The 144,179-nt window shown below is 31.1% G+C and overlaps 10 protein-coding genes across 18 annotated transcripts in view; 4 read left to right on the top strand and 6 right to left on the bottom strand.

Annotated features, from left to right (window-relative positions):
- The window catches only part of LOC129908298 (uncharacterized), a 50,790-nt gene extending 10,923 nt beyond the window's left edge, over positions 1-39,867 (bottom strand). Inside the window, exons 1-2 of one of the 3 annotated variants that reach the window (XM_055984705.1) lie at positions 39,637-39,867; positions 31,134-31,300 (exon numbers count right to left, since the gene is read on the bottom strand). In XM_055984705.1, coding sequence (XP_055840680.1) covers positions 31,134-31,300; positions 39,637-39,733 — 264 coding nt within the window. In that variant the 5' untranslated portion in view covers positions 39,734-39,867. Of the gene's footprint in view, positions 1-22,388; positions 22,739-31,133; positions 31,301-39,636 lie in introns of those variants that run through there. The other 2 variants (XM_055984706.1, XM_055984707.1) reach the window with 2 other exon arrangements.
- Positions 18,199-19,573, top strand: LOC129908300 (uncharacterized). The gene is made up of 4 exons (XM_055984709.1): positions 18,199-18,862; positions 18,921-19,045; positions 19,107-19,342; positions 19,417-19,573. The coding sequence occupies exons 1-4, from the start codon at positions 18,658-18,660 to the stop codon at positions 19,439-19,441; spliced, it is 591 nt and encodes a 196-aa protein (XP_055840684.1). The 5' UTR covers positions 18,199-18,657; the 3' UTR covers positions 19,442-19,573.
- A 5,801-nt stretch (positions 39,868-45,668) lies between the features above and the next one.
- On the bottom strand, positions 45,669-56,700 carry LOC129909359 (uncharacterized). Its single transcript, XM_055986445.1, has 3 exons — positions 56,505-56,700; positions 45,973-46,740; positions 45,669-45,903 (listed from the first exon to the last, which is right to left on the bottom strand). The coding sequence occupies exons 2-3, from the start codon at positions 46,713-46,715 to the stop codon at positions 45,669-45,671; spliced, it is 978 nt and encodes a 325-aa protein (XP_055842420.1). The 5' UTR covers positions 46,716-46,740; positions 56,505-56,700.
- A 22,958-nt stretch (positions 56,701-79,658) lies between these two features.
- Positions 79,659-81,986, bottom strand: LOC129909358 (uncharacterized). The gene is made up of 2 exons (XM_055986444.1): positions 80,065-81,986; positions 79,659-80,000 (listed from the first exon to the last, which is right to left on the bottom strand). Exons 1-2 carry the CDS (start codon positions 81,385-81,387, stop codon positions 79,659-79,661), a joined length of 1,665 nt encoding a protein of 554 aa, XP_055842419.1. The 5' UTR covers positions 81,388-81,986.
- Positions 81,987-84,909: 2,923 nt separating this feature from the next.
- Positions 84,910-103,238, bottom strand: LOC129910238 (acyl-CoA-binding domain-containing protein 5). 5 transcript variants are annotated; one of them, XM_055987531.1, is made up of 6 exons: positions 102,961-103,235; positions 87,154-87,265; positions 86,698-87,097; positions 86,456-86,521; positions 86,131-86,325; positions 84,910-86,070 (listed from the first exon to the last, which is right to left on the bottom strand). In XM_055987531.1, exons 1-6 carry the CDS (start codon positions 103,070-103,072, stop codon positions 85,945-85,947), a joined length of 1,011 nt encoding a protein of 336 aa, XP_055843506.1. In that variant the 5' UTR covers positions 103,073-103,235; the 3' UTR covers positions 84,910-85,944. The 5 variants fall into 5 exon arrangements, with proteins under 5 accessions (XP_055843506.1, XP_055843505.1, XP_055843507.1 ...); XM_055987530.1 differs by having other exon boundaries at positions 86,131-86,340; positions 102,961-103,229; XM_055987532.1 differs by lacking the exon at positions 102,961-103,235 and adding an exon at positions 97,062-97,599 and having other exon boundaries at positions 86,131-86,340.
- LOC129910237 (G patch domain-containing protein 4) lies at positions 100,483-102,153 on the top strand. Its single transcript, XM_055987528.1, has 3 exons — positions 100,483-100,602; positions 100,672-100,880; positions 100,946-102,153. The coding sequence occupies exons 1-3, from the start codon at positions 100,557-100,559 to the stop codon at positions 101,813-101,815; spliced, it is 1,125 nt and encodes a 374-aa protein (XP_055843503.1). The 5' UTR covers positions 100,483-100,556; the 3' UTR covers positions 101,816-102,153.
- A 1,572-nt stretch (positions 103,239-104,810) lies between the features above and the next one.
- LOC129910232 (ATP-dependent RNA helicase bel-like) lies at positions 104,811-115,821 on the bottom strand. The gene is made up of 3 exons (XM_055987523.1): positions 115,679-115,821; positions 115,406-115,611; positions 104,811-109,004 (listed from the first exon to the last, which is right to left on the bottom strand). Exons 2-3 carry the CDS (start codon positions 115,542-115,544, stop codon positions 106,360-106,362), a joined length of 2,784 nt encoding a protein of 927 aa, XP_055843498.1. The 5' UTR covers positions 115,545-115,611; positions 115,679-115,821; the 3' UTR covers positions 104,811-106,359.
- Positions 115,822-117,226: 1,405 nt separating this feature from the next.
- On the top strand, positions 117,227-127,501 carry LOC129910236 (beta-1,3-galactosyltransferase 1-like). 2 transcript variants are annotated; one of them, XM_055987526.1, is made up of 5 exons: positions 117,227-117,518; positions 117,613-117,901; positions 117,962-118,118; positions 123,569-123,704; positions 123,778-127,501. In XM_055987526.1, the coding sequence occupies exons 2-5, from the start codon at positions 117,655-117,657 to the stop codon at positions 124,597-124,599; spliced, it is 1,362 nt and encodes a 453-aa protein (XP_055843501.1). In that variant the 5' UTR covers positions 117,227-117,518; positions 117,613-117,654; the 3' UTR covers positions 124,600-127,501. The 2 variants fall into 2 exon arrangements, with proteins under 2 accessions (XP_055843501.1, XP_055843502.1); XM_055987527.1 differs by having other exon boundaries at positions 117,227-117,547.
- Positions 127,502-130,332: 2,831 nt separating this feature from the next.
- LOC129910241 (EEF1A lysine methyltransferase 2) lies at positions 130,333-131,483 on the bottom strand. Its single transcript, XM_055987539.1, has 3 exons — positions 130,984-131,483; positions 130,720-130,923; positions 130,333-130,670 (listed from the first exon to the last, which is right to left on the bottom strand). Exons 1-3 carry the CDS (start codon positions 131,180-131,182, stop codon positions 130,408-130,410), a joined length of 666 nt encoding a protein of 221 aa, XP_055843514.1. The 5' UTR covers positions 131,183-131,483; the 3' UTR covers positions 130,333-130,407.
- Positions 131,484-132,860: 1,377 nt separating this feature from the next.
- LOC129910233 (ATP-dependent RNA helicase p62-like) lies at positions 132,861-143,799 on the top strand. Of its 2 annotated transcripts, none has more exons than XM_055987524.1 (3): positions 132,861-132,994; positions 133,050-133,487; positions 141,830-143,799. In XM_055987524.1, the coding sequence occupies exons 2-3, from the start codon at positions 133,130-133,132 to the stop codon at positions 143,491-143,493; spliced, it is 2,022 nt and encodes a 673-aa protein (XP_055843499.1). In that variant the 5' UTR covers positions 132,861-132,994; positions 133,050-133,129; the 3' UTR covers positions 143,494-143,799. The 2 variants fall into 2 exon arrangements, with proteins under 2 accessions (XP_055843499.1, XP_055843500.1); XM_055987525.1 differs by having other exon boundaries at positions 132,864-132,994; positions 133,060-133,487.
- Positions 143,800-144,179: the final 380 nt, after the last annotated feature.

Genomic DNA, 144,179 nt, shown 5'->3' with positions numbered 1-144,179 from the left:
ACAATCTTCCATCGTTTAAGCGATAAATGCAATTTTCTAACATTCTGACCTCAAACACAAAAAAAATATTTTGAAAACAACGGCAACACCTACAATATTTTAAAATACAGTTTTAAAAAGCCAGAAGCTCATTCTTATCTCCTATATTTAAATCCACTAAATTTAATCAAGACTTTTTGAAAAAATGGTCCTCAAACTCAGAATTAAAAAAAAAAATGTAATTAGAAAAATTTTAAATGACTTTTTTCCAAACTTTTTCTAATAAAATATGAATTTATTTAAAAAAAATTTTTAGCCATAAATATTATGAGTTGAATTTCGAAGCAAAAAAGGTAAAATATATCACACTTTTGAATAAAAAAAAATGAAAAATTACTTCAATTTCAATGGTTTTTTTTTATTAAAACTGAATTTTTGCATTGAAATAATTAATTTTCTCAAAGACTGAGGTAAATAGGAACTTTAAATTTTTGCTATTTAACTTTCAACAGTAAGCGTTATTAAATGAATAAAAAATAATTTTATGTTTAGATGTTGAACTTTAAAAAAAAAATAAGTTAGGTACATTTTTTTTCAAAACTTTTATTAAAAAAAGTTCTTCAAAATGAAATACTTTTTAATTTTTTTCATAAACCGTAATACATATTGACATTTCCTTTTATAATTTGAAATCATAATAAATGCGGCCAAAAAAATTTGAAAATAAATGCATTTTATATTACGACCAAGTTTAAAAAACGACATGTTAAAATTTTTTCAATAATTTTTTTTTTCAAAAATCTGAGTTCAATTACCATTCTTTCAAAAGCCGTTCATTCAATTAACTTAATTTTAATTTTACATATATGACTAAGCTTCTAGCTTTTAAAAAATGTATATTTGAATATTGTAGGTGTTGCCGTTGTGTTCAAATATTTTTTTTTGTGTTTGAAGTCAATTAATAAGAAAATTGCATCTACCGCTTGAACTATGGAAGATTGTCCCTCACTCCCATATATTTTTTTTCCTTGAATTTCCTAGACAATCTTTTGGCATCAATTAATTTATGAAATTTAAGAAAAATTTTTGAAAAAAATTTGTTTTTGTTCACAAAAAACTTCAATTAAATTTAAAAAATCAAAACGGCAACACCGGCAATTTTTAATCTATAGACTTTAAAGTATTTTTAATTACCGACGTTTGAAAAAAAAGATCATCAAAATCTAAGCTGTTCGGCCGGGTTCCCTAATATTGCCAATTTTTGAGCTTTAGTTACTCCACTAGTTAGAATATCTCAAAAACCCATTTTTTTGCTGTTTTCGAAGAAATATTTTGGCATAATGTAATCTTTTTCAATTAAAATTGTTATCGTTGGGCGCATTTCAATATTCATAAAGGAATTATGATTAATAAACTATCAACTGAATTGACCATATCGAGCCCTTCCCGCCAAAATATCGTAAGCGACATGGCGTCTACGATGTTTTCAATGTTTTAGGTTTCAGTAAAATCTTAATTATTTTCTGTTTATAAACTTATTGTAGACAAGTTTGATGTGAATGTTTTTTTTGAACAATTGTTGATTAGATTTACACAAAAGAAATATATCTTATTCGTTTTTATTGTTGAAAAAATACGAGTCTATGTTGTCAGGGCCGTCTTTAACTATCCTGGGGCCCTTGGGCACACAAGAATTTTGGGGCCCTTTTGGAAAGTAAAATAAGTACAATGGTTGGCTTAAAGGCAATGGTTATGGTTAAAAAGGGGTGCCAATATATCGTTTCATATAAAGTAAAGGGGGTGCCAATAATACGTGCATCGAGACATCAATCGTTGCCACTGCCAATAATTGTACCCTGTATCCGTTATAAGTTTCAGTTTGAAGAATTGGAAAAAAGAGCTCAAACGGATTGATAGATTTGCTAAAAACTCGGTACAGACGATTTCTACGTAATTTTCAATTTTTTTTATTTTTTGCCTTTTTAATTTAATGTCTCTTTTTCAACGGATATCTCCAATATAAAGTTTTCGAGATATTGCAATTTTCTCAAAAACGGATAACGATTTTGCTTTGAAAAAAAATATGTTTTGCTGCAAATAAGGCCGCACTTTTGAAAGAAGAAAAATATTTTTTGGACCGTTATTAACGGTACCTACTTGCCATAGAACCGATTTCTTAATGAAAACGACACAACCGATTTTAATGAAAATTTTTACATAAAAAGGTTTATACTGATATTAAAACTAAGAAAACTTAGAAAAAAATTTTTTTTTAAGTTATTTAATGAATTTTATGTGTCAATCTTTAAATACGAGAGCAATTCGCAATTCAAACCATTGTACCATGGCGTTTTCCATTGAACCAAAACATTGATGTACCGTCGACGAGCCGGCAATATTTTTTTCTCAAACGTTTTCCAACGAAAAAAGTATTGATGTTTTTTGCCGACGAATTGATTCTTTTTCGTCTTTTAATACGAATCTACTCATATTTTTACACTGATTTTAACACGCACTACAAATTTGACAGTTTTGCAAACTTCAAACGAAATTATTATTTAAGGAAAAAGATAATGGAAGAGAATTCGTTGTTTTTATTAATAAATAATAAATAATCTTACCTACAGTGGAAAAAAAGGTATTTTCTTGTTTTTTGAAAATATTATTGTCTTATTTTATTTTTGAAAATTGAATTTGGGTTTGGTGGTTTGGATTTAAATTTTTTTCCGCATACAACGCCACATATTTTGTTTTCTTTTTGAAAACATATATTTTCCGTATAGGTGTAGAAAAAAATGTATTTGATTGTTTGGTTGCCATATAAAAACTAAAATTTTTTGGTAGATGGTCTGACCGACAAAAATGTTTTGAGAATATAATATTCGTTCCTTCGGGGCCCCCTGAGAATGGGGGCCCTGGGCACGGGCCCCGTGTGCCCTTATGGTAAAGACGGCATTGTATGTTGTCATTAATTTATATTTAAATTTGGCGCTTACTATCATTTGGCGGGAAGGGCTCGATATTGCGATCGACGCTCGACATTCCTCCAATACTATGGTAGTCCGAACGTTCCAAAAAGCCAACACATGAACACACTAATTGTTTGAGGTGGCGCTCATTGTTTTGTATTCCTATGATCGTTTTTCTTTATGATATAGTATTTAAATTTGTACTTTCCAGAAATGAATTCCGTGTGTGTGTAATAGGTGTGAAGCCAACCGATGTGCAGCGCATGCTCGTGAGGCTTATAAAATAATTATTTTGTAAAGTAAAAAACAACAAAAAAAATTACATTTTGGTTAAAATATAATATTAGGTGAATTTTTTAATAAAAACGTTCAAAGAAAATTGGAAAAAATGAATCTTGAATGTAAAGAATGCAAAAAAACTACGCGCAATTTTACAACAATTCAATGTGGTGGATCATGTGGCCATGTCATGTTTTTCATCAACATTGTATTGGTGACAAATACATATTGAGAGCGTTAGAAGAAAATCAGTATTTATGTGTATTGAGTATAGATTGCAAAAATGCTCTCAAATCAATAAATGTAAATGTTATAGACGTAAATAAAAAAATGAAAGAGCTAGACAAAAGATTAATAATAACACTGGTCAACAAAATTTAACTTTTCTTTTGTCACAAGAACCCAAATATACTTTTCTAGTAGTTTTTGGGGTGCTGAATCCGAATCTGAAGTCAGAAAAATTTGATTGGCCTTCGTTTTTCAAATATTACCGTTAGAAAATGTCAAAAAACGTAATTTTGGCTGTTTTCGAGGTTCTGTTTTGAGATTTTCTTTTGAATATAACAATGAAAGAAAATGAATTCAAATTCGATAATTGTGAGGTTATTAAGGGGAAATTAAAAATAAAAATTAAAAATTTCTTGAAAAAAAATTTTGGTGCATTTCATGGATTTATTTCTTAAATAAGCACAATTTTGTCATTTCTTCTATATACATATTAATCAAACAAAATTAAAAAAATTGGGGTTATATGGTTGCCAACTATGTTTTTAATTAAATAGGAGAAAACATGATACATATAATGAAAAATTTCAATATTCAAAAAAACTGAAAATTAATTTTTTCTGTGAACCAAAATATACATACTTTTCTAATTTTTAATATTCTAAATTTAGATCCGAAGTCGAAAAAGTCTATGACGTCACGTTTTTGAAATTTAGAAGTTAAAAATAAAAAGATCCAACACCTTTTTGACATGAATTTAGCCAAATTTATATAGTATTTTGAAAATGAACATTCTATTTAAAGGCTTTTTCTGGCCGCCATTTTGAATAAAAAAAGGTTCGCAACTTTTTCGTATTCTCCATACTAATATCCTTCAGTGAAATGGCCATGCAAATGAATTTTGACGCCAAAAAGCACAAAAGGGACCACTGTGTGGCGGAGTACAAACTACTTTATAAAAATATACCTATCTATACATTTTTTTGCCTGTTATTGAAATACACATGTATTCAGCCCTATGATGGTAGCCGATCGGAAGAAAATTTTATCCGATTTGTACGAATTTTTCAATTTTCATATGTTTTTAACCCTTCCGACAATAAATTCGGACAAATCTACGAAAAAAAATCTTAGGTGCGTTGAAAATTTAAAATACTTGCGATGCTATGCAGTGAACTGTCAAAATATTTGCGACGGGTTGTGCTTTGCGCTTTTTTTTTTCTTTCCGATTCTTCCCGACAGAAAATCAAACGTGAAATATTATCCGAAAAATATAAAAACCAAAAAAATTGGAAAATAAGTGTGTTGTTTGACGTTAATTTTTCTTCTCAAATTCGGGAACCGTGAATACAAAAATCTTCCGATCGGAACTTTTCTCCGATCGGATATTTTTCCGATCGGCTACCATGATAGGGCTGATTAATAAAATCAGTTCCCGAAATACCTATTTTTGATATTTTTGAGTAAGATATGTATATACATTTCAAATTCAAGCGAATAAGTTCTGGGGAAGTTTTTTACGTCATTCAATTCGTTTCGTTTTTCAACCGTAACCTATACGAGAAAAAGACATTGAGATACGATGAATTACAAATATTCCAACCAAAAGTGTCTCAATATCTTGAAACAATTGCGATTTTGGCGGCAGAAGATGGTGGTATGACGTCATTCAAAACGTCTGCCACATATGTAGGTGAACGAATGTGTTCTCCAGTCTCAAGTGAAATTGATTAACCTAAATTTGAGAAAACTCCAAAAGATAAAAACAAAGTCTGATGATGCCTATCACTGATTTTTAAATGTTTTAAATGTCTGTCACAAAAAAAATTTATGAAATGACAGTCAAAGGCGTCTCTATACAAGCTTTGATGTGAGTTTGAAATGCTTTTACCTTAACTAATTCTATTTTCAGAAGCGGGATACATTTTTTCTTGGTATAACGTTGACACAATGTGCTCGCAAACGAACCATCAGACAAACGAATATATTTTCGTTCCCACTTGACTAGAGAGAACCACTTGTATGAATTAATATCTTTTAGGTTTCTTTCAAGCTCAATGTGTTTCTTTTCCTAATATTTTCCGAATGAATAAATTTCTTTCTCTGCAACAGAAAAAGTCAACAAACATTGAAACTCATAAAACTACAGGATTCACGTTATTTTTTTTGTCTGTGAAAAAGGAGACCAATTTTTTTTTTCAATTTTAAGCAACCAACGATATTTTTCAATTTCAGACAAGTACTCTTTTTTGGTCATTATTTATCAATTCAAAAAGTTGCTACATTTATTATAAAACTTGAAATCACTCCAATTCATTCGTGAATGCATACAAAACTTTTGTTTTGCCTTAAGAGAAAAACATAAATTGTGTATTTGAAAGGTCTTCAATATTTATGACCATCCCGACCATTCTCAACTGCATCCCCAAAAATAGATTTCCACTTTTACCCTAAAATGAACGTGACTAATCACAATTTTCAAAATGGCTGTGTTGCTTCTTCTTCCCATGGCTCAATAACACCCTAAAGGTAAAAATTCAAATTATGAATTATGAATCAACTTTTGTGTGCATCCCCACAAATGACCCAATTAAATGCGATACCCTTATAAATAGATTTAGCATAAATCCAAAGCCCAAAGGGTTTTTCAAATTAATTTATTAAATTGCAAAATATATCGCATAAAACAAAACTTGGCGATGCACATTACACAAAAGAGGATTTCTATCGCTGGAATACCTCTACGTCAGTCTCGTTGTCCTGCGGTCGTACACTCTCCTCTCTCTAGTGTGCAATTAATCCTTCTCTTCGCCGTCGGTCGTGTTGTGTTGGCTCATCCCGAAAACTGTGCGAGGGACAATTTGGTTCTCGAGCCCTAATGCTAAACAAATACCGTACACATTTGTGTTTAAGTGGCCATTAAAGAATCTCCTCTCAAATATCATTGAACCGAGCCGCGCCGACAATGCACACAGCTGGGAAAATAAGGTGAGAGAGGGCGAGGGGTGGTTTGGAAGCTCTATTGGGGGTTGTTAGTCCTTTATTATTATTATTTTTTTGTAAAAAAGTTGGTAGCATGTTTTGTGCATTGCACAGGGTGCTGTGTAAACATTATTATACTTTTTAGAAATTGTGTGAGAAGACGGAATTGAATGAGATGAAAAAAAAGGGGGAGAGGAGGGGGAATATGTTGCATGGTTGAAATGACGATGATATATCTCATCGTGGAAACGGAAGACTTTTTTGTGCCGGCACATGTCGAATTAAAATAGATGATGGGTGGCATTTGGCCACCATTCTTCGACTCCGTCTTTTTTCTTTCTTTTCTATTTTGTGTAGAGAAATGCTTGCAGAATATAACAGAAGGAAAAAAAATAATTTATTTGCCTTCAAGTGAAAGAAAAAGCAACAGCGGGTGGAGAAAATTGGGAGTACCTATGCGATGTAGAAGTTGAAGCAAGTACAGTTCGTTGCCTTGTGACACGTCCCGCAGCTTGTATATGTAAGATATTCTTTTTTTTTCTTTTATTTGAATCGAAGCATGAGGTGTCTATTGGTTTACTATACGGTACATTTGATTGAACCAGGTTATGGGTTTTTGGAAAAGTATAAATATCAACCTGATGTTATCCTGGAACTTTTCGACTTATTTTTCGCAAAATTTCTTTCAGTAAAATATAAACTTAATTTAATTTGAATTTTTTTTTTTGATAAAGTTGACCATTTGATACTTAGAACTCATAAGTAATGTGTAACTTTTTTCAAAAGTAGCGAGGTTTGGAAAGACTTCAGAAGTTAGAAAAATCAAAGACTTCGTTAAGACTTCTTTAAGAGCTTCTTAGAAGTTTTATAGAAGATTTCAACAGGGTGACAGCTTAAGCAAGTCAATTTTTTTTTTGTTAAGATTTTATCTAATCAAGGTATTGGTTTTCAAAGAAATATTATGACAGGTGCCGTGAAATAACGCCGAGCGAAATAACGCCGAATTCCAAAATTCGGCGTTATTTCACTTTACAAAAGCGAAATAACGCCGAATTTCAACATTCGGCCTTATTGCACTTTGTCAAAGTGAAATAACGCCGAGTCCCAACTGAGAAATAAGGCCGAATGTTAGAAAAGTCAGCATAAGAGCAAACGCAAGTTAACCGGTATGTTACCCTTTTTCTTATTTTCAAAGGCATATAAGGCCCAAATTTATTTGGGCACAATGGCTCCCATACCAATTTGGGACTTATGTTCATCCCATCGAGGTATAGGTTCCAAAAAAGTTTTGGCTCTTATATGCCTCTTAATTATTCATTAACCTAGATAAGTTTCAAGATGTGATACAAATGTGGCGCAGGGACATAAGACCCAAGGACATAACGAACACTCTTTATTTTTGGGAGTTATGTTCCACTTGAGTGGGACGACATTTAATCTAAGAATTATGTCTCACTTGAGTGAGACATTAGCCCAACATATTTTTTATTTAACTGGGATATAAGCCCCACACTTTTCGAAATATAAAATAATAATGTAGAATAACTTTGAATACAACCAACCTCGCATGATAAGCGCGGGTGATTTGGAAAATTATCTCGCAAATAGGGCGGTCATCACAATACAAAGATAAGAAACGAATAAATCCCACCTGTTTTAATTGGTTGAAGGCAAAGCGGAAAAAAATTTGCTTACATGAGAATCTATTTAATTTTCGGAACCCAAACGCGAAGCGGAAAAAAATTTAGCCCACGGGAGAATCAATTTTGAGGTGTGAAAATAAAAATTCGCGCGAATTTTTATTTTCACACCTCAAAATTGATTCTCCCGTGGGCTAAATTTTTTTCCGCTTCGCGTTTGGGTTCCGAATATTAAATAGATTCTCATGTAAGCAAATTTTTTTCCGCTTCGCGTTTGCTAATTTATAATACAAACATATCTTTGTTGTTTGGTATACACATAAAAACAATAATAATACCCAGGACTTAGGCGTATAAACAGTGAAGTATGTTTGGAGGCTGGGGACATACTGTCCTGCTTTGGATACACTATTGGATAGGCGTATGTGCCAATAGGGTGGGACATAAGTGTAAAATCGAATTTTGTAACTATCCCAAATCCAGTTGGGAAATAATTTTATAATTTGTGAATTCTTCGTTAGTGAGACATTATGTCCATCTTTTATTTGTGGGTCTTATGTCCAACCTGAGTTTGACAATTAATTTGGAACTTATGTCTCACTCAATTGGAACTTAAGTCCACAAATATAAAGTGGCTGTTATATCCGTGGGCCTTATGTCCCTTTGCCAAGAATATTGCATTTCAATACCAAACTGACTACAGGTGGTTACATTGCAATTTTTCTTAAGCTCCACTTAGCAGGATTTGCCTCACTGAAAAAGTGAAATAATGCCGAATCGGCGTTATTTCACTTTGTCATTGTGAAATAAGGCCGAATGTTGAAATTCGGCGTTATTTCGCTTTTGTAAAGTGAAATAACGCCGAATTTTGGAATTCGGCGTTATTTCGCTCGGCGTTATTTCACGGCACCATTATGACATGTATGAGAAAAAGAAACTTTTATTAAAACTTTTCTTTTATTAAGTTTAAACTTCGATAAAGCTTCTTTTAAACTCGATGGAATTAATATTTCTTGAAAATGCGAAGAGGTGTTAAATGAGTTAATTTGTGTAGTTCTTTTTATAATCGATTCATAGAATCATAGCCCAGACAATTGTTAAGGACAACTCAATGTAAAATTAGCACAGTTACAAGTTTGTAGAACAGTTTTTGAAGTGAAAACTTCTTTAGTATCGTAGTGATTTGAAACAAGATGAAACGAAAAAGCGACATGAAAAATCAATTGATTATAACTTTTTTCTTTTAATAGACAGATGAATGATATTTATATTTATACTGTAGGTAGGTAATAGAATAAACTATTATGGTACAAAATTTCAATTAGTTATATATTTAAAATCCTGAGATAACGGTGAAAAGATGTTCTTTTTCTAAACACTTTATATCTTTCGATCTAGAGCACATACAAATTTGATTTAATATAATCTTTCATTTGATATATCACACAAAAGGGTACACACTCTACAAGTTACACAATCTTAGATTGAACAATTTGAAAAATACCTCAAAACACCTGTGGAGATCTGTTGCCGATGACTAGCCACAAGTGCAGTTTAGGAAGTCAATAACTGAGATTATAGACTTTTTTGTTTTTTTTCAATAAAAATGATTTTTTTAAGGTTTCACTTCTACCACGTGTGAACTGCAAACATGATTTTTTTTTCTCTTTTGTTTTGTTAACATTTTGACTCTAGAACTTATTCTGTAATTAGAGCTTGTTACTAATTTTAAATAGATCCCATAACCTTCTCAAGTTGAAAAAAATCTAAATCTAAGAAATCAAACTTTAAACGATAAAATTCATGCTCTAAGAAAATAATGGTTGGAGTACCACAAGGTAGTGTTTTAGTTCCAATTTTGTACCTTTGTACTATCTGAAAATTTGGTATAATAGTTTGAGTTTGTACTTGCGATACAAATTTAAATATTTTACATTTATATTTTTAAAACGAAGGGATCTTGATGAGATTTTAGAATCTTGAAATACCCACAATTCGAAAAAAAAAAAACTGCTCAGAAGCATAGAAAACGGTTATTTTAATCTATTTTAACGAAAAAAATTAAGTTCGCAATTTGTGAAGGACTTAATCTTCTAATTTATGTGCACATCCATAGTTTTCATAATTAAATTTTTGTCTTTAAAAATGTCAAAATTTTTGAACTGAGCAAGATTAAGTGTATCGATTCAAGAGAACCTTATTGTTAACACATTTATCCAACATCTTTTTTTTTAACATTAACATTATTTTTTTTTTTCTGTTCTCCTTTTATTCCATCATCGACCTTCTTCTATACCTTGTGGCAGTGATATGTGAAATGTGATATATGAAAATGCGTTTGCCCTAGAGAAATTGTGAGATGCTTAAGGAAAGGAACAAAAAAACAGACGTTTTCAAACGCTCTGTATGTTGTGTCGTTCTGTTTTTTTTTTTTTTTTTTTTGTATTTTATTTTATACTCTTATCAACCTTGCCTCCGATTTTTCCATTGTATATTGCTGTTGGGTACTGCTGCTGATGCTCGGGGGAGTTAAAGGACAAACATTCTACATTTGTGTGTGTATATAGAGGTATTTGCTATGCTGAGATTGTAAATTTTTGTAAATTCAACTTCGACAAGCCTTAAGCACATTTCCAATTATTTGTTGGTTTATGCGATCAGAATCTTTTTTCTCTTCTTGCTCTCTCAATGGCTATTACTTTGCATTTGCAATTGGAAATTGTAATCTTTGTGTGAGAATTCTTATTTAAGTTTTTCGCTGTGAGGGAAGTTGTGTGTGTATTATGTGTGGGGGAGAAAATTGTAAAAAAAAATTGAGACTTGAAATTTTGTTTGTTGTCTTAATTGAGAATCTTGAAGAATCTTGGAAAAATATTTTTTTTTTTCAGAATTTGCTTGGACAAAATTACAATTTTTTAAACATTTTTGACCCCATTTCCTAACATGAATAATAACAAAAGTAGAATGATTTGCGAAAAGAAGAACTTGAACAAAAAGCGTTCAACTAAAACATTAAAGTTCAAGATTAGAAGTAGTAAGAAAATTTGCATGCCAAATTGCACTTCACATTTCCGAATTCACATTCACTAAAACCTATTTCTAACGATGCACATAGGAGTATTCTGGTGGAAAAGCTGGACAAAAGTCGATTTTCTAAAAATCAAAATTTTGAATTAAATTTTTTACAAAGCGGATGGTAAATATACATGGGCTCATATGATGCACTTCTTTTTTTTTGTGGTTAAGTTTTTGGTGTGCCAAACAAGTTCAAAGTCAGCTGTTTATTTTCTGGAATTTTTTTTTTTAATTTCTGGTGATTTGGTGAGTATTGTTAGGAGATTGATTGTGAGCGAGTGTGCTTTTAAACATAAAATAACACTGACTTCGGATTCGAGCTCAGCACACCAAAAACCTATACAAAAGTATGCCTTGGTTTCTGTAACAAAAAAAAATTTTAATTTTGTTGACCAGTGTAATTAAAGAGTAGTTTTGGCAATATTAAATGTTTTTTGTTCAATTAAATGACAGTGGGAAAAGAGTCTGGCCACTTATAGATATTTTTATTGCTTTTTTTTTTTAGGTCTAAGTGCTTTGTTAAAGTATACCCTGCTTCGATACATAGATTTATAATAACTTTGACTATTCTTTTAATTTAATATCAAAAATTTGGGTGCGAATTTTTGAGTAAAAAACACTCATACGCCCTTCGTTTTTTTTTGTTGTTACCATTTTCCAGAAATTTTTGTTATTAAACTTGATGCATTTGGATTCGCTAAGCCTAAAAATCACAATGGTTCCTTTCTAGAAGCTCTAATATTTTAGATATTTTAATTTTGCACATTTTGGGTGTATGAAATTTCAGAAAACTCAGAAATATAAAATGTAAAGTGGCATGAAAATTTTCTTACTGCTACTTAAAAAAAAAAAAAAATATATCTAAGTGAAAAATGCTAGTTTGGAACCTCAAACCTTCGGCGTGACAGTCCATCGCTGTTACTATTCCGCCATGGCCATAAGCAAAAGTCCGAAAGTTTTATCAATGTACCTATTAAATATCAGGACTTTTCACGATCCAATTATATTTCGAAATAAAAAACAACTTTTTCAAGTAATTTCCTGTTATAATCAACAGCTTCAATAAAATTGACCATTTTATTTTTTCCTTTTATTTTTTATTATTTCTTGCAATTATCGTAGGTTCATTCACATTTCATTTCTCCTAGGATCTGTACCAGACACCAATTACGTATTGAAATTGGTTAAAAAAAAAACCATTGCTTTCCAAACACTAAAACTTTATTGAAAGAAAAACAAACAAAAACAACAACGAAAACAAATAGTGTATCCTTGAAACTTTGTTTGTAGAGTTTTGGGGTCTAGGTACCAAACTACACTATCATAACAACAGCGGAATGGGAAAACTCCTTCACCGTTGTAATTTACTCCCGGATGGCATTTCTGTGATGAAAATTCATTCTTTTGTTGTTAATTCAATTTCTTGTCATGTAACTATGCTTTTCCCAATAGAGAGTAAGCGTTACACAGTAACTTCCGCTATGAACCGAACCCAGAGCAACACAATAGTTTGGAAAACAAAAAAAAAATGTGAACTCTCGGTGTTCTGGACCCATAGTAATAGTCAAGTCAGTATGGATGTTCTATATTGGTTCAGTTTCTAAATAACAAAAAAAAAAAAAGTAAACATTCATGATTTTATTGTATAGAAGAGAAAACCTCTCTCTTTCGTCATCGTCAACATACAGAGATACAAGTTGTTGTATAGTTGTGTTGTTCTACTTGAAATGCCAAAGCAATCCTTAGAGAGATTGAACCAAAAGGCGGCAAAAGGAGGAACAAAGAACGAATCTGGAAAGTTTTTAATTAAAAATTGTTCGTGAGGTCGGTTAGATGGTGGTTGATTGGTTATGGTTTTTTTTTTATTTTTATTTTTTTTTTTTTTTTTTTGAGGGAGATAATATAATACCCCACCACACAGGGTGAGGAGGAGGTGATTTTGACCACAATCATTGGAATGTATTTATAGACCATCACCCGATTTTAAATCCTGTATTTTTTTTTATCTCGTTTTTGTTTTTGGTATTCGTGTTGTCAACGCCGCTCTGTGATTGGAAAGTTAATTAAAATTGTGGTTAAATCAATTTTCAAAGAGAGAGAGAGAGAGAGAGAGAGACAAAGAGAGAGAGAGATAGGTAGAGAAAAAAAAACCTTGTGTCAGCAAGCAAAAACCCACTCAATAGTATAGGTTAACCTATCCACGTGCATCCAAAAAGTCCTTATGGGATTTAAAGCATCAGACCGTTGCGTTCGTTTTTTGGTAGGTACCTATCCAATTAATTTATGTTTTTTCTTCTCCCCCCTCCCAACACTCTATCTCTATGTCTCGTTTTTCTCCCTCTTTAGTTAGGTATCTGTAATTGGAAATTTGTTCCAACATTAAGCTAAAAATTAAGTGAAAATCACTTTAACCGGATAAGTAAGCAGGAAAGTTATGAAACGTGACCCCAGTTTATTGGGTGTGCTTTTGAAAATTTTGTTTTTTTTTTTTTAATTAGGTAAAATTTTAAGCTGGGTAAAGTTTATTGATTAGGTAGATTGGTTAGATTTTAGTTAAACAAAACTAATAAATGTCCACCATATTATCAGTGTTTGAACTTTGGCGGTTGATGTGGTTGTATATAGCAGTATAGAGGTGTGGGATAGCTTTAGCCGGTATATGCCAGCTTTTTATTTAATTTTTTGAGTGTTCACTGTGGCGAATACGTAACTTTTTTTTGTATTTTTAATTATTTTTTTTTTTTTTGTTAAAATCGTGCTTTAAAACTCATGGAAGGAGTTCTTATCTTCAAAATGTGAGTGAGTTATCTCGTTATAAATAGCATCAATTATGGTTGTCCTTAAAAATAGCCTTGACATTTGGAGACATCTAAATGTCAAAGATATTTCATTTTCAGCTTCCAGATAAAAAAAGATTGGAAGTTAAAAAAAAGACTTTTGAAGACAAAATGAGCTTACGTTTTGTGAGTGTAAAAAAATGTGTGATTGTGGAAAAACGGCCTAAATAAAAAATGGTCAAGCATATAATAAAGTTACAATACAGGTTTCTAGATAATATTTTAAGTACCTACAATTTTGGGTAAGTATGTATGTTCATGCATGGAACATATCAAATATTGAAAATTTGGATTTTCAGAAGCACACTCACATATACGATTCTTAAAAGCTTTGGGTGGCTTTTAAATTGTGAAAAAGATAATTGAAACACTTGTTCATGTAAAAAAATAAATTTATCTTATATCCGAGTACCTATACATACAAATAGTGGAAATCGAAGTGATAGCTTTGCAATTTGCCCAGTTTTGAAGACTATCGCGAATTACTGTGACTTTTAGATTTTTGGCCAGGCAATATCCATAACTTAATGCCTCCCATCATACAAATTTTTTAAGTTATTGCAATTTTTTCTCGAAAAGAACTCCAACGATTTCGAATAAATTTAGTACAATGTACATATTGATCTAAAATTCTAATAAATCTTCAAATTTATTTTTTCTCAAAAAATTCGAATAGGGGAAATATGGCGTTGGTATTTTTGAGAAAACTGACATTTTGGTTATTTACGTACATATATCTGTTTTTCTTTGAAAGCTGGACCGATTTTATTTAAACTTTTTAAATGATTGATTTAAATGATGATTTTGTTGTATTAAAATTTTCAAAAAAAAAATTTGAAAAATAAAAAAAAAAAACATTTTGTTCTCATTTCTTTTCTGATATCCAACCAAATCGATGTATTTCCAAGGGTGAGCTAATATTTAAGTACTTTGAATTATATGAGCAAGTACGTGCGATCCTGTCTTGCCTTTTATTTTATATGAATTATGCTTGGTTTTATGGGGAAAAACAAAAATAATTTTAATAATGTGCCAACTTAATTGAATCAGCATATTAGATTGTAAAACCATAATTAATCGGTTTCTCTTTGCTTAGCAAAATATTGCATCATTTTTTACTTAACCTTAAACTATCTGTCTACATCGTAATAGAAAATTAAAAAAGCCCAAAAAAAATCAATTTTACAAAAATCTTTCAATTTTATAATTGATAATTTGTTCAAAATATCAAATTTCGTACTTTTTACACTTTGTACTTTTTATGCTAAAACAGTTTAAAACCGTGTTACTAATTTTAATGTACTAAGCTCAGACTTAACAATTTAGCTTGACAATTTTTACCGGTGCTTCTGTAAAGCTTTATAGAAGTTTTAGTAAAAACAATATAGTGTAACCCTTTGACTGCCAAGCTTTTAAGTGCCTTGAAATTTCATATTTATTGTCGCACAAAAACGTACGACATGGCAGCCAAAGCCTTAAGGAGAGCTCTAGAAGCGACAAAAAAAATTTGTGGAAAAAACACGAAGATAAATTCTGTCTTATTTGGCATTAATTCCAACTTTTCTATAACTCTCAATATATCATTATAAAACAATTTACTTTTGACAAAATTTATATTTTCCTTCTGATATGGAAAAAAATGAACTGCATTTAAAAACTTAATCGCAAATTAATTCGCATCTGCTCAAAAAAAAAACCCGTATCTAGTGATCTTTGAAAATACACTCAGAGAAAAAAATCCCATAAGTCGGTAATGGGACTACCATTAATGAAAAAAAGACTCTTTTTAATAGTATTTCAATAGTTTTGTACCATTGTATTAATAGTTTTGAAACTATTATTATTTATAGGACAGAAACTATTGATTTAATAGTAAATACTATTTAAACTTATGGTATTTACTATTGTATTAATAGTATCGTACTATTAACTGTCTCGGAATTCGAAAAATAATTTGTAATGGTGTATCCCATTAGATAATTTTCGTTTTAATAAGACAAATACCGTTGGTTTTAATCGTATATACTATAGTTTTAATAGTACTGTACTTTTAACTCTGTCGAACTTCGAAAAGTAATTTTTAATGGTGGATCCTGTTAGATTTTTTATGATTTAATAAGACAAGTACCATTCGTTTTAATCGTATATACTACAGTTTTAATAGTACAGTACTTTTAACTCTGTCGAACTTCAAAAAGTATTTTTTAATGGTGGATCCTATTAGATGTTTAATGATTTAATAAGATAAGTATTATTGGTTTTAATCGTATATACTAATAGTACAGTACCATTGGCTTCGATCGTAAACATACATTCTTATTTTAGTATTGTTATATTGAGTGTTTCATAAATATTTTAGACTAAAATTTATAGTTCATACTTTTGTTACGTATTATCAGCTCAAAATATTATTAATATTGAATATTTAAACATAGCTACACAAATTTAATAGGATTATTCACGTTGTTGATTATATTTTGAATTATTATTATTAATCTAATAAAAAGAATTGCCAATATCTCAGGATTGCCAGGAATGTAATGTAACACGACAGTGTTGCCAGAATTTATATTAATAAAAATCATGTTAGAAGTAAAATTATACTTATATGAAGATTTTTTTAAGAAAAAGAGATATTAAGGCGACAAACTACTATAACTTACAGTAGATTACTTTATATGTATGTATATTTCAATCATTAACACAGTTATGAGCGAGTTAGGAATAGCATTTGATTTAATTATAAGTAAATAAGGAAATGCACGACTCTGTAACCCGTACTTGCTTTCATTGTCCAAAATTCCTTCGAGTGAAAGAATTTTCATTATCTAATAATTTTCCTTTATTAATGGGTAGGGAGCCCCCAAACAAGAAATTCCCGTCATCGCGCCCACTAAAATTTTTAATGAGGAATAAAAGATAAAGTTAAGATGAATAAGATTCGCTTGGTCGGCATAATTTAAGTACCTAAGCCGGAAAGGCTGAAATGTCTCCATCATGACGGATTCAAGCTTCTTAGCTTGTGGGTGAATTACGTTCACATGAAGTTTAACAGATCATTTTCTTCTCAAAAACGACCTGACGGATTCTGATCAAATTTTTTTTAACAAGGTGTATTTGAAAGAGTTAAGAACACCCACACTATTTCATCCAAATCGTTTAGCCGTTTTTGAGAAAACATTTTTGGTGTTTGGTGACCCTTAAATTCGAGAACATTAAAGAAAGAAATCCTAGACCTTATCAAAAATTTCACCTGTACTAAATCTCAACTAAATCCTCCAAGCCTTTTCATTTGCCTTTGAAAAGAAAAAGACATAGGTCAAGGAAGGGCCTATATATTTCATCGCAGAGTTCCGGAAAATAAAATCTCAAAAACTGCAGTTGCAATACTTGCTCTATGACTATAACTTCTATAGGTAGAGCAAGTAAAATTAATACATATATATACAATCAATATGAAACATAAAATTAATAAAAAAATAGTATATTTTCGAAAGTTAATCGCAATTTATCTTTGCTGACGGGCTTAAGCATTGAGTTCTGAATTGTCGGAGTTCATGTTAATGAAATTACAATTTTTCTCAAATTGCGTAGGTAAGTAATGGAAGGTAAGTAAAATATTAGTGAGCTAAATACAAAAAAAGGGATACAAATTTTAACTACGTAATACATATTTCAATCGAAAATATTTCAAATTTTCTTAAAATAAAAGATTTTGCAATGTTTTTTGCTAATAATTTTTCAATAATCTTAAATGCTATAATATCAGACGCCGCCAGAGTCCCGTTATATTTTCATGGTATGAATACCATTATTGAACAATTTTAATAGTATATACCATTAACCTTAAAGGTAAACCATTAAAACTTCAGACTTATAATAGTATATACTATCAACTTCAATGGTATCCGATTAAAATGTGGAATATTTTTTTTTTAGATTCTTGAAATTCTCCACATTCGTTTCGTTAATGTCCGTGAGTGCAGACCTTTTCAAAAACTTATAGAATTTATCAGAGCATAGTAGTGAGCTAAATATATAAAGTGATACAAATTTTAACTACGTATACTACATATTTCAATCGAAAATAAGTCAGGTAGTATTCCTTGCTTTAAATTGTCTTAAAATAAAAGGTTTTTCAATGTTTTTTGCTAATAATTTTTCAATAATCTAAAATGCTATAATATCAGACGCCGCCAGAGTCCCGTTATATTTTCATGGTACGAATACCATTAGTGAACAATTTTAATAGTATATACCATTAACCTTAAAGTTAAACCATTAAAACTTCAGATATATAATAGTATATACCACTAACTTCAATGGTATCCGATTAAAATGTGTAATATATTTTTTTTTTACTGTTGAAATTCTCCACATTCGTTTCATTATTATCCGTGCGTGCAGACCTTTTTAATTCTTTAAATTGATCAGAGCATAGTAGTGAGCTAAATAAAAAATCATTGAAATTGGGGGTTCACAAGTTGTCTCAATTTTTTTTTTCATCTTAAGATCTCAAATTTTAAGGATTTTTTATAAAAATTTTTTTAACGATCATTATTTACGGATAAAAAGCCACTTGAAAAACATGAAACAATTCTTCATTTGTCCGCTAGTATAAAAGAAAGTGTTCGATTGAAAACCCTTTTCTATTATTATTTATAAAAAGCTATGGATCCCTGCGCACTTGGCAATTTATTGCTTTTTGAAAACGAATGCGAATTAGAAAATGAACAAACCATACATGTGGAGGGCAGCATTATTCTCGATGCATCATCTCTTGGAATGCAAAACAACGCAAGCGAGCAAAATGAACTTAAGGAATTAAATTGCGAAAAATTTGGATTCGACGAAAATGTGTTTAAGCGTGTGGCAGGTACCTTCAAAACTATTCCCAAATTTTTAAAAATAAACTCATTTCACATGCATTTAAGACAATGGTTTCGACTTGGAGAGCCTTTTGGTTGCAACCGAGTCGGAAATAAACGAGTTATTTCCCGCTCCTCTCTTAGGCACAAGGGCAAAATTTATGTTTCATTTGAATTTCTGGAGAAAGAATGTATGTACAATATATTTGAATGATAACTTGATTTGAAGCTTAATTTTTTTTTTTTAATTAGCCACCGAAAAATATTTCTGAGGCATGCAAGAACTGGATTGAGTCAAATTACTTAGAACCGAATTCCAGTTCAGTACATAGTAATATAAGTTCACCCTCATCTTCACATCGGTCCTTTGAAAATGATTCGATCTTTTTCGACAACAACACATTGAAAGAATTGTTAAGCCAGACAGAGAGGGGTCAAAGCATACTTAACTCTTATGATGAAGAAAAGCATCACTCGGACATACACTTGTAAGTTATCATTCACTTGGAAATCTGAATAAATAGTAACATTAAATTTTTATTTCCAAAATACATACTTCCAGGTTTAAATCGACTATAATATCCTGAAACCAAACAATCAATCGCAACTTTTCAAACTCTGGCCTTCATTCATAAAACAAATCGTTCCCGTTATAAAAAAAACAAGTGAAGGAGAAAGGTTCATGTTCTCTATTAAACGATCTCGAGAGTATTAGCGCAAGTAGGTGTATCCTTCTTTTTAAATACATATTAATTATTTTTAATTTTCAATATTTTATATTGCTTCCTTGCCCATTTCAATTTTTTACTTGCGATATAGGTACTATAGGGCAAGTTTAGGATTCGTAAAAAAAATCGAACTCGAGATAACAATTTTACATGACATTACGATGATGGAGAATGCCAAAAAAGTGGGTCCGGCAATTCTGTCTGTCTGTCTGTCTGTCTGTCTGTCTGTCTGTGTGTCTGTCTCTATCTGGAGCTGCAGCCTAAACGAGTGAAGTGATTTTCTTCAAACTTGGTAGTTAGCAGTTTTTGGTGATTCCCTAGAGGGGAAATTGAAATTTTTTTTTTATGACCAAAACTAACGGTACCTGCCATATAACGGAAATAGAAAAGTTAATTTTTTTCAAAAACGGCTCTAACGATTTTGATTAAAATTTTTGTGTGTAGTACTACACATAAGAGCCAACTTTTTAAATAAAAAAAATATTTTTTGTACCGTTATTAACGGTACCTGTCATAGAACGGGTTTTTTCATTTCTGAATATCTCGTACAACATTAACCCGATTTAAATGAAAATTTTTATACAAACGTGTGTAAGTAAAGATAATATTAAAAATTTAGAAAAGTTTCAAAAAACGCATTTTTGGATTTTTAAAAAATATTTCAAAATTTTTTTTAAAAAAATCAATTTTTTGAAAACGGATCAATGAAAAATTTTGAAATTTAGTTTTTATGTGTAAATTAATTATTTCTTCAAAATGGCATACCAACTTTTTTTTTGAAAAATGTTAAAAAATTTTTATACATAAAAAATTATTTTTTTAAAAAACGGCTCCTACAATTTTCAAAATTTTTTTTCTAAAAATACCTTTTTATACGAGAAATAAAATGGCATATTTGTTTTTTTTTTTAAGATATTTTAAAAAATAGTTTTATTAATTATAAAAACAGATTTAATTTTTTTATACTACTTATGAAATTTCTTCAAAATATCAAATTTTAAATTTCTTGAATAAAAAGCTTTAACATTATAGTTACTTTAAGCATAAGAGCAAGTACGTGCGACCCCAGTCGTGCAATTTATTCTATCCTCATTTGTTAAGTTCCTTTTTTCAAGCTTTAAACTCGTGTAAGCTGTTATCATAATTTAAAGAGTTAAAAATGTAAAACAAAAAACAAATGTCATGGCACTGTATAACGTATTTCGACAGTCCACCAATTCATATCCATTTCTTAGCAAATAATCATAAAAGTTTTTAGACTGAAAAAAAATTAATCTACTTAATTGAATTAATTTGAATTAATCTTATACAAGTATCTTAAAGTGTTGAGACTAACAAAGTAAATTAATTAAAATTATTAATTAAATGAATTAACATTTAAAAGTATTATTTAAGAAAATGTTATGGTTATATAATTATAATAAAAGAAATTTAAAAAATTGCAAATTTTGCTGTTTACATATTTAATAAGGCTTCTTTTTTAACAATTTGTGGATAAGTTCGGCATCTGGTAAGCTAAGTGAATAATAATAAAAGTTCAATAGTACACTACCATTAAATTAATGGTACGATACTGTTAAATCAGTACAGTACTATCCAATGAATAGTATTACAAATTAATGGTAAGATACTATAATATTAATAGTACAGTACTATTAAATTAATAGTACAGTACTATTAAATTAATAGTATACTGCCATTAAATTAATAGTAAGATACCATAATATTAATAGTACAGTACTTTAAAATGAATAGTATTACACCATTAAATTAATGGTAAGATACTATTAAATTAATAGTAAAGTACTATAAAATTAATAGTATACTACCATTAAATTAATAGTAAGATACCATAATATTAAAAGTACATTACTTTAAATTGATAGTATACCACCATTGAATTAATAGTCTTATACCATTATATCAATAGTATCATACTCTTGTTTCAATAGTATTAAACCATTAATGTGTGTGTTCGAAATTATTTAAACTTCGAATTTCGAAATTTCTTATTTCTTATTTCGAAATCTTTTATAGGATATACCATTGAATTTATAGTATGAACCTATTATTTCACATCGCCTAAACATAATGGTATGAAAACCATTGAAATAATAGTACAAATCCCATTGACCAAATTTAATAGTAGAAAACTATTGGAACAATAGTTTTCCTATTGATTTTATGGGATTTTTTCTCTGAGTGTAGTAAGTTACTTTTAATGCAGAAAATTAAGTGACGTGTTTACAATAATATTGGATCAAGTCCACTCCTCTACAAGTTGGATGTTTAAAGGCCTTATACATTCGTTGTTTGTTTATTTCTTAAATAAAATAGTAAAAATAATGTACAACATTTTTTTCAAAAATTCCTTTGGTTTTATAATTATTTCCATACGCCATCTATCGAATTTTTTTTCGCAGCAACACAAAAATGGGCATCTGGCAATGCTAAATAAAACCCGGAAATAAGAAGTGGCCATATTGTATTTTTGGACAGTAAGAAAAGTAGACACCAAAATGAATCGGTGATTAATTTAAATATTTATTGTACTAAAAAACTAAAATATTTTATATTAAATAAAAGAATCTAAACAGTTTCTAAAAAATGTATAAAAATGTGTTTAATTTAATTTAATCTTTTGAATTATGAAAGTGACATTTCATTGAGAAATAGATATTCGAAATAGAAGTAGGTAAAGTAGTTTTTTCGACGTCTTGCAGAATTGAGACGTGGAACAAATGTGAATCACGTAACGTAAACGTAGTATGAATTTAATAACGCTCACAAGAGTAAAAACACTTACATATTTTATTGAATAGAAATTAGTCATCATCTATTAATACGTACATCTGCAGCGCCATCTATTTGATTTTAGGAACATCTTTTTGTGTGAATGTGGTCCTAATTCGTCACCTCGTTCAGAAATCACACGATCACATAACAACGATCACAATAGCTAGATTGCTAATAGTGCAATAAAGTTGTTAAAGTGATACTTTTACATCCAAACAAAATTACCAATTTATAAATTTAGTACGCGGACACTTATTAATATAATTACTTTATCCAACACCTTTTTTTTGAGGATAATAACGAGTGAAAATCTGTTTAGGAACAAAAACTTGTATTTTCATAACGAAAAGTGCAAACTTGGCCAGTTGATTTAAAACTAAAAGACTAATGTAACATTTTCATTTCAAGTTATGAATAAATTCTTATCAATTTATAGTTTTTATTTGTTTCAAGTAAATATTCTTATCAATTCGTAATTTTGCAGTCGCAACAAAATTATAAATATGTGCAGTGAGTCAAAAGTGCAGTGAGTTAAAAATGAGCTCAACTGTTTTCTTATCTTGTCGCTATTTAAATAAAATGCACGACTGGATCTCACGAACTTGCTCTTAGGGTTCAAGTTGCTAGAATTTGTAGGACTTTTTATATAAAAATTTAATAAATGTAACTATTGAAGGTATGTAAAAAAAAAAAATTAAAAAAAAAATAAAAATCGTTTTTCAAAATTATAAAACAAAATCTGAACTAATTTGAGTTCTCCCCAAAACAAGTATGCAATTTCATTTGTTTTATTAAGATGTATGTATTTTTAGAAAAAAAAAAATTTTAAACAAATTTTTTGTTAATGATTTCTTTGGAAAGTTTTAAAATAAAATTGGTATGCCATTTAGTAGAAATCACTAGTCAACATCAAAAACCAAAATTTCAAAAAAAAATCAATGTCCGGTTTACGAAAATTTGATTTTTCAAAACAAAATTTTCAATTTTTTTATTAATCCAAAAATAAATTTTTTCAAAATTTTGTTTTTGGTTTAAATTAAAATTATGTTAATGCATTTAAAAAAATTTCTTTGAAATCGATTTATAAGTTTCGGAGAAAATGGGATTTAAAAAAAGTGGTTGTATGGCAAGTACCGTTGATAATGATTTCAAAAATTTTTTTGCATTGATAGATAGCCCTTGTCTTAGAACTTAAATTTGATTTTTTTAACAAAATCGTTGTAGCCGTTTTCGAGAAACTTCAACTTTACTAAAATCGTGATATGACAAGTACCTACTGCTATTTTCGTTCCAAAAAAATTATTTCCAAAAATCCCTCTGGAGAGTCGCCAAATAACTCTAAGATGGAGACGTGCTATACAAAACTTTATAGGTATCTTTACCCAAAAAATCACCTTTAAAATTCCTTATCTTATAATGAGACACACTGTATATTTAATACATTTGTATACTTTTGAGTGCATATGAAAGTTTGAAGTGCTGCTTTTTCTAAAGGGTGATTGATACAAGAATATTTTAAAAGACAATTTTGTTTAAAATTAGCTCAGTTACAAGTTAGTAGAACATTATTTTTGTCTAAAACCTACTTTTTTAAGATGTAGTTGCTGACGTCATATAAAAGTAGCGTTGCAGATGAAGGATTCTCTTTTTACAGATACAGATTGTAAACCAATACAATATCCACGTCTGTATTAAAAAAAAAAAAATTGTTGACATTTTTCGTCTATTTAAACAAGGTTATTTAAGATTGCTTAAAACTTTAGATTTTGCAGTTACCTAAGGAAAAAAAGGGAGGTTTTTATATCATATTCTCAATGTCCCTGTTCAAAAGTTTTTTTTTTAACTTGAAAAAAAAAAAATACTTCCAAAACTCTCAAGAAATTCTTTTTCTTTTGGATACATTCCAGGAATTCTTTCACTTTAAAGCGCATTTTTCTCTTAAAAAGTCTCTGCATCATGAATAAAAAAGTAACTATGCGTTGAAACGCATAACATTTTACTTTCTCTAACAAAATGTTTGCTAACTTTTTATTTAACCCATATTTATTTCGTTCTCATTTTTATTGTATACAAAAAAAAGTTTTTTTTTTTTTAATTCAAATAAAAACTAGAACAAACTTTGTATTTTTTTTTTAACTGTTATCCGTAATATAGGTAGCAAAGCAAATATACACTTGGTTTGAAAAAAAAAAGAAGAAATTGTTAAAAACTCTTAACATCGAAAAATGTGTGAAAATAAAATACGTTAAAGGACTTTATTGAAAAAAAAAACAATTCATGTAACGAAAAAGAAACGAAAAAAAAAATAAACTTCATTCCATGTATGAATGTTGTAGGTAGGTATGACCCATTGTATCCTATTGGCTTTAAGAATAAAATAAAAAAAAACCTACACACTCCAACCAACCAAATAGTTTCAATGGAAATAAAACACAATATTTTTTTTTTTTTGTATGTTCTGTTTGTCGTTGATACTCTTAACCATGCTCTCTAACATTTTTTTTTACCAAATAGGTAGAGGTTTTTTGTTCTTTCCATTTTCTAACCATGGCCTAGAAAAAAATTCTTATTGTTTTCCTGTCAGCCCCAAAGAAGATGATGGGCAAAAAAAAAAGAAAGTAAAAAAAAAATATAGAAAACTACAAACAATAGCGGCAACACTGGGGATATATGTTTGTTTAAAAAAAAACCTATACAGATGGAGCTAGAAGCTTTCAAAAATAATAATAAAAAAAATACAAAAAAGTAAACTAAAAAGAAATACGAGTGTTGGTAGTTCTTAAACACCAACAACACAAAATTCAAAAAAAAAAAACTAAAGAAATGCAAATGCAAAACATATAACAATAAGAGCATTTTTTTCATCTTCCTTTCCTTTTGGATTAAAAAACAAAAAAAAAAGAAGAAACATAACAAAAAAAAACTTCCTTAAACACAAGGACAATGCTATCCTCATATATTTGTGTGTTTTTGTTGTTGTTGTTCCTCGTAAGCTTTTTTTTTGCATAAAAATTGAGCAAAAAAAAAAACCAAAAAGAATCCCCGAAACCAAAAACCAGATCTGTTTTATGAATTAAACGCAAATAATCCTTTTTTTTTTCATTGCTGCCAAAAACCTCGTCCTTCGCCGCATAACATTAAACTTTTTTTTTTCTTTTGTATGTGCAAATATGGAGATGTATGTTGGCATGAAGAAAAAGAATAAGATTTAAAGGATTCCAAAAAAAAAAAAATCAAAAAAAAAAGGATGCTGTCCCACATACACATCCTACACACACCAAAACAGAGTGCGTATATAACAAACTTTTGTAATTGCATTTCTTCCCTTTAGAACTAAACGACATGACGACACATCACGGCAAGGCAGGGAGAGAAAAAAAAGAAGAAATCAGGATTTTGAACTTTAAAGGATGAAGAAAAGGATATCTTCTTGGAGGAGGATGATAATACTACAGACAGATAGATAGATGGATATAAAAAAAGGAGATTGAGTAAAAAGTATCATTTCTTTGCTTCCTTTGCGGGAAAGATATACAGGAGATAAGTTTCTTTTTGGGGGGTTGGGCAAAAGCAGGATCTACTACTAGAGGGCTCAGAGTGCTAACTTGGCGAAGAAAATCCTTTTGCTTCGTTCTTGGTTGTAAGGATTGCGGGCGAATATTAAAGTTATTTTGCAGTGATAGGTGTCATTCGTTTTAATTACATTTCTCGGCTAAGGAAAAGTAGCACGATATAAAATACGTATACTCTGTGAAGGATTCCATAGGATTGAGGATTCGCGGCTAGGAAGGATTCTAAATTGAACACAATTATTTGGCATGGTTTGTTTTTTCTCTGTTTTTTTTTCTTTTTTTTTCTTATTTCTTGCATCTTGGATTGGATTTTCAAGGAAATATATGTATGTAGGTTCCTACACTTACCATCAGCGCAACATCACGTCCTTATTCTTTTTTTTTTCTTCTTCTTATAAAACTAAAGAGAGAAAAATCTTTTAAAATAAAATTATATTTTATTTTATGTTTTATACATAATTTTTTTTTTTGCTTCTTTGCTTTCGTAAACAATCTGTATGCATTTAAATAAGGATATACGGCAGGAGCAGAAATATACTGTGTTTGCGCCAACAACACAACTGGGGCACAACAACAACAACCACATTCAACATCATTGCATCATCTCGCCATCATCAGTGTTCAGTGATGTATCCTTCTTGTGCTTCTGCTACTAGCAGCAGCCTTCTACATATATTCATTCATTCATCCTGCCAGTTCCTTGCATCATCATCATCATCGTCATCATAGTGATGATTTCGTCCTGTTGTGTCCGATCTGAACCAAACCGACCGACGTAATCCTTCATTTTTCTATATTTTGTTTTCTTTATTTTTTAGTCCTGTTTGTCTTGCTTGAAGTCTGGTTTGTTTTTGTTTATCCTTTCGTGAGCCTGGATTTAGGTTTTCCAGTTGCTGGGTGCAAGGATTTTTTTTGCTTCCTTTTTCTTCTATGTAGGTGTATATTTTTTTTGTCCGTCTTTTATTCGTGCTCCTGGTGCTGGCTGATGCCATTCCTTGGTGCTGCTGGACACTTGGGTTATTTAATTAAAAATTTAAGTGGAGAATTGAAATGAGAAGGATGCCTTAGTGAATATTTAGGACGAATGTTAAGGAGAGAGAAAATTGTATACAAAAAAAAAAAGAAAAGAAAAGGAAAAAACAAAAAATTAAATAGTTTGTTTCTAGGACTGGTGCAGGGGTTCTGTGATGGGGAATCATAGAAAAGTGTCTTAAGGGAAATGGTCTGTTCTGTGCATTTTGTGCAATGGGTCACTATTACCAAGCACTTGTTCGGGTAATTGCAGTTGAAAAAGTGCACGTTATGATGAATTTGTAGATAGAATTGATTTGTGGAAAGAGGGGGGGAGTGGGTGGAAGGATATTTTTTTGTGATGATGATGATGGTTGTGAGAAAAAATAAAATTCACTTACAATCACACATACACAAACAACCTATACACAAACATGTATGGGAGATAATTTCCGGTTGGTTTTATTTTTATTTTTTTAAATGATTTTCGAAATATATGTAGGTAGCTTGTGTATGTGAACGACCGAAACACGAACTGTGTGAGATTTGGTTTTTGATTCGGTTTTTGTGTGTGTTGAAAATTTATAAAAAAAAAAAATATTAAAGAGATAAGCTTGAGGGTGAAATATTTAATTTAAGTTTGATGGAGTTTTGTTCTGTTCTTTTTTTTGTGCAAAAAAAGAAAGAAGCGCGTTGTAGGTAACAAATTGATTTATTTTTTGTGCTTTTTTTAAGTTAAAAGTAACTGCAAAATCAACAGCTGGTGAAAATATCAGTTTTTTATTAAAAAAAAGGCTGCTTTGATGGCCTATACTAAGTCAAGGTTCCATTTGGACTCAGTAATTTAAATTATTCTATTTAAAAGCTGAACATTTAGAACCCTACTTTTGATTTACTTTTCTATCTACATACTTTTTGATAACGAAGAAAAAAATAACAAAAATAATAAAAATTATTTAAATTATTTCTATTTTAAATTTGGAGTTGAGGTCACTTGAACTTTAAAATTGAATACATACTTTTTGTTTCTGATTGTAATATCGAATTTGAAAGTAAATTTTGTTTTCATTTGAAACATTAAACAAACTATTTCTGAGTCAAATTACTAATTTTTTAGGCCACTTTTCTCATAAATTTTGTTAAGAGTGGCTTATTCGATAGTATTTCGAGGACGAATAAACTGATTTCGATTTATTCTCTTTAGCATCGGGCACTTAAAAACAAAAAATTCAAGTCTTCTTACAACACCATCTATGAAATATCACAGATAAAAATCCAGCCCAAAATTAAGAATCCGTTAAATGTTGATTCTGGTAATGTTAGTAGATGGCGTTGTGCACATAATTGTTTCTGGGATATTGTCTACGTTGCAAGAAAAACCGCTCATTGCCGCCATTTAAAAAATTTTACATCATTAAAAAATTACACATACCGAAGCCTATTTTGTTACCTATTTTAATTCAGGTATAAAAGAGGCATTTAAAAAATTAAAAATTGTTACACTTATGAAATTTGACAAAAAGTTTGCTTTTTGGATAAGAACCAAGGATAAAAAAAGTCTATGAAAAAAAAGTTGGGTGGAAGGGTGTTTTTTCGAAGAGACAGAAAAATCTGTAATTGGTCCCAAAAAGCCAATGATTCATTTTAATTTTGGTTTTGATGACAAATTAAACGTTAGTACTTAAGTTCTTAGACGTTTTACACGAATCATTGGCTTTTTGGACCAATTACAGATTTTACTGTCTCTTCGAAAAAAAGCACCCTCTCACCTAAATTTTTTTTATGAAATTCTTTATTCTGGCTTTCTATCCCAAAGTCAATGTTTTTACTAAATTTCATTAGGGTGACCCATTATTTTTTTCACTCAAAAAAACACCCTTTTAACCATGATAATTTTATAGACACTTTAGATTCTTGTTTCTTATCTTAAAAGCAATATAATTGCTGAATTTCAATAGGGTACCACTAATATTACTCTAGTAACACTTTTTCAAATATATCCATATTTTTTCTCTTCCTCTAAAAAAGCACCCTTTCACATGAAAAAAATTTAAAGATTTGTTTTATTCGTAATTCCCATGGGAAAGAGAACATATTTAATGAATTATGTAAGGGTACCTTTTATACCATTGATTTTAATGGACTTATCCTTATTTCCCAAAAAAAAACAACACCCTTTCACCTAAAATATTTGTATAGACTGTTTGGATTCTTGGTTTCTGTTATAAATGACACATTTTTAACAATTTTCATTGGTGTAAAAATTTTTTCCAGGTTTTTTTGGTAGGAACTAATTCCAAATTTCATCATTTCTTAAAAAAAAAAAAACACCCTTTCACTCAAGATAATTTTGTACACTTAATAGATTCTTAATTCTTATACCAAACAAAACTTTTTCACCAAGTTTTAAAAATTAATAAAATATAAGTCAGCTGTTATGATTCCTTTCTAACACATAACTCAACCCATCAAAAAAACACCCTTTCACCAAAAATATTTGTAAGAACTTCTTAAAACCTTCATTCCGAATTTCATCAGTGTAGCATGTTTTTCACATGTGTTTCGGTTATATTTTACCTGTTGAGGTAAAAAAACAAGCACCCTTGTTTTTAATCGACAAATCTTAGAGCAATCGTATTGACTTTATTTTTATGTCACACTCGATTTTGTGCTTACCAAGTTTTATTACCCCTTAAGACAACACTTTTGTCTTTGAATCAGAATCAAGTTTTGACGTCAGCTCTTTTGTTTTGTTTCTTTCATAGCCTTTATAACAGGTCAGTTGAAATTAAAGGAACATAAAATGACAAATGTATTTGTATTATAAAGTAAATAAATTTCATCGCACAGAGCATATCGAACCCCTTTCGCCCTCTTATTGTATGTGACTATATCGAGCCCTGCTCGCCAATTTATCGTAAATATTCATGAATTATGGACAAAAATCAATTGTAATTTTTTCAGTACTAAGAAAGAATAGAAACAACTTGTTTCATTAATATTATCACCAAATTCTCAAAAACACACTCAAACCAACATCGTCTCCAATAAGACTTAGAACAAAAAGTAGCTTACGATAAAATATCGGGAAAATTTCGATATCTTTTAATCGACAATATTGAGTTTATACTGATTTTTGGACAGCTATTCATTTGATTGTGAAGTTATGTTAAAAATATTATGGAAAATAGTAGTTTTTTTTCGAAAGTGGATAAAAGCAAGAAGTATGCAAAAACGTTTATAAACGTTTATCTCAGACTCTTAGTGTGGATTCCAAAACATGTACAAAGAACATCTTAAGCGAGATTGTGTCTTTTTTCTTTATTGGACTGGACCATTGAGCTGAGAGCATTTACTTTGTTAAGCTCTTCTCAGAGCTTTAAGAATACATATTTTAGTTTTTTTTTTTTTTTAAGATAGCTTAATAAAATCGTATGGTCAACAATTTGTATTTTAAAGAAAAAAATCACTCATCAACTTTCAGTCTTTATTGAATCAGATCATAACATCATAGCAAATTCACATTATGGAAGGATGAGCATCACCATGGCTGACTGTACAAAAGGTGTCACTATATAGAAGCGAAGGGGGAGAGCAAAACTTTACATTCTTTATGAATGGTGAATGCCCTACCCAAGTTCAAATAAGAAGAGCTTCTTTTAGGTAAAATTCAAAAGAACACCCTTAAACTTATTCAGAAATTCAAGGAGGTATCTCTCACAACTATATAGCTATATAAAATCTTCATAATTCCAACTCTTTCCACTTTCTTTCTTGGCTTTAAATTCTAGGTAGTAAAGCACAATGAACCCCTTTTCACCTTAACCTAATCTCAGGAAAGATAAAGGTAAACTGAAGTTTATTGAATTAATCAACGAAACCTCCCAACAAAGCAAATAATACCTCCAAAATAGACTTTCAACATCTTTATTGTGGGATATAATATTTAAAAAAAAAACCCACCCAATGATAAATTATCATATCTTCTCAAGTTTTGAGTAAAAAACCAACAACTTTATGTTCTTGAACTTTTCGCACTAATTTACTTATTTGTAAATATTGTTAAATTAAATTTAACCCCGCACAGAATCGCAAAAATAGATCAAGGATGGTAGTATTAATTAATTAACTTTTGATTTCATTAGAAAAAAGTAATAGAATTATGTACTTACCAGGGTTGCAGGTACAAATGTGGGCACAGTCTCGAAATTCCCCACCGTAATGGTGTACGAGTGCAGCAGGAAATAGACTCCCAAGAATAACACCCCCAACAGGCATGAGAATCCTCCGCAAATTAAACACCATACTACATACTTTTTAATGCCAGTCGAATGTGGTACTAGAATATTATAGAAAAAAAAAGAGAAAAGAAATTTAATTTGTTTTTTTTTTTTTAATAAAATTTAATATAATTTGAAGAATATAATAAGAATTATTTAAGTAAATGGAAAATATTATTCGTTCTTCCCTATACAAATGTGTATCCCTAATTAAAATTAAAAAAAAAAAAAAAAAACATTTACAGATGCGAGAAGAAAGCGAGATTTTATATATCTTTAAGTTGATGTTACTCACTATGGTAGTTATATTGCATCCAAGCAACAAGAAGTACTTTTTCCCAGTTTTTCACTAACTGTGCACTAGCATACACAGCAATTAGATGGAATTATTTCTTGGCTACAAAAGGTTCCTCTTTTTTTTTTTTGCATCATTCAGAAGCATTTTCATGGAAAAGTATGACTACATAAAACCACCACTGCTCATCATGAGAGACTACTGCGCTATACAATTTTGTTGTATCTACATTTGGTATACTTAAGTTTTTTGAATGAAATAAACAAAACGTTTTTTTATGTTTATAATGGATTTTATTTCTGCAGTTATTGTCTGATGACTTAATGGAAAAACAATTTTCTGTAACTTGAAAAAAAAAAAAAACAAAAAAACAACTACAAGTTAGTTTTTGTTGCAATTAAGACACAAAAACTGCTCCGTTTTCGGAAACTTCCTTATGAGCGAAATAATTATGTTTCTCGTTATTTTACTATCAGTTATTGTTAGACGATGATGTAATTAAAGGACTATTTGGGAAAAAAAAACAAGCCAGGAGTAGTTAATTGTGACTTAATGCGTCTTCAAACTTTTATACCTATATTGTCATTGTAGCTCTTGCTGGTCAAATTACATAAAACAAGGAGAAATGCAAAAAAAAGTGCATCAAAGTAAATCGGCCATTCCCAAGTAACTTAGACGATATTTTGAAGTTTGTTTAGGGCTCATGATAAAATTGATGTTCAAGAAGTTTGACGCAAAACTAACTTAACGTAGCTAAATTATTCACAGACAAAGACGGTAACGGAGAAGACGAGTAAGAATCTTCTCAGATACCGTCTCTAGCTGGGAACATTTTCGCTACGTTTAATTAGTTATACGTAAAACTTTAACAACATCGACTTAATGATAAGCACTTTAGTCTCACAAAATTTTAAGAAAATATACATACCTTACCCGCTTAAGTGGCTATTCAAACGCATATAAGGTGAGGTACTTATCTGGGGTTTACTGTATACTATTCACAAGGACTCGGTGATGTACGTGGCTCGAATCATTTTCGATTAGATACCACCTTTTCAAGCTTATGTTTAAGAAGCCTTCAATGTAAATTTTCGAATTCGAATAATAGGGCAATGGTTTATATTTTGCACTAAAAAAAAAGACAATAATTGAAAACTTGTTATGGTTAGCAGATATTGGCTTTTCAAAAATTATAAAAATTTAATTTAAAATGGCACTTGGGACATTGGAGTAAAAAGTTACGTCGAATTGCAATTTTTTCTGTCATAAAGTGTTGATTTGCATTCTTCTAAAAAAAAAGTTTTATGGAAATTTTTCACCAATTTTAAGGTAACATTTGTAGTTTAACACGATTTTCAGCCAGAAAATGCTACGATTGAAAACAGTTAACAATTTTTGAAACGATTTCGACCAAAAATAAAACTTTCTTCAAATTGTTATTCAATTAAAAATCTTCAAGATGAGTTTATGTTCATTCATACCCATAAATTGGCACATTTAGAAACGTTTTTGAGCTTCAAATAAGTACAAATTAGAAATTATTTACATTTGCAGAATGCCCTGATGAATAAAAAAAAAATCATGTGTGCAATTCACACGTGGTAGAAAAATAATTTTTCTAGATAAAAGCAAAAAAAAATCTTTTTTTCTTCTAACACCATTAATGCATTTTTTATGACAACTTATAATAAATTTCATATCATCTGAAATGTTTTTGTTTCAGCTCAAAATATTTATATCGACCATGTCTTACAACATCTACAAAAAGAGCTAGAATTTTGTGAACCCAATCAGTATTCATAAAAAAAAGCAAACAAAATCAATCTTTTTTCCCTTCTAACACCTATTTTTAAAATGACAACCTGTAAAAAATTGTATACCATATGAAAGCTTATTATTTCACCTTTAGCTAGACGCTTGAATCATATTTCTGCGATGCCTACAAAAAAAGTAAGAATTTTTTAAAGCCAACCATGTCGAAATTTCAAACTGAGATTATGGACTTCCTACACTGCACTGGTGGCTAGTCATCGCCAACAGATCTCCACAGGTGTTTTGAGGTATTTTTCAAATTTTTCAATCTAAGATTGTTGTAGAGAATGTACCCTTTTGTGTGATATATCAAATGAAAGATTATATTAAATCAAATTTGTATGTGCTCTAGATCAAAAGATATAACGTGTTTAGAAAAAGTACATCTTTTCATCGTTATCTCAGGATTTTGAATATAAAACTAATTGAAATTTTGTACAATAGTAGTTTATTCTATTACCTACCTACAGTATAAATTTCATTCATCTGTCTATTAAAACAAAAAAGTTATAATCAATTGATTTTTCCTGTCGCTTTTTCGTTTCATCTTGTTTCAAATCACTACGATACTAAAGTAGTTTTCACTTCAAAAAGTATTTAAAGTATACCAATCGAATGTTGTTTCTTCTAAAATTCCATATTAAGTTTTGCAAAAACAATTATTTTGAAAGAAATGCAATGCGGTTATACTGAAGCAACACAAAACTATTTTTTTTTTATTTTCGAAAATTCCCGATTTTGCTTTAGGATAACATTAATTTAAAAAAAAATTGTTTAAATTATCCCCAAAACTGTATTTTTCATGGTGGGGTAATACTAATGCCAAGCACTGTAAATAAATATGTACACTTTCTTCCTCATGTCAAGGTATAATATTAACGTTATCATCAGTTTCTAAATGAGCATCCACAAACATAAAATGTCCTTAAAAAAAAAGAGTATACCGACGTTATGTGATTTCAATCATCAATAAGAAATACAGAAATTGATCGTTTAACTCTAACTCTTATCAATAAATCATTTTGTAAATACCAAAATACCATTTTTTTTGTGAAAATCCATTTTCCGACAGTGATTTTGTTTGTTTGTTTGTTTCTTCGTTTGATAAAAGAAATGTATTGACTGTCAATTAAGTATTTATTTTCACACTTTAGTTTTTATTGTTTTTTTTTTTTTTTTGAAATATCCTTTCTTCCAACTGGGGTAATAAGGGTTACATCACTAATTTTCTACTCTTGACCCATTTCAATCACTGTCCTTCGATACATTCTTTTATTATTTATTTTTTTTTTCATTTGAGTGACGGGAAAGAATGGGCAATAGGATATATAATCAAACACACAAAAGAATGCGTCATCTGTCAAATAATATAAAATATTTGAAACAAAAGATTTTCAACTGGCATAGTTGACAATGATGTCAACATAATAGTTTCAGTTTCAGGCAACAAATGGTTTTGATTTTGGGAACAAAACATACATAAGTATGAGTAAATAAATCGATTCATTATGAGCATACATATACAAACATATGAATGAATGTATATAATATATCAGCAGTAAAAATGTCTGTTTTTAAAAGCTTGTGACAGCTTTAAAAAACAATAATTTTAAGAAATAAAAGTGACGAACTGCACTTTTCCATTCTAAATAAATATATATAAATGTACAGATATAATAGTTTTGTTGAAAATATGGTATATCCTTTTCCCCCACTTGAACATCTCTTTCCTTTTTTTTTTTTTTTTTTTAAAGAAGTAGAGAGATAAAATATAGATGCCAAAATAAATCCCCCATGGTGTTCAAAACTCGTAACTCAAATATATTTCAAATTTAACACTAAAAACAATATTTTCTGTCAATGTCAGGGTGTGTCGGTTGAACTAACCGCTACAGCTTTTGGGTAGATTGATGCCATTTTTTTTGTATTACTTAAAAGTAGATTTATGAGAAATTCTTACCAAATGTGAATGATAGTGGCTATCAGTCTTATTATTTATTAGAATTTTGGTAAAATACTCAGAAATGTTGAATAGTTTAATGAAAGCTTTATGGGAAAAGTAACATTGTATTTCACGTACGTATCCCATGTTAACTTCTTTAAGACATAAATTTTAACCAAACTGAACTTTAAGATAAACGATGATTTAATAGGTGTTGTTAAAACAAAATAAAATTTTTATTTCATATACAATACATAATATAGGTTAGGGCAAGTTTATAGATAAAGATAATCGAACTTGAAACTTGAATCAAACAAGTGGTCAAAAAAGTCTGTGTCATATGACACATGTTTTTAAGGTATTTTTAGAGGCTGAATCTAATAACATAAAAATAAAGTCAATGCATTTGCTCTAAGAAAAGTTATTGCCGATTAAAAACAAGGGTGCTTGTTTTTGGGACAAAATATTCATAAAGTTTCTAAAAATATTTTTGGTGAAAGGGTGTTTTTTTGATGGGCTGAGTTATGTGTGAGAAAAGTATCGTAACAGCTGAAATAAATTTTATTAATTTTTTAAACTTAGTGAAAAAGTTTCGTTTTTTATAAGAGTTAAGAATCTAAAAATTATACAAAATTATCTTGAGTGAAAGGCTATTTTTTTTTTGAGAAATGATGAAATTCAGAAATACTACCATAAAAAAACTGGGGCAAAAATGTTATACCAACGAAAATGGGTACATAGTTTAATTTATAACAGAAACCAAGAATCTGAGCAGTCAATACATATATTTTAGGTGAAAGGGTGTTTTTTTTTGGAAATAAAAAAATTCTACGAAAAATTAATGGTATAAAAGTTACTCTTGCGAAATTTAATAAAAATGTTGTCTTTGCCATGGGAATTAGGAATGAAATAAATCTATAAATTTTTTTCATGTGAAAGGGTGTTTTTTTTAGGTGTAGAGAAAATATGGGTATATTTGAAGAAGTTATAGGTGTACCTAATACTAGAGTAATATGTACTAGTGCTTCTTCTTCTTCCTTTTTCTCGGCGCTGTTATGATCTCGATGTCGAGGGGATCATAACCTTCCCACTTTACTGCTTCACACTAGTGATCCGCTTGTGGGGTTCGCCGGGTTGACCTCAGAAATCGGCGGCAAGCCTCCCGGTTTTGTATTGTTCCGTTTCTGAGGCCAACTGAATGCTGGTGTTTTTGCATTTGCTTGTACCAGGAGTTTTTAGGCCTACCTTTCTTTTTATTTCGGTAGTATGTACTAGTGCTACCCTATTGAAATTCAGCAATTATGCTACTTTTGAGATTAGAAACAAGAATATAAAGTACCTATCTATAAGAATATAATGGTGTTTTTTTTTTTTTGTGTGAAAACATAAATGATGGGTCACCCCAATGAAATTTAATAAAAACGTTGAATTCATCTAAATTTTGTTTATAAAAACTTTTTATTATAACAAAGAAGACATTTTGTCGCTTGTTTCTAGTTTGTCTCGTTGGAGAATCAATATACCATACTTATTTATTAAAAATTTAAAAAAAATCATCTTTGACAACTAAGTAAGAAATTGAGTTTTTATAAAACACGGAAATGTTAATTAATTTGCAACAAAATGGCGTATGAAAAAAAAAATATTTTGATTAATTAATTATTTCTTATTATTAGACAATGTTTTAGTGGAAGAATTGTAAAAAAACAAAAATCAATTGTGAGCGGAGGAAGCAAAATACTGTTGCAAAGTCGGGATTTTTTAAAATTTATCAAAAACTGCATTAAATCGAAAACCGTAAGGATTTGGGATGAACAAGTTACCAAATTGTGAGAGCCCTAAAGTTGGCCTATCAGCATATTTCGTTTGATCCATTACTTTTGGGACACCCTGTATTACTTTGACAAGTGAGGTATCGTTGAAATTGGGCTCCGCGAAATTAGGCCCCAGGAAATAAGGCCCCAATAAAAAAATGAAATAAGGCCCCAAAAAAATACACACAAAACAAAACAACGAAATTTCTCAAATTGTGGGGTGTTATTTCATTTTTTGGGGCCTTGTTTCATTTTGTTTTTGGGGCATAATTTCATTATGAAATAAGGCCCCCATGAAATTAGACCCCAACACTTATTTTGGGGCTAACTTTCATTTTATTTAAAAAAAAATTTGGGGCTTTATTTCATTTTTCATAATTTACATAAAAATGCTATACTAAATTATCTTTAAAAAAAAAAACTGTTGTAAAATTCCACTTATCAAGGACCCAGAATTGGCATAGTACCGCATATTGTGAACTCCCTGTTGGTTTGCAGCAATATATTTACATTGAAAAAATCGCGCGATTTTCAGCTATTCTGTTATTTAACAGAATAGCTGAAAATCGCGCGATTTTTTTAGCTATTCTGTTATTTAATAATGCTTTTCAATGTTAAGATCGTGCTGCAAACTAATGCCTTTCCATGTTAAGACCGTGTAGTAAACCATCAGGGAGTAACAGAATAGCTACAAGAAATCGCGCGAATTCTTGCAGCTATTCTGTTACTCCCTGATAGTTTGCAGTACGATGTTTACATTGGAAAGCATTAGAAAGTTACAGAATAGCTAAAAAATCGCGCGGGGTCTTATTTCATTTTTCTAAAAAAGTGCAAAACAAGTTGGGGCCTTATTTCATTTATTTTTGGGGCATTTTTTTCATTTCGATGGGGCCTTGTTTCACTGGGCCATATTTTCACTATGAAAAAATACCCCAATTTAGGGCCTTATTTCATTTTTTCTTTTGGGGCCTTATTTCCTGGGGCCTAATTTCGCGGAGCCTTGAAATTGTACTATTCGTCCGCTGGTTAAAGGTTATGCAACATTTAACTAAAACAATTATGGCATCCTCTAGAGGCAAAAATCATAAACATTTCTTTTATTGCTTTTAACACCTTCGTCCTTCATTTTCCGAGACAGAAGTTTTTTTTTTCAGCGACAAGACGAAGATTTATTATCAAAACCTCTTAATAGGTTTTTTTAAGGGTTTTATGAAAAAAAAAAACTATCTTAGGGAATCCAAATTCAATTGCAGCAGTTTATTTTCTTAGCTCCTTCTAACGCATACATTTATATTGTCAATCTGAATATCGACATCAAAATGGGTGGTAACCAATAAGTTGTTTCTTGGCAGCAACACACATATGTAACAGGGTTGGAAAGTACTCTTATATAAATTTGACTTCGAATTAGAATTACCATTCAAATCAGGTACTAAAGTCAAGTAAACTTTTTTGCTCTCTAGCTCTAGGATCAAAAGCCTTAAGTGAAACAAATGAAAACACAGAAATTCGTTAAGACTAAAATCAAATTCTATAGGTACCTATACAATCTCAAAATGATTAATTATTTATATACTATCTAACTAAATCTCTTTCTAAAGGCTTCCTTAAGTATTTATCTATTATTTTATTCCTTTTCTCTCTTATCAAAACAACAACAAAAACTGAATCAAATCCATTAAACCAAAATTCAACTCTTAAAACCTATCTATACAAGTTAGCCTTAGCCAACCTTTTAGTTTGACTTCCTGTAAATTGGTCAAGGTTCGTACAAAGAAAAACTCATGAAAAGAAGAAGGCGAAAAAAAAAGAATAACAGTATACATAACATTGTATAAAAGATATCACTGCCAATATCACAAAAAAAACCCACTCCCCCTTCTTCTTCCGCTCATTCTCATAAAAACACTTGTATCTATTCTACATATAAAACACTTGTGCATGATGATGGTATAAAACAATGGACCTTCCTGGATATAGAAATAGAATAGCCCCAAGGAAAACTTGGATAAAATAATGACTTTCCATATATCAAGACGAACTAACGACGACCAACAATGACGAAGACGACGAGACGTTGGACATGGACTCTATCCATGGACATGGACACACACAAAGGACTACATAACTGTAGTACTACACAAAAAGGCGTTCGAGTATCGCATGACTAATTCATAATCATCGTATTTCATGAGCCGTGCAAAAGGACAAGGCACATACCAAAATCCAAAAAAAACAGTAGCAGCCACATATTCTCTCTATATACCTCTACCAGAGGACATATAGAACTCGCATAATATTCTTAAAGGTATACCTCGCTTGGACACTCTCTGAAGAAATGAACAAGGAAAAACATTCCTAGGATATTCGATCGAATTAGAAAGAAAAAGGAAACCGTTTGGAAATTTATTTATTATTGTAACAAATGTGTTCCTCTCTCTATATTAACTGTCCCCCAAAAACCCCCGAGGGGCTATTTTTGCTCTACACCGAAAAAAGATAGATAGACTTAAATAGAGATGCTGGACTAACCTGCTGATGGTGGACGATGTGGATCCGATGGTGGTACCCAAGTACATGGTGGTGGTACACTGTACTGTACAAATTGCATCACTGGATATCCATGCATATTTACTGATTTTCGTTTTTGTGGATTTTGATAAAGATGATGATGAACACAAACACACACTCACTTCCTTAATCAAGGATCACTTTATATTACTTTAAGCCATTTAAGCCACGTGTTTATCCCAAACACTCGCACTTTTTCAAAAAAAAAAAAAAAAAAAGAATCAATAAACTCCCACCAGTATTTCCTTTGAAAGAAGGAACAAGTCCATATGGAAGCCAGTCAACAAGAAACACACGAAAAATGAGAAGAAAATAAAAACCCACACACAGAGATACGACACGAGTGACTATTTGGACTACTGTGTGTTATCGAGGGAAAGAGTATCTTTGCTTCTTTTTCTTCTACAACAATCGTTGTCGTCTTCCTGTTAACTTTGTCGAATTCATCGCGAAGAGCTTTTTAACATACTCGTATACAATTCTGTGTGTGTTTTCAAGAAGAAAATTTCTATCAAAATAGATAATTTTCTTTTATTTTTTTTTTTTTTTGGTAATGAAATTGGGTGTCCTTTTTCGTCCTGATTCGGAGAGATGGGAACAAAACTTTTGTTTACCTTTTTTTTTGTTCCGAACAACAAACACACACAAGACCACTGTTTTGTGAATTAATATTATTCCCGTCTGAGTAAACACATAAATTGTCAAATTACAAGACACAAGAAGGACGAAATAAACATCCTTCCAGAGGATAAAATGGGAAGAGGCGAGGCACAAAACTATAACGGTGGGATATTTTGTATTTCAAGGAAGAGCGCGGTGAATTTATTGGTGTTTTGCAAACTATAATAAAATCGGTTCCTTTTTTGTTTATATTATTTGCGGTACTCTCATTTTCTACAAAACCGGGATTCTCTTATTTCATTTTAAAGGATTTTATTTTTTTTTTAATTTTTTTTTTATTTAGTTTTGAGGCAACAACAGAGCAAAAAAAGCTTCTAACTATAATGACAACAAGGAGGAGTCCTCGTCAAAGAGATGATGATGATGATGATGAAAATATTGAAGATTTTTCTTTTATATCCTTCCGAAGGATATTCACAATTTAACACTTTTCGGAGAAGGAAAAAAATAAACTTTTTAATAGAATTAAGCAAAAAAAAAAGGATATGTTTGAATTTTTCACAACTTGACTACTAAGTTTTTTTTTTTCTTCTTATTTGACTCTGGACCCGCACGTGAGTTTATATCCGCCCTTTTTTTTCCTAGAATGTTATCCGTCTCGACGGTGAGTTGTATCTAAATTTCCTTCGGGATGTAGTTACAAGAATTGGCAGGACGAGATATTTTATATGTGCTTCGCTCTCTATAAGAAGACTTCTTAGTGAAAGTTTGATAAAAGCTTTTTTTTTAGTAAAAAATTCGTCACCCTGTGTTATAATGCGTGTTGTGTGTCATGCGCAGGACTTACTTAGAACAACAACAACAAAATAAAAAAAAGGATAACACAAAAATTCCACCTAAGAGTACTCTAGTTGGTTTTTTTTAAATAGATGAGGGTATTTTTTTTTTGTTTCCATTTCTTGTTTTTTGTTCAATTTTTGTTAAATGCCATCACGCACATAGGCTAGGCATAAAGTTGTGGTTTTTTTCTGCTTTTCTATTTAGAAAAAAAAAGTACAGCTCAGGCAGCAGGTGTCTGGCATCAGAATAAGGAACATTAGAGTGTAAATTTTATGGTTAAGGCTTATACTGGTGGAAAATGCTTAACAGTGCATAAGGTCAATGCATTAAGGCATTAGGGTTAAATTTTTAAATGATTTTGAATAAAAAAAAAAAAATTGAAAAAAAAATGTATAAAATCTCTCTTATTATTCTTTCTTGTATTGGAATATGTGAGTGAAAGGGAGTTTTAATGTTACTTACTCCATCCGGTTAAAAAGGGGGGTTGTTATTATGTATTTTATATGTATAGGATGGCACTCTGCCTGATGATGATGTTGATGGGGTTATATTGGGGAGTTCTTTGTACTTTTTTTTTTTTTTGTTTTTTTGGATCTACATACTCTTATAATGAAAAAGTTTGGATGCAAACACAATTTTTTTTTTCTTTATTGTAAATCGATTAACTGATTGAGATGGGGATGCTTTCATTGTTTGTAAATGTTAAACAGAGTTATATGGGAATGTATGAGTATGTAGAAGAAGGAAATTAATTTACAGGGTGTTTCTGGGGTATCATTGGAAGTTATATCAAAGAAAATATTTGAGCATAAGAGAAATGAAAAAAAAAAACAAAAACTGTTGCTAGGTTAAGAAGACCAAATAAAATAAGGTTTATAGATTTTGGGCTGATTTCTCTCTATTACAACCTCAGCAAAATAGTGGAAGAACTTCAACTCCGACGACTAAAAACTTTTTCTAGAGAAAAGAACATACATAGGTACTTTTTTATATGAAATTTGGATTTTGTATGATGTACCTACAACTTTTTGATTCGAGGTCCTTTTACGTGCAAATCGAATGCTGCTATTGATCAAAGAAAACCATAGAAATTAGAAAGAGAACGCCCAGGCAAACATCGAGATAAAATGAATCGTTTATTTCAGAAACAGCATAAGTCCACTTTTTCCAAAAAAATTTTTTTTGGAAATTTCTCATTAATGTATAGTTATTCATATCTTCTGAAAAAAAAAATTAAGTATGTCAGACCCCCCAAAATACGAAAACTGAAAGAAAAGGGTTCAAAATATATGGAAAAATTTCACCCGGTGACAACATTTTTGACTGTTAAATACATGACTTTTTGCCAGTTTTAAATTATTTTGGCAGCAATCTTGACACGCACCCCCTTTTGTTATAGAAAATTGAATGAAGTTTTTAAATGTGTCCTTGAATATTCTGTACAGTGATCCGTTGTTGAGATATTGATAGTCAAAGTCAAAAGTATGGTTTTTGGTTTGATGACTTATATTGCAGTTAAAAAAAATCGTAGAAGTTTGAAACAAAATTAATCTTAAAGCCAAATAAATAGCCTTTCTAAAAATAATAATCATTTTTTCAGAAAAAATTTTTCCACTTTCTTAAGAGAAAAGTAAAAACAAACAAAAATTGGTTTCAACGATTTAGCTATTTCACCGTTAGAAAGAAAGTATTTTAACATTTAATCCTAAAACTAGAAAAATAGAGCTTTTACGCGCTTTTTATTTTGTCATGATGCGATCATTTTTTACTGAGATACAGCCTATCGAATATCACTAAAAAAATCACGATTTTTTTTTTGTTCCCTTAATTTTTTAGGCTAGTGTATATTTATAAAAAGGGAAGGAATTACTCTATCTATATCTATTAAATTCATTGAAATTGTACTCAGGATTCAAAAGTTATAGCCAGATTTCTGGTGGTGGCAGCATTTTTAACTCTTGAATAATATGACATTTTACCAGTTTTAAATTATTTTGGCAAATATCATGACACGCAAGCATTTAAGTTATCCATCTATAAAAAGGTAAAGACTTACTCTATCTAATGCTATTTAATTTATTAAAATCGAAAGTAGGGTTCAAAAACTATAGCTAAATAAAAACAAAAGTTTTACCAAAAAAATTTCGTTTATTTCAGAAACGACATAAGTCCACCGACTTTAAAGGCTTAAAAACCCGCAAAGATCTAAAAACAAGTTTATATTTTAAAGCTTTCTAAATGCATCTTAGGCTAGATTATAACTCGACATACCCTAAATTTGAAGTGTTGTGGAATTTTAAGTAAAAAACAGTTTTTTGTTGCTCCTGAAAAGTTTATGCTCATGGACTTATGTCGTTTCTGAAATAAACGATTCAAATAAAACACCACATTTTTGCAGCGGTAAATCGCTTTCTTCTAATCAGGTTAGTTGTAAAAATAGACCAGTGCCGATGCCTTCAAAAACATTAAAAAGTACAAAAAAATCATAGTAGGATGAAACCCATTGGAAAACGAGGGGAATATGATAAGAATGAAAGGAAAAATAAATTACGGGCGAGCCGAGTTCGGGAAGTGGGTGGGTTGAGTGTTTAATGGTAAAAAATGGTATATCTCGATTTCCGGCAAAACTACAAATCCTATAGAAAAAAGTTGTATAGCAAAGTTGTAGGTAATTAAAAGATCTAGAACTTTTGTATCAACAATTTTTTCACATAACCTCAAAATTTATGTGAAAAATTCAAAAAACCGAGTTTTTGGTTTTTTATTTTTATCTTTTTCAAAAACAAAAATTTTTCTACGAAATTTGGTGAAAACTTACCTTATTATGTCCCAAATACACTGTAATTTATTTGATTTAAAATATTAATTTGTTCACCTTATTTTGACTTAATACCAAAAAAACACCCTAATTTTCAATCGAAAATTCACGTGTCAAAATATCAGCTTTTTTCAAAAAGTCGATGGGCATTTCGTTCGTTAAAATGTCTTTTTTTTGATGGTGTAAACAAAATTTTACATTAGTATACTATAGAACATGTTCTAGTAAAATTCAAAAAATGAAAAAAGCTTGAATTCGAAAAGAAATTTTATCATTGTTTACAATTTTGGTCTATTTATTCAAATTTACACTTTAATTACTCAAAAAACGTAAAATTTCATGTAACATTGATTAATCTTACGTTTTTTGAGTAATTAAAGTGTAAAAAGAATCTTAATTTTTTTTGATCCCTTAATTTTTTGGACATAATTTTTTTTTAAGTATTTACTTAATTAAATTAAAATTATTTACTTAATTAAATTAAAATTAAAAAAAAAAAATAGTAGGTAGTCATGATTTTTTCCTTTAAGAGGGCGCCATAATAAATTTATGCAACTTCATATAGCCTAGAACCAACGGACGAGCAAGACGCTTACAACGACACTTCATTTGTTAAATTACGATAAGCAGTTTCGAAGCTATGATACCACAGATGAAATTACTTTTCGATAAATCACTTTACTGTCCGTAGTCAAGTAAAAAACGTGTTTGCAGTTTGGAAATACGAATCAGAAAACTTTAGGAAAAATTTGAATTTTTCAGTCTAGTAAATAGCTATTGCAATTCAAGTTGAGGTAGACCCTTTGTTGAATTCGTATAAATTCAGTTGAGAAGATAAATTAACCAGTTTTCCACGGATTTTCCGAATAAAAATACATTTTTTTTTTTAAGATGCTCTAAAAATGTCTTATGTTTATTTGGTGGAGGGTTAGTAATGAAAACAGTTTTCAAATCTTATAATTTTTTATTCATTGTTAATTTTTTTGAAATTAAAAATAAATTTAAGTTTTTTTTTTTGTCGATTTTAACTCATATGGCAACCATAAATTGAACATTTTTGGCTTTAACCTAGGTCTTCAAAACTATTTTGTCTCCAAATGCAAGAATGAAAGAATTTAAGTGCTTTGGTCCACTTTTTTACAAAAGTTTTGTATAGTCTTGAAGTAGTGCAATGATGATGACAAAGTTGCTACTCTACATATACACTCAAACTCCTTACCTATATACCAATCTACTCTCTAAATGGCGAGGGGTTTATTAAATTCACTCTCGTTAACAAGGACAATCCCAATTAAAAAAAAAACTATATATCAAACTAGGTCAGTTCATGGAAGCACATTCTGTCAGGAATTAAATGCTTCTATAAAGACTTTTGGTAAACTAAGATTTTGTGTTCATTAATCAATACAACGTCAGTGTCCTAAATTCGATAAATCCCAAATACTCAAGGATTTCGCCTTCCCCCACCCACCAAAAAAAAAAAAAAAACACTACCCACAAGGCTTTACACAGACATCCAATTATCTCAAACCCAATTTTACCACCCTGTCTTCTTACCAAAGACTTTATCCATAGGTTTGGGGTTGGGGCAAACATAAGAGAAGACGTTTTCAATTTAATTGCTCTTCAACTATTCGAGCAGATGATGCTCATTCGGTATACTCGTATGATGTTTTATTTTTTTTTGTTTTATCAAAAAAAAAAAAATGTTGCTCTACTTACGATTGAAATTGGCCGGCACATTTCTCGGTCTAGGCGGTGGACGAGGCGGCAATGGTGGGCCCTGATCCTCCTCAGAGGTAGCACCATCTGTAACTTTAACACCGGAATCCGCTCCATCGCTGTAAACCTCGATGCCAGTCGAGTAATTCTCCTCATCAATTCGTGAACGCTTCTGCATGCTTCCGGCCCTAGCCTTCGAGCTCAGCAGCTGATCCCCTAATCTATTCCTGCAAGATGGATGTGTGACGTGAGAACAACTACTCGTGTGGCCTACTCGAGTTCGGATATTGCTATACCTGTGGCTTTTTCTGTGATTGTGCTGGCAGCAACGTTGCAGTATGGCAGCATTGTCTTCGGAGCCGCTAGGAATAATCTCGTCCGCAGAGACCAGTCGAGAGGAGCTGCGTCCACTCGGGTGGTCAGTATTGGCATGATGGGCATGGCCACTCGCCGCCTCGCAACACTCACAGTCCTCGTGCTCGTCATTTGTGGTCTCATCGAGCGCTTGGTATTGGTGGTGCAGAGAGTGCTGGGAGGCTTGTTGTGTTGCGGGTGCTGCCGATGATGGCGCTGTATGGTGCTGGTGTTGGTGCACTGTAACGGCTACATGAGTTGCACCACTAATTTGCCTGTCATTGTTATCCTCACAAGTGGATTGGCAACAGCCAATGCGTTCGGGTAACAAAGGTGGCGGTAGAGGTGGTGTCGAAGTGCGAGGATTCGCCGGACTGTTTGGCCGATGGTGCTGAATGTAATGGTAGTGGTGGGAACATATGCAGGAACTGCTATCGCCTAGACTAGATGATGAAGGTGGATGAACAGATGCTGCTGATGGAGCGGCGGTGGTGGTAGAGTTGGCGGCAGTATTGGCAGTGGCGGGCATGTGATGGCAATGGCACCCTGGTGAAAGAGGTCGATACATGGACGTGCGGTGATGGTGGTCACATTGGATATTGGCAGTTGGACGAGAAATTTCGTTTAGTCGCATTTGCGAAGACATTTTGTACTTAGTTTTGTTATCCATGTTTTTAGATGACATTGATGGGTGAGTAGATGATGGCCTTCTGAAATAGAGAAAAGGAAACGATATTTGTGTTAACATATCATGTGGTTGTTTTGGAATGGAATAGACAGTTTAATTAATGTTGACCTATAAAGGGTTTAACATTTAATCGAAATTAGTAGGTAAATTCTTTATTACTCAATTACTATTTGTTCAGTTGCTCTTGTAAGGGAGTTTGTTTGTAAGAACTTTACACCAAAAGAGTTTTCAATTAAGTTCTGTGTAAATAATTTCTATTCTTTGGAACTAAACAATATCAAAACTAATGAAATGTATAATTTGGTAGACCGAAAAATTAAATATTCAAAAAGTATTTTTTTTTTTTTTTTTGAAAATTTGATAAGAAAGTTGTCAATATTCTTGCAAATTAAAAAAAAAAAAAAACAAAAAACATAACTAATATCTCTAAAAGTAAAGAAATTTAAATGCTTATTCTGGTCGCCATTTTGAAGCCCCCGTTTTGAATTAAAAATGGTGGTGTGAGGCTGCATAGTCGAATTTAAGAGGAAATTGGAATATCTGATGCTACGTTTTTTTTATGCATTTTAAATTTATATCTATGATTCATACTTGAAAATATAATGGTTTTTTGAGCAATTATAATTGAATTCGTTTAAACAAAAGAGCTGACCAGCGAACTTTATTTTTATTTTGTTTTAATCTTTTTATACTTTACATTACAAAATTGAAAACGAATATTATTTTCTAAGAAACAATAACGTTTACCCAAATCAAATATAAGCTATAAGTATACTACATATACCAGATACATTGTTCAAACTTTGATCTTCAAATCTGTAGGAACAATACAAATACAAATTTGCATATAGTTATTGCCCATTTGCCTAAAACAAATATTAACAATATTTTAACAATTAAACATGCTTGGGTAAAAAACAAGTTGCGTAATTCTATGTGTCTGTCAGTGACGGTGAATCTTAAGGGGGGAAATCCCTCTGGAAATTTTTATTTTTGCATTAATTTTTTTTTGCCTTATAAATTCATTTATCAACCGAAGAAACTATTTTCAGTGATCTAAGCCTTAAATGAAGCCTCAAATGCCCCAAGATAGTCCCGAAACCCATGCCCATTGAACCTACCTCAGTACGAAAACGAAAACTTTAAACGCTTTTTCCTCAAAACGCGCTTATTTCCGCGCCGTGCAACGTAACTCAAAAACTAATGAAGCTATCGACTTGAAATAAATTGCAAATTACTCTTTAATTTATTGAATGAACCTAAAAGTTCAACAAAATTTCTACAATAAATATTTTTTTTAACAATTTGTTTATAAAAAAACATTGTGTTTTTTCGTTTTTTTGGTCTCTAATTTTTATTTTACACTTTTTTTTACTAAATTTAGGTTCATGCAATGCGTATAAATATATTTTATTGGAAAACAATTTCTTTTTTGATTATAAATAATTTTCTGGACCTGGACATTGCACGGCGCAAACTCGAGGCGTCAACTTTAAAGAGCTGTAGAACCACCATTTTGTTTTTTGTTGTACTTCAAAAAAATTGTATCAATACTTTATAATGTCACATACTTTCCCAAATTTCAATAAATGCTTTCAGTTTTCCAAAAAAAAAATTATTGAAAAAGCTGTCGTCCAGAGGGATTTCCCCCCTTAATTTTCAAATTTAGAAAAGGAGCCGTGTCAATTCCCAATCTCTTCTAATGTACTTTAATGATTTTTTTTGAAATTAAAAAAAAAAATCCTGCAACTAAAAACATTTGAATTAAAAATTAAATTTTATTTAATATAAAAAATTTTGGGCATTGGTAAAAAAAATTCAATGCAACATATCGCTCATTTACTTGAACACTGTCATAACTAAAAAAACTGGGTTTTCAGGAAACGAATTTTGAATTTATTATCGATCTATTTTTGTATGTAAAAAGTTAGTTTCTAAAACAAAACTAGTGTTACTTCTCCGTTTGTTTTAAAGGCTAAGAAATGACTTTTTGAGGACTAAAGATTACTTTATTCCATTGACTTTTGCATTAATAACTCAAAATTCGTGATTTTTGAATTATGACAGTATTCAAGTAAATGAGCGATATGTGTATTGTATTAAATATTTTTTTTAATATTTGTCTTATGAATATTTGGCCTCACATAAGTTTCAATATTTTAGTTAAAATAGCGAATGTCAATGTTATAAGAAATTGAGCAAATATTTAAAAAAAATATTTGATGCCATCATTTTTTTATTTAAAATAACATTTTTTTTTAATGCAAAATGTTTTCGGTTGCAATAAAAAAATTTTGTAAATGGTATTTTTTCAATTACAATAATTTTTTTTTTAATTTGAAATAGAAAGTAAATGCATTAAAAAGAAAATGATTTTTTGCAACCCGTTTCATTATGAAACTCTTTTGTTTTCTGAAAGAAATCACAAAACTTGTATTCCAATACTATCTTCTCTTTTTTGGCGATATTTTTAATTCTATTCTGATTATACAAAATTTCCTTCCTATCTTCGACCCGACAAATAAAAAAATAAGGGCAACACTTACATATATCCACCTGATTTTTTTTTTATGTTTCCAAATCCAAAATATTGAAAAAAAAAGATGGAATCGAACTAAAATGTTTTGTATTTAAAATTGCATGTAATGTTTTCTTATTGCATTTGTTTAGTTCCTTGTTTAGGATTTATTGAAACCTCCTCTTCCCCGTTAGCGTTTTTATGGAATATGGGTCAAATTTTAATTGTGGCAAAAATCAAATAACATTTTAATATTTTGTATCCAAAAGAAAGGTCATTCATGAAGAAAACTCACAACAACGGTAGGTATATAGACAAGTTTAAAATTACAATAAGATAAGAGCCAACAGCAAATTTTGGATATGAATAAGTTTCTTATTACCATTATTTTAAGATAATATTGATATTGTGAAATCAAATATCAAGTTTTTCCATGTTTCATTTTTTTTTTTTTTAAGTTGAGAACGAGATTTAGAATCCAGAATCTAGAATCTAAATTTTAGATCATCATTTCAAATAATAGAAAGTTACTCAAAACATTTTTTTCGACCAAGGACTCCAAAGAAGAGTGAAAAAACAGGAATTTCAAATAAATTCTAAAAGCATAAATAAGTATTAATGACAAATATCGCAAGACGTACTCAAAAAATACAATAATATCAATTTTCAAATAAATGTGATAAGAATATTTCTTCTTTAAGTAGACCCTCCGTATTACTTTGCTCTAATTGATATCGTATTTCATTTGTTTCCAACACTAATTTTTTTTAAATAAACTGTTTTTGGTCCAAAAAATCTTACAGAGTTTAAACGGGATACAAAAGGCTTAAGTTGCTTAATTCTTTTTTTTTCCAAAACTATGATATGCACCTGGTATCCAATTTCAAAAAACAAATTTTGAAACCGTCAAACCTTTTAAATATTTACATCTCTGATTCATGATAAGTGTGTAACACTTTGTCAAACTTGATTCTCTAACAGATATCTACTACTAAATACCATGTTAACATAATTTACATGAAAACAAAAGTATTTTTCATTCAGAAAAAATTTAAATTCAAATAAAATTCAAAGCTTTTTTAAGTCGGAAATAATAAAATAATTTGTCAAATGTTAAAACCTTTAATAAGTATAGCTCTTGTCGATTGTAAAATGTCAAAACCCATACACACACCAATTATTCAGTCTGATCCAACTATTTGTATATTTTTTTGTTTTGTTTGTTTTAATACAAAAATATACCGCTGCTTAATGACGAAAACAAAAAATAAAAACAAAAACAAACAATCAAACAAAGAGAAATAAAAACAACAAATCAACGAATATTTAAATATAAGCAGTGCGGCGACGACGACGACTTCGACTACGAGCACCTTTTTCCTCGCTCTGAGATTTATTTGCCGATCGAAAAGAATCCCAATAAATCTGTAAGATTAACTGAGCAACAAAAATGAAATATATGGTCCAATAAAAAGCTTTATTTTTGTATTTGGGGGAAAGCGCCATGTCGAATATTTATTCTTTAACGGGTAACAGATATTTGCCGCAGCTAAAGCCGCGCCGCTTTTTCAGATACTTACTTTATTATACCCAACAAATGCATAGCACCATCACACACACACACACAGACCATGAAACCCTTAACTTGCCAAAGCCGCACCACTTAATCATCATGAGTTCTTCGGCTCTTCCCATGGATGATGATGATGATGCTATAGATTCGTATACCAACCGTATACCTATGGCCACAACCAGTTTGGCGGTGATGAAGAAGAGATGAAGGTATGATGAGCTGAGCACTCACGAAATGATACAAAACTGGTTCCGATTTATGGTGGTGGAGCTGAAGTCTCTCAGATGTATTCTCTGGTTTAGCCTCAGGATTGTTGATTTTTTAGTTTGGATTGGTTATTTCGCTTAGTTGAGCTCTATTAAAATCGAAAATATGTAATTAGGATCAGGGTTGCCAATTTGCTACTTTAGTAGTAGACCAACACCAAATGAAGTGTAAAACAGGTAGAAATTGTAATTTTTGGTGAGTGAAGTTTGATTTTTTTCTTTAAACTATTTTTTTTTTATTTTTCGGAGTAATTTCGGAGTTACTGTTTTGCTTGTTTTTCTTTTCAAAAGTGAGATTTCGGAATCGTGAGTTTTAATATCTGCTTACAACAAGTGCGATGTTCCGATTTTTAGGATTTGAAAGAGCCAAAAGTTACTATACTTTTTGGAATATTTTATTTTCGGAGTTCTTATTTTTTGCCTCGAATCCTTTCTTAAACACACTTTTTTGTTGCAAATCTACTACACTTTTAAAAATTGCACATTGTTATCCCTGGTAAAGACTTAACTAGATGACTACGATGAAGATGATGATTATGATCTCTGGCAGCAGTGGTGGGAGGTTGGAAGTGTTGACATGCAACATGGCTTAGCTAATCATGAATCTTCACATAGAAGTGGGATTAAAAAAAAAAATATATAAACTAAAAAACTTAATAGAACATTCCGAGAGGAATTAATAGTCAATCAAGAGAAGATGATTGATCCTGATGTTAGGCTTAATGCAATGCATTTTTAATTGTCTCTAATGCAGGTGGTCAAAAGATATCAAATTGAGTATCTCTTCTCGTGCATTCTGAACGATTGAGGTTAAGGGAAAATAAAAACACAAAAAACTCACAAAACATGTAAATGGTTTTATCTTTTGATATCTTTATGCAGATGAAGGCTTGGTCGTTGTTGTTGTTGTGTTGCACTGGCGTTAACATCTTTTGATCGAGAACGTGTCAAAAATCTTTACATAAATTTCGGTCTTAAATTGAACGCCAGAACGAAAAGTAAAAAAAAAACAAACTTGATTCTTTTTTGAATTTTTTTTTTCGATTTTCTTCTTTGTTTCTGACTCTGACTCAGATAGGTTGTGGGTTCGATTTTAAAAGAGAAATGTCAGCCAATAGTGCGTTCTTTCTTCTCAGTTATTCGGAGAAAAGAAAATGAAAAACAAAAATGTTTTTTTTTTTTCTTCGATGGGATGCATTTTAATTGTTAGGTGGGATGTAAATTACGACCATTCCAAGTGACATGATCATTGCAGATGTTTTACTTGTTCAGTTAAATATAGGATTTATTTTATTATACCAAAATGAACCTTTAATAAAATGTCAAATAAATAAAGTTTGTGTTTTTTGTTTGTTCTTTTTTCGTAATAAGTTGAATTCCTTTCATATGTTATATGGAAATGAGCAAGAGAAAGGTATTGAAAATGAATAGGTCTTTAATACTTAAATGAGTGTCTTATTAAATTTAAATATTCCAATTATACAGTCAGCAGTAGATAAATTGGAATTTCATTAAAAAAGACTATTCATTGGAATTTTAATTTTTTTTTTTTCGTTTTTATAAAAAATAGCTGTAGGTACCTTTCACTTATATTTGCGGTTTAATATATAATGAAGTTCCGGTATAAGAAAGTTAAAAAAAAAAAATTAAGTTCATACGTCACTATAATTTTTCAATATTTAAAAATTTAAGTGAAGTCGTTAAAGTTAGCGAATTATTTAAAATTTAATTTTCGTTTCAACCGATTCTGGGTGATGAAACATTATTTTTTGTCCATTAAATTCATATTTTTGTATCCAGGAACTTAGAGGTAGAATGCTCGGTTTCACCTCAAGTATTTTTATATTTTCTTATTCTAAAAGAAGCCTCCTAAATTTTAAACAAGTTTTTTTAACCGATATGAACGGTATCTGTCATCAAACCGTTTTCTTAATTTCTCACTATAGTAACACTCACCCCGTTGAAAGTTTTTTTTAGGTAAAGTAGCCCATGAGTAAAATTAAAATTTTCAAAAAAAAAAATCATTTTTTCATGAACTTTCAAGAAATGAAATTACGTTTTTTTTTGTGTATTTCGAATCTAAGGCCCGTTTAAAGTCTGGGTTTCGACTAAAGATTTTTAATTGTTTTGTTCCTTTTTTTTGTAAAACCTCAACCTTAGCTAGACAAACGGTCTTCGAGCATCATAACCCTAGGTGGGTGTGGTTAAATAAACAGACCACCATTCTTTTTGTGTGTTGGTGTAGATAAAGAAAACCTCGATTTTTTACAAGACAAACATTTGGTTCTATAAGAACTTTTGAAAACGTAAACAAGTTGAAAAAGTAAAAAAGTAAGAGGGCAGATGGGTGGAAAAAAGTTGCCAACAGTCATATGCAATATTCGGAAACTTAAAAGATTAAAAGTAAATTTGACAAAAGAGAAGGCTAAATTTCTGTTCACGGAGAAAAAAAGGCACCTTAAAATAAGATGACGTCCATCTTAAATCTAACCCTCTTAAAACAATATAATTTCCTCTTAAACCGGCAAAAATTAACATTTTAAAACTAGAGTCATAATTCAGCTTTAGTGGCAGGTTATCATACTTATTTTCAAAAGCTAGATATGATGATGGTAAAGCACTCGCCTAGGGGCCAAACAATTGCAGGTTCAATCCCCAGTGAGTGGGATTAAAATGTTTCCACATAAAAATAAGATGATTTTCCGCTTAAATTAAGTGGATTCATTTTAAATCTACGCATTTAAGAAATAAAAAAACAATGCAGAATTCCTCCGCTTGTTTTAAGGTTGTTTTTTTTTTTTACAAGGTGTTTGATTTTTTATGAATCAAATAAGTATAAAAACTGACAGGAATTTAAAACATTTGGTTCGCTGAACTTGAATTTGAAGCTATCCAACAAAAATGTTGGCACTAGAACAATAACTTTTGTGTCGTTAAGAGGTAAAGGATTCTTTAAGATAAATTAAATACAATTTTTTTTATTATTATGGGAGGAGGTTAAAGTAGAACTTTTCAATTCAAATTACAATTCGATTAATTTTATAGTCAATTATTCTGCTTTTCTATTATTTTGTATTGGGCAGGTTCAGAAACGTTAGGGACTAAATATTTAGGTATTTAGGTATCGGCTTCTGATTGGTCAGCTGTCAAAAAAATCCTTCCAATTTAGGTAATTTTATTGGAAAGCTAACTGGAAAATTAGGCAAGAAAATTTTCCCTAAAAATTTAGGAAAGATATTTTTGTCAAAGTGACAGCTGATTGTTTTTAATTATAGAATTTATTAGAAGAATTGAATTTATTTGTGTGAAAAACGATTAAAAAGTGCATTATCGGTTATAATTAATATTATTTATTTATTAAAGTGAAGTGAAATTTGGTGTCTGCCCCATGCGAACCATAAAATTCTCAAGCAAGTTTCGAAATTTGACAATAATGGCGTATCCAAACTAATTTAGTCAATTTACTCCAATTTCCGTTCAGAAAATGACGTTACCTAAATATCTAGTACCTAATATTTCCAGAACGTGCCCATTCTAAATTAATTTACATATGTAATAAATTTAGTATTCTGTAGTTTAATATTATGTCAATCTAGAATTCTTTTAATCTATAATTTTGATTTGAAAAATTCTGTAAATGTGTGAAATGCCAAATTCAAATTGCCTTCAATCATGTCCTAAAAGTCCCAGTAAATCCCATTTGGGGTCTGGGAACCATCTTGAAAAAACATTCATTATAAGGTTTGGATATTTTATTACTAAGACCAAATAATAATACTATCATAATAAAGAGTGAACTACATAGAAACACAAAGTGAAAAAATACCAAAAAAGTTTCTAATTTTTCAAATAATTTTAATTTTTAAATGTCAAAATAAAGAATTAGAAGACACATAATAGCGATGCAAGAATTTTTTTCCTTCATATTAAACTAACCCCATATTGGAGTTTTTGGGTCTACTCTACACGTACATTTTGGATCTTCATTTCGCTTTATCTGAAAGTGCAATTTTTTTCTGAAGCAGAGCATTTTTAACGTATTCTTAAAGCAACCTCCAAGTTACAAACAGTATGTAAAACTACAAGAAAAATTAAACAGAAACAGAGCAAAAAACAACAGAAAAAAACAGACCTGCATTTTGTTTCCCGCCTATAAAATCCATCTTGATGTGTACTTGAAAACAATCTGTTAATGGTAATGTTTTTTATTTACATCAACATGCATATAAAATATGACCAATGTGTAGATGTTCTCAAAAAAACATCATGACCATCAAAATCAAGTTCGCAACTCAGCTCTTTTGTTTTGTGTGAAACTAAAATAAAAGTAGAAACATTTTTCCGAGTAATGAATTTATTTTTCAAAATGTTAATTGTTATTAATTTATACATGCCAAATTAATTAAATAAATCCTTATGTCCCTTAATTTATTAATTGTTTTTTTAAGTTTACGGCAGCAAAAGATCTGCTCAGAAAATAATATCTCAAATGCAAATAACGCCTAAAATAAAATAAAAAAACCAATACAAAAATGGTCTTAACCTCGAATTTCAATACTGTAATTTTATGAATACACATGATTAATTCGGCTTATCTTTTGAAAACTTTACTAACATTTTGTTTGTTAAAGGTGGGTAAAAGGTGAAAACGATCTGTTTAAAACAAAAAAAAAAAAAAAAATAAAAGAAAATTAATTATATATTAATGATTCCTCACACAAACTTGCTTTTAATGCTTTTAACGGAATTCAATTGAATCAAACAAATTTATTTCGGTACAAGATGCTACGAAAAAAAAAAACTATATTAAGGAACATAAAAATTAAATACTGAATTTTTCTGTTACTAAAATAAAAGGAACAAGGAGTCAATTGCTTTTGGTATTTACACTCCAATAGTGTGTGCCTCTTGTATTAAATTAAAAAAAATATTTTCCCCTTTGAGCAAAGGAATTCCATTTTTTTGTTACAAAATAAAAATCACCCTAATGTAAATGTACTTAAAATAATAAACACGAGATTGCAAAATAAAGATTATCCCTTTTTCATTTCCCAACAAACGACAAAACAAAACAAAATATTAATTGATTACTGACTGCACAAGCTGTGGTTTTGTTTTTTTTTTTTTTCAAATTGATTCAGAATTCTTCATTTTCATGGTTTAATGCATGCAACATGTGCCAGCCAGTGCCTCATGTTTACCACTTCAAACGAAAAATAAAACAGAAAATCCATACACAAACTCACGCACAAAGTGCATATATGCAGCAGCAAGTAAATTCATGCTCTCGTGCATGGATAACATTTTAAAATTTTATTCACCGCATAAAGTGGGATTCAACAAAGCGTAACTATTCCTTTACTTGATAAAATAGATACAAACTAAGTCAACACTTGAAAACGTATTCTTCCATTAAAAAAAGTACCTACCATAATTTTTTTTTTTTTTTGCTCTCTCTTAGTATCATAATCCTTGTTATTAAAGTACAAGCACCTTCTTCATTTTTCCATCAGTGCTGTACATAGTGCATAGTAATGAGATCCCAAGGTTGTTCATACTTTATAATGTCGTTGGTTTTTTTTTTTGTTGTTGTCATATGAATATCTTTTTAGTTCTTTTAAACTCGTCGTTAATCGATGAGATGCATGTTAATAACGCGACGACGACACAGCTGACAGGGAAGAGAAGTTACTTAAAAAACAAAAAAAAAAAAACATTTAAGAAGTTGGTCTGAGGAGTAACCCGATACTAAACACCCTTAAGCGATTTGACCACATCTGCACTGCTGCTGTAGCAGACGCACCATAACCACAAAACCAGAGAGAAGCCCGTCAATGATGGGTAAACACTTTATTCTTGATCAAATATTTGTGTTACATTAATTTAACACTTTTGATGACACTTTTTTTTTAGTAACAATTTCTGGAGATGAAATTTTGTATCTAACGAAGTAATTTTTGATTCGAAAAAGGCACGTAGGTTTAAACTCAGGTAAGTATAAAAAATTGGTACATAACGATTCTGGTACATAAACTTCTTCTTCCCTGTTTTCTTTTATTCCTTTTTTTTTCTTACATTTTCATAAAGAAAAATCACACACAGACAGACTCACTGGAAAAAAAGATTACCGGAATTTTAACCGATTTTTTCCTTGTTTCGTTGGTTGTATCTTTGAGATACACCGAAATCAAAGAGTATCGTGTATCAAGAATTCGATCGAATTGAATTGAACGAAATAACAAACAAAAGAACCCGAAATCAAAAATAAATCTTTTTATCCCATAATAAACTTATTTATCTTATTTTTACTCTGGAATGTTGAATCTTTTTTTTTAAACAAGATGATGAGGAACAAAAACAACAACAATGACAGACAGAAAAAAAGAACCGAATTCAGAAAAAAAAAAAACAGATTATGCGCGATCCGTAATAGCACCATTCGCGCATGAGCACAATTCAATCTCAACTGATCCATGAGCCCGGGATTGAGGAGAGAATATTTTTTGTTTTTTTCTTTAGCTGTGTTACCTCTTTGCGCACAGAAAAATATCTATAGAAGATATATGTAAGAAGCAAAGAAGCAACAAACAAGGCTTAAGTTAGTGTCTGAGAGATACACCTGAATGTTTGTTGTTGTTGTTCCACGGTTACACCTACAGTTTTGCAGGTAGAATATCCACAAAAAAAAAATCATTCAGGCTACGGGCAGGCAGCTTGACCAGCGGTGCCCTCTTGTATTTAATAAGAGTTGTGTTTTCCTCTTTTTTGTTGTTTTTTCTTGGTTTTTTTTTTTTTTTTGAAAAAATCAGGTTTTCGCCCTAAAGAAAAACGAGATACTTTACTTTACACCACATCGAACAGAAAAATTCGAAAATTCGAATGCGCTTGAGCAGCCGCAGCGGCGTGGTCGTTATTTGAGAGTTCTTGAGACTGATGCTGCTTCTGCTCCTATGCCTAGCTAGCTCAAAGCTGACTGGTTCATCTTTTTTTCTTCTCTTCTTTCTCTCGACTGTCTATCTATATTCGGGGATATATCGGGGCAAAAAATGTCCCTATGTGTATATATTTTTTGTGTGCTAGATGTGCAACAACTTAGGGGGTTACTGGCTAAACCGGTGTTTTGTCATGAATTTTTTTCTTTTAGTGATTCATTCAGCAGGGTTCACTCTTGTGTATTTTTGTATAGTTTTTTATGATTTTATTTATATCTTTTTGTTTGTTTTTCTTTTGAATGTTGTGTATAGGTGCAGTGTGCAGGTAGATATAGGTATCGACTTATCATTTAATTTTGTGTGGGTGGTGTTACTCTCTTTTGTGATTTAAAAAATGCATTTTCTCTTTTGAAGAGAAAATAATATTTTAAAAATATAAATGATCAGGGTTGTCGTAAAACATTCAAATGAAATGAGAATTGGTATTAGAAAGTAGGATTGCTGATATAACGTTTGTTTTGGTTATTATTTAATCTTAAACAAACGGAATTTTAATGGCTTAAATATTTTTTTATACAAAATTTGTTTAATTTTTGAAGTAAATTTTAGTCACACAAATTTTAAGCGGTAATAACTAAAATGAAAAGGTAACAAAAGACAGAAATTACAAATTATTTTTTAACAGTTAGCACTAAAAAAAAATTTTTTTTTGACTTTCTAGTTTTCATATTAATTTTCGGGTTTTTCTAATGAAGAATGAAGAATGAATAACGATTTAAACTTGTCTCTTAACTTTGTCTTGTCATACGAGTTCACAGTGAACATGTCTATGCATTCCGATGAAAAAATTACAAATTTATTTTTTTTCAGATTTTTGAGAAAAAATCAAGGTCCCTTGCCAAAAAAATTCCATTTTTAAAAATTTCCTCCGAATGCATCAAGTGAGATATCAAAAGAAAGGTCTCTTTAATCTCTATTCATAACTGAAAACAAACCGTTTCTTGGAGGTCTGGTTCCTGAGATATTTCCATCCAAAGTTTTTTCTTTCTTCTTTACATTCCGAAGCCGATGTCTTTCGACCAAAGTCTCGAAACAAGTTTTAATTTACAGATACGAGTTCACAGCGAACATGCCTATGCATTCCGAAAAAAAATTACAAATTTATTTTTTTCAGATTTTTGAGAAAAAATCAAGGTTAACCCCTTGCCAAAAAAAATTAAATTTTTTAAAATTTCCTCCGAATGCATCGAGTGAGATATCAAAAGAAAGGTCTCTTTAATCTCTATTCATAACTGAAAACAAACCGTTTCTTGAAGGTCTGGTTCCTGAGATATTTCCATCCAAAGTTTTTTCTTTCTTCTTTACATTCCGAAGCCGATGTCTTTCGACCAAAGTCTCGAAACAAGTTTTAATTTACAGATACGAGTTCACAGCGAACATGCCTATGCATTCCGAAAAAAAATTACAAATTTATTTTTTTCAGATTTTTGAGAAAAAATCAAGGTTAACCCCTTGCCAAAAAAAATTCCATTTTTGAATATTTCCTCCGAATGCATCGAGTGAGATATCAAAACTCTATTCGTAACTGAAAACAAAAAGTTTCTTGGAGGTATGGTTCCTGAAATATTACCAACCAATTTTTTTTTGTCTCCCTAACATTGCGAAGCCGATATCTTTTAACCAAAATCTCGAAACTAATTTTGGTTTACAGATACGACTCCTGTTCATCTTACGATTTTCCCAGAAGTTTTTTATCCAAAAGAATTTCAATAATTTGTGAGTAATTTTTCCAAATTTTGACATCATTTTATACAGGAAAATGTGTTTTTGACAGCAATTCATTCTTCGGATTTTGAAAGATCATTTTATTCTCTTAAAATGAATTGAATTCGTCATTTTAAAAACCAACTTTAGTCTAAGAATTTGAACTATATGATGCCAGACGCCATAAATTAAGTAAACTGGCGCTTTTAGTTATTTCGATTCCAAAAAGTCGTTTTGTAGCAGGATGCTTTCGTCGGTTGAGATGTCGTGGGGTCTTTCCGAAATAAAACTCTGACACCACAGGATAATTTTAACAAAAATGTATTTTATTGAACAATAGAAGTTAACAACAATACTGGAACTACTTCTATTGAATGGTATTACTGTAGTGTTCCAGTTATTACAGAAGAGGAAGTATAACTACAATAATACTCTCAGAAAAGGAGCCAAAGATAAAAAGCGGTAAGTGTTACTTCTGTAATATCATGACTCTTTCCTGGTCATGTCGAAAGTGATTTAATTCTTGTTTTGGCTCTCCTTTTATAGCCAGAAAACATTGAAAAAAAAATTAATTAATTAGGCTTTGAATTTTAGAAAATAAAAAATAAATAATTATAAAAATTAAAAATTATAGTCAAAGGCGATAAAGTAATCAAACTTTCATAGAAACAAACAAAAATTTATAAACAAGATTCAAAATAATAGCCAAAGGTTGTTTTTAATTCTAATATTAAAATAATCAATTGTTACAGTTTTTCCTATAAAGTGGCTCCAACAACTTTGATACAAAAATATGACAAATAAGATCCTACTTTTGAAATAAAAAGAAAAGATTTTGCACCATTATAAACGGTAAACTACCATACAATAGTTTTCTTGATTTTTGACTTTCTCATAATCAACTCAACTTATTTCAACAAACATTTTATTACAAAAAATATTTAGTAACCCCAATTTTAGAGTACCTATAGAAAAAATGTTTTGATTTTTAAAAATAGCTTGAAAATTAATTTTTTTTTTTTTCTTTGAAAAATATGTATAAAAAATTTTAAAAGTTATTTTTATAAAAATTTTTATAAAAATTTTTATAAAAATTGTGTAACAAACACAAGAAATTAAATTGGATATACTTGGTTTGGAATTCAAAACATTAACCATTAAAACAAATTCATTTTTTTTTTAAATTTTAAATGTCTGGTAAAATTATATTAAAAATTATATTATTCAATGAATTTTTACGCGAAAAAACTTTAATATTCTAAAAAACTTTTCTGAATATTTCTGGTGGAGCTACATCAAACATCAGCTACATCAACGACTTTAAACTTCAGTATATCCTTCCAATCGGACCTCACGGTTAAAATTTTATTATTTTTGAATTATTTCGACCAATTACTATTGGTTTTAAGGGTCACCCATGTAGTATAAATGTAGCTAATGTAGTTGATGTAGGTTGTCGAGAAACAGCCCCCAGTTTGGAGTCACTTCAATAAATACCTACTACAAAAGTACTTACATATATTCACAAACCACCATTAAGTGAAAAACAACTCATCATCTACACTTCTACAGCTACCCCGAGATGTTCGATTAATAAAGCAGCCAACAGTAAAACAACCTCACTCCCTTAGTATTCATATAAGCAGCCCTGTTCCCTATCCTTTTATCCCAATATTTTACTTCACTACCTGCGAGAAATACATTGTACGTTAGGACAAACGTGAAAAGGCATAGGATACTATAACTCTTAACTCAGCGACTTGTGAACACATAACACCCCTATGTAAAACACATCTTATATCAGTTGGTGATGTGTTTTATTGATTTCCTTTATTCAATGCACTTGTTTCAATTCCCTTCTGCACAGAGTTACTTCGAAGGAATCGTATTGAATAAATTGAATGACTTGTAATTCGATAAATCCTTATTGATATTATTTTTAAATCAACTTTGATGCATTTTTATAGCTTCAGATTTGCACCCCTTTGATTAATTTTTTTTGTAGTGAAATACTTAGGTTTAAAAAAAAAATAAAACAAAATAAATATTGAGGGGGCTAAGAATTATGTGTTTTATTTTTATTTTTTTTTTTAAGATTATTGAATACGTTGCAGGGTTACAATACAAGTACCTATACCTACAGAGGCCACAACCCTTTGAAATTATTGAATTTGCAATTAAAATGCACTGCATTGATTAAAAAAATTGCCAAATAGAAATCATGTGAAAAATCCACCCCCAATCAGTGAAGATACAATTCCGATCCCATGTTTAAATAATGGCAAGGAAGCTACAAAAAACTTAGAAAATCGAGGCCAGCCTGCGAAATTCTTAATACTCAATAACCGCGAATATAGGCGGAGACAAACATGTCAGCTTGCCATAGTTCGTCTTAAAAGAACTATACCGATTCTATCCAATGTCGATGTAGCCCAAAAAGTTAAATTAGCCACATTGAAGCAATTCAATTTCGAGGCTCAGAAAAAAAATTTAAAGAAAAGCAAAACTTCGCTCCAAAGACCAAGCTATAGTGAATGCTAGATAGACCAGTCAACCAAATTATACTTTTCTAATGGCCTTTGACCTTCTTAATTGAAATTTAGCATTAGAATGTCTCTAACGTGAAAAGTTTTTGAGATATCGAATTTTGAACTTTAAAAAACACTATTTTTGTGATATTTTGGGACGGAGGGTCGCTTGAACCCGAAATTACTCGAAGTTTCTTGCAATTCAGATTTTTTGATGCAGAAATGTTTCTTAGGGTCTAAATAGGTAAAGTTAATGCTTTTTTAAAACGCGTTATCTAGATATTTAATACAGTCAAATTAGGAGAAAAAAGGGGTAAATCTCGGAATAAATGTTAGTAGAAATTTTTTTTGCTCAATATCTTCCTTTTGCCATTCTATAACATATCTCAAAAGTCTAGAAAAATCTCATGTCCGCTTGTCGCGATTTCAAGGTCAAATCGCGAAATGGAGATTTTCAAAATTAGCAAAAATAGGCTATGGTATTATATACACATATGATACATGATTTCAAGGTATTTTTTAATGCTGATTCCAAAAAAACCAAAAATCAAGACAAAAAAATTGAAAAACTACACTTCAGATATTTGTGTCAGATCAACATGAATAAGGTGCATTACTTTTCAGGGATGGTCAGGTTGACTTGTTTGTGAGTTTTGTTGGAATAAGTGTTAAAAAATACCTTTAAATCATGTCGCTTATGTTGGTATACATATAAAAATTTAAACTTTTCTTATTAATTTTTTAAAATCTGCACCTTATTTTCAAAGCAAGAAAATTAGGACTTGCGGACATGAGATTTTTTTAGATTTTTGAGGGTAGTTAAAGAATATCCAAACAAAGATTAAAATGAAAAAATTAGCCTATTAGCACTTATTCCTAAGATGAACAAGAATCTTCTTTAGTGCATATCCTAAAATTTGCGCCTCCATAAAAAAATACCATTATTTCGTAGATATATATATTTTTTGTAATGGATTGTTTTGATTTTTAATAATGATGGATTCTAAAATCTTCATGCAAAATTTGGTTCATCTACCATAACTTTTAAGGGTTTTTCGGCAGTAAGTTTGCAACTGTTATAATATTATGAGTTGACAGATGAAAAACAGGTATAACTTTTCCCAGAGACGTCAGATTGTCTTGATTTTAGATTTTTTGGAATCAGCATTAAAAAATACCTTGAAATCGTGTATCATATGTGTATATAATACCATAGCTTATTTTTGCTAATTTTGAAAATCTCCATTTCGCGATTTGACCTTGAAATATGTTATAGAATGGCAAAAGGAAGATATTGAGCAAAAAAAATTTCTACTAACATTCATTCCGAGGTTAAACCCATATTTGACTGGATTAATTCGTTTTTGCGAGCTTTATTAGTTAAAAAAAGGCTTACTTTTAAGTACTTTCACTCAATTGACGCAAACAGATCTGTTAATGATAATGTTAGATACTTAAATAATGGTTTTATTTTTAGAAGAAACATGAACCTTTTAAACCATATTTCAATAAAATTGAAATCATTTTTAAATATTTTGTTATTCAATTGTAAGACCGGTCGATTTTTCTCCCCTACTCGATTACACTGTTAAAAAATAAAAGAAAACGAATTTTTTTCAAAAGATTTTTATCTGCTGAGCTCGAATCCAAAGTCAGAAAAATTCTATCACATGACGTTTTTGAGATATTACAATGCCAAAACATCACAAAATTAGTGTTTTTTTGAAATTCAAAATTCGATATCTCAAAAACTTTGCAAATTTGAAACATTCTAATACTAGATTCCAATTAAGAAGGTCAAAAGCCATATTAGAAAAGTATAATTAGCTTTCTATGGAAAAATATTTCTCGCCAATATTAGATACTGGCTCATATGCAAAAAGAATGAGCTTAAGCTCTCAAGAAAATGAGTTAGATCTCAAGAAAATGTACTGAAAAGTGAGATATGAGCTAAAGCTCATTTTTATTGCATACAAGCCACTATCATTTACGGGAAAATCGATCTTAAAAATGGTTTTTTTTTTCAATTTTTCTAAATATTTTTTAAAACAAAAGTATAGTTTTTCTACATAATCTTATATAAAAGGTTTTATTCTTAATAACTGCATTCCAAACTTTTCAAACTTTTTCGATTACTTTCTTGAATGAAAAATTGAAAAATAAACTATTTTATAAAATTATACTATGTTTCCACCTAAGCTAAATCCGAGATTTATTCTAAATCTCGAATTGAAAGTAGGTGAAAATCTTGGATTTAGGGTTGGTGAGCCCAAATCCGTGATTTAGCGCAATAGATTTAGAATAAATCTCGAGATTTATTCTAAATCTACTTAGCTAAATCTCGGATTTAGGGTAGGTGGAAACGTAGTATTAAATTCGTCAAAAATACAAAAAATAACTTTTTGCTCAAAAAACATTCAAAATAGGTAAAAAAAAACATAACAAAGTAGTTTTTAACCATTTTTGTAGAAGATAAAAATAAAAAAAAAAACGTATTTTTTGCATTTTTCTCAATATTTTTGTAAAAGATAAAAATAAAAAAAAAAACGTATTTTTTGCATTTTTCTCAATATTTTTGAAGTTATGTACAAAAATGGTTTGAGTAAGTTGCAGATATTTCTACTATCTACAACTTTTGCATTTAATTGTTTTCGATAGGAGGTGTACTTTTGACAGAAATCGTAAAAAACACGGTTTTTGACACCCACCCCACTTTTTCGCTCACCCACCCCCTTTTCCCCAGTTTTTTGTGGGCAATTTATTTTTCTCCTTTCATATACCATTTACCTGAAATTTTCCCACCACCCAACATATGCTGCTAGTAATTTTTTTTTTTTTTTTTCAAAATTTACTGGCACTGGTCTAAGAGAGCACATTCATTGATCCTTTTGTCCTATTGTGAAATACAATTCCAATTCATTGAAAATGCTCTGAAAAATTGAACAAGAACCACTGCGCTTCTATAAATAAACACTTACTAATCACAATCTTGAAAAAAAAAAAAACTAAGCCCCATAATACCTTGTCTTCTTGACATACCAATATAAGATGAAAGAATATTAACCTTAAGAAGCTAACCATGATGAGACTTAAAGTTTAAAGTGTCATTTCTGCAAATAATATTAACTTCTTCATATACCAATGTAACGAAGTCATTACATTAAATCCCATTTTCAAATAACGGAAGTACATATATACATATATTATACACATAACCATCACAATAACGCTCTAGCACCAGAGAGTGGCAGAGCTTAAGGCTCTCTTTTCACAAATTCAAATAAAACTGCTAAAAAACTCCCCCCAACAAGTTTGTAGTTGTTGATGAAAATGAAAATATATAGAGGTACCAACCTATCTACGGTTCTTTTAAAATAGTTTTGCGAATGGCATTGCCCTTGCTCATTGGCTTTTGTGTGTGACTCTTCAGATTCTATTTATACAGCACAAACCCTTCGTCGTCATCATCGTCCTCGTAGTTGTTCGCATCATAAGTTGAAGCGGAATCCGGAAAATCCGATTGAAGAAAAGTTTACCTACTTATATGTATATAGCAACAGCCAAGCCAACCTCGTCGTTTTTCACCCACAGGACATTATAATAATGCTGGCTGAGCGTTACGCTGGCTGTGATGCTGCTGAGAGAGTATATAGTGTACGCTTGGTGCATCATCAAACTGTATGTGCTACTCCGAGGAAACTATCTTTTCTTATCACTTCCCTGTTGCACTGCATTTGACAAGCACTTCAGTATACAGGAATACAAAAAAAAAAAAAAAAATACCCGAGTAGAAAACGCTTTGCATGATTTCCCTGATATGCAATGCAAATAGCTTCCACAAAAAGAGTGTCTTCGAGGGCTGAATAGGAGGGTAAAAAGTAGAATCAGAGAACCAATTCTATGCAACACTATGCTCTGCTTGCTACTGCTGCTGTATCCTGTGGCATTGCTGTGAACTAAATTTGCAAAATCTTTACACTTTCCATATTCCATTCCAACCAACCTCCTTTGTTGCCTGTTGGTCCTTTTTATTTTATATAAAACACAGAAACCCGTTGTCGTCACCGTTAACTGAGTGAGTTTGAGAGTTGGCGAAACAATGTGCATAAATATAATATTCAAGTATTCCGAGAGTATCCAAACGCTGGCTGCTGCATCACGTGTAAAAAGATACATCAGCTGCTGCAACAACTATTACGACGGTATACTGACAGTTATCAGAAAGAGCGAAATAAATGGAACTCCCACTTTACCATTCTACCCTACATGGCCATAAGAAGGCGGCCATTGTTACAACCCCAACAGCACGGAAGTAGTTTGTGATGCTGATGATTGTTTGCCTACTTATTACTCCTTTGGGTAACTTCTGGGTTTTCTCTCTGAGTTATGGGTGTAGGTATTGTATAAATATACGGTTTTTTCTTTCCCCCTTGCCACTTTTATGACCCACAACGTTTCTATTGACTTTGGTGGTTATATTGTCTAAGGCAAATGGAATGAGTTTCATTGAAAGTAGAAAAGAAGCACGAGTATATTGAGAAAGTGTATACTAGCATGGATCCTTTGATAAAGGTTAACCGTGACACATGTACTAATTGGCAAGTGGATTGCAATGTTTATTTTATAAATTTTCTTTTCTGATGCTTTCGCCTAATAAAGGACATTTTAAAATGTAAAAAAAAACCCTTTTTTGCTTTGACCAGATCCAGAGTGTATTAATATTTGAGGTTTTTGTGGTGGTGGTCTTGTCTTGTGTTGTGTTTGCTGCGATTTCATTTAATTAACAAAGTTTTTTTTTTGTTTTTTTTTTTTTTTGTTATTTTTCTAGGAGCTAGGAACATTGAATTTTATTGGAGCATGGAGAAATATATTTTTTTTTCTTTTTATTTTAGAGTGATGGAGTTGGGTAAATGTATGTAGGTATCTGATTTATTTTTAGTTAAAACATTAAAAAAGTGTTTTGTTAAAATAAGAAGTTGACTAATTTCAACTTAGTTTGAAAAAAATTTAAAAAGGTACACACATATATGTATTTGAAAAGCACTATGTCGGAATTCGTGCTAAATAAAAATGTATTTTATTCTTTTTTATACTTTCGCTTTTTTTCTGCAAAAAGAAGTTTAATGTAGTATTTCAACTCCACAATTATATAATTTTACTAGAGTGAATTGCCAACAGAAGTACAGTTATTTGACGGCAAGCAGTGATTAAATTAAAATAAATTAACTTATAGGGTCACTATGGCGTATGTGTATTTTTTTTCGTATGGAACAAATTTAATGCATTTTTTTTCTCTAATAACTACTTTTTTTTTTGCAATTCTTTCACTTTAACATTTTTTGTTTGTGCATACAATTTTGCTACAAATTAATTAACAGAAAGAAGTTTTTTTTTAAAGATTCAATATCCAAACAGTACCTATGTATAAAAATTGGAACAAATTCACAAATTCAATCAATCTGCAAAAAAGGAAATATATTGAAGATGATTTTGGATTCCAATTAATGGAAATTTCATGAGATTTAAGGCTATGATTGTTTTGCCAAAAATAAAGAGCTAAAATTAACAACAAAAAAAAACTAAGAAATACGACTATTTTACACTATAAAACTATGCCAAAAATCACAACTACCGGATTTGACGCGATCCTTGAGGGGTACGGAACTCCTGCGAGGAATAATTTTTTAAAAATTTCTGATACCAAGTGAAAATATTCAAAATGGTTTGATATATTCTATATATAGTTCCTTACAAAGCCGACACATTCCGTTGTTCTTGCTTTAGTTTCATTTCCATTCTGGAGGTGGACTTTAGTTTTTTTCTTTTAGACTCTAGAATTTCTTAGCAACTACATATCCCTCCCAACTTGAAGATTGAATAGGTTCCAGGTAATTTTTTATATTTAGTTGCAGATCTAACACGAAATTTTACGTAAATAAACTCAAAGTTGCAATGTTTTTGAGAGGAAACTTAGTTCTTTTCCTAATTAATAAAATTAAGAATTATGATTTAAAAAAAAATTCTTTTATGATGATAAAGATAATAAAATGCACAACTTGCTCTTAGATTACAAGTTACTTAAATTTAAGCTTAAAACAAATACGTGATTTGATTTCTTTTATTAATATGCATTTTTAGGAGAAAAACCCTTTTATTAAAAAAAAATTGTTTTATAATTTTTTGAAAAAAAAATGTTTGAATTCATATCAATTTGCATCAAAAATATTTCAGACAAACAGACGGACTTTCGGGATCCATTTTCTATAATCGTATGCCTGATTGTTATCTCATCATTTTCACGAATGCATAATTTGAGAGGGTAGAGTTGCCTTATTCTGGCCACATTTCAGGAAAATCGTTATAACTAGTGATTTCGTAGGATTTATTCCAAATTTTTGCTTTTATGCTGTTCTTTTAAATGTCTCTCCTAAAGTTATAATATTCTTATTATTCTTGTTAGTCTGTCTTCTTCGAAAAAAAAAACTTTTGTGCCGTGATCCAATCAGGTAAGGTTTTTTTTTATAATTTTAATGCCGAAACTTACTTTCGTAATTAGTGTGTTGTGTAAACAATTTCCGAGTTAATGCTTTGAAATGTTGTTTTTCTTATTAAATATATATTATTCTTCAATTAAAATAGTTTTTAAATAGGAAAAAGATTTGAATTCAGTTAATTTTGAGGGTGCCGGAGATTAGAACACAAAAAGCTTTGGAATTCAAGGTTTTCCTGTATTCGGTCCCATTTTATTGATAAAAGTTTAAAAAATTGAAAAAAAAAAAATAACTAAATTTTTGAATCATTTGATGTTATTACTTATTAATATAGTACAGGTAAAATAGGCATTTAAATTCGGGATGAAGGTTTTAGATAAAGCAGGGATAAAGGATTCATAAAGTTCTTAAAATTATTTTTGGTGAAAGGGTGTTTTTTTGATAGGTTAAGTTGTGTGTAAGAAAGGTATCATAACAGCTAACTTAAATTTTATTAATTTTTAAAACTTGGTGAAAAAGTTTTGGTTGGTATAAGAATTAAATAAAACTACAAAATTATCTTGAGTGAAAGGGTGTTTTTTTTTTCAAGAAATGATGAAATTCGGAATTAGTACCACAAAAACTGGGAAAAAATTGTTACACCAATGAAAATTGGTAAAAATGTTTCATTTATAACAGAAACCAAGAACTCAAAAAGTCTATACAAATATTTTAGGTTAAAGGGTGTTTTTTTTTGGGAAAATAGGGTAAATCCGCCATAAGTCCAATAAAATCAATGGTATAAAAGGTACCCTCACGAAATTCAATTAATATGTTCTCTTTCTCATGTGGATTACGATAAAAAAAAATCTATACATTTTTTTCATGTGAAAGGGTGTTTTCTTTAGGTGTACAGAAAATATGGGCATATTTGGAAAAGACTGCAATACTAGAGTAGTACTAGTGGTAACCTATTGAAATTCAGGAATTATGTTACTTTTGAGATAAGAAACAAGAATCTAAAGTGTCTATAACAATTTCACGGTTAAAAGGGTTTTTTTTAGTGAAAACAAAAATGATGGATCACCCTAATGAAATTTGGTGAAAACTTTGAATTTGTGATAGAAAGCAAGAATAAAGAGTTTTTATAAAAAAAAATTAGGTAAAAGGGTGTTTTTTTTTTTTGAAGAGACAGTAAAATCTGTAATTGGTCCCAATAAGCCAATGATTCATGTAAAACGTACAAGAACTTGAGTACAAACGTTTAATTTGTCATCAAAACCAAAAATAAAATGAATCATTGGCTTTTTGGACCAATTACAGTTTAATAAAGTCAGTGGCCGGAGATGGGACACTAAATGGCACTAAAAATAGGAAACAAAGGCCGGATTTAGGAAAATCTGACTTTTTCTAACAAAAACTTAAATAAATTATTTTTGCGACCAGTTATTAACTTTTGAAGTGAAAACTTCTTTAGTATCGTAGTGATTTGAAACAAGATGAAACGAAAACGCGACACGACTTCAACTTGTTATAACTTTTTTGTTTTAGTAGATAGATGAATGAAATTTGTACTGTACACCGAAAAAAAAAAATGATAATAACAGCTATCAAATTAACATTTTTCAGTGACAAAAGTCGTCCAACAATTAAAATATCAATTTTGATATTTTATCATATCATTTTCACATTTTTTAATTTCAGATGGGATAGTGAAAATTTCACTTTGACAATTAAAATATCATTTTGACATTTTTTTAAGTTTAAGTGGATAGTGAAAATTTCACTTTGACAATGAAAATATCAATGTTGACTAGATTTTACGTTTTAGTTTATTATAATGAAACCTATTTCTTTCCTTTTCTTTTTTATTATTTTTATTATTAAAAGAATTTTCTTTCTTTTTTCAAAACATTACTGAAAGAGAATATTTTTTACAAAATAATGATCATATTATTTTTTCTATTATAGGTGATATAATTGTTTTGTTATTATCTCCCAAACTATGTGAAGTAAAATCTTAGTGCCGATCAAATTTTATCAGTAAATCATACATTTTACTTCGAAAAAACACAACGCGCCTTTAAATTAGTACATATTAAGAATTTTGTATTTAATATTTTTCAATAATTTGGAATGAGAAATTGATATGAAAAAATGATAATAAAATATCAAAAAAAATTTCCAAAATGTGACATTTAAATATCATACTGATAATAAAAATGTTGTTTTAACATTTTAAATATCATTAAACACATTTTATAGAGCATTTTTGGCTGATATTTAAGAAATGTTAATTTGACATTTAAAAAATGTTAAATTGATATTGGTTTTTTTTTCGGTGTAGATATGTAATTAAATAAATTATAAGTTTATAAAATTTCACTTAATTTCATATTCAAAATTCAGAGATAACGGTAAAAAGATGGTCTTTTCCAACACACGTTTTATATTTTGATCTAGTGCACATACAAATTTGATTTAACTTTAATACGCATGCTGATAACATAACCTTTTATTTGATATATCACACATAACGTTACGTGCTCTACAAGTTACACAATCTTAAATTGAAAAAAATTTAAAAATACCTCAAAACACCTGTGGAGATCTGTTGGCGATGACCAGCTAGCAGTGTAGGAAGTACCGTAATCTCAGTCTGGAAATTCGACATGGTTGACTTTAAAAAAATCTAACTTCTCTTGTAGACATCTTTGAAATAAGATTTATGCATCATTATACAAGGTAAAACAATAAGCTTTCACATGGTATAAAATTTTGTATAGGTTTTCAAACAAAAAAATTGATTTAATAGCATGAGAACATAAAAATAAATGTTTTTTTTTTGTTTTTTGGATGAAATTTCATCGAGTTTAAAAAATTCTAGCTCTTTTTGTAGATGTCTCATACACCTGATCGATATATATATTTTGAGCTAAGACAATAAGCTTTCAGACGGTGTAAAAATTTGTATAGGTTGTTAGGGAAAAAAATGGATTTAATAGGATAAAATTACTTGTTTTTTCGCTTTCTTTGATTTATATAGGTTGTGATATAAAAAAACATGGATTTGAAGGTGATAGAATAAAAATAGGTAGATTTTTTTTATTATTTTTTTTTTTTTGCAAGAAAAATGATTTTTTAAGGTTTCACTTCTACCACGTGTAAATTGCACACTTGATTTTTTTTTTTTTAATTGTACCAAAATTTTCAATTGTAAAGAAATAAATAATCTACATTTAACTTCAATAATTATTCGAAAATGTTGATATTTGACGTTTCTGTGCTTTATTTTATGAGACAAAATCCTTAGGCAACTAGCAACTCTATCTACCCGATATAAAAAAGAATGTAAAAAAATATCCGAGGGCTTTTTTTCAAATCTACTATGAAATCTAGAGACTTTCCTTAAAGTCTGCTATGAAATTATTGTCTCTCTAACTAGAAATAACTATTTTATCTTACCCCTAACAGTATGTTATGTCTTAGGCACACAACTAATACACCAGCTTGAACTTATAATCTATTACATTTTGTATTTTATTTTGGGTTTGGGTCTTGGCTACGACTATTTCATTTCCTGTCACGGCTGCCATTTATACTCATTTATTTTCATTCAATAATGTTTAATGTGGCCCATGACCACATGAATCTGTGTAATATTTCTGAACATTGAACCATTTACAGCTTTTAAAAAAGAGGAATAGACAAGGGCAGAATTTATAATCGTCACTCAAGCTGAAAAATATCTAAAGGATTCGCTTAAGCTTACATTATTCATGGTCATCACTCAAGTGGAGATTTTTCTCAAATGAACTTTGAACATCTGACGAGGTTTTCTATACTTAAAAATTTCCTCCATATACCAATAAACCAAATCTTACAATAATGCTTAAGTTTTGTTCACTCGCATATGAAATATGACAAAGGATATTTTTCTACTCAAAACAAATTACAAACCATTATTTAGATGGAAGTGTGATTTTGGAGTAGTCAGCCCCCCGAGTTCCTGGATTTCAGCCCCTTGAATATCCAGTAGTCAGCCCCAACTTGTAAATTAATTTGTATACCTAATACAAATTTTAATCATTATTAAAAGTATCAACAAGCCTTTCTTTCGGAATTAAATGAATTATAAAGAAGTATTAAGTAAAAGAGGAACTTTTATTTCAGTCAAATCTTATTCAAGAGATAAATAATCTACTAACTAATGTAACAATGGAATAAGTTATAGTCATAAAACAAAAACTAAGTGTAGAAATAAATCAATAAAAAGTACCTGTGTAGGTATTTAAGTATGTAAAAAAGATACTTAGGTATCTACAAGTTAATAAAACAAAATTAAATAAGCTTCATAATCTATGCTTTAAAACATACATAGTTGACATGGTCAGGTGGGACTTGTGGCCATCGACGAGGAACAATACTGGTCGTTTTATATTTTGTTCTGTAAGCCATCTATCAAAACTATTGGCTACATACGCGAAGAATGTTTCTGACCGCATCCTACCACGATATGCCCTCAGATCCCGGAACCACTTCTTGACCGACTCTTTTGCAACTGATCCGACCTTTTGATAGTTCCTCTGGTGTTCTGAGGGACAATTCCGGGTGACGTTTTAAAAATCCGTAATACCACGACTTTCCAGGTAGATCATCTTTAAAGGGATTCTTCTTTTATCATCACGAATAAATTTTTGGACTGTGTTTAAGAGATTCGTGGCTTTTTGTAGAAAACCACACTTTGCAAGGTTTATAAGCCAGTTCGCAGAGCTTGTTCCTCCGCCGCCTTCAGTACTGGATCGGGTTCCATTTTTCTAGGTTCTTCTTCAACTTTGCCCGAATTCACTACTTGCCTTTCCTATCGCCCAACCTTTTTCACGAATTTTCTTTAACGCTTGCGCCAGTGCCTCTTCCGAGTAGTTGTGGAATTCGTTTTAGGTTTTTGTGTGTCTTCTGTCATTTTTAATACTGTAATTTATAATTTATTAACTTAGGCCTAGTACACAGCTGAAGCGAATCGAAAAATATTTAAGTCTCCAACGTCGTTAGCGAACATGTTAACGAACAAATATCATCGAGTAATATGTCAGAGTGAAAATACAAAAATTACAAATAAAATTCAAGAAAAAACATCAAAAAGTAAGTTTTGACACTAAAACAAAATAAATTAAATTTCGTTCAAGATTTCCTTGAGCTTTTTTGTATGAAAAATTTCGTTTCGCTTTAGCAGCATAGTAGGCTTAAGTGTTTAAAATTTTGATTTCCATAATTATAATAATAGTTTTGCAGATAAATCTTCACTCCGGACTTTATTTTGGAAAACGGCAAAGGTTTTCATATGTTTTTATTTCTCTAAAAACTAAACGGCTGATAATAGAATATGTGTCATCTATAGTCAGCCACCCTATCTATCGTAATCTTTATGGGCGGCTGACTACTGAAACTATTACCATTTTTCATATTTTTTTCGAGCCAATCTAAAAGACAACAAAACCTCGTAATTTCACTTTTTTTCAAAAATGACTTTTGAATGCCATTCTTTAGAAAATATGTCAGCGGAGCAAAACAGAAAATTTGGGGTCATTCCGAAAACTCTAAATAGACTTAAATTCAAATTTTGCACAGGGCGTTTCTTCCCAACTACTCTGTTGTTTGTTTACTCTTTCGTCTCTCCTGTAAAATTTTGATTTTGGGAGTTACGAGGTTTTCTTATGAGACCGACGATATTCAGGTTAAAAAAAATTTTAAAAAGGAGTTTTCAGTAGTCAGCCGGGGGGCTGACCTTAGGAGAATTAAGAATAATTTGTCTCCTAAGGTCAAAAAAATAATCAGAGAAAAAAAACTTGTGCGTTTATTATTTTGCTGGATTTTATGACGAAGTGGCTGACTACTGGCGGGGGCTAACCTTACATGCCATGCCATTATCTTGAGATAATGCTTCTTATAAAAGATCTAGGAATAAAAAATCTGCTCACAGAAAAAAACCATTTAAAAACGATAACATAATCATAGTGAGTGATGAATTCTTGGCCAGTATATCACCGAAAAAAAAAATTGATAATAACAGCTATCAAATTAACATTTTTCAGTGACAAAAGTCAACCAACAATTAAAATATCAATTTTGATATTTTATCATATCATTTTGACATTTTTTAATTTCAGGTGGAATAGTGAAAATTTCACTTTGACAATTAAAATATCATTTTGACATTTTTTTAAGTTTAAGTGGATAGTGATAATTTCACTTTGACAATTAAAATGTCAATGTTGACTAGATTTTACGTTTTAGTTTATTATAATGAAACCTATTTCTTTCCTTTTCATTTTTATTATTTTAAGAATTTTCTTTCTTTTTCAAAACATTAATGAAAGGGAATATTCTTGACAAAATAATGGTGATATTATTTTTTCTATTATAGGTGATATAATTGTTTTGTTATTTTCTCCCAAACTATGTGAAGTAAAATCTTACAAATCTTAAGTAAATCATACATTTTACTTCGAAAAAACACAAAGCGCCTTTAAATTAGTACACATTAAGAATTTTTTATTTAATATTTTTCAATAATTTGGAATGAGAAATTGATATGAAAAAATGATAATAAAATATCAAAAAAAATTTCCAAAATGTGACATTTAAATATCATCCTGATAATAAAAATGTTGTTTTAACATTTTAAATATCATAAAACACATTTTATAGAGCATTTTTGGCTGATATTTAAAAAATGTTAATTTGATATTTAAAAAATGTTAAATTGATATTGGTTTTTTTTTCGGTGTGACCAACATACGCAGAGCTGTGATTACAAAACAACTGTTGGCAGTATTTTATTTCTGAAGCTACAAAGGTTTCGCACTGGTTTGAGGGAGTCATTGAACTGATCGAAAAAAAAAAATATTTATTTCTAATTTGAAGTAAGTTCTCATCAGCATCATTATTTCAAAATTTTTTCTACTCGTCCAGATATACCTACCCATTGAAAATATTTTCTAACAAAAAATCCTTAAAGCCTCCAAAAAACATATTTACTCACACTTTGCATTTCCTCTTTGTTGAATTGATGTATAGAGAGATGGTGATGATGACCTATAATACTCCTGCTATACCTACATTATAAATAAATTAAAATTCTTTAGACCAACATCCGAGTTTGCGAATTAATTTCCGTTCCACCGGTTTCTTCAAATCGGAAATGAGAATTTAGAAGTGCACATGCGACGAAAAATGCAAACGCCAGACATGGTGTTTTTTTTTTTTTTTTTTTTTTATTTTCTTTATTTTCTTTCAAACATCAAGATCATTTTAATCACAATAAAGGGACTAAAAATTAAAATAAAATGCAATCTAAAAAAAATCCATTAAGAAAAAATAAAGGAAAGAAGAAAAGGACTGAGGACGACGACGAGTGCTCCCAATATACAAAGGACTTCCTCACAACAAGCATCACAGCAGCCGGTCTTACTTTTGTAAATTTACTTTTTTTTGGTCTTCAACACAAACACTCAGTCACAGAGTCTCTAAATCCTATAAAGGAACTCCATTGATTAAGGGTTGATTGCACTGCAACTTTGTTTGCGATTAATTCTATACGAAGTCGAGGACGATACGACAAGGAGAGACTCGCCCTTTTCTTACAGGATCCACATATAAGTTTCAAATTACGTTTATACGATTCAAAAAACGAGCTAAATCGGAAACAGGAATAGCAAATACATACAGAGAAAGGATCTTAGAATAGAATTGACAATATTACCCCTGATCCTGAGCGCGAGTCTATTTCGTTTTATTTTATTTTTTTTTTTTTTTGTGTAGATCCTTCCCCAAAATGCGTACACAAATATGTTTACAAACACAATACACACATTCATATAAATGATATCATGACATACGAGCATACGCAGTTTTATCATCAACTCGTAGCTCGTACTCGTTTTTGTGTGTAAAAATATAATGATGATGATGATGCATCCAAGTCGAAGAGGATAAAGTTGACGCAGCTGTTTCTGGTTGCGGGTTTTTGGCTCGTGCTGGAATCTTGGTCACCTTTTTGTTGTGAAAAGAAAACAGAGAAAAAAAAAGGTGTGCGCCACCACTCTTAAGTTATCATCGTCGTCGTGTCGGCTTAACGTTGCCGATGTTAACAACAACGAAGTATCTGTCCCGCCACATGCCATAGAGACAGTTGGTTTCATTGTCGAAAAAAATGTATGTCGCCTCGCGCCGATTGCCAATAATACTAATAACAAGACTCTCTTCTGATGCACATTTCGATTTTCGATAATTTATTACTGATCGAAGATTGATTAAGATTTTTTGGACTAAATAAATAAAAATTATTTAACATTCGATCTGAAAAAAAATATGTTAATCATATCCAGACCAAGTTATAACAAGCCGCTACAATCTTCAATGAATGTGTAAATAATAAATTTATGGAATTGATAAGAATATGTTACTGAAAGCATGTTAATATCGTTATTCTACGTAGGTAGAAGCGGAGGTTTTTGAATGGCTGAATCTTTCTCTTAAACAAACTTTTACTTTATCTTCAGTTTCGAGCCAGAGAAAAGTTAAAATTTTAATTACATACATTTTTATGGAGGTTTAAGAACGATGAAAACCTCTATATACTTTCTTACAAAGCTAAAATGTTCACAATTAAATTTTATAGTAGGGGAAAACGGGCGGTCTAAGAACTAAATGATTCTTTGGACGATTCTTAACTTTACACTTCTAATACTGCTTTTTTCACAGTACCACAGTAATATACAGTTTAGTAGTTGTCTTTTATTCAATTCTGTACCATCTGTATCAAAAATTAAACCTCAGTGCCCCAACACAAATACCTTTTAAAAGAGTTTAAATACCAATAAATATTTAACCTTTAAATCTGAAACTATTATTTGCAAAGCCTTTAATTAAAAAACACGCACAATTTTAAATAACTTTTTTATAAGCTTTTAAAAAAAATTATGTAGGTATTTGTCGTTTTAAAAAGGAAGCGCGCTATGCCCCGCTCTCTCCTATGTAATTGATAAACTCACAACCGAATCCAGAGATTCTTTTAACTGGCCAATGGCTTGAGATTTGAGAATTTCTGTCCATCTATTGGACAGGTTAAGGAAGATGTAGTAAACGCTTTCTAATAGTATTTCATACAAAACTTTTTTGTCAAAATTAATTTTTTGACACTTTTTTTCCATCGACTGAACGTTTAGAAGATATCTTTGGTTCAAAAACTTAAACTTTTGGAAATAAGTTTTTTTTTATTCTAACCCATAAAATAACAATATTACTAAATATATTTTGATACAACATCTGTACATTATCCAATTTTTTTTTATTGATAGTTTGTCAGACATAAAATAAAATTAAAAAAAAAAAAAACGGTTTTCTCGCTTTTAACATTTCCATGACAACTTTAAAAATACGAATCGAAAACAAAAACAAAATGTCGGCTCTAACAGTTGCAATAATTTTAAACTGAACAAACAATAAGAGCAACAATTTGTAAAGTCTTAAAGAATATCTTGTTGAATATATCAAAATTTTGTTGGAAAAAAACAACAAAAATTGGAGCTGTAAGAATGAATAGCCAAATTGAACAAATTTAAATTTGAATAGCATCAATTTTTTTTTAATTTTCAGTCTTTAAAATTTTTAAGGATGTCCCCAAGTATAAAAAATATTCCTTACTGAACAACATCTTTGCACTTGGAACCTGAATAAAAAAATATATACTTTAAAACTAATCGAAGAAGAGGTTTTCGCAAAAATTAAAGTCTTTCTACATTGTATTATTAAATTTTAAAAATGAAAAAAAATTGAAAAACTTAAAATGTTTAAACAAAATTTTTAATAAAAGTTTATTTTTTTTTTCAAAATTGTATTAATTTTTTTAGCATTATTTTGCTTTCCCATTAAATTTTGTTTTAAAAATGAAAAAAAAAAATTGAAAAACTTAACGGAAAATGTTTAAAAATTTTTTTTTTTTTAATGGGAACTTTTTTTCAAAATTGTATTAAATTTTTAAGCATTTAAAATTGAAAAACTTAACGGAAAATGTTTAAACAAAATTTTTATAAATTGTTAACTTTTTTTTAAATTGTATTAAATTTTTTGGCATTATTTTGGTTTCCAATATTTGATGCTTTAATTATTTCTTCACACTAAAAATTAGATAAAATATAATTCATCTACATATATTTTTCTAGACCGCAACATTACTTTCGTCTTGGAAAATGGTTACAAGTTTCCAAAAGGAAATGAAAATTGCTCAATAGGTTTTCTAGATGGAATAATCCTTGATTAAAAGATAATCGACTATGAACAAACTGGCCCTTAAGCTCACCCAAATAACCCAGGATCACTTCTGCGATATATTTTTATAAAGTAAGTTTCCATTGCTCTCAAAACATAATAAAGGCGCTTATCATGCTATTTTTTCATTATTTAAGAATCTCAAAAGAATTTTTTTTTGCTGTTGCAAAACTTTTTGTTTAGCATAAGTGTATTTTTTTTACAATTTGGTTGCCTTATTCAGGACTACCATTCAAATATTCATCCTTGCAACAAAATACAAAAAAATCAACACGAACCTTATAAACTTTATAAATATTTTTTTTATTAATTCAAATATTTTAAGTATACAACCATAGTTTTTTTTTATAAAATAATTTGAAAATAATTTTAATTCGATAAATAAACTTAATTTCTATAACAAAAAAAAATTATAAAATAAAATGAAATAAATTAAAAGAATAAATATTCATGTTTACAACCTATTTACAATTTTTTTTTTTTTTTGTCTTAAATACTAATTTCACTTTGAATAATATAGCAACCATTATAATATTTTCTTTCTTTTTTAATAAAAAAAATTAATAATTAACTACATTAACTCTATTATCTGGTGGTGGTCTATAACACCAATAAGATCCAACAACACCAAGTCCAATAAAAAATATAGTAAATGCCGATAGTCCTAGTATTACACCAGTTGTTACATCATGCAATGGAAATCCTGGATAAGGATCCAATGCTAGCAAAACTAATAATCCACAACATTTTAGCAAGCAGAACATGGTAACAAGTACATAACCTGAAGTGTAACTACGATTAGGTAACCATTCACTATGTCTTGATCGAAATCCTAAAAATCCAAGTCCAACACCACAAAAAGCTGCAGCTAAACTAAATTGTAGATAAAAGGATTTTCCCATCTGCAAGGATATAAAAAAATGATTAAGTTTCAAACTTTTTTTTCAAAGAGAAGAAAAAACTTACATGAGCAATCATATAAATACAAAGTCCCGAATTCATAGCACTTCCAAGGATCAACATCAGCGATACCACAGCTAAAGTTGCAGTAGCATTTGCAACTTTCTGTGGGTATGAATTGTTCCAAGTTTTATTGAGACTATCATCGCCTGGATTGGCCATTGCCACTCTGGGCTGGATCACAGCAGTTGTCCTGGAATCAACTGGAACATGTCTCTGAAGCTGTTGGGGATACTCATATTGTAATCGATGGGGAGATAGTTCCTTCTTCCTTTCCGGTTGGCTAGGATAGATTTGTTGGCTTTGGTAATAGCGAGGGGTGTTTGGGTTGCTGTTTCTAGGAGTTGACATCGTCCTTTTAATTGGTGTCTTCCTTGGAGTCGATAGCAACTCATGAAGTTTCCTTGTTGCAGCTGGATTCTTCAAAGGAGTATTGGGATATGAGGAAATCATAGTTCCCTTCTGTGGTGTGGAGGTCTGTAAAGGAGTCCTAGCTGCAGGATCCTGATTACCATGACTCTGGTTAAGATCTGATGAACTAAGACAAGTTTCTTCCTCATCTTCTGTTGGAATCACAGCATACCGATGCGCTCTTCCATTATGCATTTGAATAATCTCATGATTATCATCTACAATCTCCTCATCTTCTGCAGTTGGGACCATTGCATAACGTTGATTGCTCTTTTGATCAACAAGGACGAAAGTTTTACTTCCAAAATCACTGGAAAATGCTGGTTTCATTCGAGGTTGCTCTTCATACATAGAAATCGGTGGCAAACTCGTATACTGTTCCGACGAGTCTTCATGGAGCGATGTGGGGCCGTTATTTACGGGCAGATGAGAATACCGATCAAGATTATCCTGACTCTTGGCAAATCGGCGAGGCGTAACGACGACTTCCGATGGTTCCGGACCAGGAACGATCGCATATCGATCCTTCCGTGTTGTTGGCAACTCTTCGACGGGCACCAAAGCGTAACGGCCGCTTCCCGATCGCGATTCAAAGGGGCCATTTGTTGTTCGATTTAAATGCACCCCAGCCGGTTTTGGGCCAGGTCTAGGTGGTGAGGCCGCATCGAAGCGTCTCTCCAAGCCAATGTTTTTATTACTATTTGACAATGTTCGAAACGATCGTGTAGATACGCTTCGTTGAATACGAAGTGGACCGTCGCGGGGATTTTTTACTGGTACCGATGACCCCGAGGTGGAAAAATTCAAACTTCGATTGTAAAAAGACTGTTGTTGGTCATGTTCTCGGTTGACCGATGGAATTGGATAGAATTCACTATTTTGGCAAAAAGCCGGATTGGTATAATTGTGACGAGACATTATTTTATTCCTTAAAGGACATTAAAAAAAAACACATCTATAGCTTTAAAGTATTTCTGTTTTCAAATAAGAAAAATTGGAATAAATTGTTTGGAAGTGAATTTTTGAACTTTTCACGACAAGATCCTTTCTTGAACTGAGCACGCGATACTGAACAACACTCCAATCGAGCTCTAAAATGAGAGCCCCTTCTCCCTAATAAATAAACGAAACGAATAAAATTCAATTCAATCCACACACAATGTTTGTGGACGAAGAGAAGTTGTGTTGTGTATAGGGTAATAACATCTGCTCCTGCTGGTTTGTGTTTTTAAAAATGCTGGTTTCTTTGCGAGGGGTTTTTTTCTTCTTTCGTTTTTCATTGACATTGAGGGGTGAATTTTTGTATGATGTTGTATAAAGTAACAGCCGTTTAGATATAGAAAACACATACTAATGCATTTCGGGAGTTATACACTAATAAATATATGAGTGACTTAGGTAATTATACAATTGCATAGAATAATAGTTGTAAGCTGCCGCTGCTGCGCCTCGATGTTTAGCACACGTACGGGGTAACGTTGACGACGAACCAAGACCACGACTATGTTATAGAATTTTGGCCGTTACATTTTTTTTTTTTTTTTTTTTTTTTGTTCTAATGCTGCTTATGAATGTGGGTTGTTTTATTTAACGCGCGGGGTGGCCATGGTAATCTATTATAGAAATGTGACAAATCCAAGGAACAAATGCGGTTATAGAAAAATTTGATATGTTGGTATACAGATGAAAAGTAGGGGAATTTCTTCCATAGTTCTAATTATTTGTTAGAAATTTGGATGTTTTGAGTATAAGTTCGACCTTTATCTATAAAGTCAAGATAATTGATATGATTTCTAGTTATAACATAATTATGCCACAAATTAAGAGTTTGATATCTAAATTGGTATAAACTTTCTTGATCATGAATTAAAAATATAGGTAATTGAAGAGTTTCTATTTTATAAAAAATGGAATTAAAATATCATAAATTATTGCAGATTTCTAAACGGTCAAACAAGTTTTCTTTTAGATTAAAAAGTTCTTTTTTAAATAATAAAGAAGGGTGATGTTTTTGGAATATCATAATACAGTCAAGTCTATTTGTCAAAAATAACTGGTCATACCGGTGGGATTTGTTATTTTATATACCTTTTCTTTGAAACATCAACAACTTGTGATTTTATAGGTGATTGGGATTGTAGATAAAGTTGTTAGAGTTTGGAAAAAATCGCAATTAAATTACAGAGAACAATAATTTTAGCTAGAATCTAGATAGAATTTTTAGGCAGGAAGATATTATTCCATCAAAATAGAGAGATGAAACCTACTAGATTTAAAAATACAGCTTGCAACGTGTACTTTACTTTCTCGATTATATCATTAAACTGCATCGAAATTAATCACTTTCGATTAGTTCCAGTTTAATGATATTTTATTAAGTAAGCTACAAAAAAAAGTGATTTTCTGTGCGTGCCTTCTAAAAAACGGGTTGGGGTCAAAATCCCGAAATCCCGAAAATTCAAAGTCCCGAAATTCCAAAATCCCAAAAAACCAAAATCCCGAAAAACCAAAATTATCCCGAAAACCCTTAATCCCGAAAACCCAAAATCCCGAATGTTTCACTTAAAATTTCAGTTAACAGACAATTTTGAAGAGCTTTTCGATTCACGTGAAATTCTAAAATTAAAGAAGTTTAAAAGGCAGTTATAAGTAAATTAAAACAAAAATTTTTGTTTTTAAAACAGGCGGACGCTTTGCTATCATAAATTCAAAAGTAAGAGGTTTCTCAAAATTGTATACGTTAATCTATCGATTTACGTGAATAGAGGTGAATATAAAAATTTGGGTATTTGGCACGCATTTAAAGTAACTAGTCGGTTTTTTACTCAAAATTAGAAACCTTAATTGCTTACAAATTTAGTTCTAGTTAATTAATTATAAATTTCCGTACGTAATGATGTGTGCAAAAATGTTTTTAAAAAAAATGTATACCAAGTTCCAAGTGAAAGTATTCAAAACGACTTGAGTTATTGCGAGTGATAGGAAAAAAACGATTTCGTCTACGATACCTGTTCACCATTACCACTAATTTTTAGCTATCAGTCACATTTAAACAAATAGATTTTTTTTGTAAAAAAATGTTCACAAATTTTGGAAAAAAATTGGTATGCAATTCAAAATTAAAATTATTCGACATTTATTTAAATAGAGTTTTAACTGTTCGCAAGTTACAGTATTGCAAGAAAATTGTTACGTATCACAGCGCATAAGTCAAAAGTATAAGTCATCACAAGATATATTTTGAGTTCAATTTATTTAGATATTTTTCTATTGGAAATGGACACTTTCTGGTAGTTGTTATTTTTATCTGTTTATTTTTTAATCGTTTCTATTGGTGAAATGTCAGTGATTACTTGAACCAAGAATATGGCAACACTCACAAAAAGTTCTCTACCTACATATAAAACCTGTAGGAAAATTAATTTTGTTAACTATTGGTAAATACAAATCTCAATTTATTTTTTTATAAATTACTGTTTTAATGTGTGGATTTGAAAAGTCTCCTAGCTTTAAAATAGGTGCAACACTTCTTTAAGTAAAATAATAATTTTTGGAAAAGTTTCAAGTATGGTTTTTGTAACTAGTTTCTATATGGCGCTATAGAAAATACCGTTAAAAAATGTTGAACAAAAAACGTTGCATTTAAGTGTAAGTTTGGTTATTCTCTTATAACTCATTATATGCTGGTGTTTTTTATGACCACAACTTCATCCCTATATATGTATTATGTAATTTACTTTTGAATTTAACAATGAACAAAAAATATTTAATACATTTTTAAATCAAATGAAACCAAATCTGAATACTTTTTTTCGAACTAGGTTTTAAACTCGACAAAATATATAAAGAATTTGTTGTCAACCTATGTTAACATCACAGACACACAAAAAGCCGTGGTAGATTAATGATAATTGTTATACCGAAAACCGAAACTGGTTATACAAACTTTAATACATTTTTTGTCCGAATCGTAGAAGCCCTTTAAAAAACAAAACTTTTTTTATGTCGTTTTCGATTGGCTCTCCGGAAGCGTCCGGAATCATTCAGAAGCCTTCTGAAACTGTTTTATTCGCACGAAAATGACAGAAAAAACTCTTCTCAGAAGAGAAATTCTCTTCTCGATTCCAAATCAGAATCCAGTCGAGAAGCACTAATACATCAATATTCAAAAGTCAAAATAATCACTCAATCAGTTTCTTTTGTTTTGTTTTCTGAAATTATTTTTTTAATTTACTTTCGAACAAATAAGAGCATTATTATATTTATTTAAAATATTTTACCACCCATCTATCCTATTAATTTATTGAATATTACCGTTTTTGAATATTAATTTATATTATTTCGTTTGAAGGAAAAAAAAATTATTTAATGTTTGATTCAAACTGTTTTATTGGATTTCAGAATGAGTGAATCCTTGAGTGAAACCAATCGAAAACGACATTAATTTAATAAAAGAAATCTCAAATAATGAAATATATTAATTTATTCATTCAACTACTATTTTCAGCACCGTCTTTTGAATTACTTCTACAATGCTCAATTGTAAAAGATCAGAATCGTGATTTGTCTAGATTCATGTTTTATTTAATCGGGTTATGTTCAAAATATTTTGAAAAAATTGCTAGCAGTAACTTTCACCTAATAAAATTTTGCTGAATAAATTGTTTCAATCAATAATTTCTTTCCGATTGCGAACTAAGAGACTCCGAACAAAATCAATGGCATGACCATCACATCCTCATGCCACCAAATAATAGTTACTTCAAAATCAAAACCAACAACAACAACAAAACAAGGATTAAAATTAAATTTTAAAAATCCAACGCATCAAAGAATAATATAACACTTGTATAATTTTGAATATAAAAAGAATTTATTTTATACCTCAAAATACAGAAAAATAAAAATATATTTTAAATATTTATGTTGTAAAAATTAAATATACATAAAATGTTTTGTATAATAAGCGAAATAATAAAACCCTTAAATAGTTCATAATAATTTATGTTATTACAATTTATTTTTTATTTTTTTGTTCACCCATGCTTACTTAACTTTAATCTTCTTATTTAAAAAATAACCCTTTCATCCTATTTTATCAATTATAATCGCCTCAATCGTCATGTTTTCAATAAATCATTGCACTTTAATAAATATTCTCTATTTAGAGTTTTGTTTGTTTTTTTTTTTGTTTTGTTCATATTTCAACAACCAGAATATCATAGTTTTTTTTTTTATTTAAAATGAGGCGCAGCACAAAAAATGCAGTTTCATTTTAAAAATAATAACAAATTAAATAGAATAAAAATCATATATGAAAAAAAAACATAACAATAAAAACAAAATTTAAAAAGCAAAACAAATTAATTTTCTTTTTTTTTTTCAAAAAAATAATCACAATTGCAATGATTTTTTTTTTGCTAGAATTTAAAAACTATACAAACATACACCTGTAACTTATTTACATAATTATTATTATTTTCTTCGTTGAATCATACGTGATAGTCGATTGGCCAAAAACGGCCACAATATTAGGAAAACAAACCATTGCGGCGAAATGTCTTGGAATGGCCACCATTCTGGTTTCCTTTCAAGTCGCATCTGTAACGATAAAAAGGCAAAATGTATCCAATCTTTAAAAAGAAACTTAAGAGTACTTACTTTTTTTAGTGCAAAGCTGACTTCAGACAAATTCTTTTCAACAGCACTCATGCGTTGGTTAATAGCAGCAAAATCAACGCTCATACGGCGAACGCTGCTTTGAATTTGCTCCAAAACTAATTGCTGATTTGTATCGTTAGCCCTGTGATTGGAGCCATTTTCTAAGATAGGTAAATCACTAAGTTCGCTAGGTGTCTGAAAATTGAACGACTGAAAATCTCAAAATCATTACAAAAAGGCAAAACCAAAATTATCAACAAAAATAAAAATAAACGACAACCCTCAACCAAATAAAACAAAACGAAACAGCAAAAATGCGACTTACACTATGATACGGATGAACATATTGCGATTTGACATGTTTTCGAAATGAAGGCATCTCGAGATTATCCTTCAAAAGTTCAAAAAACAACCCAACGGAGAGTGTTTTGGTGTGTGTGAGAGAGAAAGAGAGAGGGAGAGATATTCGAGCGTGAGAGGAAGAAGCACATTTTACTCATTTTTTATAATATCAGATGGAGAAGCAAAAGAAAGAAAAAATAAATTAAAAAAAGAGTTAAAACTCACCTCCACTGTATCTGTATATTCATCATCAGATTGATCAACAGTCTGACTATGATGAGATTTGGATATCATGTAGGTATCCGTTTCACTTTCACCTCCAGAGCCATTCGCGTGTCCATTTTGATGAATTTCTCCGTTAGCAGTTAGTCCAGGTTGTGGACTATTGCAACGAGAGCTGAATGGTGAATTGGGATGAGACTGGGCAACCTTCATAATACCAGGAGCGACAGCTTCAAGATCATCCAAGTTAATGCTCTCCAATTCACTGACGCTACCCATGAAATTGGCAACGTTTTCGGTGTATGACATTGTTTCAATGATCTTACGGAGTTCATCAACGTAAAGTTGCATTGCTCGTTCTTTGGGTAAATCACCCAATGATGACCAGGCATCCCATTTAGCTCTGAAAAATAATTATACTTATAAAGTCGACTCTATATTTTACTATATTGTACTCACTTTCGAACAACATCCCAGAATTGAGGTTTTTTCTGTTTGCAGGGTCCAATGGTTGCTTGTTTAAAGTATCCATAAAATGACAACATCATAGCGTTGCTGGGCTGATAAGATCCTGAAAAATATAAAATCATCATCGATTTAGTTTTTCGAAAATGTAAGTAGTTCAGTTCACTACTATGAAACCAAAATATCAGAAACCCTAATTTTGTTCCTAAAATTTCTTAGAATATACTTACACTAAGTAAAAAAAAGACCATCCTGAAATACATATGTGAATGTCTCTTTTATACTCGTTTTTTTGTTTGCATACATAGTTTGCTATTAGGTGCACAACTTTGCTTGTGCCGTTTTTTCCAAAATTTGACGCTTTATTCTTAAAAGGTCAATATTTATTTATGATTCAAAGTAAAGTGCGGGTAATTTATGGATACCCTCATCTCATAAAAACAATGCAATCACAAATCATCCATTCTAAGGCTTATCAAAGAGGCATGAAAAAACAAACTTTCCATTCCAAACTTAAAACTCGTCTATCAATTTTTTAAACAAATTGAAAAAGTACTTGATAAAAAATAAATTTTACTGCACGACCGACGTCATAAATGTGAAGAAGCAAGACCTAGTGACTAACATAATAACCGTCAACTATTCTTTTGTGATATTCTTGTGTGCGTGTTATTTATTTTACGAGAATGGAAGGGCCCTTTGTCAATTCCTCGCAAAAGGCAGTACTTATGAATTTTTTTTTTGGAGAGGCTGGAAATCGAACACAGACCAATAGCGTCATAGTCCATCCCAATAACCGTTGCGCTATGCGGTACTACAAAAATAGCGCTTGGTGTTCAATAAAAATTATCATTTGCTCACAATCCATTAAAAAAAAATATTTCAAAACAATTTAAGCATAGAAACTTTCAAAAATACAAATTTTTTTTGTAAATCCCAAAATTAAATTTACTTAAAAAAAACTCAGTTAATTCCTTGGTTCATTTTAGGTCTGTTTAACCCTTTCGAACCCAAGCTATGAAAATCAATATTAAAAAATGTTTTTTCGGTATTATCGGGTCAAAAACATCACAACTAAGAAATATGAATAGCAAAAAATTATTTTCCAAAATAATAAATAGCAAAACTAATGTGTTTTTCTCATGTTACATGTAAGTAACATGCACTGCCTATGACCACCAAAAAAAGTCGGAGAACTGAGAAAATAACTTTTTATGAAACTATAATGTATGCTACTTCTTCTAAGCAAAAAAAAACAAAGCACTTTCTGCATTAACATTTTTTATATATTTTTTTCAAAATTATGACCATATATAAAAAAAATATTTTTTTTGCTAAAAAAAAAAATTTTGAATTTCAGTCCCTTTCTCGACAAAAAAAAATTAAAGGTATGATATTTGAATAACTTTTTGTGATAATCCAGTAACTTGGCATTATTATCTTTCAATTAAGCCATCGTAACCTAAAAAATTGTTTAATTTAATATTTTTTACGAATTTTTAAAAAAATGTTACATGAGAGTAACGCTGGGTCCGAAAGGGTTAATGAAGAAAATCTGAAGCAGAACAGATCAGAACAGCACAAAAATGTGAAAACTGTCAGAACAAAAAATATCAGGAAAGTACAGCTCCATGTTTTATAAAGTTGACTGTTGCCTATCAGTTTTGAAACTGGAAATTAAAATTAATTTGATAGTTATGACTTTTTATTAAAATAAATTATTATTAATTATCAAATTTATTCACATTTTCAATATTTCTTCATATTTAGAAGATTCTAAAGAAATTTCCATTTTTTTTGTTGTTTTAATTTTATCATAAACAAAACAAACAAATCAGCTGTTGCTTGACACTTCTCACTCATTTGCTCTACCTCAAAAGTAGGAGTAGGAACTAGAACTAAACAGTTTATGGCAAGATTTTCCTTCATGGAACACACAAACCTGTACTTTCTTTTCGGATCAGATTCATTAAACAGACCTTTTATTCACAGTACACTGTACTGTGCCTTTTATTTATTAGACTGGACTTTTTTCTTGAACGCTTTATGTGTCAAGAACGTTAATAATTTAAAAATTAATAAAAATAGAGACTTTTGTTCAAAGAAAAATAAACAAATAACAGTTCGAGGAAATGTGTTTGTTTTTGGTTGTTTTTTGTTCTGAAAAACAATGAACTCAAATTGTAATATTTTGCGATTAAACTGCAACTTTGGAAACTTTTATGCTTTTTTGAAAACTACAATAACAGCGCGACTTTTTAAAATAATAAGCCATTCTCACACCGTACAAATTTTTTTTGCGGTGTTGCTCTCAAATAAAAGTTACAAATTGAATTTTTATAAAACTTGAAACTGTTATTTAATTTGCAGCGAAATGGCGTATGAAATAAAAAATATTCTGATCAATTAATTGTTCCTAATTATTATTTATTATATTACATTGTTATCAAATAATCTAATAAAAAAAATGAATTGGCATAATCAACTGACTACAAGTGTACATTTAAATGTAGAGCTTAAACTTTGTTTAAGTTTGTTGTGATTGCATATTCACGTTTTCTCAGTTTTTGTTAATGACAAAAGTTAATTTCTATTGACCTGCTGCACACATGGTTTTATTATTTTTTTTTTTTAATGACAAAAAGGTATTGAGAAATATAATTTGCAAACAAAAGTTTCGCGGTCATGCGTCTAGTTTTTTTGCCTTAACACATTAAATACGGAAATGTCCGTTTCTGAATGTAACCTGAATCGGATATACGACTAAAAGAATCAAAGAACTTCTAAAAATACAGCAGTTTGAAATATAGGAAACTTTCAAAGCTTAAATTCTAAATTAAAGACTCTAATTTGCTTATTTAAGTTTGCGCTAAGTTTTTGCAGTACTTGATTCTTCCAATTCCAATACATTTGCAAGTTAGGTACATAATAAAGTCCTAAGTATTTGAATCAATTACAGGCAATTCAATATAATCGAATTAAGAACAACAAAAAAGTTTATGCAAATGCTCTGGAATCGACTTTTAAGAAAACATTTTTTAATTGATCCAAAAAGATCACGCATTTTTAACATCTATTGAAATTCTTAAATCTAGTGACGCTTATAAACCAGTACATTAGTAAACAGGTATTACAAAATAATGATGTTAGAGTTACATGAAAAAAAAACTAAAAGATTCAAAGACCAGTTTTGTACTGCTACAAATATAACCGGTTCAAGGTCATTTGGTTGTTTTTATGCCATTTTTTATTGTCACTTAAATTTGAACTTTTTTTTTTTGTTAATGTTAATAATACTTGACTTTTCTTGCCCCTATTTATGGACTTTGTTTTGGAATGCAACTGGAGATCTATTCATTAACAAAAATTTGTCATCACAAATAAACACAGTCATACTATCACAAAAGTAAATATAAACATTGAAAATAGAAACGAAGTGAGCCAAATATAAGCAAATGTTTATTTTTGTTTAAATTTTCAGGGTTATGATCAGGAAGTCAGAGGTGATAACTCAGTAAACAAAAATTGTATACTCATATTTAAACCAGAACAAAGCTCATAAAAAGATCAATGATCTTTTAAAGCATAGCGTCATAATCAGACAAACCAAACAAGACTAATGGAGAAGAATCCACCGGGTTTTGTTGTTTTATTGTGTGAAAGGTAACTGATAATTGTGTTATATATTTTTATGACATCATTAAAACACAAAAAGAAAAAAGAGTTACGCTAAAGTAGACCACTTTCTTTGAAGAATAAAGCAACCAAACTGCTTTGGGGGTATCTACCTTTGGACTTAAAAACAGAAATTATAAATATACACCTACTTGAATTACAACAACTATCACTTTCTGTCCGTGATAACTGCCAATTGAGGCAAATCACTCAACTGAAAGTTTTGTTAGAAGTCGCGTCGTTCGATGGTTGGTGGCTGGAAAGTGGAATCGATTGAAAGGCTGCCCATCAACAAGATTTCAAGAAATTTAATCACGTATACATATGGTTACCATATGAATTAAACAAAAAAAACTATTGATTTTTACTTGCGATAGCAGTACCTATGCATGCCTTATATACATTCATATATCTTTGCCACCGGGTACAAATGGGTTAAGTCACAAAATTGCACTTTCCGAGTTTCGATGAAATAAGAATAACCTCTTTTTTCTCTTTTATTTGGTATCAAAAACATAAATTTAGAACAACTCTTTTCAACTTCAACTCAACTTCACATTTTCAGGCAAACTATCAATTATGACTTAACCCCTTTGTACCCGGCGGCAAAGATATGTACTTCTAGATAACAACCAAATAATGGAACTTTTTGACTAAGTAAATGTAGGTGGTCACCGACATTTTCAATTTTTTCTTTACTTACCATTTTTTAATTACATACAAAATATATGCACTTTCATTTAAAAGCTCAAGTCAAGAGACGATAGAAAAGAATTGAGGAGACCAAAATTTAAGTTGATATTTGTTTGATTTTTTACAAACTTAAATAAAATTCTCTGACTAATCTACAAGTTTTCCTTGACCAAATATAAGAACATTGATTAAATTTGTAAATAATTGCAAACTCATATTTTTTAGTTGTGGTCTTCATAAACCTTAGATCGAAAACAAACTTTTTTTTGTGTCATTTAATTGGCAGAGTTCAATTCACTGATATTCAGGTGTAATTGACATATTTTTAAATTGTAGGTTTGATTTTGATGGTTTCTGTTTTTTATGAGTTTTTTAATGTTCAATGCACTAAAGTACATTGCATTTCATAACCGATTAGCCCCTGAAATCGATTTTATATACAGGGTGTCCCAAAAGTAATGGATCAAACGAAATATGCTGATAGACCAACTTTAGGGCTCTCAGAATTTGGTAACTTGTTCATCCCAAATTCTTACGGTTTTCGATTTAATGCAGTTTTTGTGAAATTTCGAAAAATCCCGACTTTTAAACAGTATTTTGCTTCCTCCGCTCATAATTGATTTTTGTTTTTTACAATTCTTTCACTAAAACATTGCCTAATAATAAGAAATAATTAATTAATCAAAATATTTTTTATTTCATACGCCACTTTGCTGCAAATTAATTAACATGTTCTATGTTTTATAAAAACTCAATTTCTTTCTTTTATTTCAGAGCAACAATCTGAAAAAAATTTGTATGGTGTGGCACTGGTTTATTATTTTGAAAACTTGTCGTGTTATTGCAGTTTTCAAAAATGTATAAAAGTTCCCAAAGTTGAAGTTAGAACTGAAGATATTACAATTTAAAAGCAACAAAACAGGGCTTTTCAGAGAAAAATAACAAAGAAAAATAAATACATTTTCTCGACTGTTGTTTGTTTATTTCTTTTTGAACAAAAGCCTCGATTTTTGTTTGTAATTTTGCTCTGAAAACGTCTGTTTTTTTTGCATTCAAATTAAAATATCTTTCGTTCTAATTTCAACTTTGGAGATTTTTATACATTTTTGAAAACTGCAATAACAAGGCAAGTTTTCAAAATAATAAAACAGTGCCACACCATACAAATTTTTTTCAGGGTGTTGCTCTGAAATAAAAGAAAGAAATTGAGTTTTTATAAAACATGGAACTGTTAATTAATTTGCAGCAAAGTGGCGTATGAAATAAAAAATAATTTGATTAATTAATTATTTCTTATTATTAGGCAATGTTTTAGTGAAAGAATTGTAAAAAACAAAAATCAATTATTAGCGGAGGAAGCAAAATACTGTTGCAAGGTCAGCATTTTTCGAAATTTCACAAAAACTGCATTAAATCGAAAACTTTAAGGATTTGGGATGAACAAGTTACCAAATTCTGAGAGCCCTAAAGTTGGCCTATCAGCATATTTCGTTTGATCCATTACTTTTGGGACACCCTGTATATTGTCTGATGAAAGATTTTCAGTATGATGGCCGAATCATAATTGGGCTATTTTTAGGCCAAATATAATAGGTATTGGGCAAATAAAAGTCAATACATAACATGATTCGGAAGAAAAATAGAACAATCAACTCTTTTTGACTGCAGTTCTGGTTCGCCTCTTCTTTCAAAATTTCAACAAATTTGAAAGTATTTTGAAGAAAATTCGTTTTTAATGTAAAAAATATTACGAATGAATTTCGTTTTTAGGGGAATTTGGGGTATTTCATAGCGCAAGACATTTATTCGTTTGTTAAAAATCCTGCAAAAATTTTTTAACTTTCAATGACGATGAGGATGACAATGATTAAAATTTAATGAGGATATTATCCCATTTTTTAATATCTATTATTGTTTTTTATTAACAAAAGACTTATTTTATTTGTGTAAAAACACAAAAAAAAAAAACAAAATAAACGAGATACGAAAAATTCTCACAATGGGCATGTTCAGAAACGTTAGTGGCTAAATATTTAGCCAAGTTTAGCGTCTCTGATTGGTTAGCTCTCAAAAAAATCCTTCCAGATTAGGCAATTTTATTTTTATTTTATTTCTGAGAATACCTTTTCATTTGCAGTTGATGACCTTTTTTAATGTTTTTTTTTTTCGTTTCAATTTCACCTGTCTTATGTAAGTACTTTTCGAAAGGTAGTGCCTTGTATTGGTAACACACTTGCGTATCGTCCTATGTTGTTTAGAAAAATCATTATTTTTGATTTTATACCGTTAAGGGTTAGCCTCCATAGATGGCAATACCATTAAAAATCGTTTATTATAATTTGCATTAAGTTTGGAGTCCCAGGGGTGGAATCGGCTAACGCTAAAGTCGATAGTTGAAAGTCAAATAACGATAATTTTGTTCCAAAAATCGTCGATTTTGATTATCAATTATCGCATAAGTCGATTACACAACTGCTAACATGGCATTTGTCTGCTTATAAAAGTGTTTTAGGTTCTTTTAGATTGTTAGTTCAAAAGATGCCTTAAATGATTATCCATCAAAAATGGATTCCCCAACTTAAACAATTTCACCTGTCTTATGGAAATGGTTGTTCCATAACTATAATAATAAAATAAATGAATAAAATAAAAAAAAAGATAACAGAATTAAATTTCTAATTTACAATATTAATGAAAAATCTTAATATTAAACTGTTTTGATTTAATATTTTCGTTAACTGAGTCAATTAAGTTATAATATTTATTGAAAATATTAATCAACTGATTAATTGGACTGTTAAGCCCATAATTCGATCTGCTAAAACTGGGACGTATTGGCAATCTAGTTCTTAACCCGACACGGGCCGCGTTAAAGTTTAAACTACCCAAAACTGAGAAGGAGGAAATAGATCCATTTATTAATCCAACGATGAAGCAAAGCTGTAAAAACTCTCTATGAGCAGAAAGGGATGGGATATTCAAGAGAATTAGGTTCTGAGGGTAGGAAGACAATTCAATTAAATTTGACCGAGGAAGAAATCGAAGGTAAAACTTTATTAATTTCTTTTGGACACATTTAGTCCGGTCAATTTAGACATCCGAGGTTACATTAATTCCCAGCAAGCTGAAAATTGGTAGGATTGTTAGAAACACCATCATAAATAAAATCTAAAAAGTCCTCATCGATCCGAGGTCTGGAAAAAAATTTACGGGGGGTCAAAGGTCAAAAAAACTGGTTTTTCACGATTTTCAGCAAAACGGTAAGTCTTTTCAAAAAATTTTCAATTCAAGAATTGTAGACCAGGTTATTATATATAAAAAGTGTCATGACACTTTTTTTCCTAAGACCCACCGTTTCTTAGGTATAACGATTCAAAAAGTTGAAGTTGAATTGTAATCGTCGTAATCAGGCCTATTCTAAAAAAAAACTCCCAACTGAAAAGTTTTTGAAATTTCATTATTTTTTAAGCTTGAATTTCGTTCTTCAATGGTTAAGAATATGGGGAAGCAAAAAAAAAAATGGAAATTTTCGCCATTTCTCCGATTGGGGCCCTTCTCCCGAAACCATTTCCCTGGGAATTTTTGTTTAGAATGATGGTGTTTCTAACAATCCTACCAATTTTCAGCTTGCTGGGAATTAATGTAACCTCACCCCCTTATTTTACTCTTATTTGACCGGACTAATTGTAATAAGGGGCCCATATAACACAGCCATATTCTAATACAGATCTGGCAAACGAAAAAAATAGACATTTAATTACGAAGGGATCACGGAACTCACTTAATAAGCTTCCGAGTGCTCTATTAGCTTTTTTGATTATTGAATCATAGTGATCAGTAAATGATAACTTTGAATCTAGGAATGCACCAAGATCAGAAAAGCTGGATTGGATGAGTAAACTAGAGGAGTTTACCATATAATCAAAAACAATGAAATCATGCTTGTGTGTGAAACGCATGGTCTTGCATTTGTCAACATTTAAAAACAAACGATTGTTATTGCACCATTCCCAAAAACATAGTAGGTCATTTTGGAGATTACAATCAGTCAATGAATTTATTTTCCGAAATATTTTTACATGGTCAGCGTATATTAATGAAGAAGAGTTTTTTTTTTAAGATGGAAGGTCATTTATAAATAAAACAAATAATAGTGGTCCCAAATGACTGCCTTGGGGTACACCGACAAACTTATTTGAGTGATTATGTCTGAAAATTACACTATAATATCTGTCACTGAAGGCAACCAATTGATAAATGAATCATTAAGTCCAATTCTTGACAGTTTATTTAGATGAATACTATGATTAAGCTTGTCAAATGCCTTGCAAAAATCGGTAAAAATACAATCAACTTGCAGATTTTTTTCAAAAGCGTCAAAAAAGAATTGTGTTAATTCTAATAAATTAGTGACAGATTAGTGACATTGGATTTTTTTTTAACAAACCCTTGTTGATTTTCACTAATGATAGAAAAACAATTAAAAGATAAGACATCACAAGAACAACTTAGTTATAACAGAGTTTGGCAATGGGGCGGTAGTTAGTAACTAAGTGACTGGGACCTTTTTTATAAATAGGTTTAAGAAAAGCATATTTCCATAGATCAGGAAATGTAGAGTACTAAATTGAGTGTTAAAAAAGAATAAATTGTGAGTAAGATAAATGATTTGCACATTTTATAACATGAATGACAGTACACCGTCCGTCAGGGCCAGAACTTAGACTTTCGTCAAGTTTTAAAATTTGTTCACGAATTGTAGACTCAGTAATTGAAAAATTTGTTTGTCCTAAGTGGGCATATTGTTGAGATGTCAGAGGGGATCGAGGGTCAGATGGGAGAGTTTCCTCAAAGGACTTCATAAAAAACTCCGCAAACATGTTCGAAAGAAAAAACTCTGTTGTCCACAGCCGCCGCTGTTGACAAGTGAAAGGTGACTTAGATGTCGAAGCCAATCTTGCGTGTAAGCAAAGTTCAAATGAACTAACAACCTTATAGACCTCATCCAACTCATCTCACTTAGTATGGTTCTATTGTTCTCTTTAAATACAGATAGAATGGTAACAGTACACAATGCATCAAATACTTCTCATTGCAAAAAAACAACAAAGTAAGTGTGGATAAGCACACTTATTACATCAACAATCAAGACAAGGCGAATAGAAGACGTGAAAAGGTAATAAACCAAACAACACAACTTAAACATACGAGTAGCCAAGCATAAAGTATTTAATTGCAACATAATTGGCATTAAAAAAAAGGTACCTACAAAACAAAAAAAAAAAGAAGAAACTCAACGCAATTGAGTGACAAAAATGTAGCACAACAAAAAGCAGTAATTTTGCTGTGCTAAAGCCCAAGTAAACGAAAACATTCATTAAAACAGCTGACAAAGTATAGTTTGATTTTTTTTTTAATTATATTCCTTTGTATAAACTGACTCCCCAACATTACGCAATAACCAACCAATTAAGGTGTTCACTACACCTTTTAATCTACTTTTGTATAAGAGATAGAAAATATATTTTAATTACCATTCTTTGGAAGGTTCTTAATAACATTGACAGCGGCATTGAACCTTTCCTCGATCGATGACATGTTGTTTCTTCTTCTAGAGAACTGGGCTGGTCACTCTTGTTGTTTTGTTGGACTTTGTTAATGTTTTTTTAGATTGGAAACAAAGGCGTACTTTAATGGTTGTTATCTTTCTTATCTGGACTCTGTTTGGGGTCGACGTTATCAAAAAACACCGAGTTGAAAAATTCGTTTTTAAGGTTTCTCTTTTATTATCTTTATTTCTATTCCAAAGTAAAGCTAGCGTATTGAACTTTGAAACTTGAACACTAAATTTTGGTGTTTTCTAAACTTTTTTTTTCACAAAAAAAAAACTACGACTTTTCTTTTGTTATTGAATTAGTCTTTTATTAATTAACTGTATTGAATTCAGGATAGAATAAAAAAATTGGTTATTTTATTGGCAGTTTTATGGAACTTTTTTTATCTATTTTCTCACTACAATATCACACCAACCACCCAGAGACGAAAAAAATATGGTAAACAGCTTGAAAAAAAACATCAAATCATCAACATTATGCACTTTTTTGCTTTTTTGGAGTAGCGTTTGAGCTTTTCGTCATCAAAAAAATTTAAAAACAAAAAAAAACATGAAGTTTCGCATTGGCTTGCGGCTCGGCGGCGGCTATTTAAAGTAAATGAGGCTTTATATGGGCACGTTTAGCAATGCAATACATGTGAGCATTAATATGGCATAATTGAAAAAAAAAACTTTTGACATTTCTTCTCGGAGGAAGTGGCGTATCTGTATATATACTTGTACATTTATGTGTTTGTGTATATGCATATATGCGTTTGTTTTACTCCGAGAAAGTTTGATTTGATTGATTAGTTTTTTCTTGTACTTCCCAAGTAACAAAAATGAAACCTCGTATTTTCAAGTGACAGAAGGCCTCTATAAGACCTGTTCAAGAGGTTCTTTTAATTATGTAATAGGGGTATTCACGATCTATTGCAACAGGCCTAGTAAAAATTAAAATTTTATTTTTTTACAACAGATCGTGAACGCCCCTCTTCTTATCTATAGTAAATATTGAAGCATGAATGATGTTTTTTTTTCCTCCACCGTTGTTCCTTCTTTTTTTCCATTTTTTATAATTTAATTTTTTGTTTTGTTCGGGTTAATTAATTTTCACTAATTATTTTACATCAAAAGAAACTAAATTACGGGACATGAGTAGCGACAACCATTATAAACAGAATAAAAAAGACAAACTGTTTATCATGGGCGACTCGCCGGTGAGCTGCCATCTGTCAAAAATAATTTTACTCCATTGTATTTTTATTTTGCAATAGGGTTAGGGTATAGCAAAAGTGCAAGACCATTATAAAATTTCAATCCATATATTTTGTTTTTGTAGTGTTGTAAGATTTTACACTTTTGCAATGATACTAGACCAGTTGCATCGGATCGTGAATACCCCTAATAAAATCTTTTTTTTTATTCATAAATCCAACATCTTATAACAACCTCTATAAGGCCTTATTATAACATCCAATGCAAGTGATAGTTTCCTTAGCGAAGCTATAGCCCCGCTAAAATGTTTCGTGGTTTTGTGACTTTGTGACCTATTCACAGTAAAAGATGGATGTATTCGAACAAATTATATGAATTCATTTCCAAACTGATATTTTGCAAAAGAATTTCAATCTTATTTATAATTAAAAGCTGGTGTTTTTAATTTTTTCAGGGCCAGTTGTATGTGAATAGTTTAACCTTTTTTTCAGGAATTTAAATTGCGTACATATTTCGGCGGTTCAAGAATGGATTTGACATGCACCAGTGCTAAACCTCGGCTTTCGGAAGGTAAAAGTTTCTGAACCACGAATTAAATATATATGTACAACTGGCCACCAGAGTGCTTTTACCGAATTGGAGAAATTACTGCACTCCGATAAAGTTGTAAAATATATTTTGCAATTTTTTTGTATAGGGTCAATGTGGGTAAATGTAAACAGGGGTAAGTGAAAACATGGCTCATAACAAGCTTCAGTTAAATCTCTTTGATGCATACATAAGTACAAATCGCGGACGCATGTATCTTTTAACATATACGTCAAGCTCATTGCTGTCAAGAGAGAATTCATTCGACGAGCGTATTTTCCGTGAAAGATAATTTTTTAAAGTGCCAAACAAGTCGTTAGTCTTTCAGAAAAGTTAAATATTTTTGCAGATTCAATTAAGTCAGTACAATTTGCAAATACTTTTTAGTTTCGAATTTTGATGTAGATTCTATGTGAAACAAATAAATTTTAAAATACAGGACATTTATGTCGATTTGCATGTGTTTACATTTACCCCAGAATATTTTTCATGATGGGTAAATGTAAACAACGTATTCTGGGGGTAAATATAAACATATATTTTTGATGAAATTAATTGTTTTAATAAAAATAAAGTATTTTTAGTCAATTAGTCAGCTATTACATGAAGCCTCAAGAGGCGCGCCTCTTTTCAAAACTAATGAGTGCAAAAGAGAAAGAAGATAAAACAAAAAATTATCCGACCGGAGAGTCGTGGGCCAAAATTCTGAGACTCTTTTTTGACGTTTCTTTTTCTACTCTTTCTTTTTTCAACATTCCCTTTCTTTTCTTTTTGCTTCTTGGTGGAATACAACAACAACAATACTTAAATCAAAAGAGAAATGTCAAATTTGAGTCTTTGACTCAAGAGGCATCATGTAATAGTACGCGCCTCACAGAATGATTATCAAAAGAAAATTCGAAAAAAGAGTCAAGCCTCTTGAGGCTTCATGTAATAGCTGACTTACTATTGCTAAAGTGCCGTGGAGTCACATTTTATAGTAGCCAAATCCATCATTTTCAGTGGATGATGTTGCAAAATCGGTCTTTGACGTAAAAACAAAAAAAATATGAGGTTCAGAGCTGCTCAGGATGCATATTGGGTGCCTATATAAAGAATCAAAGGAAGAAAACAAAAACTTTTATTGGAATTTGAAAAAGTTTTTGTCAAATACCTTCTTGAACGTTTTTCAAGTCGTTATCCATATGATAAAGAGGAAATTCTGAATTTTAAATCAGTGTTCACATTTACCCCAAATTTGTAAAAAAACACAAACATGGTGAGGTATTTGTAAACATGCCATATTTGACAGTAATTTAAACAATTTGGGAAATATTTGTTTATATTTATAAAGAAGAATTGCCATCATTTCATATTTGCATTTGAAGATACCTGTGAAGTTGTTCCGTGAAAACATATTAAAATCTAAAGTCGAAAGAAAAAAAAGACATGAAATTGTTTACATTTACCCACATTGACCCTAAATGCTATTGTGAAATGTGAACCACAATTCATACATTTCCGAACGCTGCAAAATTTATCAAACCGCACATGTTTGCCAAAATGCCAAATGTCATATCAACCTGTCACCTGTCAAATGCCACATTTTCCAAATAAACAAATTTTATTTTATTTTTAAACTCATGAAAATATGAGTTTTGCAGAAAAATTACTTAAAAAATATGGATGGAAAGAAGGTAAATTATAAGAAAATACACAATCCTTTATGAAATATATCAAATTAAAATATTTCATTCCCGACCTAGGCGAAGGTTTAGGAAAAAACAACGATGGCATATCTGTCCCTCTTAAAGCCAATCTCAAATTTGATAATGCTGGTCTAGGAGTGGATAAAGCTGACGAATTTAATAATCACTGGTGGGAGCGTGTATTCAATGAAGCTGCTAATAATGTTGAAATCCAAAAAGACGGTGACAAAGTTGTTGTCAATCGAAAAAATGATGAATCTGTTGAAGTAAGCAAACCAAAATTAAAACGTACGGATTTTGTGTTTATAACATTGATTGTTTTATTTTTAAGATTACAACAAAAGAATACTCCACTCGCAAGTTGAAGAAGAAAACAGTTGGTTCTTATGATAATTTCCTATCATCTGCGACATTGATCAATACGGGAGATGAAGTGGCTAATCCTTTTAAGATTGACACCAAAGAAATCGAGGTGTCATCTTATAAACCTCTTACAGATGAGGAACTCTTTGCAGCATGTGGCGGAAGAACAGCTCATAAAGGTGCTCGACATGGTCTCAAGCTGTCTGGGAAATTGGCCCGAATAGAACAGCAAGAAAAAGAAATGCTTTTAAAAATGCAAACAAATCCCATTGAGGAAATTCCCGATTCGTGGACTGTTGTAAAGAGCAAGAAGAAGAAAAACAAAAAGAAATCTGAAGAAGAAGAAAAAGCTTCAGTACCTGAAGAAGATTCAAAATTAAATAGTTTACTCTTTACCACAGAATATTGCATAAAATCAAAGAAAAAGAGAAAAGAACAAAAGAAAACTGAAGAGAAACTATCAAACTCTTTGGTTTCGGTTTCTTTGGAAAAAGAAAACGATGACGAGACATTGCTTGCTTTGAGTGAGAATTCCAAGGCTATTAAGAAACTTAAGAAGGAGAAAAAGTTGAAGAAGAAAAATAAAAAGAATTTAAACAACGACTCATATCGAGAGCAAAAGGAAACAGAACCAATTGAAATTGAGGAGGCTTCTCCTGCTCAAGAAGATGTAGAAACAAATGAGTCTATTGAAGTACCTTTGAAGAAGAAACATAAAAAATGCAAACATGGAATTGACAAGGATGCAAAGGAAGCGCACAAAAAAGCCAAAAAGATAAAGAAAAATCTTAAGCACATAACAGAGGATTTGGAACGATCTATTCTTGTTGAAACATAGGCACAATTTAGGAGTATATATAAAAGTTACTATTGGGGATTATTGCGAATAAAAATTTCCCTGGTAATAGTTTAACTTCTTCGAAATTTAGAAATGTAATTGATTTACTTCGGAATTGATTATAAAACTGCCAACGAATTTTAATCTAATTTCTAGAGGAGATTCACGAGAGCAGTACAAATTTCTAGAGGAGATTCACGAGAGCAGTACAAATTTGAAGGAGGGAACACATGTTTTCAGGGAAATTAAAATTCCTCGTGATATGTACCCAATAGGGCACTTATGTACCTAGTTTATATTTTTTTCTGTACCAATAAAAATATTTTATTTTTTGAAAACAGTTTTTGTTGGATTTGGAGTACATATTACCAAGAGTGATTAAAATGTTCATTATAGAGAACTCTAAACTAACTTCTAACTAGCCTTTCCTACCCTCGGTGGGTCTATTTTGTGAAACGATAATCGTTGAAATTACTTCTTATTTGCTCAAATGCGATTATGTATTACGGCAATTAATCGATTAATTTATACAATAGAGTCGTTTATCTTTACGACTGGAATTTGGCTATCGTTATATTTGTATTTTCATTTAGGTAGATGGAAGATGGTAGAATGACTGTGCACCTCAAAAAAATATTTTTTTAGGTATGGCTTACTTGTTATACATAGTCGCTCTTTGCCGTGAAGATTGTTTTGTTTACTTGCCGCTCGTTTCGTATTACTTATAAGGGCCTCACAAAGGGGGAATGTAAGGAGTGGCAACACAAGTAAAGGTTTTTCTAATTGATTTATTAGTCATGTTTTATTTCCATCGTGATCCGGATCAGATCATTGAATTTATTTGCGTTACAACAAAAGTTTGATTTCGTTTTGTTATTGTAAAGCAAATAAATTCAATGATCTGATCTGGATCACGATGAAAATAAAACACGGCTTTAATTTTTAAAAACATTTTTTTTATGAATTGTAAGATATTGAATGAAGGTATCCATATCTGAGTTATGTGAAACGAAAATATATGAGGGATCTACGAAGGAAAGACTTGAGTCACCCTTACTTACACAAATATTTTAATAGGAACAGTTTTATTGGAGGCTAGATGTTATGCCATTATAAACAGTGTCAAAAAACCAAAAGTTACTCACCCTTCCAATTGATAGTATCTACTTCGAACAACTTGTAGCTTTTAGTTGCCTCAGTTGGATTGTCCTTTTTGGTTTGGAAGAAGTTTTTATTTTGCAATTTCATTGTTTTCATAGTTGTTCACTTCGTCCCTGATGGCCGAAATATGAAAGCTTTTTGTTGATATTTTTGATTCTGAAATTGTGCCAGTTTGTTCAAGTAATTAATCACATTATCACTTTTTAAAAATGCAGACAATAATTCGATGATAGAGGGCACTTTGTCATGGAACGGTCATAATAAATTATCCCCTTATTTTTGAAGTACCTTCTGTTTAATTGGATTGAAGCATATAAATTATTTAATAATTTAAATTCCTTGTTAATGAGAAAAATGAACATTTTTAATTTTAATTGAAGGCAGGAAATAAACTGAAATACTTTAATTATTTCAAAATTTCATGGAAATCTTAAGTGAATTGTGGAAGAGTATTAAAAAAATTAAAACTTAACAAAAGTTAATAAATTGATAGTTTATTTCAAAATTCTAAAAAAAATCCGGTAAACATAAAGCAAATAACAATTATAGTCAAATACGGTGATATTATACTGCGGATAGCTTTGCCAAAAAAAAACAAGCTTAATAATTTATTGTAATATTATTTCTACGTTGACAGAGCCACAGTATCTTAACCGGATACCTAGACAATTTCCGCTATCTGCAACATAAACATTTGTTGATGCAGTTGGATACTGCCTATCAGATAATAATGTGGTCCAAGTAAAAATTTAGTAGGCATTATTCTCGTTATGGGGTTTCTTACACATTTTATTAACTTTTTATGTTTTTAATAAAATTGCAGCAACAACGTGAGTGTGCCTTCACTATTAAATAGCCTGATGGCAAACTCATCTATAGACAAGTTTGCCTTGCGGCTGGAGTACACTCGAACCCATTTATTTGCTCATCTTAAGTTGGAGCTATTCAGAAGACTGTCTTGGTTTTTTACAACAATTAATTGGACTTGTTAAATTATTGATTTAATATAGCTTTTTATGGCCTTTAATTCTTCTAATTTATAATTTATTTCAGCAGTATATAGAATTTGTAATAAAAAAAAAAAATCTTCATCTTCTTTATAAACTAGCCGGCCAACCTTTCCAGTTTTAATGATTAAAATCTTAATCTTACTGAATATAATTCACATTAGATTTTTGTCAAAAAATCTGTGAGTTGAGCTGAATATAAATAAAATTTTCGTATTGACAAGGTGTCTCACGATAAGTCAACTGCGTGACTCCAAGCGAGCTCTACCGGAACGAATCGTCAAAAGCTATATTAAATCAAAAATCCAATTAAATATAGTGTTTATTCTTCTACTTTACTGATTTTTTCAGCAGTAGAATTTTTATTATAAAACCAATCTTCTCCTTATTTATAAAACCTTATGTTCTAATTTTTCGAATGCTTAAGCAGTCATAACTTGTTACGACTTAATGGAGAAAAATCTTCCCACACGGCCTAAAATTCACACGAGCCGATTAACGACGGGAAACAAAACCGCACGGCATAATTGAATACTTAAGTTTATGGATTTCGAAAAATTAAACATTGTTTGGTTTTATACATTTTAAAAGACACAGACCGTATTTTCATTTTGTAACGTTTTTTTTAACCTCTTCCACATTCGTAAATTGATCGCGGCGGATCGAAATAACAGAGAAACTGCAATTTTTTCGGTTCCACCACGCATGGTGCAAATCAGTTTTTTAACTTTTTTTTTCATTTTTGTATGAAAGCGACTCGAGATATAACAACAATTGCGGCGGTAGTTCAAATCCACCGTTGAATGAACTTTACTCACCGATAGGTACGAGTCGCACGCACTATTTTGTGCTTTGTATTTTCGAAAAATTGTTAAAAATTGCTATTTCTCGAGATACAGTTTTATTTCATATCTTTATATCTGAGCCCTTTTTCAATATCGCCTCACTGGAGACGCGCGAACGACACAAAATCAAATTTGTACGCGACATTTCAAATTAGCTAATTATTTTTGACGTGACGCACTGTGGGCTAGAACGCTTTTTTAGCTGGAATTAATTATAGAAATTCTCGAAATAATCTAAAGTTGCAGTTAAAGCCATTAAGATGATGTCGAATTATCATACCATAATGATAATTTTATGGTACAACAGACACTAAAGATAAGACCAACAACAAAAATAAACGAAATATTATGTTAAATAAGGTTTTCCAATTTACAACAGATATTATTGGTATAAAAAACAAAAAAATGAGTTTTTTGAAGTTTGAACGCATCAAACTCGAAAATGGTGTCATTGAACGCTTACAAAAGTTGTTTTTACTAAATAGGGAAGGTAAAATGTTAATGCAAATAAAAAAACCGTTATTTGAAAACATTCAACACGTTTTTTTTCATCGTAAGTGGTTTTTTTTGAACATTTTTCTCACTATACTTTCAGAGTTACAGCGAAAAAAGTTTGCTCTTTTAGGACATAGTTTTATAAAAAACATAATGCCATAAAGGCTAGCTACTTTTTAAAATTATTTCTAGAGTGTGCCTACGCGTGCCTTTTTTTTAAAGCTTAGGAACATTCGTTTTATATGAAATCGATGCTAGTAACTTACTTTACCTTAAAATTTATAAACAAAAGTTCAATATAATTACAATTTAATAGCAAATACTATATAAGGATATATCACTAATTGATAAACTAGCAAAATTTTCACAATCGATCCGTTAAAACAAACTCAGTAAACGAATATCTGGATAGAGGAAAAAGTGGACTTTTTTGTTTTTTTTTTTCGAAAACTTGCTTTTCGATTGTGTTTTTATGTATCCAATGAATGCTTTGACCTCAATTTTGAATGAACAATTATAGCTAGTCCATTTATCTATCGAATAAGACTAAAATGAGCAATATTTGAAGAAGTTGACTTTTTAATTAATTCCTGCTAAAATAGCGTTCTAGCCCACAGTGTGACGTTGCAAATCAGTGAACGTAGAACGTAGGCCCAAACTTCAATCACTTAAAAATTAAATTATCTATTCTAGATTAAATACACGGCTAAGTTAATTTCATCATTTAATTCAAAACACTTAGCAAACACATTGTATTTTAGCAGCCTAAAAATGCTAGATTAGATAGTTTGGAGTGACTAAATGCCTAATTATAACAGTTTTTTTTGTATAAAAGTATGGATTTTATCGATCGCAGTTTTTTCAATTTCTCAATATTTAAGAGTACTTTATACTTTCCACTGTTATAACTGTTATAAATGGGCATATAGAAAAGTTATTATTCATAGTTTTTTTTTTAAATAAAATTCCACCAATATATTGTAGTGCGATTATGTGAGCTTATATCCTCACTTGTGGGAACAACTTATTTTTTAATTCAATATCTATACATTTCCCGTTCCCGCACGTGTGCACTATGCATTGCACGCTCATAAGCATACGCAGAACGATGATAGTGTTCTTCTTCAGCTCTTCGAGAGAAGAGATGATTGTCTTCGCGAGGGCCACCACCGTGTCTCATGTGTTGATGTCTTTCGTCATAGCCACCACTGTCTGGCCGATGGATAAAACCTTCTGGCCTGTTTCGAATGCCACCGTCACCTCTTCCACCAAATCCACCTTGGTATCTACTTCCAATACCACTATCACCTCCAGCGCCGAATCCACCATCTTCTCTGTTAGGAAACCTTTCGCTTTCATAGCCTCCATCGCGCTTCATTCCAAACCCGTCACTCCTCTCACGAAACGTTTCCTCGTGTCTCTGCCCGACCTCACCTCTTCCACCATATCTCCGTTGATATTCTTCATGTTGAAACTGATCGTCATATCTCCTGTGGAAGTCCCTCTCCCTTTCATCTCTTCCCCCAAATCCATCATCCCTCCGATCACGACCAAAGTTATTTCCACCTCGATCATCATGATCTCCCTCCATGTGTCTGGCTCGGGAGAATTCATTATCGATATTGCGACCAAAAGCCTCATCGCCATCACCAAAAGTTTTCGAACCGCCACGACTGTGCGAACCACCTCCACCTTTCAGGTCAAGAATAGCTCTCTCTACTCCCCCTTTAGCGTCCACTACTTTAAGAATGGAATTTATTATTTCATTGTCCAGGCTACTTTCTTCTTGTTTTCTCTGCTTTGTGGGTGGACCACCACCGAAGCCAGAACCACTGCCTCTGTTTGCAAAACTTGACCTTGGTAGACTGTCATCCCTACCAAATCCCCGACCATTGCCTCTTTCATTGAAATGGGAATCATTCGGTACTCTTTCAAATCCACGACCATTTCCTCTTTCGTTTAATTGGGAACCATTCCCAAAACCAGCCCCACCGCCTCTATTTCCAAATCCATTACCACGTGGGTCTGAATGGATTTTGTTGCCATGATCTGAACCGAATCCAGACCCTCCACCTCTTCCACTGAAGGAGGTACTACTAGGTCTCACCCCTACACTGTCGACAGGACGGGCTGTTCCCAATCCTGCAACCTTACTAGAAGGTTTTATCCCAGTAACAACAGCAGGACGGGCTGGCCCCGGTCCAGCAGGATCCGCATCCTTGCGAACCCATTTGTACGATGGCTGAACCTTTCCGTAACGAGGAATAGCTACGGGTTCACATCCAAATCCTTTTTTAACTGTGAACTGTTGTACGTGGCCAATGATTTTCTTCGTATTCATGCCAGCTAAAGCAGAAACCCCTCCAGCTGCCAATTTTGTTAGATTCGGATCAATATGTGAATTCGATTCCTGCAGCACCTTGATGAGAGGCCTTGATTCTTTCACATTCTTCCAGCTAAAGAATGTATACGAAGTGCCGCTCTCACCTTTGCGTCCCGTACGCCCAATCCGATGAATATAATCCTCCACACACTGAGGGAAATCATAATTGATAACATAAGTTATACCATCCACATCCAAACCACGACCAGCGACATCAGTTGCAATTAGAACTCTGAGTAGCCCGTCTCTAAACATTTGCAACGTCTCATCTCTTTCGGTTTGTTTTCTACTGCCATGGATTGCCCTGCAGTCAAGTCCTTTCTTTTCCATAATCTTAACCAATCGATCGACTCTCTTTTTCGTGGCAGCAAAGATAATTATCTTTCCAGGATCACCCGGCCGATTGAAGATCTCTTGGAGGAGTTCTTCTAAGCGGGGAGTTTTTTCATCTTCCTGCACTACTTCAACATTCTGTTGGATATTGTGATTTGCTGACAATTCGAGCGAGCCAATATTAATTTGGAGGTAATTGCCAAGGAAATCCTCAGCTAATTTACGCACCTCTTTTGGCCATGTGGCGCTCCACATGAGAATCTGCCGATCGGGACGAATTTGACTCAGTATCCGTCGGATCTGTGGCTCAAAGCCCATATCCAACATTCTATCGGCTTCATCCAACACCAGATAGGTGCAACGAGCCAAATTGGTAGTTTCATCCATAAGGAAGTCAATGAGACGTCCCGGAGTTGCAATAACAATTTCAACTCCAGACTGAAGTTTTTGAGATTGTGCCGCTTTCAAAGCTCCACCAAAGGCGCAAGAGTTTCTAACATTTGCATGCGAACCAAACTCTTCTGCAACGAGATGGATTTGTTGCGCCAATTCTCGAGTTGGAGCAAGAACGAGCGCAATGGGACCATCGCCGGGTTCCAGAGGTGGCTGAGCCTTGATGTGGACAATGGCGGGCAAAATAAAACCCAGCGTTTTGCCAGATCCAGTTTTTGCAACGCCCACCATATTCACTCCACTCATGGCAATCGGCCAACCCTGTGCTTGGATTGGAGTTGGTTCTTTGTAACCCTGTCGTTCGATTTCTGACATGCAGAAATCAAAGTGCGGATGAGTTTCTTCGAATGTTAGAATTGGATTTGGCGTTGGGCCGTGTAAAGTGATTTCATTGCGTTGCCGATATTCTTCGATTTCATTGGGCGAACGATAGGCTGTTTTGGGATGTTCTTGGTAGAGATTTCTTTCGAATGGCAAGAGGTCTTGTTGACTCCAGTCAATTGGATTGAGAACTAAACAAAATTAAAGAGAACAAAATGGAAGGGTTCAATGAGTGATTATCGATTGGTCTTGATGACCAAGTAGACCGACTTACAAATCCCCACAGTGGTCCAGAATGCGCCTTCAACACGAATTTATTCATTTTCTGACATATAATAATATAACACAAACACCTTATGAATCTAATGTTGGATAACTAGACTATATACTAATGCATATATTTAGTCATTCTTGTAAGTCTTTTAGAAGTACGGCAACACCAAAGATAACAAAATGTAAATGTAAAAAAATTTGCGTTCCCGCGTTGCCCCAAGTATTTTATCTATTTTTTTTTTTTTTTTGAAAAGGCTCCTGAAATCAAGTACAGTTGAAACTCGATTAACCGGGATGGACGGGACCAGCCATTACGGATAATCGAAAATAGCGAATAATAGAACTTTCATTTCTCAAACAAAAAATTATATATATTTAAGTATTTATTTAAAAAACTTATTAAAAACACGAAAACAAAAATAAGATACTCGTAAAAAACGAATCCGTAACAAAAGTGTGAAAACAAAAAGTATTTTCGACTTTTAGTATTAGGTAGGAAAGTATGAAACAATAAAAGTATTCAAGGAAAAAAGTATGCGCGACAAAAGTTCGCAAAAACAGAAAACTATTATTTTGACTGGGTTTTGATCTGGCAATAGTTTCAAAGAGAAATGAGAATTGGCGAAAACAAAAAGAGCGATGGACGATTATGATTGTTCAAAAAGGAATAAATAGACGAATTTATTGTTAGATAGGGCTGGGGTCTCAGAAAAAAAGAGAGTATACAGAAATATTTATTCATAAGGATAGGAGCAGGAGGTCTAAATTTAATTTTCAGTCTCGCAGCTGCGATGAGGGAGGCAAGGTTAAGAGTGCGCTCGATTTTTTTTTATCCGTAACAAAAGTGTGAAAACAAAAAGTATTCTCGACTTTTAGTATTAGGTAGGAAAGTATGAACAGATAAAAGTATTCAAGGAAAAAAGTATGCGCGACAAAAGTTCGAAAAATGGAAAATTATTATTTTGACTGGGTTTTGTAAGAGTGAGAATAAATAGACGAATCTATTGTTAGATAGGGCTGGGGTCTCAGAAAAAAAGAGAGTATATACGTATTCATAAGGGTAGGAGGTCTTAATTTAATTTTCAGTCTCGCAGCTGCGATGAGCGAGGTAAATTTTGACCGAACCTTGCATTTTGGGTAGAGTAGGTTAATGTGAGTATACAATCTTTTTTTCGGGGTTGAAAACCCCGTTTAAACTGTTTTTTGCTAATATCTTGCGAACCGTTCGTCCCACAAAAAAATGTTTAATATGGTTTTTGTAGATAATTTAGTTTTCTACAATTTTGGTTAGGGTACTTTTTTCTGTAAAATTGGAAATAAGAAAGTTATACTTGAAAATAGATGTACATTTTCAAGAAAAAATACTTTGAAGGGCCACAACTTTTTTTCTACAACTTTTATTGAAAAAATACTTATGACAATTTTTAAAGATCATTTAATTTCCAACAATTTAATGTACTCATTTTGTAGATTTTGTTTACATAAAGGTGCTGCAATGGTTCTACAAAAAAAGGTAACAATTTATTTTCGTACTTTTATAAGATATATTTTATTTTTTTTTTTACTTTAATACGACTGATTTCGATGGATTATGTAAGTTGGGTCGAAGCAAGAGCAAGAAGAAAATCGTATAGTATAGGGGATTTCAGGTCCTGGGGGACCAGGGCAATTTTTTAAAAAATGTTTTACTTTTGAAAAAAAATTATTTAAAACCAACGATTATTATTTTGTTAACGATTTTTTTATTTTTGATAAAACCTGTTTTATAAAATAGTTTATAAAAAAATTATTTTCAAAATCAAGACTGAAGAAAAATTACGAAAAAAAAATATTTCGAACTAATTTAGTTCAAAATGTTATGTAATTAAGTACTAATTTAGTTTTCAAAATTCAATGCTGTTATGTGTTTTCAAACAAAAAAAAAACCGAATGCAAATGAGTCTTGTCATTTTCGAGAAAATAAAAGAAAAAATCTATTAAGAAACTACTAAGAAACCTTATTATTTTTTGTTTTTATGTGACTGGATAAGGATATTCAAATGACAGAAATAATTTTCTTGAAACTTAAGGATCAGAAAACATGGTTTAAAATTCTTTTCATTATTATCAACTTCTTGCTTACCTACATATTTTGTATTGTTTTCATTTAAAAAAAACTGAGATTTTATTGCTCCAAAGTATTTATCTCAACTCATTTTTAGTGGAGGAAAAATAGTTAAAGTTGATGGATTTAAATATTGTGTTTCATTCGTACAGAATATCCTTTAAATAAGATATTTTTGTGAAATAAAAACTCAGATAAAGATTGACTTTAATGTGTGCACAAGACATTTTTTATTTATGATGGTTTTGATTAATTCAAGGTTAATCGTTTGAACAAAATTAGTTCGAAATATTTTTTTTTCGTAATTTTTCTTCAAAGTCTTGATTTTGAAAATTATTTTTTCATAAACTATTTTATAAAACAGGTTTTATCAAAAATAAAAAAATCGTTAACAAAATAATAATCGTTGGTTTTAAATAATTTTTTTTCAAAAGTAAAACATTTTTTAAAAAATTGCCCTGGTCCCCCAGGACCTGAAATCCCCTATACTATACGATTTTCTTCTTGCTCTTGCTTCGACCCAACTTACATAATCCATCGAAATCAGTCGTATTAAAGTAAAAAAAAAATAAAATATATCTTATAAAAGTACGAAAATAAATTGTTACCTTTTTTTGTAGAACCATTGCAGCACCTTTATGTAAACGAAATCTACAAAATGAGTACATTAAATTGTTGGAAATTAAATGATCTTTAAAAATTGTCATAAGTATTTTTTCAATAAAAGTTGTAGAAAAAAAGTTGTGGCCCTTCAAAGTATTTTTTCTTGAAAATGTACATCTATTTTCAAGTATAACTTTCTTATTTCCAATTTTACAGAAAAAAGTACCCTAACCAAAATTGTAGAGAACTAAATTATCTACAAAAACCATATTAAACATTTTTTTGTGGGACGAACGGTTCGCAAGATATTAGCAAAAAACAGTTTAAACGGGGTTTTCAACCCCGAAAACAAGATTGTATACTCACATTAACCTACTCTACACATCAAAACAAAAAAATCTTGTCCTACCCAAAATGCAAGGTTCGGTCAAAATTTTGCAACATTTCAAAAGACTAATAATCTCGAGCACTCCAACACTCCGCACTCGCTCATCGCAGCTGCGAAACTGAAAATTAAATTTAGTCCTCCTATCCTTATGAATAAATATTTCTGCATACTCTCTTTTTTTCTGAGACCCCAGCCCTATCTAACAATAAATTCGTCTATTTATTCTCACTCTTACAAAACCCAGTCAAAATAATAATTTTCCATTTTTCGAACTTTTGTCGCGCATACTTTTTTCCTTGAATACTTTTATCTGTTCATACTTTCCTACCTAATACTAAAAGTCGAGAATACTTTTTGTTTTCACACTTTTGTTACGGATAAAAAAAAAATCGAGCGCACTCTTAACCTTGCCTCGCTCATCGCAGCTGCGAGACTGAAAATTAAATTTAGACCTCCTATCCTTATGAATAAATATTTCTGTATACTATACTCTCTTTTTTTCTGAGACCCCAGCCCTATCTAACAATAAATTCGTCTATTTATTCTCACTCTTAAAATTGCCTCGCTCATCTCAGCTGCGAGACTGAAAATTAAATTTAGACCTCCTATCATTATGAATAAATATTTCTGTATACTCTCTTTTTTCTGAGACCCCAGCCCTATCTAACAATAAGTTCATCTATTTATTCTTTCTTGACCAATCAGAATTGTCCATCGCCACATTTGTTTTCGCCAATTCTCATTTCCCTTTGTAACTATTGCCAGATCAAAACCCAGTCAAAATAATAGTTTTCCATTTTTCGAACTTTTGTCGCGCATACTTTTTTCCTTGAATACTTTTATCTGTTCATACTTTCCTCCCTAATACTAAAAGCAGGGATGAGAATGCTAAGCCCGAAAAGTGAAACATATTGCCCAAAAAAACGAAGTAGATTTGGAAAATATGTAGCAGATAATGAAAAAAAAAAGTATACATATAAAACAAAGGAGAATGCCCAAAAATAAATATATTTAAAAAAAAAGCCCATCACCGATTTAAATGAGACCTGCATGGCTTGAAAGCGCATCACTCGTAAATAACAAATATGAATTTTTTTCTCAAAAAGCCATCCCCGTAATTGCTATAATGATTTATAATGATTTTTAATTTCAAATTATAAAGTGTTTTTTATTACAAAATTATTTTCATTGACTTGGTCTTAGTTCCATGAGCAAAGATGTGCCATCTGCCATATAATAACCTAAGATTGTTTTTTAAAAGCCGATGTCTGATTTATTTTATGCAAAATGCATGACTGGACCCAGAGCCATTATGGGGATCTGGGCGGTTACATAAAATAATTGATATCTTGGATGGGTCTTTGATTTGGATGTATATGATGTGAAATTCTTGCAGTGCCTAGTGAGCCAATTTAAAAATAAAGAGTACTAACAATGCATTTTTTTTACAAAAAATGTAACAAGACGACACATCTTAAATGAAATTTTGTTCGTTACAAAAAATTTGTCAAACGAAGTAGAAATAGTTTGCTACGTAGCAGATACATCAAAATAAATTAATGAAGTAGATCTGCTACATATGAAGTAAATACTCATCTCTGACTAAAAGTCGTGAATACTTTTTGTTTTCACACTTTTGACGGGTTCCCACCCAAAGTATATGCAATACTACAAATGATTCAGAAAAAAGTCTCAAAAAATACGCTGCGCCCCTTTGAACTTATCGAATTAAAAGGCGAATTTAATTTCAAATTAAGAGGTCTTCCAAGTCAGAAATTGGAGGTTAGGTCATGCAGCCTGTTTTAAGGCTAGGAGCGTTTTTCACTTCTGGGTGGGTCTTAGGAGCACCTGCCCAGATATGGGAGTTATACTCGAGCTTTGGACGAATAAAAAGAAGGGGTGAAATATTTCTTACATCTCCGGAGGAAACCTAAGCATTTCGCAGAGTTTTTGGCCATATCGAATATGTGCTCATTCCATAGGAGGTGGTTTGTAATGGACATACCTAGAATCGAAAGCTGATCAATATCCCCGATGCAAGTACCATGTACCACTCATGGATAGTGGCAAAGGGGAAAATTTTGTTCGTGTTTTAGAAGCATTAAATTCTACGCGGTTTCTTATTCCCTATTGGACAATGCATTCAAGATCATAATTTAATGTGCTTATCATATTTTTCCGCTGATGTTCCACACCCGAAGGACAAGGGTGTGAATCCTCAAACGAATATGAAAAGCTGAAGGTACTATGGTCAGCGAAACAATTAAGTGGATTAGAAGTTTCAGAAACCAGATCATTAATAAAAATGTGGAAGAGAGTCGGAGACAAAACGGAGCCCTGGGGCAAACCACCGTTTATATTATGGGTTTCAGACTTGAATCCATCCAATACAACTTGAATTGAACGGTTCGAAAGGTAATTTCTAATCTAACGAAGAAGAGATTCATCAATACCGAATGCAAGCATTTTCGATAAGAGAGCTTGATGCCAAACTCTATCAAACGCCTTTGAAATATCAAGCGCAATAATTTAACTTTCTCCAAAACGATGTAAAGATTTGTTCCATTGATCAAATCACCAGTGGACCTATTGCTACGTAAGCCATACTGCCGGTCATTAAGAAGCTTCCGTTCTTCAAGATATTTCTTTAGCTGGAAATTAATCAGCGTTTCTATGACCTTGGAAAGAAGGGACGTAAGAGCAATCGGACGATAATTGGAGGGTGATGAAGATTCGCTGGACAAATGCTGTTTTCCATCCACTCGGAATGAAACCTGTAGAGTAGGACAGATGAAAATGCTTACGCAGTGGTTTTGCCAGCGTGGAAGAACAGCTCTTATGCACAATGCACTTTACAACACTCCAATCGTGTCAGGATGCCGACAGGAAGACCTGTGGTTTTCGTAACTAATAATAGCCCTTTTCACTTCCAATTTGAAATTTTCTTGACCTCGATGAGTTGAGCGTTTCTGGCCGCCCACTCTATAATAAAAGCGTATTAAAATACATCAGATTTGTTTAGTTATGGCCAAATGTAACTTCTATTATACAAAAGGCTACTATAGCTAATGGATTTGTCCATTTGCGAGGTTTTTTCAAAATCAGAAATTAATTCGAGTTAAATGTGCATTCTGGACCACTGTGATGAGCCGGTCATAAATATTGGTCATTTGAACAGAAACAAAAAAAAGTTGAAATGGAAAAATTTTGTTTTGTTTTCTTACTTGGCTTTGCTATGAACTTTTTTTTTTGCCCTTTTATCTTTGGAATCTTTCCCTTTAGGAGAGCTTTGGCTGCTCTGTTTGCTCTGGCTCTTTGTCTGAAAGCACCTACAGTATGTGGTTTCTTCTTTAACTTGGGCATTATTGGTTTTTTTTACTGATTCCTGATTGGTTTTGTTGCGAGTTGTACAAGATATGGGCGGTTGTAGCTGAAAGAAGCAAAATAGGAAAAGGTTTTTGATTTAATCTGGTTATTAATTATGGTTTTTTATTTACAGATTGTATAAGATTGTGGAAGAACAGTTTAGTATTATTTTTGTTTAGTTAATTTTTTAGAAAAATTACAAAAACTTCTCCGAAGGTTAAAATAATAAAAAGTAGATTTTATTTTAACAATTTTTTAGGGCACGTTTGGAAAATGGAAGTTTACGAAGGGGGAATTTATTAGGGCAGTTCATATTTTGGTTGTGATTTTTAAGGCTGAGTACGCACTTGAAGCGAAACGTAATTTTCTCGTGTTTTACAAATCGAAAAGAAAACTCTCATGAAAAGATGCGAAAACAAAATATGCATGGAGAGCTATCGAATTTAAAAGTAAAGTAAACATGATATTAAACAAAATACGAAAAAAAAGTACTATTCTTCCTAAGTTAGTCCCAAGTGGTTTAGCCTTGGTTCAGGAATTAAAGGGCTATTTTCAATCCTTGATTCAAAATCTTTTATCTTCTGAAATCGGTGGTAAAGCAGAGGTTTAGCACAGGTTAATGGTCCATGTATATGTATGTATCTAAATCCATGCTTGAACCAAAGTTTATCTACAGCTAATCCGCCGAAATGGGCGAGTACACACAAAATAAAGTAATAGGTGTGTTTTTTTTTGTTGTTTATCTTTAGCCCTGTTCCATTGGATCGTGTATAGAAATCTACTACAACAACTACACTTTCGTATCTCCTCGAGTAGAAGATCGTGTGTTATTTGTAGTACTAGATCTACTCATGAGTAAACTACCACCTCCAATTGAACAGGGCTTTTATAGATTTTGTACAAAAAAAACGACATCGAGATATTTGAAATCAAAACTATTTGCGTGATAATTATTGAGATTCTTCAGATAATAGGTGTGTTTTTTTATTTATCTATGTACATAGATTTTCTGCTAAAAAACGACATCGTGATTTTTGAAATCCGTTCAAATGTTTGGCACCACTGTACATACACTTTGGCAACTGTCTGCAAAAATGTGCCGTGCTCATGCTTTTTTTACTCCGTAGTGGTATGGCCATTACATCCATGATGGATCCAAAACGTGGAAACTTTTTTATTTTTATTTCTAATTTTTCGACAAAAACTTCTGCGACTGTAACTTAAATATTTGTGACTAAAATCTTCTGAATACTACTCTTCAATCAAACGAGTCCGACCTCGGTCCGAATCGGCTGCGACATGGTTCCGACCTCGACTACAAAACGGGTCCCACGGCGGCTCAAATTAGTATGGACATTATAATCACCGCGGAGCCGATTGCATATGTATTGGTATTTTCACCACGATTTCTCCTTCGACTTTGTGTTCATACACAAAAAGTTGCTAGTGCCTTAGTGCAACCTCGTTTTTTGCATATTGAGATCGGAGTGTCTTTTCTGAGCTCGGTTTTCTTGCTTGAGGGGTAGGCTTTATAACAAGTACTCGAACGAACCTCACAAATTTCTAAATTTTAAACCAATGAACATATTTACCTTCCATCACATCACAAAGGATCAAATTAAGAAAACTTTTCTCAATTTGACATTTCATCAATATTTTTTTTTTTGTGCAAAAAAAAGAAGCAAAAATGCAGAAATAGCTGTTCGGTTTCGTTCAGTGTGTTTGCAAAAATGATTTAAAAATATAAAAGAAAAACTGATTTCAATTAGAAAAAGGATATAATCTCAAAATATTTATAATTCTCAAAACTGACCAGTGTTTAAACAAAATTCTGGTCAGTAAATAAAAAAAAATACAAACATGATTTCGAATAGTAAAAGTAAAATCCAATAAAATACAAAAGGACAAAAAAAAAAATCATATCGCAACCACCCTCTTTCTACCCTCTAAACACCGCCGCGCACAAATAAAGTAAGTTCTTATAACAAGCCCATGGACAGGTGAACTCAACTTCTTTCTTGTTGTCTTGATAATTTTATCTTAAAATTGTTTTTTGTTTGTCTAGAATTTATATACTCAGCACAAAATAAAAGTATTAACACACAAAATGACATACATTAAATACAAGACGGACAGACGACCGCTTCTCTCTGGCGAAGACGAACGTGAACGTCTGGATGATGACGACCATGAAAGTAGTTCGTCGGAATTGAATATGCTGCCGGCAAATCAGCGCCATCAAATTCATCGGGGTGCCCGCAAATTGACGCGTTTCTTTATGGTCTTTTTTGCATGTTTGTCATTCTTTCTGCTGCTCTATATAGCAATTTGTAATAGTGTAATTAATCGAAGAGGTTTGTAAGAATGTTTCCTCAAGGTCATTGTTAAATTTTACGCATTTTTTTCAATTTTAGTGGCATTACCCGGTTGGGGATATAATACATCACGAAATACCGCTGATTATGTTTTGCCCGATGAGGATACGGATTTGATAAAACCCCAACATATTTGCGAAAGTAAATTCTTTCTATTGATTGTTGTGTGTTCGGCATTAAATAACTTTGAAGCTAGGTAAGTGAGTTAATTGGGTTGTGGGGTGGTTTGGTTGATGGTGGTGCGTTAAAAAAATGTTTCAGGAAGACAACATACATCATCGTTTATTTATAGAATAGTTTTTTTTTTTGTAATTAAAGTTAATTGATTGACAATTGATAAGAGAATAGAAAGCATTCACATTTGACTAGTGGCTTGTTGATACTTAGCAAGAATGCAGTTACAATTATTTAAGTTAATTAGATAGCAAATGTACATATAAAATAATCAAAGTCGAATAAAAACTTGTTATCTTAAAGGTGACAAGTAGCTTATAATCAGTTTAGCTTTTGATACTCTGCGCTATCGTAAATCAAAGCAATTGAAATATTTTATGATAGCAGTAATTACTACAAAAAAATAAAAAACAAGACAAAATCAACAATAGATTTCTTTTGATAAATAAAAGACTTCACTTTTATTAAAAAACATAACAGATTGATAAGGAATAAAATATGTTATCAACTAGAACTATGTCTGTTTTGGTTTTTTTTTTTGGCAGAGTCAACTAAAAGTTTAAAAGTTCATAATATTTTATAAAATTCATTACTCTGATAATGCAAATCAGCTCTGATATTTAAATTGGACCCACCAGGGGCCTATTTCAGAGCTTACTACATTGGTTACATCACCTACATCAATGACTTTAATAATAATTAATTGCGGCGGCATGTTGGGCTTCGCGAAGCGTTTTTTTTTTGAACATTTGCATTATTTAAACCATAACAAATATTTCCCGAATTTCAATCAGACTCAAGTATTGGCTTTTGAGGTTGCTGATGTAGTTAATAGCTGCGTTCCTTTGGAAATATTTATCTACTGCTTAGTACTTAAAACTACTTTGAACTACTTTTGCTATACTGAAAAAGTAGTTCAAAGCAGCTTTAAGTACTAAGCAGTAGATAAAAATTTCCAAAGGAACGCAGCTAATGTAGTAGCTCTGAAACAGAGACCAGGTCATGATTATAAGTAAAGTGCGAAATATCACTAAAAAAACAATAAACAATTTTTTGGTTTACTTGAACTTTACTCAAAATCTGAACCTTTATTGATTCAGATTCAGCGCTTTGAAATACATAAGCCCATGTGCGTAAAGTTTGTTTTCTTTTTTACTTGCTATTTAGGAAAAATATTTTGGTTTCGTGTCAAAAATTCGATATTTTAATCAAAACTAACTATGTATTATAATAGAGAATTGCAAAAAAGTGGTTTTCGTCATGACTTCTGTCGGTATGTGCTGTACATGAAGTTGCAGCCTAAACGTCAAAACGAATTTCCTTCAAATTTGATACAGATCTTTTTTTGTTAATTCCAAGGTTTTTCTATTTTTTAATATAGCTTTTAGAACATGAGCTGTGTTTTATTTTCCTCGTGATCCGGATCAGATCATAAATTTATTTGTTAATGAAAAAAATCTAGGACAGAAAAGATCAAAGCAGTACAAGTTTGTAAATATTGTCAGAACAAGAAAGAACAGAAAAGTTCAACTTCGTATTTAACATAATTGGCAGTTGTCTATATCAGTTGCGAAAATTTAAATTAAAAAATCATTTTTTGAAATAAATTTTTACTCAAATAAATGATTTACCAGCACTTTTAATATTCCCGTAATTTTTTTTTTTTTTTTAATATTAATCAAAAATTCTTAAGAAATTCACTTTTTAAAATTTTATTTTCTCTTATTTTTTCACAATCAAACAAACAGCTGACAATTCACACTTTTCACTTGCTCTACCCCAAAAATAGGAGCACAAAACTTGAACTTTTCTATGCTGAAAAACTTCATGAAACATAAAATGACAGATGGAAGAACAAATTGGGACGAGCTTTTTTTCATGACGAAAAAACGTGCAGTTTCGAGCTGATTCACTTTTTTCGAAAACAGCTCAAATTTGATTAATTAAATGTAGTATATGTAGTCTAGTTAGTAATTCTAACCAAACTGCGAAATTTTCGAGTTTTGAAGAGCCTATCAGTGGCTCTTCCTTTATATTTTCTTATGTCGTTTTCGATTGGACGTCCAGAAGCGTTTGGAAGTCTTCTGAAACCGTTTTATTGAATTAAAAATGACAGCAAGAACGCTTCTCAGAAGAGAAATTCTCTTCTCGATTTAAAATCAGAATCAAATCCAGAAGCACTAATACATGAATATTTAAAAGTCAAAATAATCACTCAATCACTATTTTTTTTGGTTTTTCATTCGAAATGTTATTTTTATCTGTAATTAAACAAATAAACGCATTTTATACTTATAGGTCGTTTCAAATCAAAAGTCCCATGGAAAATTGAGCAAAAATGAAAAATACTCATTCGGTTACTGGAAGTAAGCATTTATGAGGCAGCTGAACTTTTTCTAAAATTACGATAAAATAACGAAGAACAGTTCTTGATATCCCTATTTTAATTAATTGATCCGTCTGTAAGATTCAATGGGTTAGCCTCAGAAAGCGGAGGCAAGTCTCCCGGGCTTGCATCACTCCATATCCACGGGCAATACAAAAAAAACATACAATTATTTAATTATTTATCATTTGAAGGCAGTTGGGATAACTTTTCCGAAGATATTATTATAGGACTAGGTGAAGATGGAACAGAAATGTCCAGTTTATATGATAGCAATTTATAACTAAAAATTCTATTCACATTTTTTCATTTGTATAATTGGGCAGTTAATATCTTATTTTTATTTTTCAATTATTTTGGAGTCGTCACCATAGAAATCATTAATAAACAAATTCAGATTTTTCGTTTGTTTTTTTTTTTCTCTAGCATTTCTTTCATTAAAACAAGCATGATTTGTTGTTATTTTTGAGTTGATTTGTCGCAATCAGCCAATAAAATTGAGTTTTTTGTTTATTTGTTCTCAATTTTATTGGAAGGGAGAAAATAAACTCAGAGTCAGGACTTTTGATTTGAAATGACCTATACTTAAAATATTCTGCAAACCAACTGTCCCATTTATTAGCTGAATATTACCGTATTTGAAAATTAATTTGTAATATTTGAATTTGAAGGAAAAAAAAATTAATTTATATTTGACATTCAAAATTTCACAGAATAACTAACACAAACACAAAAAACAGAATTGAGTGGAAGTGATTCAAACTGTTTTATTGGATTTCAGAATGAGTGAATCCTTGAGTGATTCCAATCGAAAACGACATTAATTTTGTTTAAATATACAATAATATAGAAGAACAGTTCTTATAAAAGATATGAAAGTATGTTTATTATTGGTTTAAAGTTTTAATATTTTCAATATTTAACGAATACGAGTATGTAGGTAGTTTGAACTATAAAAATAAATAAGTGCAACATAGTCGTGCATTTTATTTTGTTTTGTGTGCCGGTTTGATCTTCTTCCTTTTTCTCGGCGCTGTTATAATCTCGATGTCGAGGGGATCATAACCTTCCCACGTTACTGCTTCACACTAGTGATCCGCCTGTGGGGTTCGCCGGGTTGACCTCAGAAATCGGCGGCAAGCCTCCCGGTTTTGTATTGTTCCGTTTCTGAGGCCAACTGAATGCTGGTGTTTTTGCATTTGCTTGTACCAGGAGTTTTTAGGCCTACCTTTCTTTTTATTTTTATTTCGTGCGTGTGTGCCGGTTTGATCAAAAACAAAAAAAATTGTATACAGCTTTTCAATTTATTCGTGGAAGAATAAAATATGTAAATACATAGCACATTTGAACTATTTGAGTTTAAATTGTTTAAATAGGATATAGAATATAATTTAGCACCAAAACCATTAACTTATTTTCTTAGAAAAAAACTCAAAAACCAATAGCATTTTGTGTTCTCGTTTTTTTTTTTTCATCGTTTACCAAGAGTATTAAGAAGTTTAAGAAGTCTATTGAATTTGTATTGTAAATGGATGTTTTTTACTTGCGATATTTCTACTATAGGGTAAGTTAGGATTCTTAAAAAAAAATCGAACTCGAGATAACAATCAAACATAACATTAAGATGATAGAGAATGCTCAAAAAGTGGGTCCCGCAATTCTGTCTGTTTGCCGGTCTGTCTCTATCTCAAGCTGTAGCTCAAACTACTGAGGCGATCTGGTTCAAACTTGGTACTTAAGAATTTTTGATTATTACCTAGATCCTAAGGCGACCAAAATTATCGATACTTGCCATATGGCTAAAATAGAAAAGGTAATTTTTCTCAAAAACGGCGCTAACGATTTTGATTAAAGAAAATAAGTTTACTGTGGCCATTAAAGTCCTACGATTCTAGTAAAAAAATTGAAAATTTCAATCATTGAAATGATAAAGTTGTATTTTAAGAAAATTCTTAGCCAAATTAAAGTTTCCTTTTTAGTGGATTTTTAAAAGAATAATTAAAAAAAAAACACCTCTTCCACGTTGCCCATCGGGGTTGGATACGAAAACTCGAAGGGCTGGTGCGTCAGCGTTTATACGCCATCTTAATCGCTGAATTTTAGCCTTTCTTTATCTTCTCCTCCATTCTCCGTCGAAGCACACTGGACCGAACATAACTCAAAGAATCTTTCTCTCAAAGTGTCCGGTCTTGTGCATCGCTTCTTTGGTTCTTTGAGACAAAGCTTAACTGCTTAAATGTCTTAAACAAAGCTTAACTGCTTAAATGTCTTCTTAGCTCGAAGAAAGAGCTATTGTGATGTGAGTGATTTTTCGCTTTATCTCTGCATTGATGTCATTGTTCGAGGTTATGGTGGAACCTAAGTTTAAAAATTCTATTGAAAACTGTCATTTCGAAGATATTTTTTCTTGTTATCCGATACTGATTTGATTGAAATTTTACAATCGTTCCTAATACGTTTTAAAAATTCAGATTTGATCTAAATTAAGGTTAGGATTCTTCCGGGTCAAAATTATTAGTTTTTTTTTTTTCAAGTTCAGTTTTCAAACTCTGGTTTACAAAGTTGACTTATTTCACGGACCCCGGGTACTCATAATTGCAAAGGCTACATTCATTGCAGTTATAATAATCGAATTAATGATAAATTTGAATAATAAATCATTTATTTTTAAAAATCCAAATGCGGCTTTAATAAAATCAAAGCAAATAAATTGAAATACAATTAAAAAAGTTGCATGGTAAACTTCTTCCATGAACTTAATGAAATTTATGCCATCAATAGCTCGGTAGTAAAATTCTTGATATATGTATTTTATTGTCCACATTAAAAAATTAAACCAATTGCTCTGGCTTTAGTAACGATTCATTGTGAGTGGCACAGAAGTAATTTATTATACCACTTCAGATTGGCCAAATAAAATGTAAATATTCGATTAGAATGCTGATGCATTGATTCTGCATTATATTTATTCCTCTAGGTGCGATAATTTTTTTCCTATTTCTATTTCTAGTTTGATTTTAATTGAATAAAGTGATATGTACCTCAGCCTAATTTATATTTGAATTGTAAATGTTTTATTTTTACAGACAAAACATACGTGAAACATGGGGAAATGCATCGGAATTCAATTACAATATGTTTGCAGCAATGCATGCTAATATGAATGGCCATTATCTAGACAGGAAAGCAGATAGTTTTATTCGCTACAAAGATTATTTCAATGTAAGATTAAAAATTCAACTTCCTTAAATATGATTTGTTTACAAATCAAAAATTATATATATATTATTTTTAGAACTCTTCCAACTACGGCAATACAGTGCGAGTTGTATTCCTAATCGGACGCAGTGAGTCCGAACAACATCTAGGCAATGAAAGCAAAGTTCGACTCAAACAAGAAGCCGACCAATACGATGATCTCATCCAAGAGAACTTCATTGACACCTACAACAATCTAACTGTTAAATCAGTGATGATGCTTAAATGGGTAAATAAACATTGTAGTGATAAAAGTCATTTTCTAATGAAATGTGACGATGATACATTTGTGAATGTTCCGAATCTTCTGCACTATCTCCTCGGAGGAACAATTCCCATCTACAATGCCACCGTTCAGTACCATGATGTTATATCGTACAAAGTCATGTCTCCAGCGAATCGATTGAATTTGCTGCAGAACTTTCTAATTGGTTATATGTTTTGTTTTGTAAAACCAGTTGCAAATATCAGTAGCAAATGGTATGCTCCCTTTTACATGTATCCCGGTGACACTTATCCAAAATACCTATCCGGAGCTAGTTATCTTATGTCTAGCGATGTCATTGGTCGGCTCTATGATGCCGCTTTGAATACTTCATTGTTTCATTTGGAAGATGTTTATATAACTGGCATCTGTGCCGAACACATTAACTTGCCTCGCCATCATAATGCATTGTTTTGTTTTGATCATTCGAAGAATGTGTGCAGTTTTAAAGGAACAATTACACAACATTATGTTAAAGGTGATTCGATGAGAGAGGCATACGCTTTTGTTACGAATACCACAAACAAATGTCCGCCACCAGATAAGTACTTTAAGACTAATCGATTGAGAAAACGTGCTAAGAATTGCAGTTAAATTTCCTTTATTATTGTTCTTATTTTGTTTTTTATTTTTTTCGTTTGTTTATTCAATCCTATCAAAAAAACGCTCCCTCTCTTTTTTCTTTTTGGTTTAAATAATTGTTTTTTTCTGCAAACAAAAATAAAAAAACTTTTTGATTTTGTTTGCCGTAAGACGTGTATAAATAAGGCTGATTGAGCATTCTGTTGTTGTTTGTTTCTCTTAATTGGCTTTTAATTAAGAAAATAAAAATTAATTAGCAAAACCAAAAGAACGAATTTTGTCATCAAGTTTATTAGATGGCAGGTGGTAGTTAACATTAAAACAAGGTCATTGTTCCATTTTTGTGTTTAGAAAAACTTAAAGTTGATATTTTCGGAAGTGATTTTTCAACATTCTAATTCTTTGACATTGCATAATCGAATAGTTTATTTCCTGAGATTTTCATACAAATAATTATTAAATTATTGTTAAGCTTGGAAGAGCAAAACTTCAATATAGCTTTCATTATTCAGTTGGCTTAATGCCGCACGCTCTGGGCCCATTTAAACCGATTATAATGGCAATTGCGGTTGCTATTAATATCGCAAGATAAGAAAAGCACGAGGGGCAAACGGGTATTTTTAGAAAATAAGAGCAGGGCTGCTTATTACAATCAGTTACAAAATGTAAAAAATAAATGTATAATACAGGCTGTCCCAAAAGTCAATTGCGAATATTTGAATAACATTGCATTCAAAAATTTAAACACACATTTATGAAGAAAATTTCACTTTTGGGTAATTCCATGAATGGTTTTGGCAGGTTTTTGTATGAGTTTCGATCTTATTTATTTTACTTTTTACCAAGTAACTAACTTTTAACTTAATAATAAGAAATAAGAGCAAAAACATACAATTCAATGGACTGTAGTGTAAAAAAAAATTTACTACGAAATTTGGAAATTTTTATCTTGCTATACTACAATTTTTATTAACATATCTTAACATTCTCGTAATTGTTTTATATCTGCCATAGTCAGTTTTATTGAGATCTTGATGGAATTGCAGGGTTGATGGAGAGAGTGCAAGTTTAACAAGTTAAAACAAAGAAAAAACAATCTCCGAATTAGACTGTCCTTACCAGTGCCATGATCGGCCGAAGCGAGGTAACAGTCAGACCGGAATTTTGATTTCATACGAATCGGAGAGTGTTTTCGAAGCACAATTTGTCTTACCGATAAACAATGCTTTTTGATCACTTCTAAAAATAATGATTACAATAAACAAAAATAGTTAAAGTATGTATATCATGTATTCTACCTTCATATATTTTAGAGATCTAATAACTAACTTTAATGATCTGTCCAAAAACATTTGCAAAAAAAGACATTGAAATTGCGCTTGGTTGGATATTCTTAAATAACTGATCTGTTTTATGATAAGTTTTTTGTAAACTTCAGTCAAATCGGAGCAACCACCTGAAGAGAAACCAATGTCAACTAAACATCGATCAAATTAATTGATGATTTAATTTGAGTCCTCATTATATTTTTCCTCTACCGTAGAGGACCCCTCCCCACTCAAATGAGATGGTAAGTCTTGGTCTATATGAGTCGTACTCAAATTTTCATAGAGATCACCAAGACAATTCTACATAGTTCCCCGTTTTTCTGTATAAAAGAAATAGCATTTCAGCGTTATAAATATTAAACTTAATGTTTTCATTAAAAAAAAAAAAAAAAACTAAAAATTGTACAAATTAAATCAGCAATCTTCCTTACGATCGTTCAACCAAAATGTCACTCTTTTTTTAGAAAAAGAATTAATTATTTCCCAACGAAAAGAATGAATATTTACATCATTCTTTTATAATATTGTAATGTATTAAAAATCCTTTTATTGAGCCTCCCAATAGAGGAAGCTTTTCTCGCAAAATATCACTGTCAATAATAATTGTTACAGTTTTAAGTTTTTAAAATGATTAAATAACACTAATTGAAGACAGTTTCCCTTTAACAAAATAATGGAAGCAATATTATGAAAATCGTTATAGTTACAAAACAAAGAGCCTGTACTTTTTAGAATTTTCAAAAAAATGTTATGCTGATCCATTTGTGGTAACAACTTTGTGCAAACTAGAAAAGTGTTTGCTCATTTTTTTTAAATGAGGTTTAAAAACCATCATTTACCAGAATCGCACATTTTGTCAAAATTAGAATAGAAAAATTAATTTTACCATCTTATGTGCTATTAGTATACAAACAAACAACAACTGAATGTTCCGAACTGCGTGCTATTAATCACCAAAAGCTGAGTGCATGAAAGTTATTAAAACAACATACAAAATACTTTCATAACAATTACTCATAAGTTATAATCTTGCAAAGCGTGATAAGACGTCCCATTCCCACCACTTTAATTTTAGATTATTTTCTTGTAGTTTAGTTTAAAAGATATTATGTAATTCAATAGAAAACTTAAAGTAAAATTAAAATTAAAATAATAATAATAAAAAAAAAACGAATATAAAAATAAAGTATCGAGACGAAATAAGTAGATGTGCCTTGTTAGAATGAGAGAGCTATCGTCATCTATGAATATTCATTTAATTTATAAAAAAATATCCACTTTATTTAATTTTGAGCTTCAACATCATTTGTGTTTACATCCTTTAACCAACTAAAAGTGGATCAAATTAGAATAAAAAAAAAAAAACAAATACAAACCAAGAATACCGTGTGTACATATTTATTTTGTATTTTTTAAAAACATATATTATGTAAACTTATTTTAGATTTTTTTGCGCACTGAATTATTATCATTTTTTTTTTGTTTTCTTTTATTTAAGTTTAGTGCTCATTATGAAATTAATAATTAATAAATTTAAAAAAATTGTGATTTGATTTATAGAATAAAATATTGATTTTAAGTATTTAGTTATTTTTTTTTTTAATTTTAGAATTTAATTTATATTTCTTTTCTGTTTAATTTTTTTCTTTTTTTTAGAAATTTTCCTCGCAAAAATAATTTAAAATTATAATATGAATTTAGTGCTAATTTAGTTTTAGTTATTACCTTGTTTAAAAAAAAAAATTAAATTATACACTTTTTATCATCTAAAATCAAACAAAATTGTATTTCTCTTTTAATTTTTATTTCATAACCGATGATCCTTGCTTTTTGGGAGAGTGCCAATAAAGTTAAATAAAATCTTGTGTTGCTAAATATTGAAGATAGAAAAAAAAAAAAAAACAGATATTATAGTAGTGTAAGCACGATGATTTTACATTGTATAATACAGTTACATAATTAGTCCTGAAATTTTTTTTAAAAAACAATCAATTAGATACTAAAAGTATGATGAAAATAAAAAAAAAAAATATTTAAACAATATCTATGTGGTTTGTTATTTTAAATAATATGGTATCTAAAAATCAAAGCAGTTAATCTTTGGTTATGCTCCTAGCACAAATGAATCTATATTACCCACATAAACTACTCAAAACAAAATAAAGCCCATCCAAAATTTATTTTGAAATTTGCCTAAAAATTACTTAATTGGTTAACATTTTCAAAGCGAATCAATAGTTGTAGAGCTTACATGTGTATGCGCGGTAAATGTTTGTTCATTGATAAGTGTTTATACACATGTAAGCTCTATAATGCATTGAATCGCTTTGACATCAATTAATTCATTTTTAGGCAAATTTCAAAATAAGCCATGTGTCAGCCCTCTTTTTTGAGTAGTTTACTTTTTATTTATTTTCGATCATATATTTGATCTTCTCAGGGCACTTACTTACTTACTTAGGGTGGCCAGCGCCGTAAGGCGGCTACAATCCGCTGTGGATTTGGACCTCAACCAACAAGCTTCGCCAGCCAGCTCTATCTTTAGCTCGCTGCTTTCAGTTTCGCACGCCAAGTTGATTGAGGACCCCTTCCACTTGGTTGCGCCACCTCAGACGAGGTCTTCCTCTACTGGACTGGGATGATAAGGGTCTTATACAGGGATTGGCAAGAGCGGTTGGCAAGAGTAATTCTCCGTTTGATTTCAGCGCTGATGTTGTTGTCTGTGATCTTCTCAGGGTAAGTAATATTTTTTGCAGCAACAAATAAAAAAATTAAAAATCGTTTCTATGAGACCTCAATAAACACCATGTTTTTTTTCTGTGCTCTTTAATTTTGGAAAGCGTTTTAAAAATGTATCCTCATGTATGGGCTTGAAATCTCCGTTGGTATATTATGTGTAAGAATTCGTTTACTTTGTCTGCTTTTGGATTGCAACCCCATAAAATATTTTTTTATTTGCTCAGGATCTTAGGACAAAAAGAAAAATCGTCCATTAGTGGGGGGCGGCTTAGAATTAAAAAACAGCTCCATCGTACACTTTGTGATAAAAGCATGAAATTTACATAGTTGGTAGTACTCAATATAAGAGTTATCTTGTATTCCATCCGGAAGGGTAGATACAATAGCTTTTCTGTGTTGCACTCGCTTTGTTGCATATCATAGTATAAGTAAAAAACATTTTTATGATTATGATTTATGATACATGATTTCGAGGTATTTTTCAACACCCGATCGAATAAAATTAATACCAAAATGTCTCGACCATCATGTAAAAAGTTATTGGACTCTTTATGAATGGTCTTTTACTTAGAGGAAGAATCAGAATATACCAATTATTCTTTGAAAAAAAGTGGTAGGCTGATAAAATTTTGTACGGATGTTTCATATAACACAGACACAAAATAAATGTTATCTTCTTCGCTGGCTTTAGAAGAAGATAACATTTATTTAATAAAGAAAGGTCGGGGAATAAGAAATAAGAACAGACAAAAAATAATAAAATATGTCCATCAAAATATTTCGGGTTAAAAGGTGTTTTTTTTTTTAACCGAGAAAGAACACTTTTGAAATGGTACCATTGCACCACATGGAAAATTTATACTTTTTTTTTACCTGGATATAGATGTCATACATGGTATGAGAACGAAAAATAAAAAAGATTTAATTATATTTACCATGGAATATTTAATTTTAATGACAAACTCAAAAAGCTTGCTTTTATTTTTCATTGAGTTTTCATATAAATTAAAATTTTGAAGGAGTGAGGTGCAAGTAAAAGTATGAAAAATAATTGTGCAGTTTGTGATAAAGCGATCAAACTGGTGAACATTAATAAATTAAGTGTCCTTGGAACCACGAATAAAGTTCCGCCAACTTATTCGCTGAAAAGAGTGTTGAAAATTCCGTAGTTCATCAGCAAATTTTGAAATAAAAAAAAAATTTTAAGTTGGTTAGTCTCCCGATGAGACTTATCATTAAAAAGTTTCATATTTGCCTGTTCTGCTATCTGTTGACATACCACAAAACCACATAAAGCATGCAAAAATTCAAAAGAAAATAATGTTTCTCCTTTTTTTTTATACGCTAATGAAAATGATACTCTATTTCTTGCCAAAAAGGTGTTATTACTCCTTAAAATCAATTATACACCAAAACTTTTCTTATTAAATACAATTTGACTAGACCAAACATTTTTTCCAATAAGCGAAAAGTTGCGAAAACAAAATAAAACATTTATTTGGCTGGAAGAGATTTTAAAGAGATCATGAGTCACACGTCTGTGGTACATCAATCCATAGCAGATCTAAATTCTGTGTCTTATTCTATTCTATAAAGCTTCGCGGATGACACTTGGTCAAAGATTTAAGCCTTCACAATATGAATAATTAGTAAGTTCTGTACAAAAAAGATTTCTATAAAAAAAAAGACTTTATTTTTACAAAAAAAATAAGTAGAGGAGTTTTTTTTATTCAGTTACAATAAAGTTCATTATCTAACTTGGTAAGGTCTTCTTTTTAAAAACCATTGAAGTGATCACACTACCAACTTTTCCACCAAATTTAAAAGTTGGCGTTGGTATTGTACAGAATTTATCAAACTTCTCGTTAAAACTTAAAATTAATTCCTCATCAGTCCAATTGCAGGAAGTTATAACAAAGAAACTGTTCTCATCCATCATTCCTTTGACGCAATCTAAATATAATTCTCGTTTTTCTTTTGGGTTATCTGGATTCAAACTTATTGCATCATAAGTTCCTAGAAGACATTGTTTTAACCAAATGAATTAAATTTCTAAAGAACTAACCTTTATCATGAACAACATTGAATATTCCTAACTTTTGGCACTCATTGGCATCTAACAAATCAAGAACTTGGTATTTGATATCGAGTTTTTGATCTTTGGCAATATTCGATGCTAGTTCAACAGCTTTTGGTGAATAGTCGACCCCTAACAGATTTGTGTAACCTTCATTTGCAAGCTCAACTAATATCATTCCATTGCCACATCCTTAAAATTAAAGAAACAGCTTTAAACAAATTCGTGGAAATGTATGTGATCTTAGTTTACCCAAATCAATAAATTTTGCATCATCAGCGATGTCATCTCGCTTCATTATCCAATTGACGACTCGTATTTGGGAATCTTCATCGAACCAAATTTCGCCGACATCACCGTGACTTTTGTAATTTTTAATTTCTCGCTGGTAGCTTTTTTCCCAATATTCTTTGGTTCCTAGTTCGGAACCATTTAGTTCTTCAACAGACATGTTTCTGGATTGGAATTAAAGCGAATAGTCTCAAGAATTTGCAGGTTTTAATGAAGATTTGAGTTGAATCTTCAGATTGAAACGTTGTTTGTTTTATGAAAGCTGGAAGAACCAGTAGGTATTTTGTTAGTGATCTAAATTTTAATTGTTAGAAGACTTTTTTAATTTTGGGAGTCTACTGGCAGGTTAAAAAATTTTAAACAATTTCTTTTTATTAATATTTTGGCTTTTTTTTTTATTATTTGCGATGAATTATTTTGTATTTTGTTATCATCGTGCAATTTTTGACATTTGAATTTCGGATAATTTTTGACATGCATTCGCGAATCCGAAAAATCTGAAGTCCTAACTCCGAAACTACGCACACAAACTAAAAAATTTAAGGCTGAACTTCCATCCATTTTTTGTTTTACATTTAAGAAATTCATATTTTGTTAAAATTTAATAAATCTGTTCTGTAACTTTTATAACTGGCGATAAAATGTTTAAATGACTTAAAAATCTATTTTATCTCATCAAAATCAAAGAAATTTTGTTGAAAATCATAATTTATTCATAAATTCTGAATTTTGAAAGAAATTTAGCTTTATTTATGAAAATAAATGGATTGAAACGTTTATCCCCAGTGATTAAAATACAGGGATTAAATACAATTAAACCATTGACCAATAATTTGAAAGTGAGCTAAGCACTATTAGCCGTTTTTTATTATACCACTTGATCCATATAGATTCGTGATCTTGATGAAAAGCAAGATCTTATGTAGTTGTTGTAATACGTGTTAATTAATGATCTATATGGATGAAAAACGGCTATTGTATCATTGTATTGACATCAAAATCGATCAACTTAAGGCTTGGCCACATTGGAGGGTATGAGGTAGCGGTACGGGTAGCAGTAACGATATTTTGTATATTACATCTGAACAAGTGTCAGTTTGGAATTTTGTTCATACAAGTACCCGTACCACTACCGCATGACCCTTCGGTGGGGCCAAGCCTTTACTCTAGTTCACGCATGTTCTTGGCTATTTTAACACCTATGGACTTTTAACCAGAGTTAAACCTCAGCCGTAACACCGACTTAAGAGGAAAAAAGTAGCTGAACCACGCTTTAAATATTTGCACTGGCTTTTTAAGCTGGTACGCTGATCGAGCTAAATATGTTAGCCAAACAAAAAATGGGATTCATTTTAGCTCGGCTAAAATTTTTCTATAATTTGTATGGGAGCTAAAATTTAGCGCGAACTGCATACCAGGCTTTAACAGAGATTATATGCTGAAACACTGGATGAACACTAAAAATTTAGAGAGAGTACCCATTCCAAAGGCAAACCGGTTTTTATACAAACAATCTGCAGCAGTAGCGACTTCTTTGACCATCGACTGGAAATCAGTGTGAAGACGAAGGTTCTAAGTTTGAGATTTTTTAAAACAAAAATTTAAGCCTGGTACGCTGCTCGCGCTAAATTTTAGCTCCCATACAAATTATCGAAAAATTTTATCTGAGCTTAAATGGATCCCATACAAATTATCGATAACTTGTATGGGAATTTTATCTCGGCTAAAATTTAGCGCGAGCAGCGTACCAGGCTTTAGGGAAATTATAAAAAAATAAAAAAATTTAAAAAACACTCTGTTATGCTGGCAATACTTTTTACCATTTTCTGAACGCTCCCCAAAAAATGCCAAAATGGCTATTTCTTTTTCTGTTTCTGTTTTTATATAGGAAAAATTTTACAATCAGCAAAAATCTTTGAAAGAAAATCAAAATTTCTATTGGAAATAATTCATCAAAATTAATAAGATTGGTGTAAATATGTTCAGTGTTATTTGTTTTATAAGGAAAAGTAATTTAATATTTGCAGGTTCACGTAGATTTCTGGTTTAAAAACATTTTATCAGACTGTCGGTCTAATAAAAGCTACACAAAAAATTTGTAACATTTATGCCTCCTCAGAGGAATATGAGTCGAGGTGGTGGTTCTGGTAATGGTGGCCCTAGAGGCGGATTTGGTGGTGGTGGTGGACGTGATGGCGGTGGAAGAAATGGTGACTTTGGGGGCGGCGGACGAGGAGGAGGCGGTGGAGGAGGAGGAGGAGGTGGCTTCGGCGGCGGTGGTGGCGGAGGCGGCTTCCGTAATCGCAACGACGATCGCGGAGGAAACCGTGGTGGAAACCGAAGTTTCAACAGAAGCGGTGGAAGTGGTGGCGGCGGAGGATTTGGCGGAGATAGACGCGGTGTCCGCACTGGACGCGTCGAGAAGTTTGGAGGTCGCGGCGAAAGAAGATCAAGTCGCCAAAATGGTGAGTAGTGACCTATTTAAAAATCTTCGGGTTTAATTAGCATAAAGACAGGTAGAATAGTAATGCTTTTGAATTATGATTTTAAATTTTTGAAAAACGATAAATCAATAACCTCTACAAATTTACCGTTGTATTTATGTTTAAGTCGCATTTTAACATTAGCCGGTTAAGCTTTAATCGATGTTGAGTACATTTTTACAGACTAAATTGCCAATGTTATTATAGAGCTGTATACTTTTAAGTTTTGACAGTACTACAAATTGTTGGTGCATACTGCAACACAGTTGTATTAAGCAAGTACAGGTCGTTTCAAATCAAAACTCCCATGGAACATTGAGCCAAAAGTGTCCTGGCTTTGCATAGTTCGATATTCACGGGCAATACAAAAAGGCATACAATTATTTGATTATTTATCATTTGAAGGCAGTTGGTATAACTTTACCGAAGATATTCTTATAAGACTGGGTGAAAATGCATCAGAAATATTCAGTTTATATGATAGCAACTAGAGATGCCGCGAACTATTCGACCACTATTCAGTATTCGGCCTATTTTTCTGGTATTTGGTATTCGGCCCAATAGTTTAACTATTCGGCCGAATACCGAATACCAAATGGAGAAGAAAAAAGACATAAATTACACTGGTTTGCAAAATAAAACTTTTTTTTTGTTGCCGGAACCAAAATATACTTTTCTGAAGGTTTTCGGTGTGCTGAACTCGAATCCGAAGTCAAAACAATTCTAGCAGCTCGCGTTTTTGAAATATTACCGTTAGAAAATGCAAAACAACGTTTTTTTTTGACTAATTGTAACGGTTTCTAAAAGACCTGTCTTTCTTCTTTCAAAATCTGTTTAAATCTTTCCGATATCTTTCGTATAGGTCGAGATATCTTAAGATGAAGTAAGTGTGTTTTGCTCAAAAATAATAGAAAATGTAATAACTTTATAATACACTGGTAAGCCAAGCAGCACATGTGTTGTCGAAAAAATTTTAGCTGTTGCTGACTACATACTTAATACCCTTTTCAAAAATGTAATTAAAAGACTTTCATCAGCTCTAGTTTCTTAGTTTCAGCAAAGTAGATATAAAACAGAAAACACATGTATTTACTTAGAAAAACTTTATTTAAAAAAAATAAATTAACCATTAGTTTCCAAAAAACTTCGTTTAAAGGCTCTCCTCTGGTGTGCTGACTTTGGAAAATGACGTATAAGAGACCAACAATAGTCGGACATCATATTCGTATCCCAGAATACATCCTCTATGATTTTTGAGCAAAACACACTTACTTCATCTTAAGATATCTCGACCTATACGAAAGATATCGGAAAGATTTAGACAGATTTTGAAAGACGAAAAAAAGAAAAAACAGGTCTTTTAGAAACCGTTACAATTTTAATTTTAAAAAATTTTCTTACATGAAAAAAAAAAAACGTCAGAAGTAGTCAAAAAAACGTTGTTTTGCATTTTCTAACGGTAATATTTCAAAAACGCGAGCTGCTAGAATTTTTTTGACTTCGGATTCAAGTTCAGCACACCGAAAACCTTCAGAAAAGTATATTTTGGTTCCGGCAACAGAACCCTTGTTAACCAGTGTTATTATACCAAAATGTGTGTTTTATTAAAAAATTTAAATTTTAGTACTTATAATCTACTAAAGGCAAGTTGTGGTGAATGAAAACTATTTGTTCCGCATTTGTTGTGTAGTAAACGATTACGTTTATCTTCGTAGATAAACGTAACTTCAAAAAATAGTCTTTTACTGTAAACACTTGCCCTAGGAGAGGAAAGGTGGACTTTAGCAAATGTTGTCAAAATTGGAAATTTGATAGTATGTGTTGACCACCACTTGTAAGGGTCCGCTGTTCGATCTTGGCGAACAGTCCTCATATCAGTGTTGCCATGAAAATGTTTTTAAATTTTTTTAAATTTGGGACACTCAATTTGAAAGTTTGCGAACAGCTGTCAGCAAAATTAATACCGAGAATATTTTTCCTCGCTCAAATTGTTAAATTTTCTTAATAGTTGTATTGTTATCCATTTTCCTCTATAAAATTAAAATCGTACTGAATTTTTGTTACAATTTGCATTTGAGAAAATGAAATGTAAAAATCAAGAAGGAAATTTATACAACGTTATGAACAAACTCCAGCTGATTTGAAAACTATAGTTAAATAACAGAAAAAATTGATATTTTTGGCAAAATAAATGATGTCTTAATTTATCCTAGGCCTTACTTTAATTACCATTTTATTAGATTTTTTGGAAACGTTAAGTTTCAGTTGCAGATTTATGGTTCTTAAAAGTCTGGGAATAGGTTGAAAATGCAGATAAATCTGCACTATTGGCAACACTGCGATTTTAGATGTCTACCTTTGCCGTAGTAGGTAGTGTGTTCAGACATTTATCTTTAAAGTAGTCCAGTTATTCATCGTTACAATACGATGTTGTTGGGAATTTTTTAAGCCACATCTATTCTTGAGAGTATAAACTGTTTGAAATTACCAACGTTTTTTTCTGATTATCCTTGGCCGAATATTCGGCGGCCGAATATTCGGTATTCGGCCAAATCGATGTTCGCGGCATCTCTAATAGCAACTCAAGTTCAGATAACGATTACAAATTTTTAAAATTCTATTCACATCTTTTTATTTGTATAATTGAGGAGTAAATATCTTATTATTTTTCATTTATTTTGGAGTCATCACCATAAAAATCATTAATAAACAAATTCAGATTTTCCGTTAGTTTATTATTTTCTCTAGCATTTCTTTCATTCAAACAAGCATGATTTGTTGTTATTTTTGAGTTAATTTGTCGTAATGAAACAAAGTTTTTTGTTTCATTACGGGCTCCGTTTTGTCTCCGACTCTCTTCCTCATTTTCATTAATGATCTGCTCTCTGAAACTTCTAATCCATTAAATTGTTTCGCTGATGATAGTACCCTCAGTTTTTCATATTCGTTTGAGGATTCACACCCAAGTCCTTCGGATGTGGAACTTCAACGACAAAATATGATAAGCTCATTAAATTCTGATCTTGACAGCATTGTTCAATGGGGAATAAGAAATCGTGTAGAATTTAATGCATCAAAAACACAATGCTGCTTACTATCATTAAAACGGAACCTTCCACCCATGCCACTATCAATGAGTGGCACTTGCATCGAGGAAACTGAGAAACTTTCCATTCCATTGAGTGTAACAAACCACCTTTTGTCTAGCTGTAATCTATAAAGCTTACATTCGACCAAAACTTGAATACAATTGTCACATCTGGGCAGGTGCTCCGATAACGTATTTGAGTTTCTTGGACAGAATACAAAAACGTGCTTTCAAAATGATAGATGATAGATCGATAACTGAGACAATTGCGTCCCTAGACCACCGACGTAATGTGTCATGTCTCTCGTTGTTTTATCGCTATTTTTATAAACAATGTTCAGATGAAATAGATAGTTGCATTCCTCCCCTGAAAAAATTTAACCGTAATACTCGCGCTTCTAGGAATGCTCATCAGTTTACCCTTGAGCCCAATTTCGGACGTACCGTCAAATACAGAGATTCTTTCTTTAGCCGCACCACACGAATTTAGAATATATTACCCGCCTCTGTTTTTCCCTGCCATTTTAATGTCCAGAGCTTTAAAACTAATGTGCATCGGTTTCTCCTTTTAAATCCCTCCCTATTTTCCTGAAGCTCGTACTGTGTTTAACATATTAAGGGTATTTAACTCCCTTTAGTGCGCGTTAATTATAAAAAAAAAAAATAAGTTTTTATATGATCTTAGAGCCGTTTGCTGAATCGAAACTTAAGCATTTAAGTTCAACATAAATCCAGTTTACGCAGAAGAAAAAGTATGAAATAAGAGTTTATGTATGTTCAACGACGCTGTTATCGACTGTTCCGGACAGAAAAGAACACGTTTTTGCTGTTCCTTGAGGTTTTTCTGTTCTGAATTGTTCTAGTTTTTTGTTCATTGACGCTGTCTAGAACAGTTAAGAACAGGATTTTCTGTTCTTGCTTTTGAGTAAGAACAGGTAAAAACAGATTCGTGAAAACTGTCAAAAGCAAAGCTGTCATTTTTTTGTTTATGTTTTGATTTGGTTGTGCGAATACTTCTCGTGTCCTCGTGGTTTTTGCATCTAATATTAAAAAAAATTGTTTAAGAATATTTTTTACAGTAAAAACACAAAAAAAAGAAAATATAAACGAGAAAAGAAAAACAAAAAATTCACACAATTCACAACTTGTTGTTTTTTTTTTTTTATTTTTACAACTGACGTTTAAATGACTGTTCTAACTTGTTCTCACATTTCTCACGAAACTGTGCTGTCCTGTTCTGATCTAGAAAAATCCTCGTTGAGCACAACTTTTATGTTCAACATAAATTATTTAAGTTTCGATTCAGCAATTGGCCCTTAACTCTTAATAATTATGTTACTCAACTAACAATAAAGTAATACTGCTTTTAGATTTTATTCGGTTATGTTTGCATTCTTTTCTTATTTGTTTTTAAAAGCCATACAGAATATACTAAAAGACCCCGAATTACTAAAAAAATGAGAACATAACACAGAGATGCTTTGTATCTCACCTGCTGAAATACGCAAATAATTTAAACAAAATTATATACAGCCATGGACAGAGAAATAGCACACTATTGAGAAAAATCATGCGAATCGAATTTTAGATATTAGGAATGCTTTTTATACATTTTTTTCTTTTGGTATATTGTCGAAATAAAGTGATGGAGACAAAAATATCTTAAAAATACCGTTATTTTCTATATTTATTTGCACTAGCAATATAATGCTTTTTCTGTCTCTTTCGCTAGTGGACACAGAAATAGCACACATTTGTTTAACCGTTAAGTTTTTATTCCGCGTTCAAAAGTTGTAGACGAAAATGCATTCATTTTATTGCTACTATTTAATTAACAAGTATTTTTGAAAAAAATAGGCAGACAAAATTATTAAACTGCGAAAAAAAAGAGAATTACTTTTGATCTTCATAGTCAAGGGAAAAATTCTTCTCAATTAGCTTAAACTCTAAATTTTTCGAATAAATGATGGATAAAGCCATTTATTTAGAAAGAGCAAATAGAAATTTAAACTCTGAAATTAAATTGCGTTAACTTCTTCCCCGCAAAACTTCCATACAAGTGGATAGAGCGATCACAAAGAAACGCAAATATGTGCCTTTTAAGTCATCTCGCACGATTTTGCCCGAAGTAAATATAGAATTCGGCGAAAAAAGTGTCAAGCAGACTTTTAAGAAGGATACTTAATGATGCTGAGTTGTACAGACAGGTAAGCAAGAAAAATCCAATGATATAAAAAGACACATGAAAGATCACCTAACATAAGCTAAAAAAAACATCTGAATAAAAACATGCAGTTTTGAATGAGAGTCTTTTGGAGTGATGAAATAAAGGTTAACCGCATTGGAACCGATGACAAAACATTTGTCCATCGCCTAAAATGTTAAAAGGACAAGCCATCTCAAGACGATGAAACTAAGAGAATTGGATTTGATGGTCTGGGGCGCATTTTCCTGGCATGGTAAGAACCCATTGGTTAGGTGGATGGCAGAATTGATAAATTCTTTTGTCTTAATATTACATTAGAATACCGAGGAACCATATTTCTCACCAGTTAATTAGATATTCATAGATGACAATGACCCAAACATGCATCAGAAATAGTACAAGATAGGTTTTCGGACGAAAAAATCGATGTTTGCACCTAGCCATCTCAAATTCACAATCTTAACCCCATAAAAAATTTATAAATTGATGTCAAGCTTAAGCGTGGGAAAAGAAAATTCAAAAATTCAAACGATCTTTGGGCCAGAATCAAAGAAGCGTGGTACCGTACTCCACAAAGTGGATACCAGACGTTAGTTGAAAGTTTACCAAAGAGGTGCGAAGGAACTTTGAAAAACTGTGGTCTACTAACAAGTTACCAACTTAGTAGTATTGAATTTATTGGAAATTGTAAGAATTTTTGCTTAGAAATGATTACACCGGCACACAAAAAAAAAAAAGTGTCATGAACCAGAAATCAGACCTATCTTTCTATATGTTTTTGGGCACGCTGAATCCGAATTTGAAGTCCGTTTGGCCCTGTCACCCTCCAGTTTTGAGTAATATGCAAAAAACTCAAAAAAGGTAGTTTTTGGGGTCTTTTTTACACTTTTCTCAAAACTGAAGGGTGACCGGGCAAAACGGACTTAAAATTCGGATTCAGCGGTCCCAAAAACATATAGAAAGATAGGTCTGGTTTCTGGTTCATACAACTTTTTTTTTTGTGTGCTAGAACTGTCGCGACATGTCGCTGTCATACCCGGCACACAAAAAAAAAGTTTCATGTACCAGGAAGCAGACCTATCTTTCTATATGTTTTTGGGACCGCTGAATCCGATTTTCAAGTCCGTTTTGCCCGGTCACCCTTCAGTTTTGAGAAAAATGCAAAAAACTCCAAAAAAGTCATAAAAATTCAAACAAAATGCACTCACAGCTCAAAACTGGAGGGTGATGGGGCCAAACGGACTTCAAATTCGGATTCAGCGTGCCCAAAAACATATAGAAAGATAGGTCTGGTTTCTGGTTCATGACACTTTTTTTTTTTGTGTGCCGGTGTTATTTTTATGATTTTCGGAATGTGTGCTATTTCTTTGTCCACAAGAAAAAACGGTATTCTCTACAAATTATAATTTTTAAAAATTGAATTGAAATAAAATAATTTATAATTATTAATTTTATGAATCCCTATAAGCTAATGCATGCCCTGATATAAACATTATAATATATAAGTTAAAAGGTCCCAAAAAAATCCAATTTGTGTAAGAAAAATCAAAAGTGTGCTATTTCTTTGTCAATAGCTGTATGTACATTTTCGACGATTTTCATGATCTCGACTGGTCCTACAGCTTACCCATTACTGATTCACTTTAAAGATCCACATATGGGGTTCTAGGTTTTTTTAGGCCAAACTGAATGCAGTTGCCGTTTTATTTCGGTTTTTTTTTTCAGGAGTTTTTGGGCTTGCAGCTTTGCTACGTATGCTATTGGCTTCTGAGATGTGTTCAGGAATCATTTTTTGTACATGACACATATGTACATAGGAAGTTATCCGATTAAATTTGTAAATTTGCTAACAATTAGGCAAGTTATTAACTGATAGTACCTATAACACTAAGAACTTAAACATTATAAATAAGTTATTGAGTTTATTCCTAATTAAACCCTAAAGTAACCAGACTATAATTGAATCATTTATTTTCAAAACATGATAGTCCATTTTTTTTTTTCAAAATTCGTTTTTTTTTTATGCAGCTAGCTTCACTCAAAACTAGATGGCACTCAAAAAATTGCTGTTTTAAAAACCCTGTTTTTTAAATCTCTCGTAGCTTAAAACTGAATTTTATGGCTTACGCCACTTTTGTTCTCATAGCTTTATATAACTTAACTTTTCACATGATATTCAAAAAGTAAAAATGCACCATTCAGTACAAAAAACTAATAAAAATGCGATCAAAAAACACTGTCTTATAAAAAGAATTTATTAATTTTATTTTAAGCCATGAAAATTAAATCTTTTCGCCAAAAACATGTTTCAAAATTCCATATAGCATTGCACAACTGTAAAAACTATTATATAAATGAAGCGTTGTGTCAAAATTTGAAATCGATTGATAAAGAACTTTTCTAGATTTGCTATTAAAAGCAAACCAGACACGTTGATTTCAACTTAAGATTTCTCGAAGAACAAAAGAAATATTAAATTTAATTCAAATGGATTTAGAAAGACAAAAATCAGTTCTTTTAGAAACCGTTACATATTTAATTAAAACAAGTAACCAAATGCTAAGAAATAACCTCGAAAACTGTTTAAAAGGGGCACTTTCGATTTTCTAACGTGAATATCTCAAAAACGTAATGTGATAATATAATTTTTCTATCTTCGGATTGATCACACAAAAAACCTATAGAAAAGTACCTATATCTTAGTTTCTGTAACAAAATTCTTGCTGACCAGTGCAGATCTCATTTTGAGATCGCTGGTAAAGGGTAATAATAATAATTATAACACCAAACATAACTGTTAGTATACACAGATGCCTTTGATATCAAATTCACTTGCACAATTGGCAAATTACATCTTATTTTGAAGAGTTTTTAAAAGAAGTCGAAATACATATGTATGTCTTAAATTTTTAAATCGTCCCATTGTATTTTTCCATTCCAGGTCAAATTGTACTTATAAATCTTAATCTCTTTTCGCCATTTATAAAAAAAGTTTTAAAATAATAATTTTCTTACTTTTGACATTTTTAGATTTCGAGCCAATTGATTGGTCAGCGGTCGATTTGCCACCTTTCCAAAAGGATCTCTACAAAGAACACCCCAAGACCAAAAACCGCCCACTTCATGAAGTTGAAAAATACCGAGCTGATAACGAAATTACCCTCAAAGGACCAGCTCCAAATCCAATTCAATATTTCGACGAAGCCTGTTTCCCCGATTATTGTATGAACGAAATTCGTAGAAGCAATTACACAGCACCAACAGCTATCCAGGCACAAGGCTGGCCGATAGCTATGAGTGGATTTAATATGGTTGGTATTGCAAAAACAGGTTCTGGCAAAACACTTGCCTTTATTCTGCCAGCAATTGTTCATATCAACGCTCAACCGCCCCTCCAACGTGGAGATGGTCCAATTGCTCTTGTACTTGCACCAACCCGTGAACTTGCCCAGCAAATACAATCCGTTGCCAATGAGTTTGGCTCTACCGCCTATGTGAGGAACACATGCATCTTTGGCGGAGCTCCTAAACAAAAACAAGCCTACGATCTTGAGCGAGGTGTGGAAATTGTTATTGCCACTCCTGGGCGTCTTATTGATTTCCTTCTCACCGGAACAACTAATTTACGTCGTTGCACGTATCTGGTTTTGGATGAAGCCGATCGCATGCTTGACATGGGTTTCGAGCCACAAATTAGAAAAATCATGAGTCAAATTCGACCGGATCGACAGATTCTAATGTGGAGTGCCACTTGGCCAAGAGAAGTGCGCCAATTGGCGGAAGATTTCCTTTGCGATTATATTCAAATCAATATTGGCTCTTTGGAGCTCTCTGCGAACCATAACATTCGACAACATGTTGAAATTTGTCAAGAATCGGAAAAGGGTACCAAGCTGAAGCAACTTCTATCCAATATCTACGATGCTCCAAATGATCCTGGAAAGATTATTATTTTTGTGGCAACGAAGAAGAAGGTTGACGAGCTTTTTAGATATATTGGAGGTTTTGGAGTGCGCTGTGGCGCTATACATGGTGATAAATCACAATCGGAACGTGATAACGTTCTTGGTGAATTCCGACATGGAAGAACAAACATACTAGTGGCCACCGATGTTGCTGCGCGCGGTCTAGATGTGGACGGGATTAAGTTTGTCATCAATTTTGATTATCCACAATCGTCGGAGGATTATATTCATCGTATAGGACGAACGGGCCGGAAACATTCCAGCGGTACATCGTATGCCTTTTTCACCAAAAAGAATGTAAAAAACGCTCGAGGATTGATTGATGTTTTGAGAGAAGCAAATCAAGATATCAATCCACAACTGGAACAATTGGCCAGATCTGGAGGCGGAGGTGGTGGTTTCGGTGGAGATAGAAAGAGATTTGGCGGAGGTGGAGGTGGTCGAGGCAATAGTGGAGGCGGTGGCGGAGGTGGAAGAGGCTTCGGCGGTGGTGGCGGTGGAGGATCTAGATTTGGTGGTGGTGGCCAGAGAAGTGAAAATGGAGGTGGAAACAGATTTACAGGAGGCGGTGGCGGGGGAGGTTTTGGAGGTGGCGGTGGTGGAGGAATGAATCGAGGTTTCAATGGCGGCCAAAATGGTGGCAACATGAATGGAGGACGATTTAATGGCGGTGGTGGCAATAATGGAGGATTCGACGGATCTCGGAGAAACTTTCCCTCAAGAAACTAGTATGATTAAATAATTTAAAAAAACTATAATTTTTGTTTTCTCTCAATTTTTCTCATAAAACAACCCTCGTGCTAAGGCCCGAAATTATCCAAAAATACCTAATTATTATTTTCAATTTTGAATAAGTTTATATTCTTCCCAATATGTATTTTAATTTTTTAAATGAATCAAAATATTATTAAAAAAGAAAAACAAAACTTCCGTAATATGAACAGAGTTTCATGTTTTCCATCTAAAATCTAAGTTATATGATTCAATAAAGAAATTAATAAAAAAAAATGTTATACATTTTGTGATTTTATTTTAGTTTGTTTTGTTATTTGTTGTTATTCTCATTTCCTCCCTGGGAAACATTGCCAAGCAATGTTAATTTAATTCTTCATTCCCGGATATTCTGGATAATTAAATGGCAATTTAAATGTCATTTCATAATTCATTCATTTCAATTCATGATTTTTTCCCTGGATGTGAATTGTAAGATCGATTTTAAAGAACATATTTCCAGGGAATACAAAGTTCCTAGAAAAAAAGGACTAATCATTGTAAGTTTCACGTGGAAAAAAAAATATTTTTGTTCTAAAAGCTATTGTGAGTTTCATCAAAGAAATTAGTTTATCGCAAACTGGTTTGTTGTTTGCCACCAAAATTTTAATGAAAAAAGAACGGTCAGTAAAAGGGTATTGTTT

This window comes from Episyrphus balteatus, chromosome 2 (genome assembly GCF_945859705.1).
Source record: "Episyrphus balteatus chromosome 2, idEpiBalt1.1, whole genome shotgun sequence".
NCBI lineage: Eukaryota > Metazoa > Arthropoda > Insecta > Diptera > Syrphidae > Episyrphus > Episyrphus balteatus.
The sequence above is the reverse complement of the archived record's forward strand: the minus strand, read 5'-3'. Positions and strand labels throughout refer to the sequence as shown.

Coding starts and splice junctions, on each gene's coding strand:
- LOC129909358 (XM_055986444.1), bottom strand. CDS start 81,387: ATGTCTCGTCACAATTATACCAATCCGGCTTTTTGCCAAAATAGTGAA. Junction 80,001..80,064: donor GTATTTATATGATTGCTCAT/GTAAGTTTTTTC, acceptor ATATCCTTGCAG/ATGGGAAAATCCTTTTATCT.
- LOC129909359 (XM_055986445.1), bottom strand. CDS start 46,715: ATGTCATCTAAAAACATGGATAACAAAACTAAGTACAAAATGTCTTCG. Junction 45,904..45,972: donor AATCACAGAAAAAGCCACAG/GTATAGCAATAT, acceptor TCCATCTTGCAG/GAATAGATTAGGGGATCAGC.
- LOC129910241 (XM_055987539.1), bottom strand. CDS start 131,182: ATGTCTGTTGAAGAACTAAATGGTTCCGAACTAGGAACCAAAGAATAT. Junction 130,924..130,983: donor TGCAAAATTTATTGATTTGG/GTAAACTAAGAT, acceptor TTTAATTTTAAG/GATGTGGCAATGGAATGATA. Junction 130,671..130,719: donor CAATGTTGTTCATGATAAAG/GTTAGTTCTTTA, acceptor AATGTCTTCTAG/GAACTTATGATGCAATAAGT.
- LOC129910238 (XM_055987530.1), bottom strand. CDS start 103,072: ATGAAAACAATGAAATTGCAAAATAAAAACTTCTTCCAAACCAAAAAG. Junction 87,266..102,960: donor AGATACTATCAATTGGAAGG/GTGAGTAACTTT, acceptor TATATTTTTCAG/GATCTTATCAGCCCAGCAAC. Junction 86,341..86,455: donor ATGTTCATCCGTATCATAGT/GTAAGTCGCATT, acceptor TGAGATTTTCAG/TCGTTCAATTTTCAGACACC.
- LOC129910233 (XM_055987524.1), top strand. CDS start 133,130: ATGCCTCCTCAGAGGAATATGAGTCGAGGTGGTGGTTCTGGTAATGGT. Junction 133,488..141,829: donor AAGATCAAGTCGCCAAAATG/GTGAGTAGTGAC, acceptor TGACATTTTTAG/ATTTCGAGCCAATTGATTGG.
- LOC129908300 (XM_055984709.1), top strand. CDS start 18,658: ATGGATCCCTGCGCACTTGGCAATTTATTGCTTTTTGAAAACGAATGC. Junction 19,046..19,106: donor TGAATTTCTGGAGAAAGAAT/GTATGTACAATA, acceptor TTTTTTAATTAG/CCACCGAAAAATATTTCTGA. Junction 19,343..19,416: donor CATCACTCGGACATACACTT/GTAAGTTATCAT, acceptor ACATACTTCCAG/GTTTAAATCGACTATAATAT.
- LOC129910237 (XM_055987528.1), top strand. CDS start 100,557: ATGAGTTTTGCAGAAAAATTACTTAAAAAATATGGATGGAAAGAAG. Junction 100,603..100,671: donor AAAATATGGATGGAAAGAAG/GTAAATTATAAG, acceptor TTCCCGACCTAG/GCGAAGGTTTAGGAAAAAAC. Junction 100,881..100,945: donor AAAATGATGAATCTGTTGAA/GTAAGCAAACCA, acceptor TTTATTTTTAAG/ATTACAACAAAAGAATACTC.
- LOC129910236 (XM_055987526.1), top strand. CDS start 117,655: ATGACATACATTAAATACAAGACGGACAGACGACCGCTTCTCTCTGGC. Junction 117,902..117,961: donor TAGTGTAATTAATCGAAGAG/GTTTGTAAGAAT, acceptor TTTCAATTTTAG/TGGCATTACCCGGTTGGGGA. Junction 118,119..123,568: donor TTAAATAACTTTGAAGCTAG/GTAAGTGAGTTA, acceptor TTATTTTTACAG/ACAAAACATACGTGAAACAT.
- LOC129910232 (XM_055987523.1), bottom strand. CDS start 115,544: ATGCCCAAGTTAAAGAAGAAACCACATACTGTAGGTGCTTTCAGACAA. Junction 109,005..115,405: donor AAAGTTCATAGCAAAGCCAA/GTAAGAAAACAA, acceptor AATTTTGTTTAG/TTCTCAATCCAATTGACTGG.